The sequence below is a fragment of the Dama dama genome, chromosome 30 (assembly GCF_033118175.1).
Source record: "Dama dama isolate Ldn47 chromosome 30, ASM3311817v1, whole genome shotgun sequence".
Lineage (NCBI taxonomy): Eukaryota > Metazoa > Chordata > Mammalia > Artiodactyla > Cervidae > Dama > Dama dama.
Window position 1 is genome coordinate 78,199,428 of NC_083710.1, and position 144,179 is coordinate 78,343,606.

The 144,179-nt window shown below is 41.1% G+C and overlaps 1 protein-coding gene, 2 long non-coding RNA genes and 2 other non-coding genes across 5 annotated transcripts; 4 read left to right on the forward strand and 1 right to left on the reverse strand.

Annotated features, from left to right (window-relative positions):
• Nucleotides 1-36,445: 36,445 nt before the first annotated feature.
• LOC133049439 (uncharacterized) lies at nucleotides 36,446-48,220 on the forward strand. Its single transcript, XR_009691320.1, has 3 exons — nucleotides 36,446-36,652; nucleotides 37,056-37,135; nucleotides 48,088-48,220. It is a non-coding gene; the product is annotated as an uncharacterized LOC133049439 (long non-coding RNA).
• LOC133049437 (uncharacterized) lies at nucleotides 43,527-55,801 on the reverse strand. The gene is made up of 3 exons (XR_009691319.1): nucleotides 55,673-55,801; nucleotides 48,050-48,173; nucleotides 43,527-45,515 (listed from the first exon to the last, which is right to left on the reverse strand). It is a non-coding gene; the product is annotated as an uncharacterized LOC133049437 (long non-coding RNA).
• IPO5 (importin 5) lies at nucleotides 55,010-94,448 on the forward strand. Its single transcript, XM_061133434.1, has 26 exons — nucleotides 55,010-55,169; nucleotides 61,379-61,459; nucleotides 63,810-64,002; nucleotides 65,840-65,942; nucleotides 67,034-67,130; nucleotides 67,347-67,451; nucleotides 69,443-69,565; nucleotides 69,651-69,771; nucleotides 71,794-71,881; nucleotides 73,706-73,812; nucleotides 78,371-78,495; nucleotides 78,589-78,678; nucleotides 78,760-78,933; nucleotides 80,664-80,882; nucleotides 82,330-82,413; nucleotides 83,814-83,946; nucleotides 84,044-84,165; nucleotides 85,924-86,020; nucleotides 87,189-87,361; nucleotides 88,302-88,413; nucleotides 88,502-88,557; nucleotides 89,600-89,722; nucleotides 90,616-90,835; nucleotides 91,415-91,643; nucleotides 92,984-93,125; nucleotides 93,697-94,448. The coding sequence occupies exons 1-26, from the start codon at nucleotides 55,080-55,082 to the stop codon at nucleotides 93,781-93,783; spliced, it is 3,294 nt and encodes a 1,097-aa protein (XP_060989417.1). The 5' UTR covers nucleotides 55,010-55,079; the 3' UTR covers nucleotides 93,784-94,448.
• LOC133049768 (U2 spliceosomal RNA) lies at nucleotides 84,311-84,501 on the forward strand. Its single transcript, XR_009691456.1, has one exon. It is a non-coding gene; the product is annotated as a U2 spliceosomal RNA (small nuclear RNA).
• Nucleotides 94,449-140,126: 45,678 nt separating the features above from the next.
• Nucleotides 140,127-140,199, forward strand: TRNAG-CCC (transfer RNA glycine (anticodon CCC)). The gene has a single exon. It is a non-coding gene; the product is annotated as a tRNA-Gly (tRNA).
• Nucleotides 140,200-144,179: the final 3,980 nt, after the last annotated feature.

Consider the following 144,179-nt stretch of genomic DNA (forward strand, 5'->3'; position numbering starts at 1 on the left):
CGCGTCTAAAGAAAGACACTTTGCACAAGTTAACTCAGAAGACAGAGGAGCTCTGGCTAAGCTGGTGGAAGCTTTCAGGACCAGTTATGATGACAAGATACATGCAGATCCCCCATCACTGCGAGGCAATATCACAGGTCCAAAAAAAAATCTGTGGCTCTCATTGCCAAAATGGAAAAGGAAGGGCTGAAGATTTTGCCACCAAACTGGGATAAAAGCACAATGTTAACTTTTCTGTACATAAAAAATACAAACTACCCTTCAAAAAGACTCAACCCCATAACAGTATCTTCACTCTCCAAATTCCCATACCGCTACTATATCCTAGCACATGCAAACACTTGCATGAACACCTATGATTGCATGTTGTTTTTTTCCATTGAGTTAAGGTGAGTGACATGTCTTCGCTGGCTAAGTTATAATCTACAATTTATAATCTCCCCAAGTCTAGAAAACGTTATCACTCTACCTTGTATTTTAATTGCTTGGTATCTGTTCTAAAGCTCTCCTACTACGCTGCAAGTTTATTGGGGGGAGAAAGTGTGTGTTACTCATCCTTGGACTTAACTGAATTAGGACTAAGATCATGTTGTTGTTTCTGTTGTCAAAGTTCCTCATGCGTAAGAGTATGGCAGCAAATGAGCAAAGCCTAAAGAAGGTCCCAGGAACTCCACCATGTACCCAGCTCCACATCAGATATCAATCTCCCCACCTTTGGGATAATCTCAACACTGCAAGTAGTGAATGCGTTAGTAGTTCCCAATTCTCTCATGGTTGTAGGACTTAAAAGAACCAGCATCACACCAGATTGAACTATAATAACAAACAGATGCCAAATTTTAGTGGCTTCTCAAACCCAAAGTTTCTTCCCTATTTATAAAATGTCTAATAGAGCTGCTGTCCTTGACGTGGTGACTCAGTGATAGAGGCCACCTCCCTCTGTGACTCCTCCACGTCAAAACAGTCACCACCAAAAGGAAGAAGATTATTAAAACCTAGACTTCTTTAACTCCCTTGGACCAAAACTGACAAAAGTCCCTTTTGCTCATGGCCCACTGGCCTTAATATAGGCACCTAGCCCCAACTCAATTATAAGGGAGGTTGAGAATTAAGGGTGTCCGTGGAATTATCTGTTGAATATTGCTGGTTTGCCATACAACTGAATTTATAAAATGAACCAGGGACCAGTTACAGAATGACACTTAGGTAGAAAGATGGCTGTACCAACAGGGTACACAACAAAGATGTAATGTTTCATCGTATCATTGAATCAAGAGCTCCACCATTTTTATATAAGATCTAAGTTAAATAAGATCTTATATAAGATCTAAGTTTTTGCAATTTACTTTTACCATTTTCAAGGAAAGCAAGTCCTATAATAAAAAACATGTTTTCTATTGCAGATAAAGCAATAAGGTGTTTTGATTTTGAAGGAAAGTTCTTAAAATAATATATAAGGCTCATCTGTTGAGGCCCTTCTGCTGCAGCTTGCTATTGCCCAGTTCGCTGTCTCTCATAATAGTAACCAGCTTTGAGGCCAAAATAAACCCTCTAGCTGTTCTTTAGGACACCCCATCTGCCACATCCTTCAACACCAGGAGTGCTTCCAGAGCTCTCGATGGTTATGGCAGTGCGTAGTATAAATCAATAGTCACGTGGCTTCACTCCACCCAGGCTAAAAAGATGTGCTCATTTCATCACTATTACAAGAATACTTGAATTTTTTAAATTTCATACAGCAGTTTTCCTCATATCTCTAGCCTAAAGACCATCTTTGGGAAGGCAAATAAAAATTATCTAAAAACATTCCTTGGAGATCAAAATAATATCAGAAGAGAATAATCACACACAAAAAAATGTTTTGCATCTTTTAACAAATGCATTTATTCTATTTATATGCACAGACTAATCAGTTCATCATAACCCTTTTCTCAGTTTACTAGAGGAAAAAAAAAGGACCTGTTTTTGTAACTTATAAATAATGTTTTTATAACTTTAATAACTTCTTAAAGTTTGTGACAAAAAAAAAAAACAAATCAAAACAAAAAACAATTATAAAAATCACACTGGTGTTTCACAAATTCCAATAAAAGGGCATCCTCCAAAAGGCCAGTACTCTTCCAAACTGTCAAGGTCATCAAAAAGAAGAAGAGTCTAAACATCACAACCAAGAGGCACCTAAAAAGACATGACAAACAAACATACTGTGGTAGCTAGATGTAATTCTAGAGCAGGGAAAATATCATTAGATAAAAACTGAGGAATTGTGGATAAAGTATGGACTACAGAAAGTAGGATAAGAGTTACCTGAGGCTGGAGGGGGATGGGAAAATTGAAAGTGAAATCATTCAGTTGTGTTCGACTCTTTGTTTGCAACCCCATGGACTGTAGCCTACCTGGCTCCTCAGTCCATGGGATTTTCCAGGCATGAATACTGCAGCGGGTTGCCATTTCCTTCTCCGGGGGATCTTCCTAACCCAGGTATCGAACCTGGGTCTACTGCATTGTAGGCAGACACTTTACTGTCTGACCTACCAGGGAAGCCCGAGGGGGATGGAAGTTATTGTTTAATGGGCAGAGTTTCAGTTGAGGATGATAAAAAAAAGTTCTTGAGATAAATAGCGGTGATGGTTGCCCAACAAAGTGAATGTACTTAATGATACTGCATGCCCACATGCTCAGTCACATCCAACTCTTTGCGACCCCATGGACTGTAGCCGACCAGGCTCCTCTGTCCATGGGGTTCCTCAGCCAAGAATCCTGGAGCAGGCTGCTATGTCCTTCTCAGAAGATCTTCCCAACCCAGGGATCAAACCTGTCTCTCTTGAGCCTTCTACACTGATAGGCGAATTCTTAACCACTTGAGCCACCTAAAGCACACATCAAACTGGTTAAAATGGTAAATTTTAAGTTGCATGTATTTTACCAAAATAAAAGCAATCATAAAGTGTGAAATGTGTTACAGTGGTGGTATTACTCAGTTTAGAGATAGGTTTTATAAGTATCAGGTGTGTTCTCTATTCTCAAGGAGCTCCCGTATATTCTAAACATTAATAACAATGGGATGTAACTCTAAGGGGAGGCTCAGGAAGTGGTGATTAGTCAAGAACAGGGAAGCTTTCCAAAAAAACTGTAACCTGAAATCCTTCTAGAAGAAAAAGAAAATTTGGCTGAGGGGAGGTGTTGATGGAGAAGGTAACATTTGATCCAACAAATGTTCTCCTGCAAAGAACTAGGCTTCTAACTGATTTTGGATTTGATCTGCTTGAGTTGGATGCAGGCACAGAATGTGGCTGACTAACTCTGACTAGCCTTATGGTTGCCACCACCCCACCCACACCTTTGTAAAATAAACTTCCCCAGATTACCCAAATCTGAGTAAACCATCTGTGTCTTGTTAGGACCCTGATTGGCACATGGAATCAAATTATAAGCCACCGAGTTTGGATTCAGCCTTGGACAAAATTAAAAAGGAAACTGTAGGTAACACGATATTTGATGAGAAGTTTCTGGAAGAAATAATATGTTGACATATAATCTGCAAAATCAAAAAGATGCTGGTTATTATCCTTGTTGATAAGATGAGAGGACAGAGAAGATATAGGTCAGCCTGGGCTTCCCTGGTGGCTCAGATGGTAAAGAATCTGCCTGCAATGCAGGAAACCCAGATTCGATCCCTGGGTCAGGAAGATCCCCTGGAGAAGAAAATGGCAACTCACTCCAGTATTCGAAAATCCCACAGAGAGCAAAGCCTGACGGGCTACAGTCCATTGGGTTGCAAAGAGTCGGACATGACTGAACAACTAACACTTTCACTTTCAGAGCAGAAAGCAGGATGGAAAAGAGTGGAGAGTGTACCTGGAAGGGTAAAGGGAAGCTATCCAGCACATTCCACAAGAAAAATACTGTAGAAGGATTGTGAGCTCTGTCAATTATGATACTTTGGACTATAACAAATAGTAGACCCAACTAATTGAAGTTAAAATAGGAATTTATTATTTTACAGTAAGTCTGGAGAGGGGGAGGGGAGCTGTTTCTAGGTAAATCCATGATGTCCTCAAAAGTCAGGGGCCTTCCATTTCACAGGCATGAGAGCAAGGTCTCTCCTCTGGGCCACAAGATGGCTACAGATGTTCCAGATGTCACACAATAATCCAGCAACATCTAGTCAAGAATAAAAGTGTTCTGCCTCCACAGTTTTCTTCAGTGAGGAAAATCTTCCACAAACTCTCCATGTAGGATACCTCAGATCTCATTAGCCAGAATTCAAGCCTAAACCATTCCCTAGCAATAGATTGAGACTGTCACTTAAATTCATCATGATTGACGTCTGGGATCGGGACAGACCCACAGATTCAGAGCTCTATCAACAAAGAGAAGGGTGGGAATTTCTGAGGGCTGTTTTCCAAAACGCCTATCTCAAGAGAGAATAATATATTAATAACATTCTTTTCTAGAAAGAGGCTTTCTTGTAGCTTCTCCCTCCTTCCCCCAAGAGATCTCCAAAGTTAAGGTAAAACTTTTTAGTGACAGGAAGATTGGAAATTTCTATTCCTCTCTGCATCCCTGCCTTTAAGAAAGTGCACTATGGGGCTTTTTACTTAATCTTCTCCTGCTCTCATTCATTCATTTACCAAATATGTGTGGAGAACTTAACATGTGTCCAACTTTGGAGATATAACCAAAAATAAAAAGACAAAGTCCCTGAATTCTAGAAGCTCACAACTGATGTCAAGAGAGCGACCATAGAAAGCGCTCTGTGTATGGAGGAAGGGCAGGTGACTGCAGTCAAAGAATGGGCAAAGGTGGCCAGGAGATAGCTTCCACTCTGGAGAGCTGGGTGGAGAAAAAGAAGCCCCAGGAGACAGTTGCTGACAGCTTATTTTAGACACTGACTTTTAAAAACATTTTACTGAAGTATAGTTGACTTGCCATGTTGTGTTAATGCCTCTGTACAGCAAAGTGACTCAGTTATATATATTTTTTCATATTCTTTTTCATTATGGTTTATCGCAGGATATTCAATATGGTTCCCTGTGCTATACAGTAGGACCTTGTTGTTTATCCATCCTATATAAACTAGCTTTCATCTTCAAATCCCAAACTCCCAATCCTTCCCTCCCATACCCCACTCACACTTTGGCAACCACAAGTCTGCTCTCTATATCTGTGAGTCTGTTTTTGTTTCATAGATATGTTGATTTGTGTCATATTTTAGATTCCACCTATAAGTGATATCATATGGTATTTGTCTTTCTCTTTCTGACTTACTCCGCTTAGTATGATAATCTCTAGGTCCATCTATGATCTTGTAAATGACATTATTTGATTCTTTTTGATGGTTGAGTAATACTCCATTGTGTATAGATATGCCAATCTTATACACACACACACACACCACATCTTCTTATCCATTCATCTGTTCATGGATATTGAGGTTGTTCCCATGTCTTGGCTATTGTAAACAATGCTGCTATAAACATAGGGGTACATGTATTTTTTCAAATTATAGTTTTGCCTGGGTATACACACAGAAGTGGAATTGCTGGATCATATGGCAACTCTGTTTTTTTGAGAAGCCTCCATACTATTTTCCCTACTGGCTGTACCAATTTACATTCCCACCAATAATATAGGAAGGCTGCCTTTTCTCCACTCTCTCTCCAGCATTTGTTAATGATGGCCTTTCTGACCAGTGTGACGTGAACTCCAATTTTAGAAGGGAGATGCAAAGACCTTACTAGGATAAGAAATAGGGAATCAGGACAAAGTTTCTTTAGATGAAGGATGTATGGTTGGCAGAAGCCCTCCCTGAGCTGGATCTCAGGAACCAGAGTGGAGCGGTGACGACTCATGAAGAACACCTCCTCATAAAAGTGCAGGGAGGGCCATGGCGGGACATCCCAGCCAAGAGATATCACCAGAGCCAAGGTTCAGAGATGAGACTCCCAGAGCTAAATGCATACATGTGCAAGATAAACCTCCCTTGGAGCAGACGTCTGTGACTACAGAATGGTGGAATACGGAATAGAGGTCTATGCCACATGCAGAGTTCCTAAATGAACAATCCTAATGATGGCTGTAAAGATGACCACAGTGATGAAGACGATGACAATGACAACATCCTGATGGTTGACTGTGATCACTATCATAAGCCTGGTAGAATAATGTAGGTCTTTCCTTGACTACTCTTACAATGTCACCTACAGGTAAACTTGGGAATGACCTGACCCTTTTCATTGCTTGACCCATAAATCGTGACAACCTCTCTGATGCTTTTCAGGAGGATGTTGCTAAATATTAATATTTAGCTAAGTAATACCTCTATCACATCACATGATTATCATTTCTTTTTTATAGTGGGAACAATTAAGGTCTAGTCTCAGGACTTCCCTGGTGGCACAGTGGATAAAGAATCTGCCTGCCAATGCAGGAGACATGGGTTCAATCCCTGGTCCGCGAAGACTCCACATGTTGTTGAGCAACTAAGCCCGAGCACCACAACTTCTGAGCCTGTGCTCTAGAGACCACGCACTTAGAGCCTGTGCCCTGCAGCAAGAGAAGCCCTTGCACTGCAACAAAGAGAAGCCCCCACTTGTCATAACTAGAAAAAGCCCATGAGCAGCAATGAAGACCTAGTGCAACCAAAAATAAATAAATAAATTTTTTAAAAAACTGAAAAAAAATCTAATCTCTTAGCAGCTTTGAAGTTTATAATACGTAGTTTTCTATAATCACTATGCAGTGCATTGGATCTCCAGGATTTATCTACCAGTTCCAAGTTTGTACCTTTAAACAACACAGCCCCAATTTCCCTACCCCCGCCACCAGCCTCTAGTAGCTATGATTTTACTCTGTTTTGTACCAGTTTTCTTTCTTTGGATTCCACACATTAATGATATCGTTAAGTATCTGTCCTTGTCTTACCTTGATGCTTAGCATAATGGCTTCAAGATCCATAGGTCCATCCATCCTGTTGCAAATGGCAGAATTTACTTTTTTATTTTTTTTATTTGTTGGAGGCTAATTACCTCACAAGAATTTACTTTTTTATTGTGGCTGAATAATGTTCCATTATATGTATACACTCCTATATTCTCTATTCACCTATTGATGGGCACTTGTTTCCCTCTGTTGACTGCTAATGAATAAACGCTGCAATACACACGGGATTGCACACATCTCTTTGACATCCTATTTCCATTTCCTTTGGGCATATACCCAGAGGTGGAATTGCCAGATCACATGGCAATTCTACTTGTAATTTCTGGAGAAACCTCCATACTGTTTTCCACAGGGACGGCAAGATTTATATTTCAAGGAACAGAGAGCAATTACCTGAGGCTGTTCTTCCTGGAAAGTTTCTGGGAACAGGCAGTCGTGGTCTCCAGGGAGGACTCCTAGGCCCCTCACTGCTTCCGGGCGCAGCGCAGAGAAACGAACAAGCTCGGTGCGCTGGCGAGGCTCGCACGTGGACCTGGCGCAGTCCTGGACCTGGCAGGCGTTAGATGGGGGCCCCAGTGGCCCACAGCAGAAGCCCGGGTTCCTGGCGTGGCCCTTCGGCCTCTCAGAAGTCGATGCACTTGCCGCACAAGCACGAGCAGATCCCTCTCCCACTCGGGCCTCGGGTGCTCCGGCCCCTGGACAGCCACAGGCCTGAGCCGGGTCCTTAGGAGCAGGGGGGTGCAGCTGGGACGAAGAGGCCGCCACACAGACTCACGACGAACGGCAAGAGGGGAGGCAGCCCCAGGAGCGGCTTTGGCCCAGTAGGCGATGGGAACCAAACTCCATTCTGAGTGAGGCACCCAGGTGATCCCCCTTTCAGGAACCTCTCGCCAACTTCTTACGAACTCGCGAGATCCTGTGAGACTTGGCTTCCGCCGGGGAAAGGGCTTCTGGGAGGAGCCTTTCGGGCCTGATTCTGCCATCCTCTGGGCTGCTTCCTGCGGGCAACGCATCCCAGTCCATCTTCTTCCTGCCTTTCCATATGGTCTTTTATTTACCACCACCACCCCACACCCATACACGTTGTGGATCACAACAAACTGTGGAAAGTTCTTAAACAGTTGGGAATACCAGACCACCTGACCTGCCTCCTGAGAAATCTGTATGCAGGTCAAGAAGCGACAGTTAGAACTGGACATGGAACAACAGACTGGTTCCAAATTGGGAAAGGAGTACCTCAAGGCTGTATATTGTCACCATGCTTATTTAACTTATATGCAGAGTACATCATGAGAAATGCTGGGCTGGATGAAGCACAAGCTGGAATCAGGATTGCTGGGAGAAATATCAATAACCTCAGATATGCAAATGACACCACCTTTATGGCAGAAAGTGAAGAGGAACTTAAGAGCCTCTTGATGAAAGTGAAAGAGGAGAGTGAAAAAGTTGGCTTAAAGCTCAACATTGAGAAAACTAAGATAATGACATCCAGTCCCATCACTTCATGGCAAATAGATGCGGAAACAATAGAAACAGTGATAGACTTTATTTTTTGGAGCTTCAAAATCACTGCAGATGGTGACTGCAGCCATGAAATTAAAAGACGCTTGCTCCTTGGAAGAAAAGATGTGACCAAATTGGACAGCATATTAAAAAGCAGAGACATTACTTTGCCGACAAAGGTCTGTCTAGTCAGAGCTATGGTTTTTTTCAGTAGTCATGTATGGATGTGAGAGTTGGACTGTAAAGAAAGCTAAGCGCCGAAGAATCGATACGTTTGAACTGTGGTGTTGGAGAAGACTCTTGAGAGTCCCTTGGACTGCAATGAGATGAAACCAGTCAATCCTCAAGGAAATCAGCCCTGAGTATTCATTGGAAGGACTGATGCTGAAGCTGAAACTCTAATACTTTGGCCACCTGAGGTGAAGAACTGACTTATTGGAAAAGACCCTGATGCTGAGAAAGATTGAAGGCAGGAGGAGAAGGGGAGTGACAGAGGATGAGATGGTTGGATGGCATCAGCAACTCGATGGACATGAGTTTGAGCAAGCTCTGAGAGTTGGTGGGGGACAGGAAAGCCTGGTGTGCCGAAGTCCATGGGGTCACAAAGAGTCGGACATGACTGAGCAACTAAACTGAACCCATACCCAAAGCCACAAACACACCCTGCCAGCTCCAGCCTGCAGACTCTGCTTCCCTTCCTGGCACTATCGCCAGTGGTTGAGAACCCATTTAGTTCAAATTCCAGGTCAGACACTATTGGTTCGACCTTGATAAATTCCACAGAAAACATAACCAGATAACAAAACTAATCTTTCTAATCCTTAGCATCCTCATCTGTAGACTGGGCACAATAATATTTACATCATTGCATATACAAGAACTATACAAAGCAATATATGTAAAATACAAAACACAGGGCTTGCCACATTTTTACCAGGGTGGAATTCTGGAGAAGGAAATGGCAGCCCACTCCAGTATTCTTGCCTGGAGAATCCTGTGGATGGAGGGGCCTGGTGGGCTACTGTCTATAGGGACGCACAGAGTCGGACATGACTGAGGCGACTTATCATGCATAAATGCATTGGAGAAGGAAATGGGAGCCCACTCCAGTATTCTTGCCTGGAGAATCCTGTGGACAGAGGAGCCTGGTGGGCTGCCGTCTATGGGGTCGCACAGAATTGGACAAGACTGAAGCGACTTAGCAGCAGCAGCAGCATAGGGCTTTTCAGCTCTCCAAACGTGAGGAAAGTGAATATAAAGTTATGTAGAAATGTAAGTATATGTTCAATACACACACATACACTATAGATAGGTAACAAATAAGTTTAAACATATACATACAAAACAAAAATGTGTAAAAGAAAGTACAGTGATTGCGATGATTTTCTCTATTATACTGTTTCTGGATTATTTTTTAAATTCATCTATATTTGTATATTTTCTGCAATAAACATGAATGACTACTTTCTGTAAAATTTATATATATATTTAGCTAAGGTGATATATATGTATATCACATTTAGCTAAGTGGCTCAGTGGTAGAGAAGCCACCTGCCAATGCAGGAGACACCAGAGATGCAGGTTTAATCCCTGGGTCAAGAAGATCCCCTGGGTCAGGAAATGGCAACCCACTCCAGTATTCTTGCCTGGAAAATTGCAAAGACAGAGGAGCCTAACCGGCTACAGTCCATGGGGTCGCAAAGAGTCGGACACGACTGAGCACACATACACAAGGATTTGCAATTAGATTTTCAGCCATACCAACAGGAGCACGATCATCCTGTTTGAAAGGCTCCCACTTCAGAAACCTGTACCAGCCCACAAGTTAATGAGTTTTTCTATACAGTTTCTTCCAATGTATAATTACTGGCCTGGCTTCATACTATTTTAGGATAGTGTCAGCAGCTAATCGTGGTACAGTCTGAATGCTCTGAAATGAGTTCGGCTGAGGATGAGAATAGCTCAGCAAATTTAGGGCTGTGTGTGCATCATTTTTCAAGTCTATTGTTTAGAAGGACACTGAACATGGCAGATTAATGGTGGCGTCCAATTCAAAGGGCAAATGACTGTGGAATCTGGCCTGCCTCACATTTCACTTTGAACTTCCTAAAGTGCTTGTCACATGCAACCATCATAAGATACTTGAGTTGACCTCGTGCAGGGGAGCCTCAGGTCCTGGCAGGGCTGAATCCCTAATATTGCTGCAGGCTCTTGTAGAGAAGGAAGCGTTTATTTCCTCCCCCCCTCAGATTTCCCTTAAAAGAAGGGAACTCCTTTCCATTCATCTAGAGGCAAAAATGCATGCAGAATTCTTCTGGCCTCTTTTTTCTTCCTTTTTTCATTCCTTAGGGTATTCCTTAGAGTATGTTATCTGATGGATCTTTGGGAAAATTAATGACATTACTGACTTAGTCACCATCACTCACTCTGTTACTCCTGCTTGGGGATACAAGTCTTCTTTTCCACATGAAAACTTGCCCCTGTAGGGGAGACTTGTACTTACTATGGCAAGCTGTGTTTTCCTGACAGTTTTCCCAATAATTAACGAAATAATTTAAAGTGAAAGTTTTAGTCGCTTAGTTGTGTCCTATTCTTTGTGACCAAATGGACTGTAGCCCTCCAGGCTCCTCTGTCCATTGAATTCTTCAGGCAAGAATACTGGAGTGGGTTACCATTCCCTTCTCCAGGGGATCTTCCTGTGGCCCACAGATTGAACTTGGGTCTCCCGCATTGCAGGTAGAATCTTTACTGTCTGAGCCACCAAGGAAGCCCAAATTCCACATACTTATTGAACCAAAAGTTGTAATATAACTACAGTGGGAGGATAGGGGAGATAATGAAGTACAACAAAGCTGAATACTTATCTACTATCATGCAAAATTAATAGACAATGTCTAAAATTCATGAGTCATAAGATAGTGCAATATGGAATTCAAATACGTAGGACAGGATAGATGCCAGAAGAAACAGTTTAATCCATCTAAAGTTGTTACTGGTAGGAGAAAAACCAGGAGAAGCAGGGAAATATGGAGGTACGAGTCTGCTCAGACTGTCATAATGAAACACCACTGGGGGAGGGGGGCGGGGACTTGGACAACCAAAATGTATTTTCTCACAGTTCCTATGGCTGGGAAGGTCCAGATCAAGGTGCTAGCCAATTCAGTCCCTGGTGAGGCTCTCTTCCTGGTGTATAGATGGACTCCTTCCCATCATGTGCTCATGTGGCCTTTCCTCAGAGCCTGCATGAGGAGGGGGAGAGCAAGCTCTCTGGTGTCTCTTGTTATAAAGGCACTAATCTTATCAGCTCAGGGCCCTACCCTTATGACCTCATTTAACCTTAATTCCTTCTTTAAATACAGTCACACTGGGGGTTAGGACATCAACAAAGAAATTCTCAGCCCATAACAGAGGACTTCTGTGTCCTTGTACATCTGGGAACTAGTCTGACATAGCTAGACCATGGTGTTCTCCTGTTGCACATAAACCACTTCATGGGAGACCATCATCAGTCAAGGTCATTCTGTGACTGTGATGAAGTAAGACAAATTAAGTTCACATCTAAATTGTGTGTTTTTGTTCAGTCACTAAGTTATGTCCATGTAAGTAAAGACAAAAATAAGACTTCTCTGCTACCCACAAAACACCAAGCATTCTCCTTCTTCGCTAACAAGAGTGGCAACTGCCTTCACCAATCATAACTTTATCAAGTTCTAGTCTGCCTCCTCTAACAAAACTAGACATGAAGTTGGAGAGACGGGAACGGACTCTGAAGGTAGTGAAACCGTGCAACTCAGAGTGGGACTTGAACCCACCAGCCAGGACTCAAACCTAGCCAAAACCCAGATTGGGACTTGAATGCACAGTCTCAACTGAGATCACATCTGATCTCAGGATTTAAAGAAGCTCAGTTTCTTTATGTCTCTTTGAAGGAAAAATTCAGTGAGAGACAAAGTGATAGGTAAGAAATAGATTTATTTAAAGAGAAACGCTCCACAGAGTATGGGCCATCTCAGAGAGAGAGTTGCCTTCAGGTATGAGGTTGTCAGTGTTTATAGACCAATGAGTGGAAGGAGTATTCCAGATATTTTGGAGAAGGGGCAGGCCAGGAATTGGACTTCCGTGGTGGCTCAGACTTTAAAGAATTCACCTGCAATGTGGGAGACCCAGGTTTGATCCCTGGGTTGGGAAGATCCCCTGGAGGAGGAAATGGCTATCCACTCCAGTATCCTTGCCTGGAGAATTCCATGGACAGAGGAGCCTGGCGGGCTACAGTCCAGGGGGTCACAAAGAGTTGGACACAACTTAGCAACTAAGCGCAGCACAGCAGACCAGGGATTGAGCTGCTGCCCACTTTTTGAACTTTATCGTTGACTGCAGAACTGTCTTGGCACCTGTGGGTGTGACATTTAGCTTGCTGGTGTGTTCCAGTGAGTGTATGCTGAGGTTCAAGATCTAGTGGAAGTTGACTCATCTGCTATCTTGGACCTGTTTGGTTCTAATCAGTTTATGTCTTGTCCTCAGGCTATGTCATTCTTTTCAAGACTGTGCCCTGCCCTCCTCCCTCCTGTATCATTACTGCCAAGGGCCTGTGTTCAATCCCTGGTTGGGAAACTAAAATCCCACAAGCCATGTGACGTGGCAAAAAAAAAAAAAAGGGTACTAGATCTATCTGTATGAATATTAATATGTTTTAAAAAAATGTTCAGTGGAAAAATCTTGATGTAGATCAAATATATTGTATAACATCACTTATATAAATTGAAAGCAATAACCTCACAAAACAGTTTTATATACTGATTGTAGATACATAAACACATGAAAAGAAGATGAAGTGAGCAAATACCTACAAAACTCGTAATACTGGTGATGGAAACAAGAATGGAACATGAAGTCAAATGTCACTTAAATGTTTATCTATAATACTTAATTAAAAAATAAAATGATAAATATAACAAAAATATTCCATGTTGATCCCAGGTGGTTAGAAACTAGTGCTTTTTACACTATTCTTTTCTATTTATTTTTCCTACCTTTCTATCCATGTAAGAAATAGTCAATCTATTTTACAGCAATTAGTTGAAGGAAAAGGAAAGTCATTTTGCACATTTATGCCCATATGAGATTATTTTTGCCTTGAGGAGATAAAATCAGATCTCTGTTTTGGACTCAAGAAGAAGATTAAAATGTTTTCCTGCCTTTTTGTGGGTAAAAGAGGCCTTTTAGAATTCTTATGAGGCCTCTGTGCCTTTGGGCCTTGGCAATCACTTCCTGTTAATACTCTTCAACAACCTCAGAGGTAGGGTCAATATTGCTTTCGTTGTTTTACACAAAGAGGTCTGTTCACACAGTCCTTCAACTTACATCCAATCAATTAATTTAAAAGCAAAAAAAAATCTCTCCATCCCTAGGATAAAGTCCAAGCCCTGAGATATCATGTGGGCTGGTAAGAAAGTTTAAAGCAAAATACGGATTTAGGCTTATTGATTTCATTGCTTTCATTCATCTGGGGGCCTGGATGGATCCCAGTCTCATTGGTTGTGATGACTAGAAAGAAAAAAAGTGAATTACATTTAAACTACAAGGTAATAATCAGGTACTTCCTGCTGGTGCCTGAGGGAAAGATTATGTGTGGTGATTCAGGTGGGAAGATGGAGTGGGTCCACTTCTTCCTCCTAACAAGCATTTTTTGTAAATCTTAGAATTCATTTTTTTGTAGAGACTTCTGAACATGTATCCAATTCCAATTGATATTGATGTTAAAAATCTGATCTCATATTCCTTTAGCTTATCTCATTTACATTTCTACCAGATCTTAAATTTCTTTATGTTAAGATTTCAACCTCTGGAACTGACCTTCAAGGGGAAATTGATCTCTATCATTCCCATGCTTAAGCCCTAGCCTTCAGACTCAGCACACATAAAAACAGCGATTTCCCTTCTCTTCTCTGTGGCAAGTGGTGGTGGTTTAGTCGCTAAATCATGTCCGACTTTGCGACCCTATGAACCATCGCCCACCAGGTTCCCCTGTCCATGGGATTTTCCAGGCAAGAATAGTAGAGTGGGTTGCCATTTCCTTCTTCAGAAGATCTTCCCAACCCAGGGATCAAAATCAGGTCTCCTGCATTGCAGGCGATCTCCTGCATTGCAGGCAGATTCTTTACCAACTGAGCCACCAAGAAAGCCCTCTCTGTGGCAAGTGATATGTTTATTTCTCAATACTTGAGTATGAGAAAGTAGGCGCTTCTCTCTAAGCCAGGTAAATCATGTAGATTCCCACTGGTGGTGATCCTGGTCAAGAGAGGCTCTCTCCACAGTTCAAGGAATTATGAGACTCCTGGTGCCAGAAAGCAGGAGAGGGCTGGTCCAGGGCTTTCACCTCACTGCTGGGGCTCCCTCTGGGATGTTGCCCAGGTCCTCTCTGGGTGAGCCCCTATGTCAGGCAAATGCAGGAGTCCCTCTGTTGACCATCTGTGGAGCACAGAATCTTCCCTAGAACGCATCACTGCTGCCAGCTTTGGTCATCCACAGAGATGCCCATTGTACAATGTTTCAGGGGATGGAGGATAAATGAGGAGTTTGGGATGAACATGTGCACACTACTGTATATAAAACTTCCCCTGTAGCTCAGACAGTAAAGAATCCGCCTGCAATGTGGGAGACCTGGGTTCAATCCCTGGGTTGGGAAGAGCCCCTGGAGGAGAAAGATGCTACCCACTCCTGCATTCTATCTGAAGAATTCCATGAATAGAGAAACCTGGCAGGCTACAGTCCATGGAGTCCAAAGAATCAGACACAACTGAGTGACTAACACACACATACATATAATAAAACAGATAACCAATGGGACTTACTATATAGCACAGGGAAATACACTCAGTATTTTTAATAAACTACAAGGAAAAGAATCTGAAAAAGAATAGACACATAGATTATATGTATTATATATATATAATACATGTATATATAATTGAGTCACTTTTGCTATACACCTGAAACTAAAACAACATTGTACATCAACAATACTTCAATAAAAAATTAAATTTTAAAAATCATATTAAAAAACAATTTATTAAATAAACTGTACCAGCAGGCAAGGACCTGTATAGGACAGTGAACTATATTTAATATCTTGTAATAATCTATAATGGAAAATAATCTGAGAAAGAATATATATATTTTCCATATGTATCTTTTATATCTATATCTATATATCTTTTATATATGCTGCTGCTGTTAAGTCACTTCAGTCGTGTCTGACTCTGTGTGATCCCATAGACAGCAGCCCACCAGGCTCCCCCATCCCTGGGATTCTCCAGGCAAGAACACTGGAGTGGGTTGCCATTTCCTTCTCCAATGCATGAAAGTGAAAAGTGAAAGGGAAGTCACTCAGTCGTTTCCGACTCTTCACGACCCAATGGACTGCAGCCTACAAAGCTCCTCTGTCCATGGGATTTTCCAGGCAAGAGCACTGGAGTGGGGTGCCATTGCCTCCTCCACTTTTATATATAGATTCAGTTTAATATCTATATAGATACAACTATTAAATATAACTATATAAAAAGATTCTATTAAACTGAACCACATTGCTGTATATCTGAAACTAACACAACGTTGTAAATCAACTATACTTCAGTTTAAAAGAAAGTACCAACAGGTACATTTCTCCGGGAAAGAAGCCTGCTATGTGTTTCTAAAGGCCCTGGGCTGCCACCAAACTTCCACCTCATCATCTTCCACTTCTCCATTCCTTTCCTGGTGAGGGAGAAAGTTTTTATTTCTCATACCTTTTGAGACTAAGGAAAAATAAACATGACTGATCAAATTCTACCAGCCAAATGAACTCTGTTTTTAAAATGTCTTGACATTTTTCCCCAGACTTCCACACCAAACATGAGAAATTAAACATTTAAATGTTGACACACATGCATAAAGAAACCTCATTTTTTGACATAAATACTAATTTTTTAATTAAAAGGATGATATATATTTTGCAGATTTTAATGTGTTCATATCTCCCCTTGCCTTCTTACATTTTATGAATTCATCTCTGGGTTTTGCCCATCATCTCACATCAATCTCCCCCAGAAAAGGAAGGGTGACAGTTATGAGTCTATCCTGGAAGATAGTAAATTGCATTCTAACTTAAAGAAATCGTTATCAAACGTCAGTGCTTTATTATAGACATAGATAAATTGTGGAATGCCTCAGATGCACTCAAGAACACATTCTACCGCATTTCTGCTTCTGTATTATTTCAACCTTTCCCACTCTCTAAGGCCAAACCCAAACATGTTTCTCCTTCCGCATTCCCCAGGGTCCCCACCTGCCTCCACTTCCTGCTGGGCCAGAGTCCCGTCCTTTCTCTGGCTTAAAAATGCCAACCTGACCAAGTCACTCTCTCCTGACTGCTTACTGCTTTGAGAATAAAATCCACAATACAGCCTCACCCCTGGGAAAGTGGTGTGGGGTGCCTGCTTCTCCTTCCCTCCCCCCAAACCCCCTCCTCTCCCCTAAGCCGCCCCCCCAATTCCCCAACAGGCTCCAATCAGCAAAGACTCTGCCTGGAATACCACTTCCTCAACCTGTCAGTCCACCCTCCTCTCTCCCTGACCACCCCTCCCACTCAGCATCACCTTTGCTAATTCACATACTTTTAATGCAGGTGGGATCTCAGACCAAACTACTTGGGTTCAAGCCCACTTATACCTCTGTGTGACCTCGAATGAGACACTTAATTTCTCTGTGTTTTAGCATCCATAAGTGTAAAATGGATATATGTGCTAAGTCACTTCAGTCGTGTCCAACTCTTTGAGACCCCATGGACTGTAGCCCGCCAGGCTCCTCCATCCATGGGATTCTCCAGGCAAGCATACTAGAGTGGGTTGCCATGCCCTCCTCCAGAAAAAACAGATATACTGAGATGTTAATTTAACAAATAATGATTGTTGATTAAAATAATGTTAATAACAGCACCTATTGGCAGAGTGGTGCTAAGAATTAAATTAGCTAATAGCAAACCCTGGGAGTTGGTGATAGACAGGGAAGACTGGCGTGCTGCAGTCCACAGGGTCACAAAGAGTTGGACAGGACTAAAGGACTGAACTGAACTGAAATACTATTCAATGGTTGGAGCAAAGACCAGCAGGTAGGAAAAAGATACCACCAGCTCTGCTCCAGCTTGATCTCTGAGGAGTCGCCCCTCACTCCTCCAAACTGCCTCCAGCTTCTCCTGCCTGTGTTGTGATGGTTTGCTCCGCATTAGATAGAGGGTTCTTCAGGTCATTGATGTCTTTGTCACTACCTCTGCGCCCAGAGCAGATCACATTACAGTGAAAACAGTACAGATACTGGCATTCAGCCCGACCACAGTTTTCCAACCCTAGCTGCACAATTAGAATCACCTGGGGGAGCTTTTAATATGCTGCCTGGGGCCCCCCAGCCATGCGAATTATATTGAGATCTCAAAGGATGGGCTCCTGACGTCAGTACTTTCTTTATAAGCCCTTCCCTAGGCGATACTAAGCTTCCCTGGTGGTTCAGACGGTAAATTGCAATGTGGGAGATGTGGGTTCAATCCCTAGGTGGGGAAGATCCCCTGAAGAAGAAAAGAAATGGCAACCCACTCCAGTACTCTTGCCTGCAAAATCCCATGGACCAAGGAGCCTGGTAGGCTACAGTACACAGGGTCACAAAAAGTCGGACACGACTGAGCAACTTCACTTTTTCTTTCAGGTGATACTGACATTCAGCTAGGAGTAAGAACTATTGCACAACATACACCCAGGCTTCAACTTCAACTCTTCCTCACTTACTAGCTCAAGGGCCTTGGGCAAGTTACTAAAAATGCCCAAGTCTAGACGTGGAAAAAAAAAAAAAAAAATGTCTAACTGCAAAAGTCGCGTGCAGAATGTGTCGCTACCGCCCTCACCTCCTTCACAAATACCCGGAGAGTCACAGCCGCCATATTCGCCCTCCACCTCCTCCATCCGCCACACACATCAGGGACAGACCCGGCGAGGTCAGGGCATTTATTTCTCGGCCTTCCACCCTCCCAGGTCATCTCACACGTCTTGAGTCCCCCCCTCAACGGCCACAACTGCTGCTGGGCAGTGCTTGCCTACAGTCAGAGTAATGGTCTCCCTATCGTAGTTACCATAGCATTCCCTCGCTTTTCCAGTGCGGGCGCCATGATGGCTGCGTGTTCTCTCTGTCCTCACAAATGTTCAGTACCCTTGTTGCTTCTCCTTAACCGCCCATGTATTTACAGATAATCCTTTGGTTAAAATTTCCCATAAGTCCCTCCGAATGTTGCCATCCTTAATCCTGCCAGGATTACATCGGGGTGGGAACCAATGACAATAAAGAGAAGAAATTAGAGGAAAAGTGGAACGTATGGTTAAGTGTTTACGAAAGTGTAAACACACACACCCGCTCCTAAACCCTGTCTTTACTTGTAGACTTCTCCCATGGAGCCCTGTGCTGTGCCGTCTGTGCTTAGTCACTCAGTGGTGTCTGACTCGGTGACCCCATGGACTGTTGCCTGCCGGGCCCCTCTGTCCATGGAATTCTCCAGGCAAGAATACTGGAGTGGATATCCATGCCCTCCTCCAGGGCATCTTCCCAACCCAGGGATCGAACCCAGGTCTCCCGCATTGCAGGCAGATTCTCAGCCACCAAGGAAGCCCTCTTAATACTGTGGTGGGTAGCCTATCCCTTCTCTGGGGGCTCTTGCTGATCCAGGAATCCAACTGGGGTCTCCTGCATTGCAACCAGTCTTTACCAGCTGAGCTTCCAGGGAGCCCTGCTGCTGCTGCTGAGTCACTTCAGTCGTGTCCGACTCTGTGCGACCCCATAGACATCAGCCCACCAGGGTCCTCCATCCATGGGATTTTCCAGGCAAGAGTACTGAAGTGGGTTGCCATTTCCTTCTCCAATGCATGAAAGTGAAAAGTGAAAATGAAGTCACTCAGTTGTGTCCGACTCTTAGCGACCCCATGGACCGCAGTCTACCAGGCTCCTCCATCCATGGGATTTTCCAGGCAAGAGTGCTGGAGTGGGGTGCCATTGCCTTCTCCGACCAGGGAGCCCTAGAATGCTTCAAAAGCATTCTGGGTAACTATGGTTCAGTATTTGGGGGAAGAAATAACACAGCAAACTGAATTTTATCTCATGTTTCTCTGAGACTTTGTTTCAGACTTTCTTTTTTTCCTAATTCATTATATTGTTCCCTTCTTGTTCTCTTCATGTTGGCTTAAGTCATCTAACAGGATCACTGTGAAGATTAAATAAGATACACCATGAAAATATATACCTCGTGGTAATAGTGCAGTGGAAGAAGCCTGGGCTCTGGTATCCATGTAGATAGATATTCAAATACCAATCCTTGTTCTATAACTAGACATTTTTGCATATTGCCTCTGAAAGTGGGTATGAATTCTTATCTTACTGGGTTGTTGTAAGATGATATATCATAATAATGATAATAGTTATTATTTCTGAGCACCATTGTGTGTCAGGCAATGTGATATGTACTTTACATGCCTTAGCTCATTTAATTCTCATGAAAACCTGTGAAGTAAGTGCTGTTTGTTATCCTTATTTTACATATAAGGAAGCTGAGGATCTGGGAGGTTAAGGAATTTGTTCGAGATCAAATAGCTAGTAAATAACAGCATTAGGCAATAATGCATGATGTAAGGTGACTGGAGTGCAAATTAGGTACATATTAATGATATTCTCTGATATTTTGATAATGATTAATTTTCCTTCAAAAAAAAACCAAGATGAGTTCAGGATAATGTCATGAAGTTCCCAAGCTGAGTAATCGTATCATTTGTTTCCTACCTCAACAGTCTAGGTTTCAAAGTTTTTCTGTCTGGAAATTGAATTGGGGTATAATGTGCAGTATTTTTACTCCTACAAATTTTCCCAATAGAGAGTTTTATTCTTTTTTTTTTTTTTTTTCCTGCATATTCTTTGCCATGCACCTAGCTTTCTCTAGCTGCAGCAAGTGGGGGCTACTCTTCCTTGTGGTGCGTGGCCTTCTCATTGCAGTGGCTTCTTTTGTTGGCTTCTCTTGTTGCAGAGCACAGGCTCTAGGTGTGTGGGCTTTAGTAGCTGTGGCTTGAGGATTCTAAAGCACAGGCTAAGTAGTTGTGGCTCACGAGCTTAGTTGCTCTGAGGCAGGTGGGATCTTCCTACACCAGGGATCAAACCCATGTCCCTGCGTTGGCAGGTGGATTATTAACTACTGGACCACCAAGGAAGCCCAAGAGTTTTATTCTTAACCGTCTAAAACTGGAAACTACCCAATGGATAGTGACAGGTGAAAGTCTCTCAGTCATGTCCAACTCTTTGAGACCCTCGTGGACTATATAGTCCATGGAATTCTCCAGGCCAAAATACTGGAATAGAGAGCCTTTCCCTTCCCCAGGGGATCTTCCCAACCCAGGGATCAAACCCAGGTCTCCCACATTGCAGGTGGATTCTTTACCAGCTGAGCCACCAGGGAAGCCCAAGAATACTGGAGTGGGCAGCCTATCCCTTCTCCAGGGGATCTTCCCCACCTAGGAATCGAACCGGGGTCTCCTGCATTGCAGGTGGATTCTTTACCAACTGAGCTATGAGGGAAGCCCAGAAACGACCCAAATGTCCATGAATGTAAAATGGAGGAATGAATTGCAGTACAGCCATGCAGGGCTTCCTGTTGGCTCAGACAGCACAAGAGCCGTGCACCTCCTTATTCCCATCCAACAAGAGAGAGTAAAGGAAGGACCTCCCGTTAACCTGTTTCCCTGGTGGTCAGTGGTAAAGAATCCTGCTGCCAATGCAGGAGACACAGGTTTGATCCCTGGTCCTGGAGGATCCCACATGCTGCAGAGCAAATAAGCCCATGCACCACAACTATTACACCTGTGCTCCAGAGCCCGGGAGCTGCAACTACTGAGCCCACATGTCACAACTACTGAAGCCCGTGCACCTAGAACCCGAGCGCCACAAGACCAGCCACCACAGTGAGAAGCCCGTGCACCTCAACTAGAGAGTAGCCCAAGCCTAGCAATGAAGACTCAGCACAGCCAAAAATAAATAAATTTTAAAAACAATTTTTAAGGGAACAGAGAACTTACCTAGAAGTCTCTAGCAACACCCTGCGTCTCTTCGGCCAGCTTTGGATCACTCACATGTTTATGAACTAATTCACTAGTCAGAGGATTCAGTTATTCTTAGAACAGTCAAGTGTGCCCTGGAGGAAGGACAATCTCCCAGAATGCACGCTGCTGCTCAATGGGGAGGAATAAACTTGGGAGCGCCAGCCATAATATCCACTAGAGGAGCTTTAGGAGACCAAGGCTGGAAGGTAAGGGCTAACCCAGATTATGGAGATGCTTTAATAACAGACCGAGGAATTTGGATTTAACATAATAAGGTGCAAGAAAGCAACCTAATGCACTTGATAGTTGTAGGATTGAGAGAAAGGTATTGGATTTGAATTTGCAGGTTCCAAGTCTGATTCTGCTGCTTGCTGACTGCCAAAAAGTGGGCAGTGGCCCAGTTTCTGGGAAATCCCCACCCTTCCCTCAAATAGCAAGAATATTCCTCCCTCTTGTTGAGCTATAAAGTTATGCAATCCATAAAAACCCTTGACCCCATGCCCTGGGGCTGCTCACACTTTCTGAGATGGTCAAGATCTGTCTATGGAATGTGTATCTGTCACAATAATCTGATTTCCCTTTACTTTGGCTCGGTCTTGATTTCCTCCCTGGGCGAAGTCAAGGACCTTCACTTGGCAGTCCATCCTAAGGACTCCTGACTCTTCCCTGTCCGGTAACATCAACGTGTACAAAGTATTAAAGGATGCTGTCATACTTGATCAGCATTTAGTCAAGATTAGAAACAGGATTTAGATATAAGAGAGAAAAGATGTTTCTGAAGGTTGATCAGAGCTATCACAGAGAGAATAGTTGACAAGGTAAAACCAAGTTGTCCCCTGAAGACAGTGGGATGTGTAAACTGGAAAGTTCTAGATATTGCAGAGAAAAAGTAATTTCTCCTTCTCTAATATGCTGCTCCCTGATATGAAGAGCTGACTCATTTGAAAAGACCCTGATGCTGGGAAAGATTGAAGGCAGGATGAGAAGGGGACAACAGAGGATGAGATGGTTGGCTGGCATCACCAAGCCAATGGACATGAGTTTGAGTAAACTCTGGGAGTTGGTGATGGACAGGGAGGCCTGGCATGCTGCAGTCCATGGGGTCTCAGAGAGTCAGACACGACTGAGTGACTGAACTGAACTGAACTGAATCTGAGATCCTCTATTTTAAAAGGGAAATGTTTTTCTGCAATTACATCATACATATGGTTAAGTGCCTAAATCTTAAGTTTACAGCTCGATGAATTTTCACGAAAGGAGCCAACATTTGTAATCTCCATCCTGAAGAAACAGAACATGACCAGCCCCTGGGAAACCTTACATGGGCCACTTCCCAATTCTTACTCTCTGTCACTGCAGAAACCTCCAGTGTTCTAACTGCTAATCATACAGTGTACTTTTTTTGTGTGTTAGAATTTTTACTCAACACTACATTTGTGAGATTTTTCATGTAGTTGTTTATAGTAGGTTTTTTTTTTTTTTTTCATTTTCTTTCTGCATAGCATTCTATTGTATGGATATATCACAATTTATCCATTCTACCATTGATGGAAATATGGATGTTATCAGTTAATGATTATCACAAATATGCTGCTCCATGCATAATATTACATCTTTTAGGGATTTATATGGACACCTTTCTATTGTGTATACCTGGAAGCAGAGCTACAGAATTATATAGTCTAGATGCCTAGCTTTTAATAAATAGTTGTACTGGGAGACTCTTCTGAAAGGATTTTGCTTGTGGTCAATTTGCATTAAGAACGGTATGTATTACTGATGTAGAGAATGGACTTGTGGACACAGTGGGAAAGGAGAGGGTAGGACGAATTGAGAGAGTAGCATTGGCACATATACATCACCATGTGTAAAATAGATAGCCAGTGGGAAGCTGATGTATAGCACAGGGAGCTCAGTCTGGGGCTCTGTGATGACCTAGAGAGGTGAGATGGGGTGATGGGAGGGAGGCTCAAGATGGAAGGGATATATATATTTATGACTGATTCATGTTGTTGTATGGCAGAAACCAACATGATCTTGTAAAGCAATTATCCTCCAATTTTAAAAACTTAATTAAAAAAACTTATATAGCAGGGAACTATATTCACTATCCTGTATAAACCATAATGGAAAAGAATATGATATATATGTGCACATGTATGTATACATAACTGAATCACTTTGCTGTGCAGTAGAAATTAACACAAATTAACAGATCACTGATGTGTGTGTTAGTCACTCAGTTGTGTCCAACTCTTTTCGACCCTGTGGACTGTAGGCCGCCAGGCTCCTCTGTCCATGGGATTCTCCAGACAAGAATACTGGGGTGGGTTGCCATTCCCTTCTCCAGAGGATCTTCCCAGCCCAGGGTTCAAACCCAGGTCTCCTGAATTGAAAGCAGAGTCTTTACCACTGAGCCATCGGGCAAGCCCCCCTAAAATTGCCTATACTTTAATAACATAAAAAAATTTTTTTAAGATAATTATAATCCATAGGGTGCTAGAAATAACAAAAATAAAAACAAACAGAAAAAAAAAAGATATATCAGTTACTGCTGCTGCTGCTGTTTAGGCACTTCAGTCATGTCTGACTTTGTGACTCCATGGACTGTAGCCCTCTGTCCATGGGATTCTCTAGGCAAGAATAGCAGAGTGGGTTGCCATGCCCTCCTCCAGGGGATCCTTCTGACCCAGGGATTGAAGCCAGGTCTCCTGCATTGCAGGCAGATTCTTTACTGCTGAGCCACCAGGAAAGCCCCATCAGTTACTATGTGGACCATAATAAACCAGACCAGAATGCAGAATCTATTTTGCTGTGGTGATTCATGATTCTGTAGATCAGCAATTTGGTTGGCTAAACCAATAACCTTCTCTGCTGGGGTCACTCCTGTGGCTGCAGCTATCTGACAGCTCAAGGAAGTTCAGCGGGATGAAACATCCTTACTTATGTCTTGGCTGAGCTCTCTGTCTCCAGCAGGACAACCTGTGCTTTTCACAGGAAGCAGAATTACAAAGGATGAGAGCTGAAGCTGTAACACTTCCTGAGTCCTGGGCTAGGAGGCCGTACAGCATCACTTCTGCTGCATCCCATGGGTCAAAGCAGGCAAGCCACATTCAAGAACAATAAACACCTCTTTTTGATAAGACAGCCAGCAAAATATTGTGCCCACTTTTTTTTTTCAAGTTCCCATTGTCTTCAACCTGACCACGATTACTTATTTTCCTCTCACAGGCAAAATAGGCTTGTTTCCACCCCAGGAACCCCACTTGTCTCATCCAATTATGGCATCAGGTTCAAAGTCTAAGATCTCACCACCTATGAAAGTGTTAGTTGCTCAGTCATGTCTGACTCTCTGCGACCCTATGGACTGTGGCCCGCCAGGCTCCTCTGTCTGTGGAATGCTCCAGGCAGGAATACTGGAGTGGGTTGCCATGTCCTTCTCCAGGGATCTTCCCAACCCAAGGATCGAACCTGGCTCTTCTGCTTTGCAGGCAGATTCTTTACCATCTGAGCTACCAGGGAAGCCCACTTAGTCCAAATGAGGCTCCCTGTGTGCTATCCTCAGGTGCAACTTCTATCATTGTGGACACCTGCACCACAAAAAGGCAAGTTTTCCACTCCCCACACACCCAAAATATATTAGGAAGGCAGGATAACCACAGTAGACACTCCCATTCAAAGGAGGGGGAGGTTGGGAAGCACATCAGTGACATAGTCACTGTTACATGGAAATTCTGAAATATGGCAGAGCATATAGTTACTAAGTCCCCCGAACCAGAAATAGGAAGGGTTTCTTTTTTTTTTTCTTTTTTCTTATTCTTTTTAAAAAACATTTATTTATTTTTATTTATTTATTTGGCTATGTCAGGTCTTAGCTGCAGCACATGGCATCTTTTGTTACGGCTCACAGGCTCGCTAGTTGTGGCCCATCTGCTCAGCAGTTACTGCTCGCAGGCTTAATTGCTCCCTGGCTTGTGGGATCTTAACTCCCCAACCAAGAACCAAACGAATCCCCTGCATTGTGAGGCAGATCCTTAACCACTGGACCACCAGGGAAGTCCCAGAAGAGTTTCTTGATCAGGGTCCATCACCACTCCCTGGGTATTGAACCATCCAATCCATTTTTCTGGAAGCCTCTTGACTCAGCTCCTATCAGAAATGCCCATTTTGCAGCTGAGTGGGTTTCTCAGCCTGCTACCTATAGAGAGTTGACAGCCCAGAGGTTGTTTATTCGCTATTAACTGTCTTGGTTCCTTTTAGTCTCAGCTGGCAATGATTTTGCCAGCAACACTCCCTTTAAAATTTTGTGGATTTCCTCTGACTCTGATACAGGTCTACTCAGTGGGGCAAAAGTCACATTTACAGTTATTTTTGAGGCTGATCTCTTTCTATGTTGGGTCATAAGTCAGGCAGCAGTCGGACAATGCTCTTTTGTCTCCTGAGAGAGTCTAGCTGACACTGCCTCAAATTGTCCAATGATCTTAAGTGTGACATTACAGCTGTATGCTGGATTTGGACCTTGGCCCCAGGCCTCATTTTATTTTGAGAATATTATTTGCTATGGACACTGGGCATAATAAACAATTTTATTTTCCAGCCGAGCACATCTTGGATACATTATGTTTTTCTCAAAACTGTGCTTGCAACTTAAGCTGTTGCATTTTGACCTTGTCCGTCTCTTCCTGGTATCTTATCACATGCATCTGGGACCAACAAAGTGACACTCACATCATTCTGCCTGGGGATTTCTTTAGGCAAATCCAAAAGCTTATCAGTAGCATTTCCTATCTTCCAGGTTATTAGAGACTACGGTTTTGTACATTGTTGGGGCACTGCATAGTGCCACATGCCATTACCCACATCACTGATGAAGTTTTCTCACTGCTCTCCTAATCCCCACTAAACGGTTGGTTTGCCACTAATCCAGCCTTTACTGAAAGTTTTCTCATCACTGTCTGCTCTTTTTCTGCAGCAGGATAGTTTATTGAGGTGGTAACCTTGAGCAATGGGTTAGTATCTCCCCAGGGATAAGGAGCAGGCTTGCTTACTGCTTGCTCTAAAAGCAGTGGATTCCCCAATCTCAGTGTTTCTCAGGCGCATCCCAAACCCACTGCGTAGAGAGCGCTCATCTGGGCCGCATCACATCACCCACACAGGACCAAGGGCAACAAGAACTGAAGCAAATATGCTGATGTGCCTGCTGCCTGCTCTGCCATGAATAATAAAGCCCCACATCTCAGCCCCAGGAATCTTTGCCTATTGCCAGCACTCAGGAAACAGTCACAGGCTCGATGATTCGCTTTAAGTAGGAAAAACCAAATCCCGGATCTAATAGTCTCCGTCTCCAGGAGGCATTCTCAGTTTAATTTTCAATAAAACTTAAGTTAACACCACTACCAAAATCTGGCCATGACCTGAAAAGAAGTCTCACTTTCCAAAGATAAAAGGGGGAGTGAAAAGAATTTTTTTTTTCAAAGTTAAGAACTATATCACAATTCAGAACTGAAAGCAAATCCTGTTGACATCTCTGTACCCATGTTACTTTGTGTTTCCAGAGCTGGCCTGGCCTCAGATCAAAAGACAATATTATAGCATTGTTGAAAATTGTGTATTCTCTTCAAGAAAATGTTATCTTTTAGGCCATTTATCAATCCAGCAACAGAAAAATTCTAACAACTGGCCAGCTTCAATGATTTATATAATTTCTAAACAAACATAGTCATCTCTTAAGTACTTTTTTGAAAACAGTTTCTTGGCCACACCATGCGGCATGTGGGATCTTAGTTCCTGAATCAGTGATCAAATCCACGTGCCCTTCATTGGGTTTGGAGTGTGAAGTTTTAACTGCTAAAACACCAGGGAAGTCCCATGTAGGTCGTCTTTAACTCTGTGATCCCCAAATATGTCTGTCTTGTAATACAAGACAGACAAATACTGTATGGTATCACTCAGGTGTGAAATGTTAAAAATTCAAATTCACAGAAACAGAGAGTAGATTGGTGGTACCAGGGGTTGGGGGGTTGGGAGAAATGGGGAGATGTTGGTCAAATGGTACACACTTCCAGTTGTGAGATGAATAGATCTTAAGAATTAGATTTGAGGATATAATGTACAACCTGGTGATTATAGTTAACCAAAGTGCATGGCATACTTGAATGAACTTACTTACAAAGCAGAAACAGACTTTGAGAGCAAGCTTCTAGTTGCCAGGGGGAAGGATAGCGGGGAGGGCATAGTTAGAGAGTTTGGAATGGGCATGTACACACAGCTATATTTGAAATGGATCACCAACAGGACCTCCTGTAGAGCTCAATGTTACATGGCAGGCTGGGCGGGAGGGGAGTTTTGGGGAGAATGACTCCATGTATGTGTAGGGCTGAATCCCTTTGCTGTTCACTTGAAACTATCACAACATTGTTTGTGAATCGGCTCTATCCCAGTACAAAATAAGAAGTTTAAAAAAGTGTATTGTATACTTGAAAGTTGCTAAAAGAGTAGATCTTAAGTGTTCTCACCACAAGAGAAAAGAAGATTTAAAAAACTATGTGTTAGACATGGTAACTAATACTCTTGAGGCAATCATTTCACTAGGAATATGTATATCAATTCATTGCATCACACATCTTAAAACTTATGCAGTATTATATGTCAATTATATCTCAGTAAAGTTGTGGGGAAATTCATGGATCACTTACCATATGCCAAGGAACTGTAAAAAGTTCTTTTACTGACATTGATGTGAAACTTTATTATGCCTGTTGTTGTTTTAATCTTTTAAGAAACAGCATAGCTTAGTGCCTGAGACCACAGGCTCTGAAAGCAGACACCTGGGTTCACAGCATAGCTGGCTGGTAATTAGCTCTGAAAGGACAACTGTGTTATTTAGCTGCTCTAGGCTTTGTTGCTTCATCTGTAAAATGGGGGAAATATTGGCTCTGAATTCACTGGGGCGTTGTGTTGAATTAAAAGAGTGACACACAAAAAATAAATGAATAAAAAATAAAAGAGTGGCACATGTAAAGTGCTCTCCTCAGGGCAAAGACAAGTAAGTGGAGAGGATGAGAGAGGAAATTGCTCCAACAGGCAGGATCAAGAATGACAATTTGCAGGACACCCTGAAAATCCAGAAGACTGGGATGTCTTTAATGCCTGAATTTCTAGATAATGATAAACAGACTCTGGAAACTTTTTTTTTTTTTTTTCGCTTCAGCAGCTTTCTAAAATCTAGGAATCTAATTTCTTTGATCTTGGGTTCTAGTCTCCATAACTGTGAGACATCACATTTCTGTTGTTTAAGCCTCTCAGTTTGTGGTACTTTGTGATGGAAGCTCTAGAAAACAAATACAAAATACTAGGGCAATTCTGTCATTTTCTTTTTTTTTAATTGAGATATAATTAATTTACAATGTTATTAGTTTGAAGTGTACAGGAGAGTGATTTGATTATACATACCTATATTCTTTTTCAGACTCTTTTTCCATTAAAGGTTATTGCAAGATATTGAATATTATTTCCCATGTATTTTCTTTTCTAATCAAAGTAAGACATAGCACTGAAAGGCATTATGACAAGTGACAACTTCCTGCCCCATCCTTCCCCTCTCTCAGTGCAGTTCTTCTAAAGGACCCTTTATAAGTCAAACAGAGAAGGAGAAATATCATATGACATCGCTTATAAATGGAGTCTAAAAAGAAATGATAGAAATGAACTTACAAGACAGAAAGAGACTCACAGTCAGAGAAGGAATTTATGGTTGTCAGGGGGAAGGGATAGTTAGGGAGTTTGGGATCGACACGTCCACACTGCTATATTTTAAATGGATGACCAACAAGTTTCCCAGGTGACTCAGTGGTAAAGAATCCGCCTGCCAATGCAGGAGACGTGAATTCAATCCCTGGGTTGGGAAGATGCCTTGGAGTAGGAAATGGCAACCCACTCCAGTATTCTTGCCTGGGAAATCCCATGAACAGAGGAGCCTGGTTGACTACAGTCCACGGGGTCATGGAGAATCGGATACAACTAAGTGACTAAGCATGAATAGGGGAATAATAGCTCAACATATTAAACTCAGTACTCTTCCTTTCATCTTTTTTTCTTATACCACACAATTGTTTTATAATCTCTTTTCATGAGGACAAGATCTCTACCTGTCTACAAATTTTTGCAAACACATTTTTAAAAGCCAAAACATTTTTTTTCCTCCTTCTGTCCTTTCTTTCTTCCTTCTTTTTTTTTTCTTTTTTTCTTCTTTTTTTGGAAAGAGTCAAAAAGCAAAGCTCTGAAGATGCCACTGGTGAGGTTTATCTTTAAACAAGACCTGGGAGGAAGTTGGGTTTCTCTGGGTGAGGATGAGAACTCTGGGGGGTGGTAAAGGGAAGAGGTAGGTCCCCCATTCCTGGAGGTTCCTCTCCTCAAGGAGCAGAGTCTCTTCAGCCTAGCCTGGCCCCTCCAGGTGAGCATCTTTGATCTCAGCTCCTGGAAGTTAGGCTGGGAGCTCAGTCAAAGCTAGCAACCACCACTGCCATTCGGGAGCGCTTCCTGTTGCAGAGCTAAGAGGCTGCAATGGTTTTGTTGTATCCCTGGAGGGCCTCCCAGCAGCGGCCATCGATGTCCCAGGTGACTCTCGGCAGGAGGGACTCCTGTGAGCAGCTTCAGACTTTGTAGAGCCCATCCAGAATCACTCAGGGCCCAGGACACGGGTCTGTGTCTGACTCTTTGTGACCACCAGGCTCCTCTGTCCATGGGATTCTCTGGGCAAGGGTACAGGAGTAGGTTGCCATTTCTTTCTCCAGGGGATCTTCCAGACTCAGGGATCAAACCTGAGTCTCTTGCATCTCCTGCATTGGCAGGTGGATTCTTTACCACTGAGCCACCTGGGAAACCCCTCTGTGTCCCTAAATGTATCCCAATTCTTAAGCAAAATACCAGCTATCTTCAAGGTTTCATTAAGGATGCAATAACCGACCTGAAAGTATCCAGAACAGAGTCAACCTCAGCCCTGCGGAGGTTTGTTTTCTTAGGCAGGCCCATCTCTAACTCCAGTTACACAGCAATCGGTGGAGTGCCATCGCCACCCGAAGAAAGTGTCCTATTTGCTGATAACTCACATAGCGAGAAAGAGGGAAAAGAAACACCAGTCACCTCACTGTGTGACTGTACGTTATGAGGTTGGTTCTCCCAAAAGATGGCCATCTGACTCTGAACAAAATTCCCCACAGAGGAGGATCCATGCAATTTCAAGCAGTGGTGCCGTCACTGGGAAAAGCATGCAATCTCCCTACTTTGAAGATCAGCACTTACTTAGGTGTGTGAACTCTAGTGACTATTGTTCACTTTTCTAAGTCTCTTTATGATGTAATTGACCTCCTGAATATTATGAGACACTTGTCATTGTTTAAGATGCTTTAAATAAAGTTTATGCTTCTCAGAAATCATTAGACCCACAAAAAAGTCTACCTGGACTATAACATTTTTGTTACATTTTTATTTAGTAGTTACACCTCTTCCATCACAAGGCAACAAATGACACCAGTATTTGCTGAGTAAATACCAGATAACTACACTGTTATAGGCAGTGAGATGTTACAAAGGAGAAATTAGACAGGGTCGCTTGACCTGTGGTTTCTGAGATCTGACCAGAAAGATAAGACAACATAACAGTGGAATCAATGGGGGTGGGGGGAGGGTCAACTAGAAATATGTTTAACCATTTTTATAATTAACGTCGATTTTTTACAAGGCCAAATTTGCAAGGAAAATATTTTGTTGACTTTTTATGTTCTTCTTAGCTTTGTTCACATTTATCATGATTTCATTATGCTTTTATTTTCAAGCTTACTATGCCATACTCACTATTTAAAAAAATATATTTATTTATTTGGCTGTGCCAGGTCTCAATTGTGACATATGGATCTTGTTCTCAAACCAGGGATGGAACCTAGTTCCCCTGCGTTGGGAGTTCAGAGTCTTAGCCACTGGACCACCAGGGAAGTCCCTTTATTTGTTTTAAGAGGAGATGATGAGATCGAAGTAAAACGGGCTGCCCTAAAAATTAGGTGCCATAAATATTCTCCAAGGAAAGAATTCTTTCAATGACAGCATTTCTGTTTCAATTTATAAATATACAAACTACTGTTAAAATCTTTGCATTACAATATTTGCTCGTGTACACATGAATGGGAACATTTCTTAGAGGGAAGTATATAGGTTATATGAAGCCCATTTGACTTAAAAGGAAATGTACATGAAGGGGTCGTGTGACTTCTCCAAACTCTCACCATGAGTCATAAAAGCAGAAATCAAGTTTCCTGACTTAGTCTTCCGCTGCGTCCACTTCATACTGTGTTCACTGATTTTTAAAACGCAGCTACTTCAACCCGTTTTTAGATTCTTTTCAGAGCTGGTTATAGTTATGCCTACAATGGCTCAGGAAAAATATCTGTATTTTATGTGTCTAGTTTTCTCACAGGACATTGACATCTTCACAGGACTTCAGAGCTGGAGCGGGTCTCTGAGAGCTAGTCCAACAGTCTCATTTTATAGATTGGGAATCTGAGGCCCATAGTGGTCCAGAAGCTCCAGGAAAGGAGATGCTCCAAGGTAAACAATGGTATAGAAATGGATCCTATGAAAAAAGGTGAAAGACACTGACGTTGCTTCCTTCAAACAGCTAATCAAATATGACCTCTGAGTATTAGAAGCGTTATGATTCAGGAAGTTTAATAAGGAAGTTGTTTCCCTCTGTCTCTACCAAGCACAAAAGGGAATGAGTTTTGCTTAGAGTGAGCAAAAAAAGAATGAGGATAAATATAAAAAAGAATTTTCTGGCAGCCAGAATGGTTAAAAAAACTGAGATAGGAAACCTAGAGATACAGTTCACCTACTGCACAATTCCTCTATAGAAGGTGTCAAAGTCAATGGTTGTTAGTACAATATAGTCACAGTTGTGCAACGGTAAACATAATCCATTTTAGAACATTGTCATCAGCTCAGGAAAAACCCATACCCTTTAGTTTTCGCTCACTGCCCCCTCCTTTCTCCTAGCCACAGGCAACCCCTAATCTACTTTGTCTTTACAGATTGATCTATTCTTAACACTTCATGTAAGCGGAATCTTATAATATGTGCTCTTTTGTGACTATCTTATTCCTTAGCATCCAGTTTTCAAAGTTCAATGTTGCAGCATGTATCAGTTCTTCATTCCTTTTTTTAAATATTTATTCTCTATTTAATTTTGGCTGTACTGGGTCTTAGTTGCTGCACATGGGCTTTCTCTAGTTGTGTCGAGCAGGGGCCACGCTCCAGCTGTGGCATGCGGGTTTCTTACTGTGGTGGCTTCTCTTGTTGCGGAGCACGGGCTCTAGGCACTTAGGCTCAGTAGTTGTGGCTCACGGGCTCCAGAGTGCAGGCGTGGTTAGTGTGGCTCACGGGCTTAGCTGCCCCGTGACAGGTGGGATCTACCCAGACCAGAAATCGAACCAGCATCCCCCGCATTGCAAGGTGGTTCCTTAACCCCTGGACCACCAGGGACGCCCTCTTCATTCCTTTCCATTGCCAAAATAATACTCTATTGCATGGATATACCACATTTTGCTTATCTGTTCATCAGTTGACAGGTATTTGAGTTGTTTCCAACTCTGGCCTTTGTGAATAATGCTGCCGAAAACATTCATCTGCCAGTTCTTGTGAGGACATCTGTTGTTATTTCTCTTGGGTATGTACCAAGATTGTGGAACTGCTGGGTCAAATGATAACAAGTACATTTAACTTTTTAAGGAATTGCAAGACGGTTTTACAAAGTGGCTGCCCTGGTTTTTTTGTTTGTTTGTTTGTTTTAATTTTAATTGGAGGCTAATCACTTTACAATATTGTGGTGGTTTTTGCCATACATTCATATAAATCAGCCATGGGTGTACATGTGTTCCCCATCCTGAACCTCCCTCCCACCTCCCTCCCCATCACATCCCTCAGGGTCATCCCAGTGCACCAGCCCTGAGCACCCTGCCTCATGCACCGAACCTGGACTGGCGGTCTATTTCACATATGATAATATACATGTGCCCTGTTTTCACTCCCACCAGTCATGTAAGAGGGTTTCAATTTCTCTGCATTCTCACCAACATTGTTATTATGACTTTTTGATGCTAGGCATTATAGTGGGTGTGAAGTGATAGCTCACTGTGGTTTTGATTCTTATTTCTCTAATGATTAATGATATGGAGCATCTTTTCATGTGTTTATTGGTAATTTGTGTATCATCTTTGGAGAAAGTTCTATTCAGATCCTTTGCTCATGAAAAAAAAATTGACAGGTTAAGTGCAGATTAGATTCTTAGTCTCTGGGTTGCTTCAGATCGGATCCTCTATTATATACGAGTCCTAGTTGCATGAATTTGAATTGTTCCAATTCTGGTTCCACGAATCTACAATTTGGAAGAATTTCTGTATTTTAAATTTGAATTTTATAGAAGGAAAGGTGAGGAATAAAATGTTGCAAAAGGTCCCCACTTCCCACAGAGATGAACTTTCGAGTTAGAAGAGCTACAGAGATGCCTTTCAGGAAACTCCTCAGTTTGCATGGTAAGTCCTGCAAAACAGGTTTTCCATATCAGTGCAAAACCTGGCCCAGAAAGGAGCCAGTGGGCAGATGTGCTTAACTTCCCAAGACCTTTGAAAAAAATAAACCCACCCACTGAAATTTTGTGAAGTAATTAGCCTCCAACTAATAAAAAATAAATAAATAAGAAAAAAAATAAACCCAGTTTTTATCTGAATTACACTATGGGGTGATCCATCTTCAACCAGCTAAAAGGGTAGCTACGTTGTTCCACCAAATGTATGATGTAGCATGAAAATATACATCCCAAGAAAAGCAATTCAACAGGGTCTCATTATAGACATGCTCATGAAGGGTCCAGTCTTGGCAGGGAAAGCCAGCACTTTGCTTCTAGGCCATTCACTTCCTCTGAGTTCTTATGTCACTTAACTTAAAGATGAACATTTAGGCCCTTCCCTGGGGTCCAATAGTTAGGACTCCATACTTCCACCGCAGGGGGCACCCAGTGGTTAGGGCTGAATACTGCCACTGAAGGGGGCACAGGTTCAATCCTGGGTTGCAGAACTAAGATCCTGCAGCCACACGGTATGACCAAAATAAATAAATAAATAAATTAAATAAAGATGAACATTAAATTTGTTTTAATTTTTTTTTTAAGTCTGCAAGCTCTGCATTCCCATGTACCAGGTTGTGAGTGCATAGATGTAGTAGTTTGAGGTTTGAGAATTTAGGGTAAAAAGGTGTGACCTGGGGCCAGGGAAGGCACCATAGTTGATCATTTAAACACAGTATGAGCTCACTGAATATTTAAGAAAGAGTGACAGGAATTTTTCTTTTTTCAAGAATGGAAGATATTTACATTATCTATCACTAATATGCCCGTCACCATCTCAAACAGAATTAAAGTGGTGAAGGCTACATGAACAGGATTCAATTCATTAAAGGATTCAAACCTATTGTTGAGTGAAAAAGGACACCATATCTAAGTAATCATTAGAAGGCTTACATTTTAAAAAGAAGAAGAGATCACGGTGGTTTCTGATTATCCAAGATTCTTATGGCTCATTTTGTGCCTAACACGGTGCATGCATGTTCAGGCACTTCAGTCACATTGACTCTTTGCCACCACATGGACTGTAGCCTGCCAGGCTCCCCTGCCAGTGAGATTTTTCAGGCAAGAATACTGGAGTGGGTTTCCATGCTCTCCTCCAGGGGATCTTCATGACCCAGGGATCGAACCCACATCTCCTGCATTGCAGGCAGATTCTTTACCACTGAGCCACCCGGGAAGCCCATGCCTAACATGGAATAGAAGGCAAATAAGGCTGCAAAGCATCTACCCCAAGTCCCTCTATACCTGGTTTTCTAGCCTACCCTTACCACTATGATGCTTCCTACTCAACTATTTTTCCATCAGTTGCACCTGCTGATGAAGAAATCAATAGACAGTCCCCAGATTACAGTCTTTTGTATTGGTTTGAAATGCCCAAAGGTCAGCCAGGGCAGCCAAGGTCAACCAGCAACTGGTCACTTTCCCAGGGGCTGGAGGAATGGCTGAGATTCATTCCTTTAATATGTTCGTCATACGTCTTACAATCACCTTGTAATCAACCATTGATTCCTAACCTGTATAACCTCTGATTTTGGACTCTTGGTAGGATCCTCAAGCAAAATGCCATGAGGACACCTCACAGACGTGAGTCCTGCCCAGGAGCCAAAATGTTAGAACAAACAACACGTGACGGAACTGGGGACAAGAAGTGGGAAATTGGCACCAAAGAACTTTCAGGATTGGCAGGGAGAACTTGAAAGTGCTGAGACCTCACATCTTACCAAGAAAAAAAAAAAACAAAAAACAATGTAGCCTTTACAAAGGGGTGTGCATCTGTTTTATGAAACAAATTTATAAACTGAAGAAATTGATTTTCAGTCATTAGTGATGAAAATTAAGAAACAGAAGAAATACTAAACACAGAGAAACTAGGTCATCAAGGACAATCTAGGCCAAATTTGATCAATTAAAATATCATATAAGAACTTAAAACTACAGATCAAAATGCCATACACTTATTTAACAGGGCATTGCCTTCTGCTTCTATATAAATTTATCTTTATCTACTTGAGAAATCAGTTTCTCTTTTCAGTACTGAGTAGTAGAATAGAAGTGAAATCCTAGGTCAAGAAGCTAAGTAGTTTCAAAACTGAAGTTGTTCATATATTTGGAGTCTGAGTAACCCCCAACCACATGAGTTGTCCCTTCTGTGGCTTTGGGAACAGTTGGGTCAGCTAATAATAACTGAATGGCTGAACAGCCTGGGAAGCTTGTATGGTGGGCAAGTTGAAGGGGGCCAGCAGCGTGGCACTGCTGACCTGCAGCGGGTCACAATGGCAGTCAGCGGTCTCCATGGTAACGTCTCTGAACCATGAGGTCAGAACTGTGGGATGAATGACATCCCACGACTGGAGCAACCATAGTGCTGAGAACAGCTTTGACTACGGTAAGTCATCCCTGGACTTGAGATATAAATGAAAAACTGGAAGAACTCAATCCATACTGAGGACAAATTCAGGAGATTCTGGAGGGCAAGTCTTTCATGTGAGATCCTGCAGGGTCTTTTCACTTTCTCCCCATCTGCGGTCCCCAGAGCAGTACCAACAAGGGAGAAAAGGCCAGAAAAAGTGATTCTGAGAATGGATTAGACAGAAACCAAGAAAGAAAGAATGTGAATTCTGTGACTGCAAGTTATTCCTTGAAACTGTGTCTTAAATTAGCTGTTGACTGACTTCGTGTATTTAAGGAAGCATCATTTGGTTAGAGTTGCCCAAAAGAATGTAGACCATTGCCGAGTGATCTGGGTGGCCATTCTGAAAGAGTTAGAAATGCGTTTTTGTTTCATTTAGGTGGTTCCGGGAAGAAACATTTCCAGGACCTATGTATGGGCACAGCTGTTTCCCCTGATCAGTATCCTTGCAGCACCCAAGTAAGACTAAAATTATCAGATACATTTTATTCTATCTCTGGCCACTGCTAACTGCATTCTTTGTTTGCTTTATAACAGTGTACCTACTATTTTCTTCTACAGTGATGATATTCATTTCTTGATCATTTCACCTTCCAGTCATCAATACATTGAAATCCAAGTCACCAGGATTTTCCACCTGACTTTCCTACAGAAAAATAAGCACTTAAAAGTAGTTTGACTCTTAGGGTCTTTCATTTCTCAAGCGTCTCAAGATAAGCTCTGTTTAAAATCTTTAGAATTTCCATCTTAGGCCTCTATACATCCTGGCTGCTTCCTCTCAGAGGCTGAGGACACATTATTTTCATTTTCAGGGACTACAGACTAGTAAAGGAGGGATAACATAATTCATTTTCATTGTGGGAAAAGCAGATCACTAAGTAGTCAAAAGACTACTTACTTGATGGACCACCTTATTTAACTATTTCTCTGAGAACTTAATCCCCTAACAAGGTATGTGAAGATGCTCAGTCGTGTCTGACCCTTTGCAGTCCCATGGACTGTAGCCTACCAGGCTCCTCCACTCATGGAATTTTTCAGGCAAGAGTACTGGAGTGGGTTGCCATTTTCTTCTCCAGGGGATCTTCCCAACCCAGGGATCAAACCCAGGTCTCCCGCATTGCAGGCAGACGCTTTACCATCTGAGCCACCAGGGAAGCCCAACAAGGTATAAAGAAGCCAAAATTACAAAGAAAATTATTAGATACAGGTGACTTGTCTATGGCAATTCTCTTATTATTTAAAGTCTAATTTAGATCTTCCTAAACAGTTTTGCTCCATGTTTTTAAATGTGTTTAAACATATATATGTTGGAACCTCCATCACACTAGCAGTAAGAGGCAGCTTTGTGCTGGGGCATTATGTCTGCACCTATTAAACGTTTGGAATGCAATTAGGAAGCCCTCAGTGAAAAATATCTGAATGGCCAGATAATAGTAAAGCTCATGCATGGAACTCTACAGAAAATATACTTATTTTCCCTATTTCATATACCATTTCATATACTTGGTTATTCAGTCTCCAAAGTCCACAGCAAACCAGATGATGAGAGCAGCTGACAAGGAAAGACGGCTGTCATTTTATGTTGGCAGCTATGAAAAGTGGCAGAAGACCTATGTTCGATCCCTGGGTCAGGAAGATCCTCTGAAGGAGGAAATGGCAACCCACTCCAGGACTCTTGCCTGGAGAATCCCATGGACAGAGGAGCCTGGCAGGCTACAGTCCGTGGGGTCGCAGAGTTAGACATGACTGAGCGACTATTACTCACACACTCACTCATAAGAATTAGCAGCTGAACCGACAGGAAAAATGAAAAACGAAAAAGAGAAAACTTCTAAAAGCCAGGCAGATATAAGACCTCAAATTCCAGAGGTGCAGAACAATTTTGTTTCAGGACAAGCCATCTAAGTGCCCTCTGTAGTCATCTGTTTCAACAACAGTGAGATAATTGACTTAATTATCCTCAAACCTTGGTACTAGAAAGATTTCTTGGGACTTAGCCCAACTCTCCCAATTTACAGATGAAGAGATGGAGGCCTAGGGAAGCTCCAGGGGCCTGGGTCGGCATTGTAGCAGGTTACTAGTGGAGCTGTAGTTGGAACCAGTTTTAATCTGACCCCAATAAACTTTTTTCTTGACAAAATGGTTGAAGTCTCATTGGTTAAAGATGAGGATTGACTGAGATAAAGTATAGATGGTGCATACAAAAACAGAAAGGAATTGAAATCTTATTAGCTATTATGAATTCTTAAATCTGATCTAAAAAATAGTTTTTAATACAATAATAATTTTTAATTATTTTTAAATTTTTATTATAATAAAAATAATAATTTTAATACAAATCTTTTCTTCTTCTGAAAATTAATTTCCATGAAGCAACCCATTCTTAGGTGCTAAAACATCACCTCTTCAGAAAGTTTCTCCCTGATCACCCTGTTGAAAACGGTGCCTCTTTCTTTTACTTTCTATCTCCTTACCTTGGTTTAATATGTCTCACAACCTATCACCATATGAAGTTATATATCAGTTCAGTTCAATTCAGATGCAGTCATGTCCACCTCTTTGTGACCCCATGGACTGCAGCACTCCAGGCTTCCCTGTCCATTGCCAACTTTCAGAGCATGCTCAAACTCATGTCCTTCGAGTCAGTGATGCCATCCAACCACCTCATTCTCTGTTGTCCCCTTCTCCTCCTGCCATCAGTGTTTTCCAGCTTCAGGGTCTTTCCAATGAGTCAGTTCTTTGCATCAGGCGGCCAAAGTATTGGGGCTTCAGCTTCAGCATCAGTCCTTCCAATGAGTATTCAGGACTGATATCCTTTAAGATTGACTGGTTGAAAAAAAAAAAAAAAAAAGATTGACTGGTTGGATCTCCTTGCAGTCCAACGGAGTCTCAAAAGTGTTGTCCAACACCACAGTTCAAAAGCATCAATTCTTTGGTGCTCAGCTTTCCTTATAGTCCAACTCTCACATGCATACATGACTACTGGAAAAATCATAGCTTTGACTAGATGGACCTTTGTTGGCAAAGTGATGTCTCTGCTTTTCAATATGCTGTCTAGGTTGATCATAGGTTTTCTTCCAAAGAGCCAGCGTCTTTTAATTTCATGGCTGTAGTTAGCATCTGCAGTGATTTTGGGAGCCCAAGAAAATAAAATCTGCCACTGTTTCCATTGTTTCCCCATCTATTTGCCATGAAGTGAGGGGACCAGATGCCATGATCTTCATTTCTTGAATATTGAGTTTCAAGCCAGCTTTTTCACTCTCCTCTTTCACTTTCATCAAGAGGCTCTTTACATCTTTTTCGCTTTCTGCCATAAGGGTGGTGTCATCTGCATATCTGAGGTTATTGATATTTCTCCCGGCAATCTTGATTCCAGCTTGTGCTTCCTCCAGCCCAGCATTTCTCATGATGTACTCTGCATATAAGTTAAATAAGCAAGGTGACAATATACAGCCTTGATGTACTCCTTTCCCAATTTATATATATATATATATGTGTGTATATATATATGTGTGTGTATATATATATATATACATACACATGTATACACACACACACACACACACACACACACACACACACACACACATATATATAGGCTTTCCAAGTGGCTCAGTGGTAAAGAATCTGCCTGCCAATGCAGGAGACACAGGTTCAGTCCCTTGGTTGGGAAGATCCCCTGGAGAAGGAAATGACAAACCACTCCAGTATTCTTGCCTCGGAAATCCCATGGACAGAGGAGACTGATGGGCTACAGTCCATGGGGCCACAAAGAGTCACACATGACTGAGCCACTGAACTGAACAACAAATTATATATACATACATACACACACACACACACACACATAAATGTAACATTATAACAAGCCTAAATTGTAACATATAACAAAATCCCTTTATAATGATAGGTGTTTAGATATAAGTACCAATATTCCCACCTTAAACTGAGTTCTATCAAGATTTTCTATCTGTAGTTAGGATTTAAGAGGAAATATTTGGGCTGTGGTAGAGGTGAATTCATGTAACAAGCATTCTTTTTTTTAATTAATTTATTTTAATTGGAGGCTAATTACTTTACACTATTGTAGTGGCTTTTGCCCTACATTGACATGAATCAGCCATGGGTGTACATGTGTCCCCATCCTGAACCCCCTTCCCACCTCCCTCCCCATCCCATCCCTCAGGGTCATTCCAGTGCACCAGCCCTGAGCGCCCTGTCTCATGCATCGAACCGGGACTGGCGATCTATTTCACATATGGTAATATACATGTTTCAATGCTATTCTCTCAAATCATCCCACCCTTGCTTTCTCCCACAGAGGCCAAAAGTCTGTTTTTCACATCTAACCACAAGCATTCTTATCACACGGTTTCAATGTCACTGTTACTGGACATGGCAGATAGACATTAGAACACCTTCTTGAATCTTCCCATTTACTTTCTATGTTCTTTAAAAGGGCCTGGACTATTAGCCAGCTCTGATGATCAAGCAAAAACTTAAGTGTAAACAAAATTTAGATAATAGCTTAGATTGAGATGGGAAAAGAATAGCATTTGACATTTTAGTTTTGATTTGATCTAATTTCTTTAAATGATCATTTTAATTCCATTTTGTTAAAGCAAGGTTTCTAAGAGAGGTGGAGAAGCAGATGAGATTGTAGGAAGGCTGATAGTTGAAAATTTAGAGAAAATAGTATTTCCTCAGCACTACCACCACTACTACATCTCCCAAAACATGAAGAATAAAAATAGGGGGACTTCCCTCATGGTCAGTGGTTAAGACTTCGCCTTCCAATGCAGCGGGTTCACCAGTTCGATCCCTGGTCAGGAAACTAGATCCCACATGCCTCACCGGCAAAAAAACCAAAACAGAAACAATATTGCAACAAACTCAGTAAAGACTTTTTAAAATTGGTCCACACCAAAGAAAATCTTTTTTAAAAATCCCCTCAAATAAAATGCTGTGCAATTAACATTTTCTGTAACATTTGTGCCTACTTGTTCCTTTGACTATCTTTACTTTCACCCTTAGTGGATTCCTAGATGTTAAAACAGCCCTTGCAAGCAGATCAAAGGAAATTAGAATATAAGAGGACATGTTCATTGTGCCAGTTCCCTCTGACGATGATATGTCTGTTATGTACGAATTAGAAACCTCCTGCCTCCATCCTGTGTTAGGATGTCTCAAGGCTGAGTCCTTGGCCCTCTTCCCTCTTCCCCAGGCAACGTCACCCACTTCCACAGCTTTAAATGCCACGAATGTGATGGCTGAAGTTGGTATTTCCAGCTCTGCCCTCCTGATCACCTGGCCTCTCTGTCCAACTACTTGCTGGACATTATCGCCCAGGTGCCTAGTGGCATCTCAAATTCACCATGAACAAAACCCAACTCTTGTTTTCTTCTCTCCAGACCTTACCCCTAACAGATCTTCATCTAAATGGCATCACCGGTTCTCAGACCCCAAACCTAGGCATGCTTGACTAGCTTGATTCATCCATCTCATCCTCATCAGAAAAGGATCCACCATAAAGCTTGTGAAGTTTCATCTGCCATGCCTTCCACATGCATAGGACCCTTGCAAGGCACCACATTTTATGTTTGGGTTTTCATTTTTCTTACAGAGGGTCCTCAACTTATATATATTTCGGGTCCCATTAAACTTGGGTCTGCCTCTGCACCCTACCTCCTGCCGTATTTCGTAAGAAAAGTATTCCAAGCCACCACCTTCTCTGACCTCGAGTACAACAATGACCTCCTAATGTTCCCCAGCTTCCTCACTTCCCTCTATATAGCAGCCAGAACAATCTTTTGAAACTGTTTTCCAGTTGTACCCCTTACTTAACCCACTGGCTTCCCGTTCCACTTAAAATAATGAGTCACAGCACTGAACCATCACAATGCCTGTGGTCATCTGGTCCTTGCTTAGCTCCCAGTCCTTTCTCTGCGCAGCTGACTCCCCTCTAGCTGCACCCTTCTTTCCTTGCTGGAATACACCACAGTCTTTTTTACCTCAAGGCTTTTGTACTTGCCCTTTGCCTGGCTTAAGGGAATTTCCCCCATTCTTCCCTTGTCTCCTCGTCATTCAAGTTTCAGCTCAAACGTCACCTCCCCTCAGAAGACTGTGTCCTTTGGGTGAAGATTCAGCTCCACCCCAGTCATTCTTGATCCCATTATCCCCTTCTTTTCACTTGTCATAATAAGAAACTATCTCCTCAGTTTTCCTTATTGTCTGACTTCTTTCAAAATATTATGTACTCCGTGAAGGTTCACTTGCTTACCACTGAATCCCCACAGCCTAGCAGTACCTACTGCAGAGAAGGTTGCCATAAAGCATTTGCTAAATAAATGCACAAGTGAAATGTGTGTTAAATAAATACTAATATAGTAAAATATGCTATGAAGAGGCACTATGCATAGAGTTAGTAGGATGGAGGAATACGAACTTTTTATGAAGTTTTTTTTTCACTTCTTCCTTGTTAACTGTAGACTGGTAAAAACCTATCCTTCCAGTGGATGCAAATTTGAGATGTGAATTGATGTCACAATTAATACTCCACTCTGTACAGCATCATAATATGTGAGCTAAAATGTATATGTCATTGTGTCCAAACTGTAAGATACTTGCCATAAGTAGCAAGTAAATGGAGAAGAAAATATACAGACTGAATCTCATCTGAATCTCCCCATTCTTCTTTCCCCCAGATATTGGTTCAGGAGTGCTCAGGTTTGAGGGTTATGAATGTTATTCATATATTCTGAACAGAGTTACATATATTGTGAAAAAAATTGGAAGAAAAAAATCAGTGAGATCTGTGTCAATTTCCTTCAGCTCTCTCTCTAAGGAAAAGCATTTTTAAAGTATCTGCTTTATTGAGATATAACTCATATACTATTAAGTTCAGTCTTTCAAAGTGTACAGTTGAGTGTTTAGTATATTTACAAGAGTTTCACATCCATCACCACAATCACATTCCAGAACATTTCACTCCCCCAAAGAAATCCCATACCCATTACCAGTCACTCCACATTCCCTCCCCTCCTCTCTCACTCAGCCCTCCACCTCCAGGCTCCTGGCAACCACTAGTCCACGTTTGGCCTCTCTGAATTTGCTGATTCTGGAAATTTCATAACCATGTAACCAAAAAATATGTGACTTTTAACATTAGGTTTCTTTCACTGATAATGTTTTAAAGGTTTTTCCATGTTGTACACTGTGTCAGTATTTCATTTTTTTTTAATTGCCAAATAATATCTCATTGTGTAAACAAGCAACATTTTATCTATTCATCAGTTGATGGATGTTTGGATTGTTAATTCTTTTTGGCTATTATGAATAATGTTGCTATGACCATTCACGTACAAGTTTTGTGTAGATATACGTTTCCATTTCTCTCAAGGATATACTTCAGTAGAATTGCTGAGTCATATAGTAATTCTATGTTTAACTTTTAAAGAACTGTCAAACTGTTTTCCAAATTGACGGCTCCATTTTACATTCCCATCCATAGTGTTTGAGGGTTCCAATTTCTACACCAATGTTTCCACCAGGACTTGCTATTGTCTTTTTTATTATAGTCATCCTTGTGGCTATGAAATGGTACCTCATTATAGATTTCCCTAATAATTAATGATGTTGATCATCTTTTAATGTACTTAAAGCTATCTGTATTCATATATCTTCTTTGGTGGAGTGTCTATTCAAATATTCTGCTCATTTATTAGTTTGGGGTTTTGTTTTTTTTTCCTTTGGCTATAGAGTTGTATAGTTCTTTATACATTCTCATGTTAAGTCCCTTAACAGCTATATGATTTGCAAATTATTTCTCCCATTCTATGGATTGTCTTTTCCTTCTCTTGATGGTTTCCTTGCAAGCGCAAAAGTTGTATCTGTTTTTTTCTTTGTCTTTTTGTGATTTTGGTGTCATATCTAAGAAACCAATGCTTAATTCAAGGCCATGAAGATTTAATCTCATGTTTTCTTCCAAGAATGTTATAGTTTTAGCTCCCACATTTAGATCTGTGCTTCATTTTGAGGTCTACACACTGTGCAAGATAGCAGTCCAGCTTCATTCTTTTCCTGTGGATATCATGCAAAAGATAATATCAAGTGTACCAGCAATCTTTGTTAAAAAAGAGTGTTCTTTCACATTGAGTGGTCTTGGCACCTGTATATATCAGCATTCTCCAGAGAACCATTAGCATACATTATAGAGAGATTTATCTTAAGGAATTAGCTACCGTGATTGTCAGGCCAGGCCTGTCTGAAATCGTAGGGCAGGCCGACAGGTGGAAATTCAGATAAAAGTTGATTTTGTAATCTAGAGCCTGAACTTTGCAGAGCAAGCTAGCAAGTTTTCCTATGTTGCCGTCTTGAAGCAGAATTGCTTCTTCTTCTGTAAACGTGCCTTTGCTATCAAGGCCTTCCACTGTTTGAATGAGACCCACTCACCTATTGAGGGTAATCTGCTTTACTTAGATCACCTATTGTAAATGTTACTCACATCCACAATACCTTCCCAGCAGCATCTAGACTAGGGTTTGACCAAACAACTGGGCTTCATAGCCTAGTCAAGTTGAAACATAAGATTAACCATCACAGGACCCTTGTCAAAAATTAACTGACCGCAAATGTATCATATATTTCTAGATTCTCCATTCAATTTCATTGATCTATATATGCCTATCCTTATGCCAGTGCTGTGGTTTGATTATTATAGCTTTATGGTAAGCTTTACAATCAAGGTGTGAGTCCTCCAACTTTCATTTTGTTCAAGATGTTTTGGCTATTTTGTAGTCTCTTGCAACTCATATGAATTTTAGGACCAGCTTGTCCTTTTCTGAAAAAGAAAAAAAAAAAAAAAAAGAAGTTGAAATTTTAAAAGTTACTGTCTTAAATCTAATTTGAAGGAATACTGCCATCTTAATATTAAGTCTTCAATTCATGCACATGGATTGTCTTTCCATTTATTTAGCTCTTCATAAATTTCTTTTAGCTATGTTTTATAGTTTTCAGTGTACAACTCTTACTCTTTCATTAAATTTGTTCCTGAGTATATTATTTTTGATGCTGTTACTCAGCATTAAATGGGATTTCCTTAATTTAATTGTTTTGATTGGTCATTGCTAGTTTACAGCAATGTAATTGATCTTTCTTTATTGAGCTTGTGTCCTGCAACCTCACTGAGTTCTAATAGCATTTTTGTGGATTCATCTGGATTTTTTTCCATACAAGATCATGTCATATATGCGTCTCCAGTACAATGAAAAATAGAAATGATGAGAATGGACATTCTTATCTTATTCTTAATGTCAGGGAGAAGGCATTGATTTTTCTACCCAGTAAGCATGATATTAGCTGTGGGGTTTTCATCAATGGATATTATCAGTTTAATGATGTTTCTTTCTTTTCCTAGCTTGTTAAGTGTTTTTTTATTTTGAAAGGGTGTGGGATTCTGTCAAAGGCTTTTTCTGCATCATTGAGATGACAATGTGATCTTTTTACTTCATTTTATTACTATGATATATTACATTGATTGATTTCCTTATGTTATACCAACCTGGCATTCCTGGGATAAACTCACTTGGTAATAGTATATAATCTTATTTATAATGTTGCTGGATTTACTTTCTTTGGATTTTGTTGAGAATTTTCGCATCAATATCTATATTGGTAAGTGGTTCTCCTGAGCTATCTGTCTTTAGTTTTGATATCAGGTTAACATTAGCCTCATAGAATAAGTAAGTGTTCACTACACTCCTGTTTTTTGAGTTTAAGAAGGACTGGAGCTAACTCTTCTTCGAATGTTTGGTAGAATTTACAGCGAGTCCTGGAATTCTGTGAAAAGTTTTTTTTAAATTATTAATTCAATCTCTTTTCATTTTTTTTCTTTTTATCAATCTCTTTTCTATTCAGATTTTCTATTTCTTCTTGAATTCACTTTCAAAGTTGAGATTTTCTAAGAATTTCTCCATTTTATTTAGGCTATTTAATTTGCTAGTATATGATTCCTCATAGTATTCCCTTATAATTCTTTTATTTCTGAAAGTTTAATAGTGATCCCCTCTTGTCTTATTTTATTTTGGGGGGCTGTGCCATGAGGACTGGGGGATCTTAGTTCCCTGACCAGGGGCTAAACCTGGGCCACTGCAGTGGAAGCACCAAGTCCTAACCACTGTACCACAAAGGAATTCCCTTCTTTTTTATTTCTAATTTTAGTAACATGAATCTTATTTTCTTGGTCAACCAAGCCCAAAGTTTGTCAATTTTTTTACTTTTCAAAGAATAACAATTTTTTTCTATATTGTTTTTTATTCTCTATTTCATTTATTTCCTTTCTTTTTATTTCTTCTTCTTATTTTGGGTTTAGTTTGCCCTTCTCCTAGTTTCAGAGGAATTAGATTATTGATTGGAGATCTCTCTTCCTCTTTAATGAAGACCCTTACAACTCTGAATTTTCCTATGAGAATTGTTTCCACTGTATCCCCTAAGTTTTGGTATCTTATGTTTTAATTTTCCTCCATCTCGGCACTTTCTAATTTCCCTTGTGACCTCTTCTTCAAGCCACTTGTTATTTAGGAGTGGGATGATTAATTTCTACTTATTTGTGAATTTCCTCTGTTCTTGATCTCTAATATAATTCTACTGTGGATGGAGAACATACTTCACATGACTCCAATCCTTTTAAACCCACCGAAGCTTGTTTTATGGTCTAACATATGATCAATCCCGGGGAATGTTCCCCATGCACTTGAGAAGAATGTGTATTCTGCTGTCATTGGATGGAGTGCTACAGATAGATGTCTGTTAGGTCTTCCATTTGTTGTTGCTTTTCTGCCTAGTGGTCCTATTCGTTATTCAAAGTAGAAATTGAAGTCTCCAACTATTTTATTGAATTTCTCTCCTCAGTTCATTAAAGCTTTACTTCATATATTTTGGGGCTCTATGGATAGGTACATATGTTTATAATCATTAAGTCTTCTGGACTGATTGACACTTTTATCATAATAAAATGTCCTTCTTTGTCTCTGATAACAATTTCATTTTAAAATCTATTTTCTCTAACATTAATATAGCCATTTCAGCCCTCTTTTGGATACTGTTTGCATGTATATCTTTTTCTATTCTTTTAAGCTATTTGTGTTCTAAGGAACAACGTTAAACTTAAACACTAAACTATCGTGCTAAGTATATTTTTGTCTCAGGTATTAGAATGCAGCAAATGATGGTTTTAAAATCCATTTACCACATTTAAATGTAAATAATATCTAAATAATAAAAGATAGTCTTCCACCCACCCCCCATCTCTTAACCAGTCCTTGATTCAACCCATAACGGTTTATTCCACAGGATTAAATCTGGAGTCTTACTTACCTTCTAAAGGTTCACCAATCCATTTATTGTCAAACCAGCAGGGAAAGGAGATTCCTCGGCAAGGAACACTGCTTAGAAAGTATTGTACCATGTCTCCAAATCCCTGAGAATCAAGTCCGGGAAACTGGAAGCAACGGAGAGCACTATAAGGTAACTGGTGTTCATTTGAGTTCTTAAATCTAAGTGAACAAAGTACTCAGGACACCTGAGTTAGTTCTATTATTTTATTCTCTGGGAAAGCACTGTCCAATAAAAATATAATGTGAACAAATGCAAATAACATATGTAAATTTTAAAGTTTCTAGTAGCCACATATTAAAAAGAAAAAAAAAAGCCAAATTTATTTACTTATTATTTAGCTAATAATTATAGTTTATTAATACATATATTTTATTTAACCCAATATAATATCATTTCTACACATGACTAATACAAGATTATTATTCTTTGTTGTTGTTCAGTACAAGTCATGTCCAACTCTTTGCAACCCCATGGACTACAGCACACCAGGCTTCCCTGTCTTTCACTATCTCCCAGAGTTTTTCTCAAATTCATGTTATTCTTAATTTCCTACTGAGTCTCTGAAATTTACACTTAAAGCACAACTTAATGAAATCTAGCCACTTTTCAGATGATTAACAGCCATAGTCACTAATGGCTACCACATTGGACAGTGCAACAGTAGTATTTAAAGCTGAAAATTAGCCTTGAAATCCTCTACGATGACCAAATCAAACCTAAAATCTTTTTCTTAACCACAATTATTATCCATTGCTTATATAATAGGAGCATAAAAATATAATAACCTAACAGGTGGTACAATCAGAATTAAATTTACAAAATTTGGAGGTTCCAATCTGCATTGGTTCAACAGACTGCATGGAACAACAGACTGGTTCCAAATCAGGAAAGGAGTACATCAAGGCTTCATATTGTCACCGTGCTTATTTAACTTATACACAGAGTATATCATGTGAAATGCCGGGCTGGATGAAGCACAAGCTGGAATCAAGATTGCCAGGAGGAATATCAATAACCTCAGATATGCAGATGACACCACCCTTATGGCAGAAAGTGAAAACTAAAGAGTTTCTTAATGAAAGTGAAAGAGGAGAGTGAAAAAGTTAGCTTAAAACTCAACATTCAGAAAACTAAGATCATGGCATCTGGTCGAATCATTTCATGGCAAATAGATGGGGAAACAATGGAAACAGTGACAGACTTTATTTTGGGGGGCTTCAAAATCACTGCAGATGGTGACTGCAGCCATAAAATTAAAAGATACTTGCTCCTTGGAAGAAAAGCTGTGACCAACCTAGACAGCATATTAAAAAGCAGAGACATTACTTTGCCAAAAAAGATCCATCTAGTCAAAGATATGGTTTTTTCAGTAGTCATGTATGGATGTGAGAGTTGGACTATAAAGAAAGTGAGCACCGAAGAATTGATGCTTTAAACTGTGGTGTTGGAGAAGACTCTTGAGAGTCCCTTGGACTGAAGGGAGATCCAACCAGTCTAGCTAAAGGAAATCAGTCCTGAATATTCATTGGAAAGACTGATGCTGAAGCTGAAACTCCAATACTTTGGCCACCTGATGCAAAGAGCTGACTCATTTGAAAAGACCCTGATGCTGGGAAACATTGAAGACGGGAGGAGAAGGGGACGACAAAGGATGAGATGGTTGGATGGCATCACCGACTCGATGGAAATGAGTTTGAGTAAACTCTGGGAGTTGGTGATGGACAGGGAAGCCTGGCGTCCATGGGGTCACAAAGAGTCGGATATGACTGAGTGACTGAACTGACTGAATCTGCCTTGGTAATGATTTCTAAGATTGATTAAGCATTTGATCTGTGCCAGGCACTATGACAAGTATTTTGAAACATGGTGAAAGTTACTTCTGTTATCTCGATTTCATGGAAGAGGAAACTGGGCCTAAGAAAAGTTAACTAACTTAGGCAAGATCAAGCAGCATGTGAGTTGTGAAGTCTCTTTCTGGCTGGCTCTGGAGCCTAGCCTCCAAATTCTACTGCCTCCCTAAAATGAATCAACCACCTGCAGACATACAGTGAATTTCATATATAAAGCTATGAGAGAGAGTCCAAATTTCCCCTGAGTGTGTTCAATTCAGCAATTTGCTGAGGGCCTATTGTGTTCAGTGCCCTTGGGAATCAGGTTTCACTCACCCCTGGCTGGCATGCTCTGACTGAAACTAACTGCTTCAGAGAGGGGCTTGAACATTTTGATAAAAAGCAGCAGAAGAAATGTGAACTGTTCAGCATTTTTTATTTTCAGTAAATAGCTCTTCAATAGCTCTCAACTTTTTCTGCTTGCTCTCATCTAGGCAATTGATAACATCAGTAATGGAAAGAGTTATAAATCTTATTTATCAGCCAAGTGTCTACTAACTATTCTTTGATTCATCCACGTGCTATTTTAATTCATATAATTGAAAGACTAATAGAAACTATATTTTATACACACAGAAATGTGATTACACATTTATATCATATGTAGCTTTAAAAATAATTGTTTAAGGCCTGTTTATTATTTAATACCCAAATCCATCTAACTAATGATGGCTGCAACTGCCAAGTAAATATGATATAGATGCCACACTATGTACATTTACAAATGTTATCCTAGCTTTTACAACACTCCTATGAAGAAGTATTATTCCCATTTTACAGATGAGGAAACATAGCCAACTTTTTTTATTATGTTATGTTATTATGTTAGCTATTAATAAAATACAAACATCTGTAAACAATATCATCTCCTTAAACCTGTGTACAGTAACAGATGATAATGCTTCCATTTACATCATCCAAACTGACTCTCATAATAAGTCGTGATACAGAAAGCCCATGTGCTTACAACTACCAGGATAGGTAACTGAGGTTCTTTTGGAGTCCTGCGGCAACTTTAAAAAAATTACAAATTGTTCATTCGGGAGAATCTTATTTTATTTACATTCAGCACCTAATGAACCAAAAATGACAGACAAGACCAAATTCTACCACAGCTGACAGGAGCTTTCACAGAAGTTTTATAAGCTTCATTTGTCCAGCCTCCTGCCATTTCTAGGACAGGCCCATCCACGTGGAAGCCCAGGAAACCAAGGGCAGCAGCCAGAGAGGACTCTGAGGCTCTCCTTTGCCTCCTGTAGCTTTATAAACAGACTGATGGCCAGTCAGCGCAATGCCTTCTCACAAACTTCAAATATCTTCAACTACCTAGATGTCAGGTCCCAGCTGACAGAAACTTGCAGCTTTCCATTTTTCCTACCTCACCGTCTTTTACAGGGAGTTGTAAAGGCCCTAAGCATCTATGCCTCCAGAATTTAATAGAGGTCTGGAGAATTCCAGACTATACAGTCCATGGGGTTGCAAAGAGTCAGACACGACTGAGCAACTTTCACTTTCATTAAGACAATAAGCATCAAGAGCTGGCAGTTTTCCCAGTTAATCAGCCCAAAGCAATGCCAACCAATTGGGAGTAAGACTCAAAAAGTTTTCTGCTTCTCCATTTCCTTCCCAATTATAATGTTAGAACTTTTGTGATTAGTAATATCATACCTTATCAACTGTTATTATTCCTTTTTATAGATGAGACATTGAGCTTTAAAGACATTAAGTGCTCACTGAACTTCACATGACTAGTAAGAGGCTAAAGACCCAAACCTGTTCAACTGAAGTTCAAGGTTCTTTACCTTAAACCATCTAATCTCCTTGGGAAATAAATCTCTATTCTTGTGGACTGCCTTTATACAATATCTGAGCTATTTTCTTATGGGGAGATAATACTCAAAAAACAAACTGTATTATCTCCATGGGAAACTGATTCCAGTGCAGTAAATTCCTAGAAAGCTGAGCATTACAAACTCTTCTAAGGTGGCAGGCAGTCCTGCTGCTGAGAGGACAGTAGGTCCTGCAATCTATCCACCTAGTAGGTTTTCTAGACGCCAAAACTGGTCTCAACTGTTAGGATGTCTGTTACCTACCCCAAGGTTATAGGAATTTCTCCCATTTGGGAATCTCCTTATTCATTACCCTTAAAAATCTGCTCCTTCTCTTTTGATTAGATACTTACAATATTAAAATAAAGATGGGCTGTCATCCCATATTCTAGCAGTTGATGTCACCACTAATACTAACTTGTGTTGTTTCTAGCCTGAAATAATTTTATGCTTTTTTGCCTCATCAAACTTCCTATTTTGACAAATCTGTAGACTTAGGTTGTGGTTTAGTCATTCAGTCACGTCCAACTCTTTGCAACCCCATGGACAGTAGCCCACCAGGCTCCGCTATCCATGGGATTCTCCAGGCAAGAGTACTGGAGTGGGTTGCCATTTCCTTCTCCAGGGGATCTTCCCGACCCAGGGATCAAACCCACGTCTCCTGCATCTCCTGCACTGGCAGGTGGATTCTTTACTGCTGAGCCACTAAGGGAGCCCTAGGCTTAGGTTGGAATTTCTATTATTTGAGAGTTATTAAATATATGTAATCTACAGAGTCATTGTCTATAAATACACATACTACAGCAGGTGTTAGATCAGGCCATACTCTGAGCAAGCCTGTAGGTAATTCACTTACTTCATAGGTAACCTAGTCATTAAAAGTGATTGTTGTAGTATGTAATTCCCCAAATCCTAATAAACTTTGGGTGAGGTTAAGCCTCCTCAGAATCCAGACATGTCCACTGCAAAAAACAAAACCCAAAACCTACCCCAAATTAATGTACACAATGGTTTGTCTTTGAAGAAATAACGTGTTGTAAGAATGACAAATTGTCACATCTAAGAAACATCAATTGTACAAAGCTAGGTTGGCAATCTTCTTATAGACAACACCGTCACAGTTAGAGATAAAACTTTCTAAGGGAGTTTTCTCCATGAATCAATCAGAATTCTTTAAAAAATATCTTGGCCAGCAATCATAGTTTCATGTGGATCCCTGGCAGCTCAGCTGATAAAAGAATCTGACTGCAGAGTGGGACACCTGGGTTGGGAAGATCCCCTGGAAGAGGGCATGGCAACCCCTCCATTATTCTTGTCTGGCAGGCGACAGTCCATGGATTCACAAAGAGTCAGGCTCGACTGAGCAACTAAACACAGCACCCAAGCCTTGGCCCACAGATTCTGGACACAGTGGTCTAGACTCTAAACGTACAGCCAAGGTTTATCATTCACTCAAAAGCAAATGTTTCAAGACTTTCAAAGACTAGAACCTCAACAGAATAGTCAACAGAAAATTAAATCCCCTAAATAAATACTTTGAGCAGCTAGAAGTGTAGTCATCTCTATGTACTCCATGTGGAACCTTCTCACTACAAATGTGTCCTCTTGAGGCAAAAATGAATTGTTGCTTTCTTCACTGTCACCTTTAGCCCAATGCATTGGACACAGCAGGAGCTCGACAGCAGTGCCCTTTGATTGGAAGACTACGACTCCCTCAGCCTTTGGCAGCTCCAGTGAAGCCAGATTGGGGGTATTATTCATTGAGTGAAGTCAAAGTGTTAGTTCCTCAGTCCAGTCCCACTCTTTCCGGCCCCATGGACTATAGTCCACCAGGCTCCTCTGTCCGTTAATTCTCCAGGCAAGAATACTGGAAAGAGGGTAGCCATTCCCTTCTCCAGGGGATCTTCCTGACCCAGGAACAGAACCTGCATCTCCTGCATCGCAGGCAGATTCTCCACAGTCTGAGTCACCAATCTATGGATTGGGCTTCCCTAGTGGCTCAGAGGTTAAAGCATCTGCCTGGAATGTGGGAGACCCTGGTTCGATTAGTGAACTTCAAACTGAAACCAGGTCTCTGAGCTCTTAAGGACTGGTGTGAACCAAACACTTAATGAAAGATCACTACAAGCCAGTCTTTCTTCAGGAAAGGGGGTGGGGTCTTAATTTACCCCAGTCATTGAAAGAATGACATCACCGACTCAATGGACAAGACTTTGAGTAAGCTCTGGGAGTTGGTGATGGGCAGGGAAGCCTGGCGTGCTGCAGTCCTTGGGGTCGCAAAGAGTCGGACACGACTGAGCGACTGAACTGAACTGATTGAAAGAAATGTGACCCCAAAACAAGGAAATCAAAGGAATTGTCTAGGATCCTGGGGTGATAAGAGGGGGAGGAAAGTGTGCTACGTGGCTATCTCAGGACGACAACGGGCTAGGGGTGGAGGGGAGGCCTCGCGGCAGGGCCCGGGGCTGAGTAACCCCTCTTCCGGGCAAGCCCAGGGCATGAGTCACCGGTGAGCGTGGCGGGAGGAAGGGGCGGCCTGAGTCACAGCCCCGGGGAAGATCGGAAGGTCTGACTGACGAAGGGATCTGTGGACCTCGGGGTGGAATGGAAGTAGGAGGTGGATTTTGAAACCCACTCTCTCCCTCTGGGGCGGGGGTGGCTGAGGGAGTCGGGGGTCTAACCTAGGGTCCCAGGGGCTGGGGGCGCTGCTGGGGTCGCAGGGAGAGGCTGGCGGACAGCAAGGGGGAGGAGACCCGCCCGCCGGCGGCGCCGAAATCTCCCGCGCTCTGGAGCTGGCCCCTCCTCCCCAGCCCGGTCTCACGCCCCCTCGCAACCCCGCAGGCTGGCCCACCGCTCCTCCCGCTTTCCCCGCGACACAGCCGCGACCACAGCTGGGCCGCCAAGGCCCCGCCCCCGCCCCGCCTCGCGCCCAGCCGGGCGGCCGGCAGCGCGCTGCCAGTGACGGCGCTGCAGGGTGCGTGGCCAATCGGCGCGGCCCCCGAGGAGGCGGCCTCGGCTCCGCCCCGCCGCCCGGCGTCCAGGGCCAATGGGCGCTGGCGCCGGCGGCCGCGGCGGGGGTGAGGGGTCACGAGGCCCCGCCCCGTCCTCCCCTTTCCCCTTTGCCCCGCCCTTTCCCGCCGCCCCGCCCCCCCGCCCCCCACCTCAGTCCCGCGCCGCGGCTGGTGCCGGTCCCCGCGCAGGGCCCGCCCCCGCCCCTCCCGCCGGCCCGCCAGCGCGCCTCACGGCTCCTGTCTCCCCTCCCTCCTCTCTCTCTCTCTCACGCCTAGCGCAATGGCGGCGGCCGCGGCGGAGCAGCAACAGTTCTACCTGCTCCTGGGAAACCTGCTCAGCCCCGACAATGTGGTCCGGAAACAGGCAGAGGTAACCGAGCGCGCCGCCCCCGACTCTCGGCGCCCTGGGCCGGCGCGCCGACCCTGCCCCCCGACGCCGCCCGCCCGGGCCTCGGCCGGTCCGCCGCGGCGGCGGCGGCGCAGGCCGGGCCGGGCGGGCGGGCGGCGGCCGCGCAGCCCACGTGTGAGGCGGCCCGCGGCGCCCCCGGGCCCTTCCGGCCCTTGCAGCCGCGGCGCCCGGCGCCAGTTACCTCCCCGCCGCCGCTCGCACACACGTGCGGCCGCTGCTGACACGCTGCCCCCGCCCAGATGGGGAAGCCGGGCGGCGGGGAGGGATGTGGGGTGTGGGGCGGGCCCCTCGGTTCCCCTCGCCCCTTTCCCGCTTTTCTCCCGCTGGGAGCCTCCCCCGCCCTTCCAGCTGCGGTCTCCACCCTGCCCAAGCCCTTTGGTCCCCCCCAAACCCTGGCTGCTCCCTGAACCATCACCCCTGCTTTTCTTCTCCTGCCCCTCAACTCTTCACACCACCGTCCGTACCTCCCTTCCCCGATCCCTCCTACTGAATTGTGTGCCTCGTCTTCTTTCCACATATTTCCATCTTGTCCTCTTTCTCAGTCCAGTTCCTAATATCAGAAGCCGGATTTTCATTCCTCTCCGCACCCCCCCCCTCCCCCGCCACCACACACACAAGTTTTTGCGAAGTTGCCTTTAGGATTTTTTTCTAAGCAGCTTGCACCTTACTTTGCTCATCCTTCAGATAAATTTTCTTTGGTCTCTAGAGACTTGTGGTCTCTTAAATGGGATATTCTCGAACTTCCGTTGTCTATCTCGGCCAGTGCCACATGTTTAAGGCTTTTTTAATTTCACCCAATCTAACCTGAATTTCTCTTTTTTTTAACCATCTTATTGGCTCCTGACCTCCAAAATGTGGAACTGTGGATAAAGTTTCAAGAGACAGTGTTTGAAATGTATCTGCAAGTTCATTTATCAGGTAGCGGTAAGGCACACTTGGTTCTGTAGAAGACTGTTGTTCGAGTGTGTTGAGATGCGATTTGAGACATGTCAAGGGAAGAGCAGAAACTTTCCAGTTTCTGTGAAGTGCGTTATCAGATCCTGTCCTCAGACTTGATTACATACGGAGTTCTTTGTCACCACGTGATTAAAGATTTTTATAAGATTCAGTGAAGGAAAAGAAAAAGATTCAATGAGGGATGTTCAGCCACATATTCTTATAGAGCAAACATTTATTTTTACATAGCTAATGAAATCCTTTTCAGAACTCAGGAAATTTTATAGTTATTTTTAAAATCACAGCATCATTCCTACTTTAACTAGGTAGAGGATCTGCTGGTTACACTTAGTGGTTTTATGATCCCTGAGGTAAATACTCTGGAAGTTCAGTGCTGTATGAAAATCAGTTTAAACTATGGTTAACTTTATCCTAATGACTTTCGATGCACTTATTATACACGTGATGCATACTCAGGGTAAAAAATTCAAATTGCAAATAGTTTTTTATCCCATTCCTCAAAAGTAACCACTTTTAAGTGTTGTATGCATCTTCCTTGCAAAATACCTTTACGTGTATATCTGTATGCATTTATTTTTACACGAATGGGTTTATAATATGCGTCCTGTTGCCCAGCTTGGAATTTTTTACTCAGTCTGTCTTCACATTGCCCCATTAGAGGATTATGTTTTGTTTTTTAAAGCAGCTATGGATGCCTTACTCAGCCAACCTCCTATGAATGAACGTTGAAGTTTCCAGTGTCCTGCTGGTAAAAACAATGCTGTACATAGGAGTACATGTATACTATCTTTTCAGACTTTTGCCAGGTTTACTTGTATAGTACTTAAAAGTTCTCTTTTCCTCAGAAGTGATATGCATTTGTTAGTTGCATCACTTTGCACTGATACCAGTGGGATGTGATGATCCTATAAAAACGTTTTAATGCTGTCTGCTAACTCTAGAGGTAATTTATCACCAAAATAAGTTCTTAATCCCAACCCATAATAGAAATTTCCATGTGTTGCAAAGCAGAACAGCATTGTAATTAGTAAGCTAGTTTAATTCTCCCTCTTCCCTCCAGTTGCTTAAGTCTCTATTGTCAAGCCTAGTGGGGAATCTCTCTTCTATTGAACTAAATACCAATGTCTGGTTCAGCTTGAATTCCAGTTGGTGCCTGTTGTAAATCTTTTATCTCTCCCATCACTTTGGGGATAGTTAGCAGCATTCAGCACATTTTCTCATCAAGAACAATTGAAAATAAGTACTGTTACGCTCTCAGTCTCTTTATTCTTAGTGAAAACATACAGATACTATATTTTTCCTTTCATTGTCTATCCTGGGACTGTGTTAACATGTAAAGTACTATAATACACAATTTTCTTAATTTGACAGAAAAGGTAAATGTTTGAGAGGAAGCTCCCTGGCACTATATAATATAGCACTAAACTCATCTGTAGATAGAGCTCCTTAGTAAAGCAAAATATTTGAAACAGAAATGTCTGCATGAAATGATACCTTAATACCACCTTCTTCTCTTTTTTGCCTTCCAAAGTGAACCTTTTATAACTACTCAAACTAAATAAAATTGAATATTACAGTTTGTCATAATGTAACCTGGAAGCCATCGGGCTTCCCGGGTGGTTCAGCAGGTAAAGAATCCACCTGCAGTACAGGAGACACCCGTTTCATCCCTGGGTGGGGAAGATCCCCTGGAGAAAGAAATGGCAACCCACTCCAGAATTAGAGCCTGAAAAATTCCATGGACAGAGGAGCCTAGCAAGCTATAACCCATGGGGTCGCAAAGAGTCGGACATTACTGAAGCGATGGAGCACACACACACACACCACAGCAAATACAGAATTGTTTCTTAACTAAAGAACTGGCAAGGGCTCAGTAAGTATTTGTGTAATTTACTCAGTCAAAATAAAAATACTTAGTTGACACATAAGTACCAAACTGTTGACTATGGTGACTTGTTTTGACTTCACATATGAAGTCAAGTACATTTGAAAACTTATTGTTATATATTGAAATCATTGAATGGCTTCAGAACTTTTAAAAGTTAAAGCTTTTTCCATTGTACAAAGCACTTGGTAGGCTTTATTTCTATTAAATCTTACTCTTTAGCTTTACAAAAAAATGTTTCTGGTATTTGAAGAAATGATTTAAATTCCCCTAAGTCCCAAAATTCAGTAAGTTGAATGTCCATGGCATTCGTGACTAGACATTTTTCTGTAACATAAGCTTGAGTATTTCACTAATCATATATGCATGGATTTTATATTCTCAGTTGTTCCCAATGACTTCTATTCTTCATTGATTCTAGTACGACACTTCATTGATGAGATTTGAAGGAGGGCAACGTATTATAAATTTTACCTGAACCAGAGTGTTCATTAGATAAAAGTTGATTGTCCTCTCTTTACATTTCCATGTACAAGGTATGTGAAAGTGTTAGTCACTCAGTTGTGTCTGACTCTTTATGACCCTGTGGATTGTAGCCCACCAGCCTCATCTGTTCATGGGATTTCCCAGGCAAGAATACTGGAGTGGGTTGCCATTTCCTTCTCCAGGGGATCTTCCTGACCCAGGGATTGATCCCAGGTCTCCCACATTGCAGGTAGATTATTTACCATCTGAGCCTACCAGGGAAGCCCATATACAAGGTAGGCTTGCCATAAATATGTATGGAATGAGTGAGATGAGTGCATATTAGCATTTCTCCTTTGGGAGGGTTAGATGAGGTCTGCTTTACATTGTGTGATTGTTTTTGATGGTATCAAATGGAATTGAACTTTTATTACGGTGACACTGCTCACATTTCATTGAACCTGCCCGGGCTGGTGCTAGGAATATTATTAGAAAAATTCCTTGTATTTGCTGTACTCTAACCTGCTCAGTGCTGGGAATACAACCAAAAAGTGATACCATTTCTATCTTTGTGGAACTCCCGTCTACTTAGGCTAAGAAAAAGTTACTCTTTTGACTTCACGGCTGCCAAACTATCCTGACAATGTTGTGGTATAAATGTAATATTAGATCTGGATTGCCACACTGAAACATATCAAATGGGGAGAACCCTCTTTCAGGAGTCAGGGGTCACACTAAACTCTCATCTAGTTGACTTCTAATTTGTTATGGGATAGAGTTTAATAAGTTTTCTGAGCATGGTATCTTAGTGAAGAATATTTTTTCCCCAGAACTTGATTTAGACCACTGAAAAGTTAAATGTTTATAGCATCTACAGGGCAACAGGGGCTAAGCTAGTGCAAGGAACAGAAAGATATTTTTATTGTACTGTGAGAGTTTGTTTAAATGAAAATAGCTTTACATGAATTACATCATTTCTGGATAAATCCAGACCCTCTTTTCTCCTCAGCCGTGAATGCTTTTGGTCACAGTTTTCAGCAGTGTTATGTTCTTATATGTTTATGTACTAGAGAGGAACTTGAGGTTATCAGAAGATTTTGTATTGTCTTTTCCTCAAAATGTGTTCTTCCCCAAATTCAGATATGTTTGAGAAGTTTGAAAACTGAATGGCACTGGTTTTTTAGGACAGTCGGGCTCCAGAGGTGAAACCCAGAGAGAGCATTCAGTGTCAGGGAGATTCGGGGTATGGTTAGTCTCAGAAGACCAGAGTTCTTTCCACTATTTATTGTCTGTGATATTGAGCCAGTTGTTTAACTTCTGAGCCTTTATTTCCTTATCTGTCAATATCCCAGGGTACCACAGAGCACTAGACAAATGGGAGATGTGGATTCAGAGAAGTCCAGTTTTCCTTTTCTGGTCTTCATCACTTCTGACTAGAAAGAAACTAGGTAAATTATAGGGCACAGAAGCTGTTAAAGTGCAGGCCAGCTCTTTAAATTTAGACTGCGGAGAAATTAATGTGTTATCTACATGTTATATACCCTTAAAGTGGACAGATGAGAATAGAATATTTACTAAGAGACTTCTTGGGGAAAACAATTCCAAGTGTTTTCCAATTAAAAGAATGATTTCTTTCCCACATTATTTGCATGCACATGAATCTATTTGTTGTTCAGTCGCTAAGTCATGTCCAACTCTTTGCAACCCCATGAATTGTAACCCGCCAGGCTTCTCTGTCCATGGGGATTTCCCAGGCAAGAATACTGGAGAGGGTTGCCATTTCCTTCTCTAGGGGATCTTCCCGACCCAGGGATCGAACCTGCATCTCCCACATTAGCAGGTGAATTCTTTACCACTGAGCCACCAGGGAAGTCCACATGAATCTATACCTCTCTTCAGTTTACTTCTGTAGGCATCATATACTTAGGTCTTACATTTTGATCCACTCTTAACAATCTACCTTTTAATTGGTGTCAGGTTTTGTTTTGTTTTGTTTTGAACTATTTTAACAGTTCGCTCTCATTATTTATGTTATTAACGGAAAAGGGAAGAAGTGTCCTGAGTTACAAAACCTAGATTTCTAGATCTATTAAAGTGATATTAAAGAAATGATACTAAGTTTTCAGGCCAACTTTCTCCTGACCTTTTGTTTATGTATGTAAAATGGTTTCAGTATAATCCTTGCTTGAAAGAAAATGTAGCATAAAGAATTTGAATACTTGCCCTTTCTCTGACTTGCGTCATCTGAGCTTATTTCTCTGGTGGTTATAATTGGTAATTTGAACCAGTTCTACATCATCTGATCAAAACAATGTTGACAAAATAAGCAGTTTTCCATGATGGAAGAGGATATTGAGTGAGCACTTACCTTTGCAGCATGGTAGCCCAAGTCCCATTGATCAATTTTTTGGTTCTCTTAGGCCTAGAGTTTTTGTTTTGTTTTGTTTCCTTTTAATTAACTTATTTATTTTAATTGGAGGCTAATTACTTTACAATATTGTAGTGGTTTTTGCCATACATTGTCATGAATCAGCCATGGGTGTACATGTGTCCCCCATCCGGAATCCCCCTCCCAGGCCTTGAGTTTTATTAATCAGAGGACCCTAAGATCCTGTACCTCAGAAAAATCTATTTAAGAAGGGTGGAAAGGATCTTAATTAAGTCACTTATTTGATATCTTCCCTTTCCTGGCCTGTCCAAAGTATGTTCTGTCACAGGAGAAAACTTTCACACCAGACCTAGAGTGGTGGACTCATCATGCATGAATCTTTGCTGCTGTTCCTTGTCATTTCCTTTCACTGATATACTCATGAAGTTTTCTAACATTATATTCTAACCTTTAATGTTTTTCCTTTTCATGTAGGAAACCTATGAGAATATTCCAGGCCAGTCGAAGATCACATTCCTTTTGCAAGCCATCAGAAATACAGCAGCTGCTGAGGAGGTACTTCTTTAATACCTGAGAAATGTGACTTTTTTTTTACAAACAAGTTGGGTATCAGATGGTGGTCAGAGTGGGTAATGCGAACTGTTGTTTACTGCATAGACATTACCAGAACCCTGAACTTCATTCGTTGTGAAAAGCTACTTGGAATGATAATTTTTGTAAATACTCTTGTTTTAAGAGTGAGGATTTCTTTTTTTCCATGTAAGATGGTGTATTATCCCAAATGTTTTCAAATTAATGGTTCTTAAATAATTACATAGAAATTATTAAATTTAAGTGATTTTTTAATAGCTATAAGATTTTTTCTTCCTAGGAACAGTTCATTCTAAAGGAGGAAATTGAGTTCAGTGTTTTAATGTGTTGCCAAATGAAAAAATACTTTTTGTCTTTGAAGTTTTTATGCTTAAGCTATCTCTGGATGGTGAATTTGTGCTACAGATGCGTATGAACAAGGACACACTTTGTTAGAATCCTTTAAAAATCATGACTTTTAGCAAATTATCTAGCTTCTGTACTAAATTCAAATTTATAGTTTGTTACTGCTCTTCTATTCGTTTAGCAGCCAGCTTTATCTTCTCAAAAGTAATATCCTTATATATAATGAATATTCATTGAATAGCCTCCCTCATGGAAAAGGCGTCAAAATACCCAAGTCTAAAAAACTTACTCCAAGTAAAAAACATGGCATTAGAATTTTGTAAAGTGATACTACTTTATTGCTAGTGGTCACATTAGATGTAAAATGCTTCTGTTAACACATGATGGAAATGAAGTCACACTCATCATCTTATAGTGTTACACCTGCCTTCTAGTAGGTCAGTTTAAGCTGGCAATTTAGTGCTTTCCAGAAACACTTAGGAAACACTATAAATGTGCCTCATTTTTTTAGAACAGGTGATAAAGGCACTTCTTCACCTTTGTAACGTACTGTTTTTCTTTAATTCAAAATAAATGTCAAATGTGAGGAACAAACATAGAAGTAACTTAAATCTCTAAAATAGTTGGCTGTTTTCATTCTTGAAGATCGGTGCAGGTTAGCTGTGAAATGTTTCAAGCCAAGAATAATATGAAAATTATTCAATTTTGTCTTTAAAAACCTATTTTGAACCCTCTTTAGATCCTACTTTGATTTATGAACTAGCCTCAGAACCTTCATAAGTCAGTGTATGTGTGTGAAGAATTGCACTAATTTTAACCATTGTTTAACTTTTCTGTGGGGCTTCCCTGGTAGCTTGGATGGTAAAGAATCTGCCTGCAGTGCTGGAGACCTGGGTTCTATCCCTGGGTTGGGAAGATCCCCTGGTGAAGGGAATGGCTACCCACTCCAATATTCTTGCCTGGACAATCCCCATGGACAGAGGAGCCTGGCGGGCTACAGTCCATGGGGTCGCAAAGAGTTAAAAATGACTGAGCAACTAAGCACTGCATAGCAACCTCTCTGAATCCTTTGTAGAGCATGAATTAAGTTTTGCTCTCTGCCAGAAGTGATTCAAGTAAGATCCAAATAATGGAAAAAGTGGCAAATTTCATTTTTATGGCTTCTTTTTGTTGTCACCGTATCAAAATAGTTACAGGGATCATGAGTACCCACGTCCAGAAAAAAAGAAGATGAAAAATTCAGTTTAATATTTTCAGTGGTTTACTGACTTATAATGATGAAATTTTAAAATGGCCTTTGTTTCAGCTTTCTTTTCATAATCAAGGAATATTATGTAGGAAATGCCAAATTTAAATACATTTTACAAATTTGAAAGTGGGTTAGTAATACACATGCTGAGATTAGTTAGTACTTTTTAGGTGTGGGGAACTTGTTATATTTACTTGCATGAATGAAATATAAAGACAAATGGATTTGATAGCATTTTATCTAAGAGGCTAATGAAAGGGTAATAATATAGTAAGATAGGCCAGGCTGGGAGCATAAGATTAAATAGGAAAGGTACCTTATATACTGGAATGAGAGCCAGATAGAGACATAAGAAAAGACTTATTATAGGGTTTTTGACTTATATTAAGATTTGCTTTTCTCCAAAGAGAATATTAAAAATAGAAATTAAAGACAGGTTCATCATTACCAAGATTCAAGGTATAATATGCTCAGGACTTTCCCTCAGTTATAAACAAACAGCTTTTTTGTGGCATTTTCTGTACAAAAGACTAATGTGATTAGAAAGATTTTTGTATTTTTTATGTATTTTACCTTTTTTTTTTTTTTTAAACAAAATGCTTTTGAAATGAACTGTAAAAATAGAATAGTGAAATATATCAATGGCAGTGTGAATGTAGTTTGTTGGAAATTTTTTCTCCAGTAAGACACCAGGTCATTAACAATGTTATCTATTTATAGGCTAGACAAATGGCTGCCGTTCTCCTAAGACGTCTTTTGTCCTCTGCATTTGATGAAGTCTATCCAACTCTTCCCTCTGATGTTCAGACTGCCATCAAGAGTGAGCTACTGATGATTATTCAAATGGAAACACAGTCTAGCATGAGGAAAAAAATTTGTGATATTGCTGCTGAACTGGCCAGGAATTTAATAGGTGTGTATGCAAATACATTTATCATTATGTTACAGAAGAAAGTGAGTACATATATATATATATATATATATATATATATATTTTTTTTTTTTTAGTGGAATCTTAGAGGAAGAGTCACAAGTACTTGAGTATCATTTATTCTGTTGGAAATGAGAGTGATTGTGGATTTTGCATTTAAAGCGAAACATTACAGATGTTGTGAAATGCAGATATAATTCTTACCTCTTGATCTTCAAAACCATTTCTCTATAGAGAAATAATTTTCTAGTTTCCTTTACAATTGTCAGTTTTATCTTCCTCTTAATCTGTAGTTTTGAAAGTGTAGTCTAACTTACAAACCTGCCAGTAGAAGTAGAAATCATGAACTCCAGGTGATTTTGTGCTGTTATATTTGTGTTTATAAATTAAGCACATGTGTTTATTATACTATTATAGTTTGTTATTCAGTACCACAGAATATTTTTAGAAATTAGGTTAAAAGATGTAAGAATGCATTTTATCAGCAGCCAGAACTTCTTTTGGTCACACTTAAAACAGTAGTAGTATAATTGGATATGCTGTTAACTTGCTTTTTTTTTTTACAGAATCATCATAAACTCCGTTCACTTAGGTGGTATTTTTAAAGGTTGAAAAGAATAATTCACTAAGATAAGGCTAACTTAGAGAATATTTTTAGTTGTGCTTAGTAAATTATGACATGACTTTTTAAATCTCCTTTCCTGGTGGCTCAGTGGTAAAGAATCCGCCTGCAGTGCAGGAGATGCAGATTTGATCCCTGGGTCAGATCAGAAAGATCCGCTAGAGAAGGAAATGGTAACCCACTCCAGTATTCTTGGCTTGGGAAATGCCATGGGCAGAGCAGCCTGGAGGGCTGCAGTACATGGGGTCGCAAAGGAGTCAGAGGTGCCTGAGCAGCTAAGCCATTGCCACTAGTAATGCATATGTTCAACTGACTGATACAGCCAGCTCTTAATAATTAATAGGAAGTGTGTTAAGTTTTTAAGTAAGTTCTAAACCCACAGAAACTTGAATTTTTAAGTAACTTGGGAAGTTCTGTTTTCAAGTTTTTTTAAGTTTGCAGATGAAATTTTTATAGGTTACATCACTCCTAACTCAGAATCACTTAATAATGGAAAAAGTGCTGTCTCCATAAATTTTTTGTCATCACACTTCTCCTTTCAGAGAAGTTCAGCAAATGTGGGGGCAATTTTTTAAAAAGAAAAATTGCATAACTTGTCTATATTCTCTGTAACTCCTAAGTTCTTTGTGACAGTAAAACCAACAAGACTTAACTGGTTCAGTAGATTTTTGTGGTTCATTTTTATCGCAAGGTATCACAAAAATCTGTGTTATGAAATCTTGTTAAAAATGTCAACACATTGATAACATCCTGTAGCACTTAAAACTGCAAAGCGTGAGCAGTGCTCTGGGATTCCCACTCTGCAGTTTGTAAGTAATAAGTATTTTGGTTTCAAGACTTGTTATCATATATTAACTTTGCCTACTTTTTAGGCTCTTTAATAGCAATAGTATGTGTGAAATATTCAACTAGTCACATAGTCAAAGTGTGCTTTCTTTTCTCCAAATCCCCCTCCTGAGAAATAACCACCACTAATATCTGTGCTTCTGTAACTCAAGATTTACACAATTGTTTTTTACTAGATTATAATGCCATTTTATGGTTGAAGGACTTGATTTCATTAAAATTTTTGTAAAAACAGAGCAAGCGATATTTTCTATAGCCACGTATTTTGAATGAGGCTTATGAAATGAATTCACCATCAGTATTTTGAAGTTCTAATTTTCACACCTTATGCCTGGATTTCTTTACTTTTAGATGAGGATGGCAACAATCAATGGCCTGAAGGTTTGAAGTTCCTTTTTGACTCCGTCAGCTCTCAAAATATGGGACTTCGAGAAGCTGCCCTTCATATTTTCTGGTATATACATTGGTCTTATATGTTTGGAAAAATTTAATGTTATGAGTGCCTGAAGTGCAATTTAATTGATTGTTTTACTCTAGTTTAACTTTTAAGCCTTAAAGAATGCCTCTAGATAACCTTTGTACTTTTGTTGGAAGCAAAATTGGAAAGAACAAAGCTTTTCATTTTATATTATGAATCTTTGTTATATAAGGATTCTCTGCAATTTTTATTTCTTTCCTTTGTCCTTTATGATTCTGAAAAAATTTCTGGGACAGTTTCTTCTTCAGGAGATTAACAGTACCAGCTGTAACTTTTAGAAAGCCATTCTAATATTGGCATCTGAAAGAAAAGAAAATGGTGGTGAACCCCCACTGTCCTCTGGGTCTTCTGTGACCAAGCTTTATAAAAATGTATTATTTTAATTACCTCATTTATAAGCAGATGATCTAAGTTTAGGATTAAATGATTGTCTGCATTTAAAAAATTTGACCCACTGTACAGTTCTGCATTTAAAATAATATACAATTGAATTTATAACTTAGCAAGATCATATACATTTTTTTTTTTAATGAGATCTACCTTGACCCTCTAAAGAAGGGTAGATATTACACCATTTTCTACTTTAGTTGTCAAATGTATCTTGTTTCTATCAAAGGTTCAAACTGGAGAATTAAGTAAAGATATTCAGTTTAATTATTTACCAAATTTAAAATAGAGCAGAACATGGACTGCCTGGAAAGCAAGACTGGGAGCAGCTTCTGAGCGTGGTTAGTACAGTTACCCCTGAACCCCTGTGCCTCGCTCTTGTCCCGTCGTGCACCCCAGATCAGCTTCCTGCTGAGACAGCAGTAAGGGTAAAACAGAGACTTTGGGCGGGTGTGCGCCTGAGTCCCCTCTTCTCCCAGTCTGATCTCCTCTGCTGCGTTTGTTTCCGTTCACCTGAGCCCAGAGTAGAATTGCTTGGAGGTCGGGAAGGTGATGTCCACCCTTAGGGATTAATGTAAACTTTTTGAGTCATGTAAGTAAACATAGAATTAGATGTTCTAGCTGACACCTTCCTAAGATATAACATAGTTTTTAAAGGATGTTTTCTATCATTGTTTCAGGAACTTCCCAGGAATTTTTGGGAATCAGCAGCAGCACTATTTAGATGTCATCAAACGGATGTTAGTTCAGTGCATGCAAGATCAGGAACATCCATCGGTGAGTAATTTCCATTCCATTAATGTTAACACATAATTTAATACAGCATCTGACTTGTGAAAGAAATCTATGTGTTTGGAGATTGTCTTGGTTCTTATACTTGAAATAAATACTAGTTATGCTGATAAAGAAAATTTCATCTTGTGGAAGAAAACTTGAATTTGCACATCTATCAGAAATGTCTCATGTTTGGCATTTGTCCTGTCTTCATTGTAGATCCGAACATTATCTGCTAGAGCTACTGCTGCGTTTATACTTGCCAATGAGCATAATGTTGCTCTGTTCAAGCATTTTGCAGACTTGTTACCCGGTTTCTTACAGGTAAGAAAATAGTTTAGGTGATAATTATATCCTTAACTAGTTTTCTGTTGCTTAAATTCTCATCAGAGTTCTGTATTGCATTCATTTATTCATTAAATATTTATTGCCTGCTGTGTGCCAGCTAAGGATACAGCAGTGAACAAAACATGCACTCTTAATATTTTTTGCCTTTGACATACCTTGGGTCTCTTCGTTTCAAATTTTTTCTTTAAGGCAAATGATAATAAGCAACGTATGCTTATTATTGAGTATATAATCACAGTAGGTTATTTCTGTTCGAATAACTAAATAACCTATGAAATGCCCGTTTTACAGGAGAAGCTAAGGAGGGGATAAGAAACTTGCCCGAGGTCACCGTGTTGAGTGGTGCGTGGTGGAGTCATGCATATCTGAAACCCAGATTGGACCACAGTCTTTACTGTTAAATACAGGGCTTGTGACAGTTTGTGTCACAGAGTAATTTTCTAGTTAAACATTATTGGAATCCAAGGATAAGTTATTATTTTAAGGACATCTGCCCCAATGAGAGAGTAAAATAAACTTGGGGAAGTTAGAGTAATTGGTCTCAACCTTGTCAGACTTCAAACCTCCTTTTATAACAAGTATTTTGTAATTTTCCATATTCTCTCTTAAAATGAAATGCATGGTAACAGCTTATGTACGCACATAAGTTTTTAAAATATCAACGTATGGTTGTAAGTGGATATGAAGGAAAAAGAAAGTAATGTCTAGTAAAATGACATGCTTTTCCACATATAAATGCTAGGGCCTGACCCAACAAAGACCTACGAGACTAGGTGATTTCTACACGGTCTATATGAATGCAGTAGCTAAAAATGTGGACTGATACAGAGATATCGTTGGCAATTTGAACACCATGATTTCTGTTACTGTTGGTGTTTTGAACTGGTGATTTCTAGAAAAGGTACAGTTCTGGATGAAACAAAATATGTGTCCCTTCTTTATTTGTACAGTATCTGCATTAGAGGGAAGAAATATATCATGGTACATTAAAACCAGGCAAAAAGGAATTTGTGAGTTAGGGTCTAGGTTGAGACCACTATAAATGAGTTTTTTATATATATGTTTGACATAATCATGTAAAGATGCAGGATAAGAAGGTCAAATTAATTCCTCATAAGCGTTTGTGTCACAGGTGTGGGACATCTAGTACCCCAGCCTTTCCATGTCCTCAATCTTGTGACAACCGAAAAAACACCTCCTGAGAGAGAGAGTGCCCTGCTGAGGGCCGGGTTAGAGAGGGTAAGGGGAACTGAGACTAGAATATTCATATGTGATGGAGTTACTGCCAGGACTTAGTAGAAACTTCTTTTCCCATGATATTAAGCTGAAAAGATGGTTTAGTCAATGACAAAACATTAGCTGATGAAACATTCTATTGTTTTATATTACCAACACATCTTGACTTACTATTTAATTTCATATTTTCCTTGTCTGAATTTAGAGTTAAGTTAAAATGTTAACCAGAACTTCTAGGAGTTATGACTGTGATATAGGCAAACGTAGATACAGAATGCTACATTAAAATTCCGCAGTGACTGAATTTGTCATTAAAGAGAAATTCAGTAATACTGGACACTTTAAATATATCATAGGATCTAGTATTTCCTATCTGTGTGAACATTGGAAGGACAGAGAAAAAGAGATTCCTTCTGGTTATGAAAACACTTCCTTGCCGGTCTTAAGTTTTATTGTTGTGGTTATTGGAGATTGACTGGTTTTAATTTTGACTTAGGTTTAAATGTTAATATTATACGTTTCTAGTTAGCATTAGACTAGAGGAAAATATGTATGTAGTTGTAGGTAGAACATCTGCATAATGTTGATTGCAAAGTTATTTAGTGAAAAACAGTACGCTAGTGTTTCTCTGTTGTCCTTGCCTCTTAATATTCTGGCTAATGAGGCATCATAAAGTGACTGTTGAACACAGACCTTTTTTTTTTTTTTTTAATCTACTTCATCTTTTCCAGGCTGTAAACGACTCCTGCTACCAGAATGATGATTCAGTCCTAAAATCCCTTGTTGAGATTGCAGACACAGTTCCAAAGTATTTACGTCCTCATTTGGAAGCCACTTTACAGCTGAGTCTAAAGGTAAATTAAATACTGCAGTGAATGTTCTGTTTCTTGTTTTCAATGAATCAACTACTAAATGTGTACAAATATATCTTCTTTGTAGTTGTGTGGAGACACTGGCCTCAATAACATGCAGCGCCAGCTTGCCCTGGAAGTAATCGTGACCCTCTCTGAGACTGCAGCTGCTATGTTGAGAAAACATACCAATATTGTTGCACAGACAAGTAAGTCAAAAGTCTTAATAGGTTGTTTAAAGGTGGCAAAATTGTCAGATAGGTTTGCTGAGAGTTGTGCAAGGCCACAGATTTATTGGAAGAGTGAACGTCCTTTCAAACCCAGGTGAATCCATGGAAATGCACCAATACATTCTTAACTGCACAGGCCCGATGTAATGGCCATGGTCCAGCACCCGAAACCTCAGTGTAGCAAGCATGGTTTATCACACTTGGAAATAAAAGATGTGTAAGACTTCTGGGGAGAATTGGGTGACACATTGAAAGACTAATAAGAGAACCCAGTGTCAGTACCCTTCAAATTAACCTACAAATTCAGAATAATTTCAACCACAAATTATAATAGAATTGGTCATGATAAGGTAGAGTCTAATGTAGGGCCTGGAGTAGCCAAGACAATTTTGATGACTAAAGCACAGGTCTTGCCTATCAGCTGTGAAGACTTAGAGTTTGTTGATGGTGCAGCTATAGACAGATGAATCAGATGGGACAAAGTGGCCCAGGAGCAGATCCACTCACGTGGAAACAAACTGAACTTTGATAATTCATCAAAGATAGTTGGCACGACTGTTTTCTATAGGGAAAACATACTAGAACCTCAATTTTCAGCTGATTAGGCATGAAATAATACAGATACATTTTACATGTAAAGCTTAATAGTAGTGATTTTTTTTTTAAAGACAGAGTCAAAACCATAAGTGCAAAACATTGCTAAATTTGTACTAAAACAATTTTTTGACCAACCAAATACACCATAAGTGAGATCAAAAGATAAACTAGACTGGAAGAAAGTAGTTGAGTGCATACATCAACAAAAAGTTTTGGTGTGCGGAAAACAGTGGTTGGAAACAGGAAATTCACAAAAGATAGAGCTGTTGAACACTGCTCAGTCTCAATAAACACAAGTGTAATTAATTGTCAAATACCAGTTGTCAGGAAGTTTGACACTGTCAAATGTTGACTGATGAAGGGTGTGGAGCAGAGAGGACTCACAGGACCATGTCACACCTGTGACGTAAGACAGGCCGCCTTTTGAGCTTCCCATAGGAATTAAGTTTATGGTGCCACTATGGAGAGTGTGTGAGTGGGTTCTAGTGATAAAGATACTTGTAACAGTTTCAAATACAGAAAGAGAGAGGAAAGATTTATTTGTCCTGGGTTGTATAGACTGGGTTTAATATCTGTTATCTTCCTTTTCCCAATGCCCTGAACTCTCTCTTGTCAAGGAGATGTATGTATCTCTTCAAACCACATTTTGTAATGTCCACCGACAGGTTTATGTAATGGAATGCTGTGAAGCAATTCAAGTGAAATCCATGTGTCTTGAGAAAAAAGCAAGTTGCCAAAGGATATATGTACCATTTATTATATTAAAAAAAAAAAACCTTTGGATAGTACTATATGTTATACGTAGATAGAGAAAACTGTAGTTCAAGTGTAAAAAAGAAAAAAAGTTTGGTAGTGAAAAACATTGATTTTATTACGGTCTGTCTTCTGTGAGGGAGGAAAAAAACGTAACAGGACTTGGAAATTTTGACTTTTCTCCTTAATGTTGACTTCTTAAAAAGAACCAAATCTAAAGCCAGGGTGATGAAAAAAGTGAAACTATAACAAGCCACCCCCACTCCAGTACTCTTGCCTGGAAAATCCCATGGACGAAGGAGCCTGGTAGGCTGCGGTCCATGGGGTCACTGAGAGTCGGACACAACTGAGTGACTTCACGTTCACGCATTGGAGAAGGAAATGGCAACCCACTCCAGTGTTCTTGCCTGGAGAATCCCAGGGACGGGGGAGCCTGGTGGGTAGCCATCTATGGGGTCGCACAGAGTCGGACACGACTGAAGTGACTTAGCAGCATAATAAGCCACATGTGGGGAGCACAGACAAATTAGTTTTTTTGTTTTACTCTTAGAGAGTAAGTCCTTTGTGTTTTACTTCTTAAAATTCTTGTTGGTGACATTGACAAAATCAAAGCGTAATGGTCTTTGGGTATGAAGTAGTTCTTCTCTTTAGTTCCGCAGATGTTAGCCATGATGGTTGACCTTGAAGAGGATGAAGACTGGGCAAATGCAGATGAACTGGAAGATGATGACTTTGATAGGTAATCACACACACCAAACACTGTACGAAGGTTCCCTGACGGGACAGAGCAAGGCCAGGTGCGGTGAGAGCTTACGGTTACAAGGTCTGTCTCTTCCCCACGTGGTGTTCTATAAATCTGAGGTTAAGCCTTTAAATTCGAAACGTGGGACATTTAGGCTTTCTCCATTGTGTGTTTTCCTGTATCAAATTTTGTAGATATTTATTTTTAGTGAAGTAGCTATCTTTTCTACCCCATCTTACTCTAAACTGTAAAGAGTATCTTCTGAAATATATATGAAGGAGCTCTATTGTGGTAAGTACCTTTGTATATGTGTTGACCTTAACTTATAATATCTGTTTCAGCAAATTCCCTGTGTTTTCCTCATATAATGCAATTTAACTGTAGAATGGAAAAGGGGCAATGATGGTGAGATTTATACACTGGATGATGGTAACACTGAAATTACTATTTTACTTGTTTCGACTCAGAAGGCACCCATGAATACAGATTCCTATGGAAAAGTCCCCAAAATGTATATTCACTGTGAAATAGTGAAAATGGCCCCTTACATATGTATGAAACATAGCACTTCAAAGCTGCCATTTTATCCTTTCAGTGGGCCTAAAGATTTAGTATTATTTTAAGTGCAGAAATAGAGAGGAAGGATTAAGTGATTTGTCCAGGGCTTATGGCCAGTTAGTAGACCGGACTTAAAACCAGTTCTCTTACTCTTCCCAGGACATCAGACTGCCTAACCTCCTTTTCTTAAAAAGAACTGAAATTATTTCCCTGAAAGATGGGTAGTCAGTGTAAGCTACTTTTACAGATATAATTAAAGACATTCGACTTCGAGAACATATGGTATATTTTTGAAGCTTGATCCTGTTATTAGAAATGACTGACTTTTGGCCTGAATACCCTAGAGAAGTATATGAAAATAACCCTTGACTGGAAACGCCTAAATAGGACTGAAGAGGCGACTGGGCTCTGATCAGGTTTCCTTGTCGTGGTTCAATTACCATGATGTGTTGCTACCTGGCTTTTAATTTGCCCTGTAAAAGGTGTATGTGGTGTTAAGAAGCTATTTTTTCCTGAACTAGATGAATAAGATTTTATCTCTGAGTAAGTAGGACATAAATACATTTTCAAGGTCAGGCTAAGTCTTAAGAGCCTGTTTTCAAGGTCATAGTGTCGTCTTTCTGGTCTTGCCTTCACAGAGCAGTTAGAGGTCATGTACGTGGCAGCTGCTAATCTTGAGGTTCTAAAACAGAATGAATGTGCAAAGGCATTAGTGCCCAAATTTCTTCAGTTTTCAGTGAAAAAACTAGAATTGAGTTTCACTTACGCATGATATTTTGCAGGGCAGGTTGCACCCCTTTAAAGATGAATAAGCAAAAAAATAAATAAATAAATAAATAAAGATGAATAAGCTCCCAGTTTAGAGAAAAATCACATAGAGGCTCAGCACCCTTTTCTGTTTTCTGTGTTCTGATAAGTTTGAAGACTGTATTTCCAGGAAATGTGATTCAGAGGCTCTCCTAAAACACTGCTGATCCCTCTGAGTCTTCAGTGTCAGAAGCTAAGTTTTAACTTAGCTGAGTTGGGGACAGAGGGAAGTCGTGAAAGATCAGATTCAGACATAAGACTTTGAAACTATTAATGAGGCATAATAAAAATTTTATTCCCCCCCTTTTAAATTCTAGACTTTTTAACCCACAACTTCACTACATATATTAGAAAATACTACTCAAGCTATGCTTCTTCAGCCTCAGTTTAAAAACATGTCCATGTTTGTCCTGTTCTTACCTGTTGCATATGTTGATTGCATGGTTCTCCGTGTAGCAATGCGGTTGCTGGTGAGAGTGCTCTGGACCGGATGGCTTGTGGACTTGGTGGAAAGCTCGTCCTGCCGATGATCAAAGAACACATTATGCAGATGCTTCAGAACCGTAAGCTGTTACCTCTTTGAAATGCTGGAATAGTGGAGCTTGGCATAGACTGTGTCTGAAAGTCAGTCTGCCTTTTTTTATATTCTCTGTTCAACCTACTTCTCATATTGATAAAATACTACTTGGTCATCTTTAGAAGCACTCAGTCTTATGGTAAAGAATGTTTTTTCCTCAATACAGCAGCTATTACTCTATTCTCCCTCCTCAGAATTAGCTTTGGTATATAGGGAACAGTTTTTAATTCTAGGAAATATTGAGTTTTACTCCCTACTCAGAAATACCTAAGTTTGAATTTAATTCACCAGTATTTGCAATGTTTATGAAATATTAGTGTATTTGATTTAGTCTTCCTTCATCTAATATCTTTTATTTAAAAAAAAAAAAATGCCTGGTACAAATCAGAGGAGAAGCCATGTCTGTATCTGTTTTTATATTCTAACAAATACTTGGTCACTTACTAGCCTTGAACCGTGTAATTTTTTCTCATTAAGAAAAATTGTCATTTTTGTGTTTTATATTACAAAGTTAATGTGCTTGACATTTTTTAAAAAGTTCAAATCCGAAATGTGTAAACTGAAAGCCCTTAACTGAGATTCAGAGGTGCTCGCTGTTAACTGCTCTCTGAGACTTGAGTCTCTGTCCTCATTATGCATATAGGCAGCTGTGTTTAACGTGAATGAAGCACCCAGACCCCACGCTTCCGGTAGCTTCTGCCCCACCGTGTATCCTGTCACCACGTGATAACCTCCCATTTGTTTAACAGCCACATAGCATTGCACAGTTCCCCATTAAACCGTACAGTTTTGTTGGTAACAAATAATGCCACTGCACACAGTTAGAGAAGTCCTGGCTTACCTGTATTAACATATATGTTTGTAGTATACATTGCAGGAGACAGACTTGAGGGTCCAGCCTTTGATTCTGGGTCTTCATAACAGCTTCATACCAGCCCTTCTGTTTTGTATTATGTAGGTCCTCCTTATGCTATAAAGCTCTTACTTATCCTAAAAGGGCACTGTCCAAAACCATTGTTTTTTTAGGATGATGGTGATTTTACATCTGGGTCTTGAACAATAGCTTCCCCTTTTATTACCCCTAAATTTTGAAGGATTTTTCCCCAAACAGAGACAGCATCACAGGCTGATCAACCTGTAAGAGCTAGTAGACAGAGTCTAGCTTTTCCATTTTAAGATGAAGAACGTAAAGGCCAGAGATGGGAAAGTTTGCACAAGGTCACCCATTGTCATGTTGCACACTGCTTAGTGCCAGTCTTCAAATATATTGTGGACCTGCTTATTTGCAGTTAAAGAATTTGATTGTAAGTTTCTGCTACAATATTAGCTGGCTGCAGAAGGCTTCACATGTATTACAGTGAACTCGCATGTATTCACAGTAAGGCAGTGAACTCTTAGTAAGGATTTGCTGTTGTTAAATGTGTAGCTTGGAGCAAGTCTGGACCTTTGGTTTTCTTGTTTGTGGGGAAAAAAAAATAGGGTCTTCCCATGGAATTAGGATCCAAAAGTGTATTTAGTGTTAATACTACATGTGAGAAGGAAATGGCAACCCACTCTGGTATTCTTGCCTGGAAAATCCCATGGACAGAGGAGTCTGGTGGGCTGCAGTCCCCGGGGTCACCAAGAGTCGAGCATGACTGAGCAACTACCGCTTCACTACATGTGAAAGGAGTGTTAAAAATGACAAACAGTACTTTTTCTCTAGCAACTTAACATCTCAGTTCAGTTCATGACACTCAGTCATGTCCGATTCTTTGCAACCCCATGAACTGCAGCACGCCAGGCCTCCCTGTCCATCACCAACTCCCGGAATTCACCCAAAGTCATGTCCATTGAGTCGGTGATGCCATCCAACCATCCTCATCCTCTGTCGTCCCCTTCTCCTCCAGACCTCAGTCTTTTCCAGCATCAGGGTCTTTTCCAATGAGTCAGCTCTTCACATCAGGTGGCCAAAGTATTAGAGTTTCAGCTTCAACATCAGTCCTTCCAATGAAAACCCAGGACTGAGTTCCTTTAGGATGGACTGGTTGAATCTCCTTGCAGTCCAAGGGACTCTCAAGAGTCTCCTCCAACACCACAGTTCAACAGTATCAACTTAACATCTTCCCCACTGTAGTTTAATTTTTTTTGTTTGTTTATTTTCTTTTTGGCTGTGCTGGGTCTTCACTCCTGTGTGGACCTCTCTCTGGTTTCAGAGAGAGGGATCTGCTCTCTAGTTGTGGAGCACGGACTCGAAGATGCTTGGGATTAACAGTTGTGGCTCCCAGGCTCCAGGACACAAGCTGAATACTTGTGGCACGGGCTTAGTTGCTCTGCGACATGTGGTATCTTCCCGGATCAGGGATCGAATCCTTGTCTCCCCATTGGCAGACGGAGCCACTGAGCCACCAGGGAAGCCCTTGTTTTTTTCTTGCAATGATAAACAGCAATTTTTTTAAATCTTAAAATTCAAAGCAGGAAGACCATTTTCACATCCCAGTACCATCCCATCACATTTGCCGAATATACTTCCAGGAACTCTGCCCATTGAGAATATATGAGACATACTTTTTTAAATGTCCAAACCAAATATAGACGTCTTTCTATTTCAATATTTGTTGCATTAAAGTTTTTTCCTTTACTATTTATTTTTGTTTGAGTTACAATTGACATAACAATATATAGGTTTCAGATTTATAGCATGGTGATTCCAGTATTTGTATACATTGCAAAATGACCACCACAGTGTAAGTCCAGATTAGTATCTGATATTGGTTTCTTAAGATTCTTATTCCTCGGTTGAGAAATTCTGGCTTAATAGTATAGTGATAACTGAACCACATTTAAAGCGTGTATATAATAATGTTATCATAAATAATAAAGTTTTAATGTTTTACAAATCATTTAGCAATTTTTCAGAAAAATTAGTTACAACAGACATCTTTACATGAGTTTTGGGCTCCCCAAAGGGAAGAATTAAGTCTGATCTCTAATTTAGGATTTTCTTTGACAACTTAGTTAGCTCTTACCCCAGCAGTTCTCAAACTTTATAATCTCAGGACCCATTTACAAGTGAGGATCTCCGAGTGCTTTTGATTTTTGGTTTTTTTATATGAACATTTGCTCCCCTTTATAATAATGGTGAGAGCATTTTTTTCATTGAATATAGTTAATTTACAATGTGTTAGTTCCAAGTGTACAGCAAAGTGAATCAGTTATACATATCTATCTATCTATATATCTGTATCTCTACTTTAAGATTCTTTTCCTGTATAGGTCATTGTAGAGGCGAGTCGAGTTCCCTGTGCTATAGAGTAGGTCCTTATAACTATTTTATGTATAAGTGTTAGTCGCTCAGTCGTGCCCGACTCTTTGCGACCCCATGGACTGCAGCCCACGAGGCTCCTCTGTTCATGAGATTTTCCAGGCAAGGATACTGGAGTGGGTTGCCACTTCCTTCCCCAGGATTTTATGTATAGTGGTATGTATATGTCAAGCCCCCCGTCTCCCAATTTATCCTTCCGCCTCCACCTGGTAACCATAGGTTTGTTTTCTACAACCGTGACCCAGAGTGCTTTTGTAAAACTGTGACATGTTAACAGAAATGACATCTTTCATGAAAAATAATTCTCTTTTCCAAGACAAACAGGAAAATATTAGAATGTCTTTTTTTGGCGGGGGGACATTTTTGCAAATATCTTAGGTAAAACTGAATTCTTATGTCTGCCTCTGGATTGATTTTCTTGATATTTCACATATACTGTAATCCTGAGAATACTCTCTGTACTCTCAAAATGAGAGTGAAAGAATAATGTTATTAGGAGAATGATTTTGACCTCGGGAACCCCAGGGCTGAGTCTCAGGAAATCCCAGGGTTCTTGAACCCCACTTGGAGAAGCATTGCTGTACAGGCTTCTACATTGAGGGGTATCTTCCTTTGTTCCACACGGAAGTTAAAGCAGCCTTAAAGTGACGATAATATAGTAAAAACAAATATTTAGAAATGAGAGTCAAGGAAATTATGTAGAATACGATATGAAGTCCAGTAAAATAAACATTGGTTTAGTTAATATTCCCTTAACCTAAAAGCAAATAGCCATTATTAATGTTAGAATACAGGTAAGGTTCATTCATACTCATTTACCATATTATTAAATAAAAATTTTTCGAAAGCAACATCTCTTCTCCTTGGCTTTATTTCTTTTTAGAGAAATATGACTGTGGAGATCATTACATCTCTGTTCAACGAAGGGCAGTATGTGACACAGAAAATCCATATAGTCATTTCCCATAGTCAATCTGAGGGGGAATGTGTCTTATTTTTAGGTGGTTGGTATAAATACTGACAAGCTCTTTGCCACCACGTTGCCTTTTTAACTTTCGGAGTAGAAATGCTTGTGTGACGTAACCGCTGTGACAATGAAGTAATACAGTCAGGCACTTTTTCTGTTTTCCTACTTAATAGCCATGTATAACCGTATTTTGTTACTGTCATACTCCTGATGACCGGAAAGCCCTGTCGGGAGTGCCTAATCGCTCTTCCCCCCCATGTAACTGTTCTACAGCTGACTGGAAGTACCGGCATGCAGGGCTTATGGCCTTGTCCGCCATTGGGGAAGGATGCCACCAGCAGATGGAGGGGATTCTCAATGAGATAGTAAATTTTGTTCTGCTTTTTCTTCAGGATCCTGTAAGTACCAGTAAATGTTCGATTTGTTAATATATTGCCATGGTTTCGCAGGGGACCCTGTTGCCTTTACTAACACACGGGCTCCTCTTCCAGCATCCCAGGGTAAGGTATGCGGCTTGTAATGCTGTGGGACAGATGGCTACCGACTTTGCACCTGGCTTCCAGAAGAAATTCCATGAGAAGGTAAGTAATGAGTCTGCAGACACTGAAAAACTCCGAGAAGAGGGCTGGCGTTTGAAAAGCCTGTGTGATTTCATTTCACAGGTGATTGCAGCACTGCTGCAGACCATGGAAGACCAGGGCAATCAGCGTGTCCAGGCTCACGCCGCCGCTGCTCTCATCAACTTCACAGAGGACTGTCCCAAGTCACTGCTTATTCCGTACTTAGACAGTTTGGTGAAGCATCTGCATTCCATCATGGTCCTTAAACTTCAAGAGGTAAGTTTTACTGTCTTTTAAGCTCTCTGTTTGGCTGGTAATAGGGGAAATCGGAGGGAAAGGTGATTCTGAAAGAGACTTCTCAGGAAATGTTAGCAGTTTCTGCCACTTTGAATTTAAAAAGATGAAAGAGAAGGAAGCAAAAAGTGCTGACCACTCTCTTAACCTGAATGACAGACATAGAGAAGATGTGAAAAAAGGATATCCTTAACATGTTGAATTCTTAAAATAAGGCCTGGCCATCCAAATAGAAGATGGTTTATAGTTTACAGCTTAAGTAAGAGGCAACCTAAAAACACGTGAATAATGTCAGTGCAGCAGCATGAGAAAGACAGGATGCAGGTAAGACAGGCAAAAACAGAAACCTGGTTTGTTATCAAGTAGAATGACATGAAATTTCTGCTATAAGATAAAAAGGACACACAAAATAAAAGCCTTTTAACTCGAATATTCAGCAAACATAAAGTTACTGTCAAATTGCTATAAAAATTTTTATAAACACTCAGTGTCTGTCCTTTGGCTCATGATGAACTGGTAACAGTTGGTAAACCACACTTCACCTACCCTGGTCTAAAGGAGAGCAGAGAGGAAGACAGGAAAGTACAAGGTCCCGGAAGGCAGAGAAGGGCTTTGAGGCAGAGGATGGGCACTCGGTATACTGTGATAGCAAACTAAGAGCATGGTACAGGAACATGAGTGTACATGAGGACGGGGAGGTGGTCGAGCTGAGGGCAGATCAGTTAGGTTAAATCGGGAATAGATGCATCAGATAGGACATGAGAGTAGATCAGGGTAAAGGGCTGAAGTGTGCAGGGTGGCTCTGTATGACCCAGCCCCCACGGGACCCACGCGTGAGGTGCAGACTGAAGGGGGGGCTGCTGAGATGGCCTGGGGGGGAGGCTCGTGTGTGTGAGAAGAGCTTTGAGGAGAGAGAGTAGCCAGGGAAGAAGGATGTTGCCGTGGGATCACAGGCCGGTCATGACGTTAACCGCAGAGTAGATGCGAGCTGCCAAAGGAAGGCGTGAGCTCCCCTCTCAGAGTGGTGTGGGGACTCTAGGTACCAAGTAGAAAGAGCTCTGCCAAGAGTGGCTGTGGTTGATGATGGGGTGAAGGGTCTGGAGCGGCTGCCGGCTCAAGTATTCCACAAGGAATTACAGAATAACATTGCCAGGTGCTGACATGGCCTGACCGCAGGTACCCAGGAAGGATTTTCCTCGGCAGGTCAGAGAACACTGGATCACTGGTGCAGGGGGAAGGCTGGTCTCACCTGTTGCACCAGGATGGGGAAGGAGGCACCTCTCAGGGGTGTCCTCAATGGTATTTTTCTGGAGAGAAATAGAAAATAAAGGAATGGGCCATAAAGGGAACTCTCTCCACGACCTAGTCGGACAGCACAAGATACGAAATTAAGTAGTGAAAATAAATGAGGAACAATGGGTAAAATTAAGCTTGCTGGATACAAAAATTTAAGGGAGTTCACATTTATGCTCAAGAATTAGTGGTGCTTTGAGATAAAGTGGACACAAGTGAGGAGCACTTGCTGCCAGGAGAGAACACCTCGCACATATAGTTCAGCGGGGCTCTTTAGTTTGCGCCGAGACCTAGTTTCCACTCTGGCTGCCGGAGGCTGGGCTCAGCTTGCAGTCTCAGAGCAGCCCTCGGGAACTGATTGGGAGTGTTTGCCCCATCTTCTCCTCTGTGGGGCTTATGTTCTGTTGTCTTCCTTCCAGTTGATCCAGAAAGGCACCAAGTTAGTTTTGGAACAAGTTGTGACGTCTATCGCATCAGTTGCAGATACTGCAGAAGAAAAATTTGTCCCCTACTATGACTTATTCATGCCATCACTGAAGCACATTGTCGAGAACGCAGTTCAGAAGGAACTCAGACTTCTCAGAGGAAAAACTATTGAGTGCATCAGCCTCATTGGTCTGGCTGTTGGGAAGGAGAAGGTAAGTGACTTGTCAACAGTGTGTTGGGTTTGTTGTGTGTCATCTGGCTTCGGGGGCATCGAGGGTACCAGAAGGTCTTTTCTTTCTGATAAAAGGTTTTCTGAAGACTTAGTGTTTTCCGTCATCTTATTCTTGTATTACTTTAATTTTATATATAAATTGTTGCCTTCATATTTTCATTGCTAATAAGGTTTCTTCTTAACTGAGTTATGCTTTTGAAACCTTCCCTTACATGTACGGTCTTATCTCTGGAATTGTGGAATTCCAGACCCATATGTTCAGTTTCACCCATATTTAAATATGTGCTTGGGGGACCCAAGTCCAGTGATTGAGACTCCGCCTTCCAGTGCAGGGGTTGTAGGTTCCATCTCTGGTCAGGAAACTTAAGACCCACATGGCTCAGGGTGCGGCTGAAAATTAAAAAAAAAACACACACACAAAATGTGCTTGGGAACATCCCAGTTGCATTCCTATTAATCCCAAAAGCATTGAGTGTCCCAAGAGAAATATGCATTTAGTTCTTCAGAAAATAATTATAAACTAAATATGCATTTAGATCTTCAGAAAAGAATTTAAAAGGACCATTGGCCAATGTATTTTTCTTCCTAGCCAGCATCTCAGCTGTCAAAGCTAACCCTAAAGAAGTTTCTGTTATCATCAGCCCCTGCCATTCCAATTCTTAGAGCTTTCAACATAGAACCTTTCTCTCTGGTCTCCTCCACAACTAGCATTTTTATCTTACAGTTTTCTGGGAGACACTGAGAACCTAGTCAGTAAAACATTTTTATGTTCCATACTCTGTATTTTGGCTTTCAAACTATCTTTGTGAAACACTGCCTGTTTATACAGTGGAGATTGCCAAAACTAAACAGAGAAGTGAAAATCACAGTTTTTGCATGCTCAGTCACTCATTCGTGTCCAACTTTGCAATCCCACAGACCATAGCCCACCAGGCTCCTCTGTCAATAGTAGGATTTTCCCAGAAAGGATACTGGAGTGGGTTGCCATTTCCTCTTCCAGGGGATCTTCCTGACTCAGGGATTGAACCAGGGTCTCCTGCATTGCAGGTGGATTCTTTACCACTGAGCCGCTAGGGAGAAATCCAGAATTGCTTTTCTGAATTTGAGTTATCTTTTTACTGCTGGAAATGCATAAGCCAAGGACCAAAACTGGATGCCACCAGAACTATCTTTATACTGTAATTCATTTTTACTTTAACTGGAAAACATTTTTCTAGAAATTCTAGAGCACTAAATCCATTGCAATATATGTGAAAACTTCTCTATATAGTACTTTTATCTGAGGGGTTAAAACTCATGTGGGAAATGTTAATAGATTTGGGGGGAAAGACTTAGTATTATGTAAGAAACAAAATTAGGTAGCAGCAGTATCTTTGTGATGTGATACACATGAATAATATGTGTCTTCCCCAAACATTTCCTTCCAGTTCATGCAGGATGCCTCTGACGTGATGCAGCTGTTACTGAAGACACAGACAGACTTCAGTGACATGGAAGATGATGACCCTCAGGTAAAGCAGCGCTCACGGTCCCCTCCATCCTGGTTGATAGCCCTGATAAATACTGAGAAGAGAAATTGAGCAGTAGGTTTCTTGAGATAATACCAACCCCTGGTTTCAGGGACATCCTTCACTGGCTTTCCACACTGTGCACACCGTGTGTGCATACACGTGTTTACTTTTGCACACCATGTTTTTTTTCTTCAGTCGATTTTCAAGCTGCTACTCTTGTGACTAAAGGTTTTTGGTGCTGTTCCATTATCCTAGGTGCTCACATCTCCTCATTTCCCTTGAGCAGTGTCATCCACAGTCATGGCATTGGTTTTCCTCCATAGCATTGTGACTTCAGTCGCTGCACGCAGGGTTTATTTATCCAACCACTTCCAAGACATGTCCGTTTGGATGTCTCCTGGCCCGTTCAGTGCCACGTGACTTCCTTCCCCTTTCGAAAGCAAAAGAAATGTCGCAGCCAACAATTTTAGAATGTGTTGTGCTCTTTTCTCTGCCTAGGAATAAATATCCTTTAGCTTGGAAAGAGCCGTCCCCACTCAGCCTTTCTAACTCCTGCCCAGATTTCCTAGCTGGTACAAGTCTCAGTGGTGGGTGCTTAGGACCTTGTTGTAATAATGTTGTAAATGTCTATCCTATTCTTGGTGATATTCCCAGTGCCTGCTGAACAATGAGCATTCAATAAATAATTGTTGGATTAAATTTTAACTTTACACAGCCATGCTATAGTTGTTTTCCATACTTAAAAAAATTTCTTTTTTCAAACACTTTTTTTGGTTTTGTTTTTAAAATTAGGAGTAGGGGAGTGTGTTTGCACATGCAGCCACATGAGATAAACAAGTATATAAATAGATACTAGAGGGTAAAAATCCCTTTGGGAGCAATAGAGATGAAGTAGAACCAGATTCTCTGTAGGTACTTAGCAGTGATTAAAGTCTTGGTAAATTGAGTAGTAGGAGAAGAGGTGTCTTAAATGTCGACGACCCCCTGCACAGAAAACTTAAACAGAGAGGAGAAAGCGATGATTAATATTGACTGAGTGGAGTGTTAGGCTGTAGGCAAAGTCAGGTAAAGTCCTGCCTTGGGGAAAATTAGCAGCCAGGGGTTGATAAGTCTAAGTGGATTTTTGTTACATGATTCATGTGCTGTTATGGACTGCTTCTTGAAAACAGGAAAAAATAAGACATAGCCCTGGTCTGTCTCTTGCCTCACCTGTTGTCTGTATCCTCATGTAGAAGTTCTCCTTGACTTTTTATTGTTTCTGAACATTTTAAGTATGTGATCTTAGCGCACTTGTTGCTTAAAGGGCCAAAATAAAACATCATTTCTATGAGAAGGGGAAGGGGCTTTACACATTTTTGAAACATCAGTTTAAATTTAATTTTTAATTGTTTTCCCCCCAGATCTCTTACATGATCTCCGCATGGGCCAGGATGTGCAAAATCCTTGGAAAAGAATTTCAGCAGTACCTACCGGTGGTGATGGGGCCTTTAATGAAGACAGCTTCAATTAAGCCTGAAGTAGCCCTTCTAGATAGTAGGTGTCTTCATGAGGAAGTGGCACTTGTAGGATTTCTCTTTGTTATCGTTTTTAACAAAGTTAAAATGAATTTGCTTTGCTTCTTTGTTAATAGCTCAAGACATGGAGAACATGAGCGATGATGATGGTTGGGAATTTGTGAACCTTGGAGATCAGCAGAGTTTTGGTATTAAAACTGCAGGGCTGGAAGAAAAGTCAACTGCTTGTCAGATGCTGGTAATTATGTTTACTGAACTTTATTTTACAACTTCTCATGAATACATGTGTGTGTATGTAAATATATTTCATAGGAGTGCTTTTTATAGATACTGAAGAAGTTAGTTTGAAGAACCAGGAATGTATTCTTTAAGAAATAAGATACATCGCTTCTCGGCCTTTTGGCTAAGATCAAGTGTAGTATCTGTTCTCATCAGTTTAATATCTGATACGTCCTCTATCCGAGGACAATATATTAAATGGATTTTTGGAGCTGGGAGTTGGAATAGGAGCTTGCTCCGTCCACTCCACGCATCGACCTGGTATTGCAGTACTTCCAGGAACGGTGCACCAAAAAAAGAAAAAAAAAAAAAAAAAGAAATAAGATACAGAAACCTTTACACTCAACATTTCCACTTACAGATTTCAATCCTAAAGAAATCATGTGGATGAAACCTTTCATTACCAGTGCTGCTTTTAATAACAAGAACAAAGTGAATAGCCCAAATACCTGTTAGCAAGACGATCAGGAAGCACTGTGCCTTGGAGTGTTACAAAACTAACCGACAGAAGGGTTTCTGTGCGTTTTGTGCTCAGTGTGTGACCAGAGGCTGAGGAGTGGTTTTCAATGAACAAAAATGTGCTCACAGTATTAAAAATAAAATAGGTATGAGTTCATTGTACTAAAAAAGATGTGGTAGGAGAATCTGGATATTTGCAGTGATTATCTTAACTGTATGAGCATGTGTTGTAGACAGGGAGGGGTAAGTTTTGTTTTGTTTTCAACTGTTAAGAGATTATGGTAACACAACTTTGCGAGTCAACTAAACATCAGTAAAAAAATTTTTAAGAGATTATGATATATTATAAATCTAGCAGTTAAGTAAGCCTAAATAAAAACTAATGGCTTCAGTTTTATTTTTCTGTTAACAAGGCATTGCTTTCTAATTCATTTAAGCATATCTCTGGAACTTACTCTTACCAGTGCCTGTGTGCTGACGTACTCTGTTGTGTTAGACTCTGTGACCGCATGGACTGTAGCCCACCAGGCTCCTCTGTCTGTGGGATTCTCCAGGCAAGAACACTGGAGTGGGTAGCCATTACCTCCTCCAGGGGATCTTCCCGACTGGGAGATTGAACTGCATCTTGTGCATCTCCTGTATTGCAAGCGTATTGTTTACCACTGAGCCATCATATTTGCCTATAATTTATAAATATTTTAGAATTTTTGTAGTATCTTTCAACTTGAGAAAAAATGTAAATATAACAGCTTTTACATTTGCATAAACACAATTATCTTTTAATGTAGTAAAAGAGAAAAGAATTACTTACGATGGGTTTTTTTTGTTTGATTGTTGTAATGATTTTTTTAAAAATTCAAAACAGAAACTCATAGCTGCAGATTTACAGAAGTGATGTGCCGTGATTACATTTTCATGGTTTTGAAAATAACTTTTTATATTGCCTTAATTAAGTGGTATCTTTCGTTTGAAGTATTTTCAGAGTACTGAAGCTTTTGCCAAATTCTTCCCCACACTAAATAAGAATATGAAGCATTCCACCTTATGAATGACATTATATTTTACAGTTGTTTCATGGCTCTTTCCCATTTTACAGTTCCATGAGTTAGATGACTAATTTCGTTGTCCTGCATACAGCTTTAAAGTAGTTAGCTCTAGTTAAGGTAGAGCATTCTGTGGTCCATAGGTTTTGCAGTTTGTAATAAAAAACAAATGTCTAACATGGATCTTGATTTCTCTTCCAATACTTTCGTTTCAGGTTTGTTATGCTAAGGAGTTAAAAGAAGGCTTTGTGGAGTATACTGAACAGGTTGTCAAACTCATGGTACCTCTACTGAAATTTTATTTCCACGATGATATCCTGTAATTTTTGAACAGAAAAGATTTATAGATATACTTCAGTTGTGGATTGTTGAAGTATTAGACTTTGTGCTAGCTGAAGTAAGTGGACATCACCAGTATTCTGTTTGCACTGATGGTGGTTTCAGATTCTTTGCTTGTGCCTTTGTTTCACTTGTCCCAAAAACCTGAAAAAGAAAATGTCAGCTATCCAATAGTTTGACAGTTCTCTGTGAAGCACTGAAGAGTTTTAAGGACTGGGATTTTATTAGCAAATATCTCTAACTTGTGTAATGCCACTTTCCCCAAATATCTTTTGGTGATGTTAAGAAAGTAAGATTCTTTTTAATAGGTTAGAGACCACCTTAACTTTCTAGCTCATTTCAAATGTGGATAACACCTCTGGGGAGAAATGTCTCTTAATGAATCTGCATGTAACAATTGTCCTCTTCAGTACAATGGTAGTTGTAATAAGTATAGGTATATTTTTATACCTTTTTGCACACATACACACTTTTAGATGGGTTAAAAAATGACAGCCCAGTGTCGTGAGAGCCACAGGCGCAGATCTGAGACCCCAGAGCCGCTCGGTGGTGGTGGCTCCCCACACAGCATCCTACAGCGGCGTCCTGCACAGGAGGTGGCTTTTCCCCAGCAGACATCCCGTGACACCTGAGGGCAGGGCAGAATCATTTCTAAGAGGAATTCTCAAGGCCTTGATATTAGGTAGGGTGAAACAACTCTGCGGAGACCAATTCAGGAAGAGATCCTTGGTAGTTTTCTTAGTAAATCATTACTTCAGTTGCCTTTGTTAGAAATGCATTACCTGAAGTTTGGGGATAGGTATATCCTGAGACACGCTGTGAGAATCCTGGCTGTTTCCTCATTTATTTTTGTGTTGAGGGGTTATATTTGAACCTTTATTCCTGTTGTATTGTAGGTGATGGGAAAGACAGGAAGTATGTCTTGAGGCAGGGAGACTTGTGTTTTTATACACAGGTTATATTGAACACAAGTTCTTGGAGAGCACTCTTAGATAAACAGAAGTTGCCTAGCACTTCTGTTAATAACTCAGTGAGCACTTCAGCATGTAAGTGAGCAAAACAATAGAACAATCTTGAGGATAGTAATTACACTAAATGTTGTCTAAGGTTCATTTGAGTGCATTTTCCTTAACAATAAAACGCGTTCGAGTGGCAGCAGCAGAATCCATGCCTCTTCTCCTGGAGTGTGCGAGAGTTCGTGGTCCTGAGTACCTCACACAGATGTGGCATTTTATGTGTGATGCACTAATCAAGGCCATTGGCACAGAGCCAGATTCAGATGTCCTCTCAGAAATAATGCATTCTTTCGCAAAGGTAAATATTTTCTCTTCAAAAATAATGTATAAGGTTGTGTGTCCATATATTTGTCTTGCTAAATAAATGGGATTTTTTTTATGCTGTAACATAATTTGCAACCAAAAATGTTTAATATTTTGGTGTTATCACTCTTATCCTTACTTTTTTTCGTCTTTTTCTTTTTTCTCTCTTTTTTTTTTCTCCTTACTTTTTAAGAATAGCTAGCTGCTCTTGTGTTCTAGTCTTGATTAGTTTCCATCGTCATTTACCTAGTAATCCAACCACAGAAACTTGGGTGTCATCCAAGTCAAGTCTAGTCTCTGTCCTCTTCTCTCTCCCCTAAATTCCTCTCTGTTTTTCTGCTGTAGCTCTTCTTTTTGCTTTAGCCTCACTTGATCTGCTCCAGAAGCCATTCCTCCTTTCCCTCACAGTTGAGTCACCTTTCCTCAAGCATTAACTTGCTCTTGAGTCACTCCCCACTTTTCAAGGCTCACAGCTCCAGCACTTGCTTCACAATTGGGTTTAAAAACCCTTTGTCCCCATTTGCACTCCTCAAGTTCAGATTTTCTGTTACTTTTCCAAAGAATGCATGCTTCCATGCCTTCACTTATCTCATTCCCTCCGTTTATGACACAAGCTTAGCCTTCCTCTAGCACCAGAGTACACATGTGATAACTGAGCTTCTTAAGAGCTGGTTGGTCTTTTCCATCTTTGAATTTGCAATACCCAGCATAATTCCTGGCACTTAAGACATGCTCAGAACATGTTTAAAGGAAAAATATTTTAAAAATTCTCCTCTTTAAAATACTGATGTAGTAGCAAATATAATCCAAGTGTACCTACTGTTTAATCTCTGGGTAGGGGTTACGTTCATTTGTCTCATGCCTCCATCTGATTCTTAATGGAGTTTAACACTTAAATCTTACGAGTCGCTTTGTTTCCTCAAACTCATTTTTAGTGCATTGAAGTCATGGGAGATGGATGCCTTAATAATGAACACTTTGAAGAGTTGGGTGGTATACTGAAAGCTAAACTTGAAGAACATTTTAAAAACCAAGAATTGCGGCAAGGTAAGTTTTCCACGCTTTTATTTCTGGATATAATTCTTGACCATTTTTGGCGACCATTTAAAAAGACATTTATTTGGGTGTGTTTTAGTTAAAAGACAAGATGAAGATTATGATGAGCAGGTGGAAGAATCACTACAAGATGAGGTCAGTTACTTCGTTTAGAACTTAACTTATGTGACCATTTGCATTAATGCTTTAGTTTCTGATTCATCTGACTTCTAAAATGTACTTCTTAGTAATCGCCAGCAGAAGAATTTGATGTGTGTTTCATTTATTAATTTAGAGGTTGAGTGGTTTGAAGTTAGCTGGTTTGTGTTTAGGGTGCTGGGTGTGCACTTTGTTGCAGTGACCTTACACGTGAAAGCACTTTGGAGTTCCCTCGTATCGCCTACACCTCTCGCAGCACTCATCTGTGCCCATGGGTGCTTTCACCATCTTGAAGATGAGTGAACTCAGACTCAGATGTTAAGTGATTGCCTAGAGCCACACTGTTGACACTCTCGTGCTTAAGGCCAGGTCTTCCTGTAACACCAGCTCTCTTTCCACTGGAGCACAGAATTGTGCAAATTTCCCTATAAACAATAGGCCTATGGTTGACATAATTCTTCACGTTGTTACTCAAAACTTCCATCAGACCTCTTGATGCCATCAGCATATGTCAGCTCTGTATGTAGGGTCTGCCGTGTGTGGCATGTGGCCATCTGATGGACCCGTGCTGGCTCGTGGGGGTCATCCCTGTCCTCAGCAGGTGCTCACCCTGACACGTACATGGTTCCCAGGGATGAGGTGTTGTAAGTAACTGACCTCACATCTCCCCACCATCCTGCTCCAAAACTAGAGATGTCCTAGAAAACAAACAAAAAATAGTAAAGCAAAATCACTCATTTCAGAACTTTGAAATTTGGGATAGTCTTTCAACCATCTATTTTAAATACATTCCATGGAAAGTGTTTGCAGTCAATTCAGTATTTGCCATGCTGTTTCTGTCTTCATTGCCAGACAAGACATCACTGGAGTAACCTCAGTCTCTGGATTCTGGCTATGCTCTTAAGAAAGTGACAGGAAATTTAATTTTCTATGTTCCTTAGATTTTTTTATAATAAATGTTAAGAATAGTGAGGACACTTTTTAAATACATATGTACTTTTTTTTTTAACACATAGTATGCCCACTTGGTTTTTTTTAGGATGATAATGATGTTTATATTCTGACCAAAGTGTCAGACATTTTACACTCAATATTCAGTAGCTACAAGGAAAAGGTGTTACCATGGTTTGAACAGCTGCTTCCGTTAATTGTCAACCTAATTGTGAGTATTACCTCTTTTTGACAATTATTTTAAATAGTTGACCTGAAAATCTATTACAGCATTTGAAAATTTAACACTTTCAGGTTAAAATGGATCCTAGAAATCATAGAGTTTTCACCATACCTCTTTAATTTACTGAGTTGATAGCATTGCCTTGGATATTTTCTCAGTGTATGCTTGGAAGTTTACTAATTGGGTTTTCTGTAATCCTATTAATTTATAATACAGTCTAAAAATATACAACTGACTTTTTATTATTTTAGATTATCTATACCCTGCTAAATTAATAAATGGAAACAAAATAGTTACAGGTTATTGTTTTAAAGTAGATGCTAGAAAATTCAGTTTTGATCTTTATTATGTACCACCAGCAATCGTAGGTTCTGGATGATAGCATTACATATTCAATTTTTCAAAATGTATTATAAATTAAAAGCAGTCATCGGGTATTTATCCCCTTTTGGCTTTCAATTTTGTGTTTTGTGATACTTAGCAGTGCAGTATGTCTTTAAAAATGATTCAGGCACGTGACACCCTGTTGAATCAGTACTGGATTCCTGCACGTGACACCCTGTTGAATCAGCACTGTGAAGTTTTGTGGCTTTTGCTATTACTGCACTTTTTAAATAGAGCATTGCTGTTATCTTTGCTGTAAAGTGAAGGTACCTACGTGTCTGCTGCTGTCACTCCTCCTCATCCTTGGTAATTTCAGATGGTGGGACATCTGTAGAGTAGGTTGAGGGTTATTATTCACAAGAACTGATTGCTGTGGTGTTTGTTTTTCATTACCTGTATCAGGAATATCCCTGTGAGATGACAGCCAGTAGTAAATATTTGTTTCTTTACAGTCTTCACTCCAGTATCCAAAGCTTAAAAGAGTATCTCTTTTGTAGTGTCCACATAGACCATGGCCAGACAGACAGTGGGGACTGTGCATCTTTGATGATGTCATAGAACACTGTAGTCCAGCCTCATTTAAATATGCAGAATATTTCTTAAGGCCAATGCTCCAATACGTATGTGACAGCAGCCCAGAAGTCAGGCAAGCAGCTGCGTATGGCCTGGGAGTCATGGCACAGTATGGTGGCGATAACTACCGTCCTTTCTGCACAGGTACTTCTGTTTATCTGGTTATGCACATTTCGCCCCAGACATCCCTGTTAGCCCTACCTTGCTTTCTGCCCCCACCCTGAAAGTAGTACACACTGCTTCCTTCTTGCATCCTTTTGCAAACACCTTATTACAGCACGTAGACATTTAGCATCCTCACTCGTGTAGAGATGGGAATGAAGTCTGAGTGGGACCAGCGCCTCTTCGCCCCGGTCCCAGGGTACAGTTCATCTGGGGCTTGGAGGATGTGCCTTTAAGGCATGCCTGGGTCCCTGTGAGTTCGGCACAGGAATAGAGCTGGGCAGCTTTTAAAAGCTGTAGTACGTGGAGGTGATCAGGAGTGCAAGTCTGGAGGCTGCTAACCTCTTAGGGCCTATAAATTAATGTAGTGCGGCTGGTCCTAAGCACACCGGGCAATCTCCCTCTCTCCCGTCATGGTTGTGAAGTCATGAAAACAAAATGCTCCTTACACTTGGACATTTTCTCACTGTAATTTATAGCTGGACCAAAAATAACACATATTTTTGATCATTTGCATGAAAATGAGCCTTGAACTGACTTCTTTCCAAATGCTTATTTTAGAAGCACTTCCACTGCTGGTAAGAGTTATTCAGTCTGCTGATGCCAAGACCAAAGAAAACATCAATGCTACTGAGAACTGCATCTCAGCGGTGGGGAAAATGATGAAGTTCAAGCCTGACTGTGTGAACGTTGAAGAAGTCCTCCCACACTGGCTATCTTGGCTTCCACTGCATGAGGATAAAGAAGAAGCCGTTCAGACTTTCAATTATCTTTGCGACCTGATTGAGAGGTAGGCAGCGGGACAGGTCGACCTCATTTCCTTCCCCTTCACGTAACTTGGCACTTCCTGTGCACGCCTTGCAGGCGTTCAGGTTCTAATAATGCTGTCTTTGTAAATCAAGTTAAGAAACCTTATCACAGTTAGGAGTGCCTTATAATCACATCTGATTTTGAGTTACTTGTGGAATTCAGTTCAACAGATGAGGCATTATAGAATAAGATGTTCAAAGAAGGTTCTGTTCTGTCTCCCACCCCACTCATTCGTTCTTTTATCCATTCAGTCATTAGCTTTACTGAGGCATCATTGGCATATCATTTATTAATAGAATGAGATGAAAGAACATGGGTTAGTACTATTATTTGACCCTCTGAAATACTAGTGTTTCTCTTTGAATTAAAAAATCAGTGGTCTAAGGGAAATATACCAGATGGGCACTCAGGGTCTGGCCCTTGACCTCTGGCGTTGTTAGTGTTATTTTGTGTCTATGAGTATTGCTAAGAATTAGAACAACCAGGAGGTTACAAACGCTATCACATCAAAGTTGTATCCATTGGTGGTCTGGGCTCTGTCACTATTAACTGCTGCTTTTAGTTCATAAATAAATCCAGGGGCTACAACCACTCATTTCATGCAGTTTGTAGAAATGGGCCAGTGGCTGTATTCCTTCATGCCTAAGTTCTCGTTGGTCATACAAATACTGGAAGTCTTTGACTGAGGACATCGTTAAGGAATGCTTCAGAGCCATTGTGGAGATGCGTTAACCTGCTCTTGCGTCTGAAGTGACCCGTTCTCCATCATGCTATTAATCTTCTCCCTTAGAAATGACTGCTCTGGAATTTTCCTGATAAAAAAGATTGAACTAATCAGATTCACTGTTAGGTTTCTTTCTGTTAAACTTGACTGGAACTTATTTCCCAGTTTACTTTTGAAATGCCCTTACATCTTTTTGAACTTCAGATTTATTTTAGAAACCATTCTGTAGTATCTAAATAAAATTTATATTAAGGAACTATTCTTATATGTATGGTTTACATGGGAAGAAACTGCAAAGCTAATCAGGTTTCCTCCTACTGGATTTAAAAGGCAGTTGATTTTAGTGTATAACCATTGTATAAGTGAAAGTGAAGTCGCTTAGTCGTGTCCGACTCTTTGCGACCGCATGGACTGTAGCCTACCAGGCTCCTCCGTCCATGGGATTTTCCAGGCAAGAGTACTGGAGTGGGTTGCCATTAAGGAAGGACCTAATAACAGAATTTGGTACTGGGGGAAGGGTATGGGAAAGTATATGAGTGCTTGAGTGATTTTCTGTTACAATTCTCATTAATAATGGTTTTCTTCTCTTGTTTCAGTAATCACCCAATTGTTCTTGGCCCAAACAATACCAATCTGCCCAAAATATTCAGTATAATTGCAGAAGGAGAAATGCATGAGGCAATTAAACATGACGATCCTTGTGCCAAACGTCTGGCTAATGTAGTTCGCCAAGTACAGGTAAGCTGATTTGGTTAAATTGGGAAAGAAGAACTAAAATGGTTTTGGGGTTTTATTGTTTAGTTGTGTTTTTCTGTATTTTTTCTGTTAGAGGAAGAGAATAGAAATTCAACGAGCTAAGGAAATTTCACTTTTATCTTGTTACCAAGCCTCAAATGGATTATTACCTATTAAAACTGGAACCTTTGTCTTAAATTTGAGATTAGCATATACTCATTATGTTGTTGTTTCTCTGTATATATGTGAAAACAGAAAGGCAAGATGTTAGTTGTAGTAACTGTCAGCTACCAACGTTTTATAATCGACTTTTCCTCCCTAAGTGGATGTGTGTAGATAACTTGAACAGGTCATCAAAAGTGTAGCTTTATCAATGTAAAAATGAGAAAGCTTACTGTAAGTGAAACAAACTTCATAGAAATGAAAAGATGTCTTGCTTCTACAATGATGTTCATCAAGCTAATCTACTGGAAAAAAAGTATGTTGGCATTACAGTCTGCCTAATAATGGTTATGAGAGTACTACCCAGTGACCGTTTCGCCAAATCTAAACATGTGACATTGTTCTTTCCTAGACTTCTGGAGGACTGTGGGCTGAGTGCATAGCGCAGCTTAGTCCCGAGCAGCAGGCAGCCATACAAGAGCTCCTGAACTCTGCCTGAAGGGCCTTATACCACCACCAGAAAACTAACTCCAAATAAACGTTTACCCTTTTGTTTAGGTTTCTTTGTTTTGTTTTTGAGCAAAAGAGAACGGTAGAGTTGTGTGTAGGCCATTCTTCTGCAAAGCCACAACAGCAGAACGAGAAGCCCTGGGTTTCAGGATGGTGTGTAAGTGGATTCTCCCCCCCACTCCTGAGGAAGTCCCGTGAGCCCTGCAGTAACACTGAAGAGTATTTTTCTATTGGTGTAACCCACCCAAGTGAAGGCAAAAGGGAAATAAAATTAATTTTCCTTACTAGATACAAGGAAACTTAAGACAAAACAGCTTTAATTAAGATCCGTTCCTCAGCATAGATGTGTGTTAAAACAAGTTGCTATACACCTAGTGTTCATTCTGTTAATTGGAGTGTGAGTCTTTTTGTGGGGTAGAAAGAAGCCTTCTACCCAGCAAGCTCGTAGATCCAAACATTGAAGAAAAGCTGAAGACAAAAACAACAAGCATGAAAATGTTACTTTACGTCACTTTCGATCCTTTTCCCCAAAAGGCTTATGCAGTGACTCAGTTTGGAAAGCTTTTTGGCTTCCAGCCCTTGAATGTGAAGTGTCGTTGGCATGTCTGGCAGTAGTCTCATTCACTCCTCAATAAACAGCGTTGAAATACGAAAGAGGTTTGTGTAAAACTTCAGTACTGTCTGGCTTTGATTCATTTAATGTTTTTAATATAAGAGTAATATTTTTTAAACTGATAACGATGGCTCTGAATTTTGTTTCCCCCTGATATTTTCCTCATGCAATTTAAAGTTAAAAGCATCTAGTTTTTACCATCTTCCACTTTAATTTAAGCTAAGTTATGATACACCTACTCCATTCACAATTGATGTGCAAACTTCAGTCGTTTTAAAAGCTAGCATTGTTCTTGTTAGAAAAAAAGAATTTGGCTTAGTATTTTTATTGCAAATTGTAATTGCTATGGAGCCACACACAACTTTTAAACTTTTAATTTTATGATAAGTATTATGGCTAAAATTATTTACTGATAAATTCAGTAAAATGTGTGAATGTTTTTTTCTTTATGTATTAACCTCATAGCAGTAAATGACTTGCTGTTGTTTCTTTAAGGAATTTTTCTAAGAGGTCTTACTAGATTTCTGTTGAAACTCGAGTGTTAACAATTTTATAGTTTGTACTGAATTTAACCGTGATACAAAAATGAATTTTATGCCTAGATCAGAAATTAAAATTAAAGGTTTTTTTCTTTAAATGATTTGCATTACTTTATTAAAAGTAAATCTGAAATTAAATAGAAAGTAGAATAAATTATATAAAGATGGTTTGGTTGGGAGCAAATACCCTTCACATGTATTTTGTTTCCAGCCCAGAAGCTTTGGTATCTGGCAGGACAAACACCATGTTGAATGACTTCTCAAGAAGATCATTGTTTTCGGTGGTACCTGTTTGACTCTCTCAATATGGTGGGAGGGGATGTTTGAAGCTCCCTAATAGCCTGTCTTTCTATTGGAGTAAAATATGGTAGGACAATCCATCAGTCCTTTCTTAAACAGAATGCTGTTTGGAAAGCTCATTCGTGTACTGATGGCAGTCAACTGGAGCAATTTAGATTTCCCTTTTTTTGAACTTACTACTATACTTAAAACATGTTTAAAATGTGGTGTGTGCTCACCTCAGTTGAGATGGAATATGGTCGGAAGATGGGTACGTTTTTTGGAGAGTTTAGTGTTTGTGGGGGGCTGTGCTGAGCACTTACTTAAACGTTTTTGGAAAAAGTCAGAAGACATACCCATCACAGGGGTCTAAGGTCCCTGAAAGAAGTATGTGGGTGCAAATCAGTCAACTGCAGGTTGACTACATCCTTCTGCATAGAAATAGAATAAATAATCAGAGTTGAACCAAATTAATCAGAGAAGGTTGGTTTTAAAGACAGTGTGACATGATCCTGAAATCCAGGGCTTGTAACTAATTGTGACACACAACTCTTTTAAATTATCTGGGGAAACCTTTTTAACGCCTCATTTTGTCTCTACAAGATGAAAATTCATGTTTTTTTTCCTTTTGTACCAAGTTTAGTGGCCTTGCATGACAGCCAATAATGATATATTTATGAATCCGAGCTATTTCTAGAGGAAAAAAATGTGTGTGGCCCTTACATTTTCTGGGTCTTTTGTAACACAGAGGGTTAAGCTACGTGCACAAGTGTCAGAAATTTTTAGCGTAACTCATTTGGAATATTTTCTTAATGCTGTAAATCTGAAGAAAAGCAAAATTGTCTTAAAGCTCATTTGATGTTTCCGTAATGAGAGTCAACTTTAGCGTATCTCTGTAGCTGTCGTTTGACTAACAAAACCATCAGTAAATACATAAGCAAATAAACATCCATGATGCACCTGGTCTCCTGATAAGTAGGGGCAGTGCGTACTTGGAGTGCCTTGAGCGTTGTATCCTCGTGATCTCATGTTGAATGACGGCCTGTTTGGAGTTACAAGCAATTTGGAGGGCTAGAGAGCTAAGCTAAATGGTTCGCTTAGTAATTAGTGCAGCTTCGTTCTGCCTACAAGTATTGCATCAAACCATCTGGCTCTCAGCTTGCTCTGTAGAAATCACTTTGTTCCTCCTAACCCCCTGCCTCAAAGGAGTCATGGCCAAAATCTTCTTTCATTTCCTCAGCCCTGAAGGTATGAAGCTTTAGAAGGAAGTGAATTACCTGCAAGGAGTGGGATTGGATTTTTACTTCCAACACTTGAACTTCTGACCAGGTGGGGTGCTGGTGGGCAGTTAACTGTTAGAACCATCCTGGACTGACTGACTCCACCCTCCCCCCCCTGTTTTTTCCTCACACAATCTGTAATCCTAACAGCCATTTGCTGAACAATATTTGGTCATGTTTTTTCTGTGTTTGAGTGGATGAATACAAACTCTTTGAATATAAACTGTAGCTCAGTTACTCATTTCTAAGAAATCCCAAAGCAGTGTGATCTTAATTTTTGTGTAAAACACCACAAAAATTGTTTTTTGTGTTTTTTTTTTTTTTAATTCCAGTTAGAGTGGCAGAATATAGTTTTGAAATGTTTAGACAATACTTAACGGGTGTGCCAGTAGACTACAGAAACAAGATGGGCCGTCATGCCTGACAGCTGATTAAAACCTTTGCTTGGGTTCCAGAATCTCAGGGTACATGGTACATGGGCCAAGCCTCCAGACAGGCTAACTTCAGTACGTTAGTTGCCTTCTCTTTAAAATGGGAATAACATAGTACCCACCTTACAGAAAATTGAATAGAGTTTAGAAGTCAGGCTTGGTATTAGCAATCATTATTTAAGTTGTCAGATTTTCAAAATCAAGTATTTTTTTTGCAAATTCCTGGAAGAGCCTCAGTGTTGAGAGGAAGTTGTGAAAAGGATCAACATCTTTGCAGAGTCAGCAGAGTGGTACCAGGAGTGTATCTGGCCGATGGAAATGCGATTTTACTTGCTCAGCACCAAGTGGCTGGTGTTTGAAGATGTGTGCACGTGCTGCAGTCCCTGAAGCCACCCATTACCTCATCTGCACTGCGACCTCAAGAAGAAGGGTTTGTCCTCGACTAGGGAACACTTCAAGCCTTGGATGGTTCTGTCCACCTGACCAGCTAACCAGGGACTCTTGCCCTCACAGTCCCTGCCCCCCCCCGGAGGAGGAGGTCTTCATGGTGGCCGTGCAGTGGTGGGCAGCCTGACTCTGCTCTCGCCAGTCTGGACCCTTGGCAAGCTCTTCAGCCTTTCTGTGCCTCAGTGCTCACTTGGAAGCTGTCCATCAACAGTACCTCCATCTGGGCATTCCAGCGAACTGCACCAGACACTGAAAGTCTGGCCTCTCCTGGCCATTGAAAAGCCTTCCCTGAGGGAGGCGGTCTCTCCAGGCCAGCTACTGCCACAGGCTTTTGTCGCAGACAGCCCACGTGGAAGCATTTGCAACCAACGTGTAGCGTGTGCTGTCTTGGAGGGTGAAGGAACCAGCAGCAAAAAAGGCTGCATCTCTCCAAGTCCTCTCCCCACACCCACCTCTGGTTCCTGCTAGGGACTGTATTGCTGCTAAGTCATTGTTGGGTTGACAGTGAAGTTCAGTTCAGTTCACTCATGTCCGACTCTGTGACCCCAGGGACTGCAGCACACCAGGGCTCCCCATCCATCACCAACTTCCAGAGTTTACTCAAACTCATGTCCACTGAGTCAGTGATGCCATCCAACCATCTCATCCTCTGTTATCCCCTTCTCCTCCAGCCTTCAATCTTTCCCAACATCAGAGTCTTTTCAAATGGGTCACTTCTTCGCATCAGGTGGCCACAGTCTTGGAGCTTCAGCATCAGTCCTAACAATGAATATTCAGGACTGATTTCCTTTAGGATGGAATGATTGGATCTCCATGTAGTCCAAGGGACTCTCAAAAGTCTTCTCCAACACCACAGTTCAAAAGCATCAATTCTTCGGCACTCAGCTTTCTTTATAGTTCCACTCTCACATCCATACATGACTAGTGGAAAAACCATAGCCTTAACTAGCGGACGTTTGTTGGCAAAGTAATGTCCCTGCTTTTTAATATGCTATCTAGATTGGTCATAACTTTTCTTCCAAGGAGTGTCTCAATTTCATGGCTGCAGTCGCCATCTGCAGTGATTTTTGGACAGGACTGGACAGTGAAGAGAGAACGATAAATTGTTTGTAGCCCTTTTAGAAACTTGGCCCCAACCCCTGGATGCAGTTTGTTGTTCAGTTGCTCAGTCGTGTCTGACTCTGCGACCCCATGGACTGCAGCACTTCCCTGTCTGTCATCTCCCGGAGTTTGCTCAAATTCATGTCCACTGAGTCGGTGATGCCATCCAACCATCTCTTCCTCTGTCGTCCCCTTCCGCCTTCAGTCTTTCTCAGCGTCAGGGTCTTTTCCAATGAGCTGCATTTACCCTCTTATTTTACCTCTTAGTGGGGCAAGCAGTCTTGTTTGTTTCTGGCTTAGCTGTCAGTGGCTGCTGCTTTCCACTCAGTTTCACACATTGCTGGATTTTCTCTAACCCCTCTTCCCTTGGGGGCTTCCCTAGTGGCTCAGATGGTAAAGAATTTGCCCGCAGTGTGGGAGGCTCAGGTTCAATCCCTGGTTTGGGAAGATCCCCTGGAGCTGCGGCTGCTAAGTCGCTTCAGTCGTGTCCGACTGTGCGACCTCATGGACTGCAGCCCACCAGGCTCCTCTGTCCATGGGATTCTCCAGGCAAGGGTCCTGGAGTGGGGTGCCGTTGCCTTCTCCGATCCCCTGGAGAAGGAAATGCAAGCCCACTCCAGTGTTCTTGCCTGGGGGACTGTAAGGACGGAGGAGCCTGACGGGCTGGCAGTTGGACAGGACTGAGCGGCTGACACTGGCACTACTTTCACTTTCCTTTCCCCTTGGAGGAAAATTATAGTTTTAAACAGTCGTTGAAATGAAGTAGATCCCCCTTTGATCAGGAAATAGTGAAAGTTTATAGAGTTACAACCCTGTTGCATCTTCTTACTAAAAAAAATACACATTGAAAGTTCATTATTAAAAGGCCAGAAAAGATAGTTCTACTTTGGGAAAAATACAGCCCATCAATGTTGTCATATTTGTGAACTGGGTCTCATGGGGAACGATTACCACCACTATGAATGATCAATAAGCCATAAGGCAGATAAGCTCTGTCTCAAGACGAAAGTAAAGAAATAGCATCACCAATTCGGAGACATTATAATGCCTTGAGATAACCATGTCTTCAAAAGAGCAGTTAGTGAAGGTGCATAAGTGGAATGGAGGTTGCACTTGAGGACACCGACTCACTTTTTAGTGTCAAAAAAGGGATTGCTCCTCCTTCCAGAGTTAGAAACCTCACCGGCCCTGTCAGCAGAAGCAGAGTGAGGGGCATCTCCCTGGCCTCAGACCCACCGTTCACCCTTCAGCAACTTGTTTCGCCCACACAGCCTGCCCACCTCCAACAGAGCAGCCAGCTCCTGGAAGTCACTCCCGAAGGCCTGCAAACGGGTCGGCCAGCCAGGCCCGAGCCCATCCCGGCATCTGACTGGTCACCGTCCCTTTCAGTCCCAACTCTTCTCACCTGATAAGAAAGCCCTAGAGGCACAGGCTTCCTGCCTGGAAACCACTATTTTCACCTGAAGGTAAGAAGGTAAGAATAAAGCCGGCTCCTTGCTTTATTACACAGTATACAGAGAGCATTTGCATCCAGATAGCTCAAAGGTCAAGATGGGATGTTGGCAATGAACCAGGTCGAGGTAAGAAGCAAATACTCTCCCCATGAAAGTGAAAGTGCTCAGTAACACTTCCATACCAAAGTGTTTGCTTCTTACCTGGACCTGGTTCATTGCAAATATCCCATTTGACCTTTGAGCTATCTGGATGTTGTTTAGTCGCTAAGTCTTGTCCACCTCTGGCAACCCCATGGACTGTAGTCCGCCAGGCTCCTCTATCCACAGGATTTCCCAGGCAAGAATACCGGCGTGGGTGGCCATGACCTCCTGCAGGGGATCTTCCCAACCCAGGGATCAAACCCACATCTGCTGCTTGGCAGGCAGATTCTTTACCACTGAGCCACCAGGGAAGCCAGTAGATTATGTTATTTCCAAAGAGTTTCTTCTGGGTGTTCCAAAGGCTTCCTCTGATTCATGTGTGGTAGAAGGTGGTGATGAAGATTGAATGGAATACCGTAACCACAGTGCAGCCTGCTCGGGGAACTCCAGTAGTGGCTGTTACTTGACAGCTGCATCCAGACCTGGGGGACCAGTCCCCAATCAGACAGACATTCCAGATACCAATGGAAGTTGAGAATCTATTAGCAATCTGAGCTTCCTGCTTCTGAACACTTTACTGAAAATATTGTGGAAAAAAACTGACATATTTTCTCAATTCAGGTGGTAGGAGCAAATGGATAAGTAAGGAATACTCTCTGCCTTTAGTTCTTATACGTTAGAAAAATATGTGGATATTTTGAGAAAGGGGCCCAAACTCTGGAGAGTCTTAATTTCCTTTTTTAATCACTTAAATTTACAAAAAGGGCCACCTGCACCTGGTTCAAAATTTTAAGGTTTATAAAACATTATTCGCTGAAAAGTCTCTTCCCACACTTTCTCCTCAGCTACCTTCGCCCAGCTCTACTCACAAGGAGAACTTGGTCCTTCCAGAACATTTTTGCTTGATGCAATTCATAACCATCTTCTGGAAGAAAATTAGCATCCCTGATGAAAATGCAGGCGTGTCTTTCTGTAAAATATCAATCTCAGGTTAAGAACTACTCTGAGAAACTGCCCATTCTCCTAGGTAACCTAGCCTGAGTTCTTTAAAACATTTGGTTATCCTCTTTTTTTTTTTCCCCATTAAGTCAACAGTGATTATCTACCCTACTTTTTCTTTTGGCCTCTAAATACCTCTGCTATGAAAGAAATTTTTGAAATTGGCCAACTCAAGGTCGGTGCCATTGCAATAAGTGTATAATAAAGTTCCCACATAACTAAATTATCTGCAAATTATTTTTTAAAACATCCTCAGAAGGAAAGATTGTCTATTTTAATGTATCCTTCCGGGTTGATAAACATTCAAATGCGTTTTTGGAGTAAAAGTACCGTCATTTTGGTTAGGAATTAATTCTCAATATTGAACTTTGTTAAAGATGGAGGTTAAATGTCTCTTGTCCTTTCCAATAAATGAGGATATATAAAACAGTATGTGCAGTGCTGGTTACCATCAAAATTTTAAAACTAGCTCATTATATTGATGAGCTCATTTCATCTTAAATTAAGTGACATCTGGCCAAAATCCTGTATACTAAATCAGCATAAAAAGTTCCACTCTCTTTAGGGAGCATATTTTCAAGAATGCATTTTCCTAAATTAATTGTCTCATTTATTTCATTTCATCTTTTTTAAATTTAATAACACTTTTGTTTTTAATGTGTGTATTTTGTGGTTGCATGCTATTTTAATAGCAAATGATATCAGTCTGTGTTTCATTCATAGTAGTAATTTAAAATTTTCTTTTAAAAAGTCACTGAGTGGACTTTTTAAATTATAATGTAAACAGATGCACAATTGCTTTGAGGTATGGCAAGTACATGGACAGTATTCATGAGTGAAGTTCAGGAAACACTTTTTCTTGGATGAGGTTTGCAACACAATTGTATAGGTCCAAGAAGTTTTGTTCTACTCGATTAGAAGAAATAGAGTGGTAATTATTCTGTCACTTTAGATGAACAAAAGCCAGCAAGAAGAATATGTCTCAGCCAGTGAGACACTTGGAGGTATGAATCAGAGGAAAACAGGAGAACTGCATAGGTTTGTCGGGGGCAGGTTACTTTTCATTTTGAAATAATGATCAGTTTATGAGAAAGTGTAAAACAACAAAACAACCAAAGACAAAAACTCCCAGGTGTCTTTTATCCATATTTTAAAATACTGTGACATTTTCTCTCTGACTCCCCTGAGAGTGACAAAGACTCTCCTTGACCCAAGTTCTAATCAGACTCCTCTCAGCTGCTTCCTTCACCTTGCTGTTGTGGCTCAGTTGCTCAGTCTGCCTCTTTGTGGCCCCATGGACCGCAGCACACCAAGCTTCCCTGTGCTTCACCATCTCCTGGAGCTTATGTCCGTTCAGTCAGTGATGCCATCCAACCATCTCTTCCTCTGTCGTCCCCTTCTCCTGCCTTCAATCTTTCCCAGAATCTTTTCCAGGGTCTTTTCTAATGAGTCAGTCCTTCAAATCAGGTGGCCAAAATATTCAAGCTTCAGCATCAGTCCTTCCGATGAATATTCAGGACTGATCTCCTTTAGGATGGACTGGTTAGATCTCCTTGCAGTCCAAGGGACTCTCGAGTCTTTTCCAGCACAACATTTCAAAAGCATCAATTCTATGATGCTCAGCTTTCTTTATGGTCCAACTCTCACATCCATACATAACTACTGGAAAAACCATAGCTTTGACTAGATGGACCTTTGTTGGCAAAGTAGTGTCTCTGCTTTTTAATATGCTATCTAGTTTGGTCATAGCTTTTCTTCCAAGGAGCAAGCATCTTTTAACTTCATGGCTGCAGTCACCATCTGCAGTGATTTTGGAGCCCAAGAAAATAAAGTTTCTCGCTTTTTCCATTGTTTTCCTATTTGCCATGAAGTGATGGAACCAGATGCCATGGTCGTAGTTTTTTGAATGTTGAGTTTTAAGCTAACTTTTTCACTCTCCTTTTTCGCCTTCATCAAGAGGCTTAGTTCCTCTTCACTTTCTGCCGTAAGGGTGGTATCATCTGCATATCTGAGATTATTGATATTTCTCCCAACAGTCTTGATTTCCAGCTTGTGCTTCATCCAGCCTGGCTTTTCCCATGATGCACTCTACATATAAGTTAAACAAGCAGGGTGACAATATACAGCCTTGACGCTCCTTTCCCAATTTGGAACCAGTCCATTGTTCCATGTCCAGTTCTAACTGTTGCTTCTTGACGTGCATACAGATTTCTTAGGAAGCAGGTAAGGTGGTTCCTTCACCTAAGGCTTGACTTTTCAGACTGCCATGTTTGTCTCTGCATCGTCCAATCTTAACAAGAATCCTGCCAAGTCTGTTTAGCCACCCTCTAAACAGCCATGGACGGAGGAGCCTGGTAGGCTGCAGTCCATGGGGTCGCTAAGAGTCGGGCATGACTGAGCGACTTCACTTTCACTTTTCACTTTCATGCATTGGAGAAGGAAATGGCAACCAACCCCAGAGTTCTTGCCTGGAGAATCCCAGGGACAGAGGAGCCTAGTGGGCTGCCATCTATGGGGTTGCACAGAGTCGAACACGACTGAAACGACTTAGCAGCAGCAGCAGCAGCAAACAGCCATATACAGCATTTACCTTTCTCTCTGGTTTAGTTCACTAAGCATAATACTCTCTAGCTCCATCCACGTTGCTGCAAATGGCAGAATTCCATTCTCTCTCTCTTTTTTTTTTTTTTACAGCTGTACAATATTTCAATTTCTATGTGTGCCACATCTTTATTCATCCATCTGTTGCTATACACTTGGGTTGCTTCCATATCTTGTCTATTGTAAATAATGCTTCTGTGAACACTGGGTACACCTGTCTTTTCAAATTAGTGGTTTCATTTTCGTTGGATGTAAATCCAGGAGTGGGATTGCTGGATCATATGGTAATTCTGTTTTTAATGTATTGAAGACCCTCCATACTGTTCTGCACAGTGGCTGTACTGATCGACATCCCCACCAACACGGTGCAAGGGTTTCCTTTTCTCCAACATTTAAGCATGGACTTCACAGTCAGACCAGGCTGGATTTGGAAGTCACTCAGTCCTGTCCGACTCTGTGACCCCATGGAATTCTCCAGGCCAGAATGCTGGAGTGGGCAGCCTTTCCCTTCTCCAGGGGATCTTCCCAACCCAGGGATCATACTCAGGTCTTCCGCATTGCAGGCAGATTCTTTACCAGCTGAGGCACAAGGGAAGCCCAAGAATACTGGAGTGGGTAGCCTATCCCTTCTCCAGCAGATTTTCCTGACCCAGGAATCGAACCAGGGTCTCCTGCATTGCAGGCGGATTCTTTACCAACTGAGCTATCAGGGAAGCCCCATTTGAATTGCAGGTATCCTCTTTATTAGTTGTGTGGTTTGGAAAATGCATTTGGCATCATAACCTCTCTACCTCAATTTGCTCATTGTGAAACAGGGAAATACCCGCTCTGCTGGGTCTCTGAGAATTCAGTAAGGTCAGGCGTGCAGACGTTTTGGTGAAAGTTGGGTGCCCCACATCCCTCTCACAGACACATTGTGCCTGTGGAACCTGAAGGGAACCTGTTCACAGCAGTTTACAAATCACTTAAAACACCTTTTTGAAATTTGATCTTTTACAATGTCTAGTAACTTCTTTTATTGGCGAGCAAAATTGAGTTGATAGGTTGATGATGGACAGAAAATTAATCAAAATTGAATTTATTCTGACAGATATATACTGTGGGTATCGTTTAAGTTTTTATTCATTTATTTATTTATCTTTTGGGTGTGCTGGATCTTCACTGCTGGGGCAAGCTTTTCTCTAGTTTCAGCGAGCAGGACACATGGGCTTAAAGGCGTGTGGGATCCTCCAGAACCAGGATCAAGCCTGTGTCTACTGCATTGGCAGGCAGATTCTTTACCACTGAGCCTCCAGGGGAGTCCCTGTGGATATCTTAAAGTCTAAAAACATTTGAAAAAAAGGTTTTGCTGGGTACTCCTTGGTGATCCAGTGGTGAAGACTCTCTGTTTTCACTGCAGAGGGCATAGATTCAGACCCTGGTTGGGGAACTATAATGTTGCAAGCTGCGTGGTTTGACCACCCCTCCAAAAGAACCTCTTTGGGTTTTGTTTTGTTTTGTTTTTTCTCTTTTTTTTTGCTCTTTTACCTTAAAATGTACACAAAATACATTTTAAAGATACATTATCCTTGAATTTTGCTCAGTGGAAAGTAATCAGTCACCCATGAAATAAATGTCTGGAAGATAAGATTACTGGTTTTTGTTTGTTTGTTCGTTTTTATTTGTTTGTTTTTGGCTGTGCTGGGTCTTGGTTGCGGTGCGGGCTTTTCTCTAGTTGCGGCGAGTGGGGGGTACCCTCTAGTTGCGGAGTGCGGGCTTCTCATTGTGGGGGCTTCTCTTGTCATGGAGCACGGGCTCTAGGCCTGTGGGCTTCAGGAGTTGTGACTCGTGGGCTCTAGAGCTCAGGTTCAGGGCTCAGCTGCTCCGAAGCATGTGGGATTTTCCCGGACCAGGGATCCAACCCGTGTCCCCTGCACTGGCAGGTGGACTCTTCACCCCTGAGCTACCAGGGACACCCCACGATGACTGCTTTTAAATAACTGATGCTGTCAGTAGTCTGCCCCGTGAGCAACATGTGTATGGTTTTTATATTCTACTTGGGATAGGATTGGGGGTGATTTAAGATTTGTCTCCCTGGAGAAAAAAATGTGAGAACCTTGAGGGGGCAGCAGAGGAGCATCACTGCTTTAAAGAGTTAGCAAACAATGATTTTTTGTGTTTCATCCTTTTGGAGAAAAAAAATGCTGAGCTGTACGGAAGCTGATTCTGAAGAATATACCGCTTATATTAGAGACACTGCAACACTGAGGCTTTCTCTTCGGTCAGGTGGATAATGTGGCTGTCATCATCTTCACAGGCCAGGGTTACATTTTTATCCTTCTGTGGTCAGTTTTCAGAGCATAAATGGGCAAGAAATGCTGATTATCGTGAATTAGAGCCCTTGGGGCAGAAAAGATAGCAAATGATTCTCAAGTGGAAAGATTCTCTCCTGGCTTAATTACTAGTGTGTTTCTATTATCATTTCTGACCCTCCTTCATTGTTGAGACAAATAATTCAATTAACAACATAAACTTGGTAAGGCTTAAGTCTTGAGCTATTATTCTGAAAATTTTCCACGGTGGAGGACTTAAAACTCTGTACTTTCAGTGCCTGATATATGCCAACCAGTTATTTGATCTTCAATAAATATATGGTGGAGAATTCAATGCTTTTGATATCTAGGATTGTTTTTTACAGCAATATTTAGAACCCAGCTTCTAGGCATTCCCTTCAGAATTAGAGCCTCGTACAATATGGTGAAGCAAACGAGCTAGAAGAATTTGAAGAAACCACAGGCATTTTATGATCAAATGAATAACACAACAGAATTAAGGGACTCATTGAGGACAAATATTTTAAAATATGAAAAATAACATCTATTACCCTAAAATACAGGTGAAGCTAGCTCTGTATTCTTAACACATTTCTGAAAAGGAATATGTATACAATATGGTGAATACTTTTTACATTGTTATACATTTAGCATATGCCTATGGAGAAAACAAGAGCCTTTGTATATGATGAAAACAGTACTGAATTTCTTAAGTATGTCTTTTATCATTAGTGGTCATAATATGAATACATTTAATTCTCCCACACTAAACAGGCAACATGAACACTCAGTATATTAATTTTTGTGTATAATTAAAGTTTGTGAATATTAAAATATGATTTGGTTAATGATGGTAAACATTTTTCCATGGGCTTAGTTGCCATCCCTAATTCCTGTTTGATGAAATATTTATTCATATCTTTTGCCCATTTCACAATTAGATTGCTAGTCTGTGTTTTTTTGTTTTGTTTTTTACTGTCAAGTTCTGAGAATTCATTGTAGATTACAGATATAAGGTTTTTGTCAGATATGTGACTTGCTAATTTTTTTTCCCATTTGGTAGCTTATCTTTTCACAGTCTTTTATAGCACAAAACGGGGCAGAATCTGTATGCTCAAAAATCACATGTTGATTAAATAATCCAAAGAAGACCTGGATAAATGTAGATATATATTGTACTCTTGGTTAGAAGACTCAATATTGTAAAGATGTCCATTTTTCCCCAAATTGATGAACAGGTTTAACACATGCATGCATGTGTACATGTTAAGTTACTTCAGTTGTGTTCTGACTCTTTCCGACCCCATGGACTATAGCTCACCAGGTTCCTATGTCCTTGGAGATTTTCCAGGCGAGAATACTGGAGTGGGTTGCCATGCTCAACTTCAGGGGATCTTCCCAATCCAGGGATTGAACCCAGGTCTCCCGCATTGCAGGCAGATTCTTTACCAGCTGAGCTACCAAGGAAGCCCCAAGTACTGGTAGGTATACCGCTAACATTTTTTTTTAACATGGCTACTTATTGTCCTCCTGAAAGGACAAACAAAAATGGAAAGACTCCTGTTTAAGCTACAATATGCACTATGTGTCCTTATTTAATTCTCCCACCTTGGTTCCTCAAAATTCCTCTAATTCTGGTCCTCCATTTGTGAAGAAAGCATAGAAAACCCAAGATTATTGAACCACGTGCTTTTAAATTGGTTTCCCAGTCGTGCTGACAGATTTACCCACGCCATCTCACCCAGACCCATTCATTTAGGAGGGCTGAAATCAAAGTACAGTTTGTATTAATAACTATGTTAGGAGCAATGTTAAGGGTCCACATAGGGACTGAACCCATGACCAAGGCCTCTTTCCAGCTGCCCCCAAGCCACGAAGACAGCGGATGTCCAGACAAGTAGCTTTGCAAGAAGATTCTTTCCAGAGATCCTTACTGACCAAAACCACCTTTTGAAGCAAAGAAAACAAGCTCATATTGGTTTTCTGCCTTGAAACAGCGTCGTGTTCCTCTTCTTCCTCCAATATAAGATTTAATAATGAGTTGTTAGTTTCAAAGATTCATTACACAGCTGTTGCTGCTAAGCCTCTTCAGTCATGTCTGACTCTGTGCGACCCCAAAGATGGCAGCCCACCAGGCTCCTCTGTCCGCGGAATTCTCCAGGCAAGAACGCTGGAGTGGGTTGCCAGTTCCTTCTCTGACACAGCTGTTAAGAATCAAGAAATAATCTCTGATTGTCTTCACTCAGCTTGCCAACAGCTGAAGTTCTTCACAGTCAAGGGAGAGGCTTGATCCTGCTCCTTACACTTACTGAGCACACCCCACAGAGTAGGTTGTACACAGAGTTCTTCGTCCCAGGAAGGTGCCAGCCAGTGTGACCACGCTGCAAAGAGTGACTGGTCTTCCCTTGAGGGGTCTTCCCTAATGAAGACAGACCCCAGGCTGGGTAAGTCTGTAAGCCTCGAGGGTAAGATAAAAATGAGATGGTGCCTGGGCTGAGCCTGGCAAGGTTATGGTGGCCTCTGATATTTGCACAGTGGATATGCAACCGAAAGTGGGGTCTGGCTGCTCGCCACTCAAAAACCAATAGAGTCCAGGTTGGTGGAATGGAAAGTCTGCTTTCTTTTGGATGCTGGCCTCTGGTGGGGAGGGCAGATGTCTTCCAAAGGCCGACTCCCACCCCTGACAATCAGTGGACAAGAGCTTTTATAGACAGAGAGAGGGGGTTACATGCAGAAATAGCCCAGTCCTCCCTGACATTCATGTGAGATTGGTCAGCAATGATTGGTCTGACCAGCGTCATCTTGGTTGTTCTTGTGCAATTAATCTTCCATATTGCATTTCTTTCCATTTCTTTGAGGCCAAAGACAAGAAAACCTCAATTTTAAGACTGAAAAATCAGGGAAGACATTTACAGAGAAATTTAGGACCAAGCATCACCATCCAAGGTCAGTTACCCCATCAACTTGTTGTGCTTTGAGAGGAGAAAAACAACATTTGTAAATCCTCAAAAACAGAAAAGGCTGCCATTAAAAACCATTCATTTCAAGGATTATTAAAAATGGACAATTGAATTTGCATCTCAAAAGTAGACTCTGAGCAAAGATAAAATTTTCCCTACGACTAGTAGGAAAAACTTGGTGCAAATTATATTGTCTTAATGGAAAATACAATATGTGACAACAATGTATAAAAAAGGAACTAAAAAGGTTTTAAAGCAATGATATTAATGATTTAACAATGATAGAAAGATGGCAGTGAAACTACGTGTTCCTCTAAAGGAACTTCATACTATTTTTTATTTTTTTTCCCATTTATTTTTATTAGTTGGAGGTAATTACTTTACAATATTGTAGTGGTTTTTGCCATACATTGACATGAATCAGCCATGGATTTACATGTGTTCCCCATCCCAAACCCCCCTCCCACCTCCCTCCCCATCCCATCCGTCTGGATAAAACTAGAGCCCATTATACAGAGTGAAGTAAGCCAGAAAGATAAACACCAATACAGTATACTAATGCATATATATGGAATTTAGAAAAATGGTAACATACTATTTCTTAAAACCCATAAATAGCAAGAGTAATGTTCGATTCATTTCTTTATTCAACAACTGTTTACTGAGTGCCTACTTTGGATCAGGCTCCATTCTAGAAGTTGGCATTCAGAGAGGTCAGTTCAGGGCGGTCCTGGCCCTCACACTGCCCACAGGCTTACAAAGGCAGATGGACAAGCAGACAAGGTTGTGCCATGTGCCATGGGGTGCTCTTCAAGCTACACAAGGAGACGAGGAATGGGTGCCTGCCCCAGACTAGGAAAGAAAAGGCTCCTCAGCAGAGGGAAGGCCTACTTCCAAATTTCTCAAGTAGAGAGGAGTTATTCAGGCAAAGAGGGAAATTCCAGGCAGTGGGAAGAAAACCCCCGTTCAGGCACATAGCGAGCAGGTGTGGCTGCAGCTCAGGGCAAAGAAGGCTGTACCCGGACAGGTTGGGCAATGTTGGGCTAAGAAGGTTCTTGTATTCCGCGTGAAGAGATTGGTCCTAATTCTGAAGGCAACGGGGAGTGTTGGAGGATCTTAAGGCCGGGGATACACAGTTTTGGAAAATGACTCTGGCTTCACTGAGAGGAACAGAACTACAGGCTGGGAGGGCAAGTAGAAAGATGAGGTAGCAATCCAAAAGGAAAACTCTGAGGACTTGGCGGCAGATATGAGTTACATTAAGGAAAGAGAATCAGCAGGTCATCGACTGGGCTTGAAATGGGGGGCAGGTAGGGTTGTCCCCAAGGTTTCTGACTTGGATGGCTGGGCTTTTAGGGCGTAAAGAAGGTGGTAAGTTCTGTTTATCAAATGCCAAATGTATTAAAATCGGAAGCACTGAATAGTTCATCAAACCGGAATATCTCGGCCTTTTATGTGTATGAGAAGTTTGTTCACATGTGGAGTCCACTTCTGTAAGTCTGGGAGGGGACCCCGAGATTCCCACAGGTTCCCGGGTGATGTGCACGTTGCTGCACCACCGGCCACACTTGGAGAAGGAAGAATTTCCACTGCGAGGTTGATTGGATAACTTTATCTCCACACGGAAGAAATGAGGACATACCTATTTTATGATACGTGACGCTTAATAACACAAATGTGTTGAGACTAAGAAGAACAGACTCAAAGTCGGAGGGCTTTGAGAGAAATGCCTTGTTAAGTGCCCTGGGCGGGAGGTGAGGCCAGAAGCACCAGGGAACCGACAGCTGGACACCGGCTTCGACCGAGCGAGAGGGGGGAGGTTCTCGTGGTCCGTCCGCGTCCGCCCCAATCAGCAGGCGCGCAGAGGGGGCGTGGCGTCTCTGCGCGTGCGCACTTAGGGTGCGTGGGTTGGGGCAGCGCGTGTTTCTGAGATACAGCTGGGTTCTGCATCTAGGCAGGCAGTGCACGGCCAAACGCAGAGCCAGCCACAAGCGTGAAGTGGACCAGGGGCCAGCTGACATCCGGTTGTGGAAAAGACCATCTTAACGAAGATAAACACATACGTGACAGTTACAACAGGGACCGATTGCTCTAAAAAGGAAGAGTCATCGGGTGAACTTAAAGACCAAGTCCAAAAAAAAAAAAAAAAGACCAAGTCCAAGCATTTGATAGATTTGGGATTATGTCCAAAGACCCATTTAAAGAAAAAAAAAAAAAAAAGCCAACTAAAAAGAACGCCTGTCCTAATGTAAGAAAGGCAGGAGTTTAAAAAATGAGCTCTGACAACACAGACTTAAGCAAAAGCGAGAGGCAATAGCCACGTTGGCATGTCAGAATGATGAAAGGCACAGTAATGAAAACACAGCAGATTCATTAGGTACCACGGACTTCCTGACTACAGAATGTATGAATGAAAAGGTGACAGTGATCCAAGAAGCAATCAATGAAAATCTATTAGGATTCCTTAGAACTTCGCTTCAGAATATGGCAGATCACATACATGAAAGAATGCCTCTAAAGATTCAGAGCTCAACAGCATCACTAATAAGGTAAGATTAACAGAGTTTTAGACAACTAGATGAATTAGAGAATCTACCTTTTCAAAATGTGTATGAGTTTCTCTCACACTCCAGATAATCATAGATGGAGAAGTTTCAAGTAAATAAAAAGAATGTGCAAACAGCACATATATTGATAAAATTAGAAATATAATAGCAAACACTTGCATGGTGTCTGTTATGTAACAGACATTGTTCTCTCTGTGCATGTTTACAAATATTAACTGATTTAATTTTCATTAAATGAAGCCTTATGAAGTGGATTTCATTATTATCCTCATTTTACAAGTGGAACAACTGAAGCAGAGAAGTTAAGTAACTGGCCAAAGGCCTTACTAGGACATGACAGTGACTCCACTGTATACACAGAGGTGGCCATTCAGTTTGCAACAATTCTTTATTCTGTGACCCCCACATGTCAGGGGCCCTGTCTGTGATGTTCCTCCCACTGGACCCAGAAGCATTCACCTGACCCAAGCTGAGCCAGTCAGACTTTCTCTTCCAGCTGTTTAAAACTGACCCTGAGCTATCTGGAGTCTTGACTTGATTTCCCAGCTAGGCCCACAAGGGGGTGCCCTAGAGGGGCTCCCAGGCACTTAACTTGGATTTGAGAGCTGGCTGTTGAGCTCTTTACTATTCAGGACTGTCCAGGATCCTTCTAGTACTTTCTCCCTTTGCATAAGTTACCCAGTAACCAGAAGAGCCTTCAGGAATACCCTGCAGCATTTAAAAACTCCCCCAGGAGAGCATTGGAGTCTGTCCACCAAAACCCATGAGTGCAAGATGTTATTTAGAAGAAAGTACATTTCTCTAAATATATCAATAAGAAGGCAAAAGGAAGATAGAAAATAGATCTCATAAGGGATTTAGAAAAGAAAGTAATTGCTCAACAGAACTGAACAAACTAGAAACTTTAGAAAAGAAAAAAGAAGAGTACTTAAACCAATGATTATTTCCTCAAAAGGTTAACCAAAGTAACAAATGATTGGATCAACATTAAAAGTTAAAAAAACACACAAAATAATTAAAGTTTTAGAAAGCTATTAATTCCACAGGAGGAGGGAATTGGCAGTCAAATAAGACAACCCCTGTTGTAATATAAATGCATGGGATTAGCTGTGTTTATAGGCTTAAATTACCCATTTATTAAATCTGTGTATGGCTCAGCTACTCTATCTTTGCCTCTTACCAGCTAATCTCTTTGGTTTTCTGGCATTTTTTTAAAGTGCCATGTTAAGTACAGCTGCCAGGAGTTACAAATCACAGCACTCCTGTCTCGGAGGGTGGAAACAGCTTGGCCAGGGGTCAGACCCGGGTGCCTGGAGGACCTCCAGGACACAGGAGCTGCACTCGGGTCCTCTGAGCTGAGTGGGCACTCAGGCTGGTAGCCTTTCCACGGCCCATGCCCCTGTCGCCAGTGCCACGCACAGAGATCCTTGCTGCTGCTCCCATGTGGGGTGCCGTCTGAACCCCATTCTCCATATTCAAATTTCACTCCCACCCCCTAGGAGCTGGCATGTCTGCTAAATGCAGAAATCCCCAGATCACCACCCTGGCCAGTTCAGGGGAGCCTCAGAGCACCTCTCCCTCCCTTCTGCCCCTTCCTAAACCTCTCATTCCATTCCGTCACCTCTCAAAGCCTTGGGCACCCACAGCCAAACACAGCAGTGGGAATTGTCCACTGGGCGCCTGGTATTTCTGCTTTTGGCTCAGCATCCCCTAAACCACTAATGAACCCCTGAAGCCATGAAAGGCAGGTTTTTGCTTCCTGAGAAAAGAGAAGAGAGAAAAGACAGCAGCAAGAGATAGACACAAATTAAAATCTCCCCACACGTGGTCCCTGGTTCCCCGTGGCTTCCGGGGAGGGGTCCTCAGCTCCTTGAGTGAGAACTGGCTGTGGTTTGAGCCCCAGAGTTGAGTTCCTTTGGACATCCACCAAAGAGTGTGTAAAGGAGAGGATGGGCCATAGAGAGAGGTGTTGAAGCCTTGATGGCAGATGGCTGCCATTCTGGCATGTTCTCTGTAAGACAGAAAACACAGTTTTTAAGAGGCTAGGAGATATTGTGCTTGTAAAAAGAGAAACCTATTTTTTTTTTTTTTATTTTCTGAAGGAAGTGAGTATATTCCAAAGAAAGCCAAAGGAACTTTTAACAATAGCTAAAGTCTGGAGCTTTATGAATTTTCTTTGAGAACGTTGGTTTTTGTTCAGTTCAGTTCAGTCACCCAGTCGTGTCCGACTCTGCAATCCCATGGACTGCAGCACACCAGGCCTCCCTGTCCATCACCAACTCCTGGAGTTTGCTCAAACTCGTGTCCATCGAGTCAGTGATGCCATCCAACCATCTCACCCTTTGTCATCCCCTTCTCCTCCTGCCTTCAGTCTTTCCCAGCCAGCATCAGGGTCTTTTCCAGTGAGTTGGTTCTTCTCATCAGGTGCGAAGTATAGGAGTTTCAGCTTCAGCATCAGTCCTTCCAATGAATATTCAGGACTGATTTCCTTTAGGATGGACTGGTTGGATCTCCTTGCAGTCCAAGGGACTCTCAGGAGTCTTCTCCAACACCACAGTTCAAAAGCATCATTCTTTGGCGCTCAGCTTCCTTTATAGTCCAACTCTCACATCTACACATGACTACCGGAAAAACCATAGCTTTGAGTAGAGGGATGTTTGTTGGCAAAGTAATGCCTCTGCTTTTTAATATGCTGCTTAGGTTAGTCATAACTTTCCTTCCAAGGAGCAAGCGTCTTTTAATTTCATGGCTGCAGTCACCATCTGCAGTGATTTTGGTTTTGGTTTTTGTTAGCAATAAATTATTGCAAAAAATACAGTTGCTAAAATACACTTATTCATAAGTTTTATTACTGAAGATGTGGCCAGTGTTTTAGGTATTTGTTATGGAACACCCATTTCTGTGGTCATCAGATTAATACTCTGAGATTTCTTGGCATTTGGAGTTGTAAAATACAGGAACATTTTAGGATGTAAAAATGTATCTCAAGATGCACTGTTACAAAGCACCATGAGCACTGTGCTATTTTAGTTAGATTAAGAAATTATTTGGAAGGAAGAACACACCAACTTGCTAATACATTATATTTAATAATTTATATTTACTGTAACAATAGGATTATGATAATAACAAAACCTACTATAATGGCCAGTAGACTAAGTGCTAACTCATTGCCTATACTTTTCTGAGCACTGTACAGATATTAACATATTAAATCCTCACAAAAAGGGAGGTCTTTTTTTTTTCTAGCTAGTTAAAAAAAATTTTTTTTCAACTTTATTGAGGTTTAATTGACAAACAAAGTTATAAGGTATTTAAAGTATACATAGTGGCGATTTTTAAAGTTTACTCTAAAGTAAAATTAGATTTTTAAAGGTTACTTTTCACTTATAGTTATTACAAAATATTGGCGCTCTTCTCTGTACAACACATCTGTGTAGCCTGTCTAATAGTTTGTGCCTCCCAGCTCCTCGCCCATACATTGCCCCCCCACCGCCTCACTGGTAATTACTAATTTGTTCTATCTCTAAGTCTGCTTCTTTTTTTGTTATATTTACTGTTTGTTTGTTTTTTTTTAAGATTAAAAGGCAGCTTTTATTAATACCCCTTTTTTTTGAGATGAAATTTGAAACCCCAGAAAGTTAAGACACTTGCCCAAAGTCACACAGCTACTGCGTGGTCAAGCTGGGACTGGAACACGAGAATTATAGCTCTCATTATGTCCCTTTTCTGTCTTTATTAAAGTAGTCCAAGCTTCCTGCCAATGCAGGAGACTTAAAAGAAGCGGGTTTGTTATCTTTGACAAAGGAGGCAAGGATATACAATGGAAAAAAGACAACCTCTTTAACAAGTGGTGCTGGGAAAACTGGTCAAACACTTGTAGAAGAATGAAACTAGAACACTTTCTAACACCATACACAAAAATAAATTCAAAATGGATTAAAGATCTAAATGTAAGACCAGAAACTATAAAACTCCTAGAGGAGAACATAGGCAAAACACTCTCCGACATAAATCAAAGCAAGATCCTCTATGACCCACCTCCTAGAATATTGGAAATAAAAGCAAAAATAAACAAATGGGACCTAATGAAACTTAAAAGCTTTTGCACTACAAAGGAAACTATAAGTAAGGTGAAAAGACAGCCCTCAGATTGGGAGAAAATAATAGCAAATGAAGAAACAGACAAAGGATTAATCTCAAAAATATACAAGCAACTCCTGCAGCTCAATTCCAGAAAAATAAATGACCCAATCAAAAAATGGGCCAAAGAACTAAACAGACATTTCTCCAAAGAAGACATACAGATGGCTAACAAACACATGAAAAGATGCTCAACATCACTCATTATTAGAGAAATGCAAATCAAAACCACAATGAGGTACCATTATACGCCAGTCAGGATGGCTGCTATCCAAAAGTCTACAAGCAATAAATGCTGGAGAGGGTGTGGAGAAAAGGGAACCCTCTTACACTGTTGGTGGGAATGCAAACTAGTACAGCCACTATGGAAAACAGTGTGGAGATTTCTTTAAAAACTGGAAATAGAACTGCCATATGACCCAGCAATCCCACTTCTGGGCATACACACTGAGGAAACCAGATCTGAAAGAGACATGTGTACCCCAATGTTCATCGCAGCACTGTTTATAATAGCCAGGACATGGAAGCAACCTAGATGCCCATCAGCAGATGAATGGATAAGGAAGCTGTGGTATATATACACCATGGAATATTACACAGCCATTAAAAAGAATTCATTTGAATCAGTTCTAATGAGCTGGATGAAGCTGGAGCCCATTATACAGAGTGAAGTAAGCCAGAAAGATAAAGAACATTACAGCATACTAACAGATATATATGGAATTTAGAAAGATGGTAACGATAACCCTATATGCAAAACAGAAAAAGAGACACAGAAGTACAGAACAGACTTTTGAACTCTGTGGGAGAAGGTGAGGGTGGGATGTTTCGAAAGAACAGCATGTATATTATCTATGGTGACAGATCACCAGCCCAGGTGGGATGCATGAGACAAGTGCTCGGGCCTGGTGCACTGGGAAGACCCAGAGGAATCGGGTGGAGAGGGAGGTGGGAGGGGGGATCGGGATGGGGAATACGTGTAAATCTATGGCTGATTCATATCAATGTATGACAAAACCCACTGAAATGTTGTGAAGTGATTAGCCTCCAACTAAAAAAAAAAAAAAAAAAAAAAAGAAGCGGGTTTGATCCTTGGATCAGGAAGATCCCCTGGAGGAGGGCATGACAACCCACTCCAGTATTCTTCCCTGGAGAATCCCATGGACGGAGGAGCCTGGCGGGCTACGGTCCATAGGGTCGCACAGAGTCGGACACGACTGACATGACTTAGCACACACAGTACAAGCTTAGTGGTTAAAGGAAATGACAAGATGGCCCCATAGGAAAAGCTTCTTCTTTACTTGTCCTTATGATTGTAGACCAGTATAACAAGCCAGCATCACCAGCTCAAGGATGGATTCCCAGTGATTTCCACCCTGTAGCATCTGTCTGGGAGCTTTGTTACCCAGCATCCCTGTTGGCAAATACTCACTGAGTTCTACCAGTGTGGAACCTTAGCAAACCTCCCCATCACCCAGCAGGCGTGGCCATACCCCCTTCAACAGGTCTGTATTCCTGCCTGGGCTGGGGACGGGTCCTTCTTTCAGGTTTCTTCCTTTTTTAGATGCTCTGCCTTGGCCTGGAGGTAGTGGCTGCTCCCTACACCTTCTTTTCAGGTAATTAGTTAACAATTCTTTCCATTAAACTCTCCCTGTTTGGATTACTGTCTGGTTTCCCCCGATTGGACCCTGACTGACACAGTGAGCTATTCCCATAATTTATAATAAAGGCTGCCATTTGTTGAGTGTTTCTTACATGGGAGATACTGTTAAGTATGTAAACACACACACACACACACACAAACATTTGATTTAATCATACAAATAGTGCTGCAATGTAAATGACATTATCTGCATTTTTCAGATGAGGACGTTCATGTCAGTGTTGACATGAACAGGTTTGATGGAACAGACTCAAAGTGTGTGCTCTTAACATCATGCCATGATCAAGGACCATTAAGGAAACAGTGCCATCTGACACAACTAAGGCGTAGGTGCCATTGTACCGGTAACTAGTCTCCATTACACATCTATTCCACAGCGGAAATCACAAGCTGTCTTGGAAAGCCCATAAATAACTAAAATCGCCTTCCCTTTAAGTACGTCCCTCTGCTCCAGGGCAAACTGTCTTCCATGGCAGTTTTCAGCTCATCAGCTTCCCCAAAGGCCAAAAAAATTAAGGGCAATCTCTGGTCCACAGATGGTCTGTGATTTTTACTTTATAAACCTTGCCCTGACTTTGCTCAATGACATTTGATTTATAGACAATTCATCTTCCTTGTGTGTAAGTTCAGTTTCAGCTGGGCTTTTAACTAAACTCATTTCTCTGAATTGCCCTTTGACAATTCTTCCTGGAGGGCCCGCTGAGATCTTTCTGTTCGTGTGTTCATGGGAGCCTGGAAAAGCATGAACTTTGCGTGTACACCTCAGCTGGACCCCTGGAGTCCTGGCTTGCTTTCTCTCGGTCCCTCTGGTAAGTGTCATTCTGAGCCAGTTAAGCCCTGTATCTTTTTTGTTGTTGTTTTTAATGTGATTTATTTATTTTTGGCTGTGCTGGGTCTTCATTGCTTTGCGCCAGCTTTCTCTAGTTGCCGCGAGTGAGGACTTCTCTTTGTTGTGATGTTTGGGCTTCTCATTGCAGCGGCCTCTCTTGTTGCAGATCTTGGGCTCTAGGGCACACGGGCTTCAGTAGTTGTAGCATGTGGGTTCAGTAGTTGCAGCTTTGGGGCTCTAGAGCATGGGCGTAGTAGTTGAGGCGTGTGGGCTTGGTTGCCCTAAGGCATGTGGGATCTTCCCAGACTAGGGATCAAAGCTGTGTCCCCTGCAATGAGAGGTGGATTCTTATCTACTGTGCCACCAGGGGAAGTCCTAAGCTCTGCACCTTGCGCACTGATTCTACTTCCTGGCCTAGTCTGGTTCTGCTATATCCGTGGCCATTGAGTGGTGCGACAGGTCACAAAGTGATGATTCTCTGGGAACGTGGCTTTGGGGGAGCTCCAGAGCTGTTCTTCCTCCAAGGATTGATGGACTGCTTTTCCGACTGTGGTTATAAGACTGTTGGGTTCCAAGACTGCTGCAGAGCTTGAGAGAGGGTGCGGAGTAAGGCGAATTAAAATGGTACAAGATCATGGTTCTTACCAAGATTCAGCCTGTTTTCTTGAAGCACTTTTTGGATTGTTGTAAGCCTTTGGTTAATTTTCAGAGTTCTGAAAATTTTGTTTTGACCCTTTCTGCTCGTCTTCTCATTGCTTTTTTGGAAGATTGGGTGTTCAGACGTCTTTACTCCCTTGTTCTAAAGTGTTTTGATAGAAGCGTTGAAATAAATAATAAATTTGAGGCCTTGATTTGACTAACATTATTTTCAAACGACTACAACAGAAAACAGCGTGGAACAAACGACAGGAATCAGCTGCACAAGCCTCTAGAGTTACCTTATCTCGCCTAAGGCAATTTTTCCATTGCAGGGTTTTGGGGAAATTTCTGAACAAATCGATTTTTGTTATCTTTGGCTAGCTCTGGAGGAGGTTAATAAATTAAACTTTAAAGTCTCTTAAATTAAAAGGGCACCTATTCTGATTGATTTGTGAAGATGGATAAATGCAATTTAAAAAACTCTCTGAGTTGCAGTATATCAAGTATTTGAGCTTTTTCAAAGGACTAACCTTTGTAAGCATGTGGAGTTAAAATTTATTTTTTCTCTAAGTGTTCTTGGGTTATGTTGTGTTGATTTATACAAGCATATGTTAATCTCCATAAACTAAAGTATTGCCTTTACTTGTTAAATTATAAGGTTAAAAAGCAAGAAAAATACAAGTTGTTTTCAAGCTAAAAAATAATATACTAAAAAAACCCCACAACTTTGCAAGAAAATGTAAAGATTTGGAAGATCTTGATATATAAATACAGAAAAATTGTATAAGGGCAAGTGCAGGTAATGTTAATAAGTATGATTCATCTTTGAACAGATTGTACTGCTTTGATACTTTTGGTTTAAAAAGAATTATGTTTTCTCTATGATTTTTTAGCAGTATAAACAAAAAGCATAATATTCTAGCTGATGTTAAGTCCTGAGTTTATTCTCACACAGAAAACTTAATATGTCCTTAAATTTCCTATTCTGTTTTTTCATAGTCAAATAATATTTTCACTAAATGTTTAATATTATAAATGATTAATTATCATAATTGATGTCTTCCAAAATACAGCTGACCCTTGAACAGGGATTAGACGTGTCCACCCTCTGACCCTCTGCACAGTCAAACTCTGTGTATGAATTATAGACAGTCCACTGCATTCCAGGTTCTGCATGTGCAGATCCAAACCTCCATGGATGGTGTAGTATATAATATTTACTACTAAAAAATGTCGTGTATAAATGGACCTAGGCAGGTCAAATCCCTAGTATGCAAGGATCAACTGTAATTTATTCTTACAAATTTCACACAGGCTACAGGATGGCCAGGTTGTCTAACGTGCCAGACTCAAGCTCAAACAAATTTCACATAATGCTGCAAATTATACAAATTGTGGTTTTCCATTTGCACTGTGTATAAAATTTCAGGTACCATATATTTCTCCTAGATACATTTTTTTTTTTTTACTAAGCATAGGTTTTAGAGTTTTTTCTTTTAGTTTTTTTTTTCTCTTTTTAAATTTGTTAAATTTTTAAATTTTATTAAAGTATAGTTGATTTACAGCATTGTGTTAGTTTCAGGTAGACAGCAGTGACTCATTTATACATGTGTATCTGTTCTTTTTTGGATTCTTTTCCCTTATAGGAAATACTGAGCATAGTTCCCTGTGCTATACAATATGTCCTTGTTATCTATTTTATGTGTAGTAGTGTGCATATATCAATCCCAACCTCCTAATTTATCCCTCCCCTTCGGTAATCACAGGTTTGTTTTCTGTCTGTGAGTCTATTTCTGTTCTGTAAATAAGTTCAAGAGAAAGAGTGAACTTTTTGGCCCAACCCAGTATATATGGTTCTGAAACTACCCCCACCCCCAGAAGTCCCCCAATACTTCGTTTTCAATACCTCCTCCATCCCCAGTTCCTAGCAACCACAGATCTGTTCTGTCTTCCTAGAGTTTGCTTTTTCCAGAATGTCATATAAATAACTTATACAGTATATAAGTTCTTGAGACTGCCTTCTTTCACCTAGGCTAACATTAATACTTTTGAAATACTTGATCAGTGTTTCTCCATCCTAGATATTTTCTGGCAACCGCCATTTAGTAATGTTATAAAAATGTCACCTCCCACCTGCTTATCACCCTACTTGAGGGTCTCTGGGTGCAATACCCTCTGAGACCCTTGCCAATGTTATTAGCGTGTTGTCACTCACAATGTGTGACTCACAAGAGCCCACTGCACTTCGTTGACCGACAGGTGTGTAAATACCGCTAAGAAAAGTGTTTCCAAACTCAAGTCCAAGTAACCCGTGGGAAAGAAAACCTGAAACGTGAGAGTGATATGGGCATTCTGCTGGTCTATTCATGAACTCTCTAACATTTTCTGTTTGTTTTTATTCTTTCCTAGTTTTATTTTTATTTACTGGTGATGGATAAAACTATTGACACTAGTCTCCCCACAACCTCACCATCTCAACTTCTCACTCTCTAGGGGTCACTGTTTTAGTTCTTTAACTGATTATTTTATTTTTCTTCATCTCTTTACATAACACGCTTATTGTGATATTTCTTCTTCAACCTTAAGCAGTACCAGTTGACTTCCTTCTCTCTGGTAAAGAATCTGCCTGCAATACAGGAAACCCAGGTTTGATCCCTGGGTTGGGAAGATCCCCTGGAGGAGGAAATGGCAACCCACCCCAGTATTCTTGCCTGAAAAATTCCATGGACAGAGGAGCTTGGCAGTTGGACACAACTGAGTGACTAATGCACACTTGACTTCCTGCGATGGAATATAAGGATTTAACTCTTTCTTACACCTCTTACACCTTCTTATCCTCCTAATAGAACAAGAGTATAATTTTGCTTAGAATCATTTTCAGTGTCACATTCTTAGAACCATATAATTGCAATTGATACATGTTATGCAATAAATTCTGGTTCTTTTCCTTTTCTATACAATTTTTTTTAACTGGAGGGAATAATGATAGTTTTTTAATATCCCAAGTTTTCCACATTCCTTTTTTTTTCATTTAAAAATTTAAATTTAATTTAATTAAAAAATTGAAGTATAATTGATATATAATACTGTATTGGTTTCAGGTGTACAATGTAATGATCCAATATTTGTGTATATTGTGAAATGATCACCACAATAAATCTAGTTAACATTCATCACTATGCATAGTTACAAAATTTTTTTTTTCAATGAGAATTTTTAAGATCTTTTCTTTGGCATCTTTCAAATATATAATACAGCATTATTAACTGTAATCACCATACTGTGCATTATATCACTAGGACTCATTTTATAACTGTCAGCTTGTCTTTTTTGACCACCTTCACCCATTGCACCCATCCTTGCATCTGGCAACCACCAATTTGTTCTCTGTATATATGAGTTTGTTAGATTCTGCATAAGTGAGATCATTTTTTCTTAATGTAGGCATTTATCACTGTAAACCTCCCTCTTAGCCTTGCTTTTGCTGTATTTCATAAGCTGTTTTGAATATAATTTTGTTCATTTATTTATTTGTGTTTGGCCGTGTTGGGTCTCTGTTGCTGTGTGAGCGGGTAGGGGCTACCGTCTGGTCGCAGCGTGTTGGCTTCCGATTGCGGTGGCTTCCCCTGTTGTGGAGCATGGGGTCTAGGCCTGGGGGCTTCAGTGGCTTCAGTACTTGTGGTGCAGGGGCTTCAGTTGCTCTGCAGCATGTGGGATCTTCCCGGATCAAGGATTGAACCTGCATCTCCTGTATTGGCACGTCTTTACTACTGAGCCACCAGGGAAACCCACCTCATAGGTTTTGATATATTGTGTTTTCATGTTCACTTGTTTCAAAATACTTTTGAATTTTCCCTTAATTTCATCTTTGACCCATTGGTTTCCAGGAATGTGTTGTTTAATTTCTACATATTTAACCGTTGTGGTTGGAAAAGATACTTTATACGATCCAAGTTTTCTATGTTCTTATCCCCAAACTTTCCCCCATTTATGTAATAAATCTCCCCTTACCATTTTTATATGCATTAGGTTTCTTTGTTTCTCTTTCCCTCTCTCCCTTCTTCTTTCTTTCCCTCCTCCCTTTCTTCCTTCCCTCCCTCCCTATTGAAAGAAATCTCACGTAGAGTATTCTAACATACTCCCAAAGAGACCAGTTGATCTCTGAACTAGTTGTGCAAGTTGCCATCTTGCAGTTTCTTTTGATCATCATGCTGAGAATTCCCTCAATCTTTCTCGATTGTAAAACATGGAATCCCATGTTTTACTACTTTTTGGTTAACTACTGTTTTTGTAGAATGTATCATCCATTAGCTCCCTGGAAGGAACATTCTTTTGAGACCTAAAAATGTCTTGATTCTGCTCTCCTTCTTGATGGGTAGTTGGGCTGGTACCAGGTTCAAAGTTAGATATCTTCTTTCCCTGGAATTTTGATGGCATTTCTTCATGATCTCAAACTTCCGATGTGGCTACTACTGAAAAGTCTGCTCTTCTGATCCTCGGTCCTTTGTATGTAAATTTACTCTCCCTCCAGGAAGCTCTTAGGATCTTCTCCTTATCCCCAGCATTCTGAAATTTCAGAATAATGTGTCTTAGTGTCGGTCCTGGGTACAGGGCAGGGAACTTTTCAATCTGAAGGCTTTTTTTTTTTTCCCCTGAGGTATACTTTACTCAAAATACACTCATTTAGGATGCATGGGTACGTGTGCTTTGACAATTACACACACCATGTAATCATTCTGCATCAAGATACATTATTCATTTCCCACCACTGAAAAACAATTCCTTTGTTAATCCCTCCATGCTGAGCCCCAGACAACCACTGATCTGCTTTCTATAAATACGGACTGGTTTTGCCTGTTCCATAACGTTGTACAAATGGATTCATGTAGTATGTATTCCTCTGTGTCTCCCGCTTTGACTGAGCATACTGTTTCTGAGACTCAGACATGTTGTGTATGGGTCCCTGTAATTCAGGCCTTTTTTCCGCTAAGCAGGATCCTGTTGTATGGATATATCACAGTTTGTTTCACTGGGGGATGATACTGGGTTATCTCCAGTTTAGGGCTATTATGAATGATGCTGCTATGAACATTGACACACAAGTCTTTCTGTGGACATGTTTTAATTATCTTGAGAAACTCTAAATGGTTTTCCAACATGACAGTACCTTTTTTTTTTTTTTTTTTTTTTACCGTGATTAATGGTAAAGTTTAAGAACTGACCCACGAGTGTCTTTTTGATGTCCTCTGTGCCTGATACTATCACCATTGAGCTGGTTAAAAAAATGAATAAAACACCTGTGGTATAAACAGAGTTGTTGAGAAAAATTTCCTCCCCATTTTTCTGTGGGCAAAACTAAAAACACTTTGCCCATTTCAAAAATTTTTGACAAAGCCCCCTTAATGTACCTCTCCCTCTCTCCCCCATCTCCACAGATGCCTATGTGCTGACACCCTTCATACACAATTCAGTTCCGTTCAGTTGCTCAGTCGTGTCTTGACTCTTTGCGACCCCATGAATCGCAGCACACCAGGCCTCCCTGTCCATCACCAACTCCCTGAGTCTACCCAAACCCATGTCCATCGAGTTGGTGATGCCATCCAACCATCTCATCCTCTGTCGTCCCCTTCTCCTCCTGCCCTCAATCCTTCCCAGCATTAGGGTCTTTTCCAATGAGTCAACTCTTTGCATGAGGTGGCCAAAGTATTGGAGTTTCAGCTTCAGCATCAGTCCCTCCAATGAACACCCAGGACTAATCTCCTTTAGGATGGACTGATTGGATCTCCTTGCAGTCCAAGGGACTCTCAAGAGTCTTCTTTTCAAAAGCATCAATTCTTTGTCACTCAGCCTTCTTTATAGTCCAACTCTCACATCCATACATGACCACTGGAAAAACCATAGCCTTGACTAGACGGACCTTTGTTGGCAAAGTAATGTCTCTGCTTTTTAATATGCTGTCTAGGTTGGCCATAACTTTCCTTCCAAGGAGTAAGTGTCTTTTAGTTTCATGACTGCAATCACCATCTGCAGTGATTTTGAAGCCCAGAAAAATAAAGTCAGCCACTGTTTCCCCCTCTATCTGTCATGAAGTGATGGGACCAGATGCAATGATCTTAGTTTTCTGAATGTTGAGCTTTAAGCCAACTTTTTCACTCTCCTCTTTCACTTTCATCAGGAGGCTCTTTAGTTCCTCTTCACTTTCTGCCATAAAGGTGGTGTCATCTGCATATCTGAGGTTATTGATATTTCTCCCGGCAATCTTGATTCCAGGTTGTGCTTCCTCCAGCCCAGCATTTCTCATGATGTACTCTGCATGTAAGTTAAATCAGCAGAGTGACAATATACAGCCTTGACGTACTTCTTTTCCTATTTGGAACCAGTCTGTTGTTCCATGTCCAGTTCTAACTGTTGCTTCCTGACCTGCATGTAGGTTTCTCAAGAGGCAGGTCAGGTGGTCTGGTATTCCCGTCTCTTTCAGAACAGATATCTGTCCTGGTGAGGATGGTAAATTGCATGGCTTCCACCCATGCTGTGGGCATCACTGCTGTGAGGAGGAGCTGATTCCCTTAGCGCTGATACATTAGGTGAGTTGACGTGTACTCCTATTTATGTAAGCAAAGGGACTCATACATAATGATAAAAATATCTAGCATTTACAAGAGCTTGAAATATTCCAGGCTCAGTTCCAAGTACTTATATGCATTAATTCTTTTAATCCACCAAAAACCTTATGAGGAGATTCTGTTATTATCCCCTTTTTACAAGTGAGAAACCTGAACTTGGTCAGTGGTTCACTGTTCCTGGTTGAGCTGAGGTCCAAATCCAGGCAGCCTGGTGCCAGAGTCCTGTACTTTACCGTGGAGGGGTGTGTGTAGATACAGACACACACACACACACACACACTCCACTTCTGGAATGAGATAAATATCAGTAGCTGCCTCTGGGGAGGGAAGGTTTTAAGGGGTAGGTGTCTTAGTGAAAGCAAAATATTTATTACTAAGCACCTTTTGTGTTAGCATATATTCTTTTTTCAAATAACAAAATATTAGTCTATTTTGACAAGTCATATGGGTTTGAAGAATGATAAAATAGGATGATTAAAATATCACATCTGTGACTATATTGTGGGGAATATTTCTTTTGTCCTCACTCTTTACCTCAACTTCCTGGTCAGCCTGCCATTGACCTTAAATCCTTGTGAAAAGTCTTTTTGTATTAGCTGCATTTCATGGTACCTTTTTGAAACTAGAGCATTGGAATAGCTTTTGTTAACGTTTGGATGGTAGATAAAATAATCCCCCTCTACCAGCAATTGCATTTAATTCTATAAAGCAGTTATTAAGCCCAGTTTATCACTGAAAAGAGAGATTTTTAATATTTATTTGTACGTGGCTTACCGCAAGAAGCATCACACATAGTAAGTGCACAAGTTACTTTTCTGTCTATAGTGGGACCCAGTTCAGTTCAGTTCAGTTCAGTCACTCAGCTGTGTCTGACTCTTTGCGACCCCATGGACTGCAGCACATCAGGCTTCCCTGTCCATCACCAACTCCCAGAGCTTGCTCAAACTCATCTCCATCGAGTTGGTGATGCCATCCAACCATCTCATCCCCTGTTATCCCCTTCTTCTGCCTTCAATCTTTCCCAGCATCAGTGTCTTTTCTAAGCAGTCAGTTCTTTGCATCAGGTGGCCAATGTATTGGAGTTTCAGCCTCAGCATCAGTCCTTCCAGTGAATATTCAGGACTGATTTCCTTTAGGATTGACCTGGTAGAAAACTCAGAATGTAACCCACCAACCTTCCGATTCTCAAGACTGTGGTTTGATCAAACCTGAATATCTTACTTCTACCCATGTTGGCAGAAGGGTTGTTTAACACTAGCGCCACCTGGGAAGCCCAGTCATTCACTAGGTCCTGACTAATTTCTTCCACTTTTCACTTTCTGTGTAAACTCTCTTAGGTTTACAAACAAAGCTAAAGAAAATCTACTACGTACTTGTAAAATTCTGTGTTTTTTTTCTTTACAAATAAAACATAAAGGGTCTCTATAATATATAAATATAAAATATAAAGAGCAAAAATCTTGACATGTGCATCAGTGGCTGTTCATATATAACTTGGAGGTGTTGGTCAAAATATGAAATGCCTATGTTTGGTTACTGAAATCAACAACCCAGAAAGAGAGGAGCTAAACATGGATCTGTAGAACAGGGCTGATTGTGAGCCAATTACAAACCAACAGGCTGTTGAGGCTGCTAGAAAACCCAGTGCAGCCTCCAGCCAGCTCACTAGCAGGCGGAGACAGATGAAGGAGATAAGGATTTGCTGTCCTTTCATCACAGCCAGTCCTCTGTTAAGACCTAAGAGCCGTAGTCTGAGAGGATCCTGGAGAGTCAGAGTGTATAGACAGAAGTGGCAGCCGTGGGGTTATAGAGTTGGGATTGCCCTGCAGAGGAACTTGCCCTTCAGCCTCAGGGGGTGCAGGTAACAGGGAGCCTTCGGTCACATCACCTTTAGGCTCTACTCAGCCTCTGGATGAAGCCGCACTGTGCCCTGGGTCTTCTCTGGTGGCTCAGATGGTGAAGAATCTGCCTGCAATGCAGGAGACCCAGGTTCGACCCTTGGGTCAGGAAGATCCCCTGGAGAAGGGAATGGCAACCCACTCCAGTATTCTTGCCTGGAGAATCTCATGGACAGAGGAGCCTGGAGGGCTACATTCCATGGCACATGCACACTCACACACACATACACACACGGTGCTCAGGCAGCCCTCTGCCATGCCTGGGCTCCCAGATAGTACGAGGGCCTGGGCGTTTCTGCCCAGTGCAGGACGCCTCTCCTGGGAAATCGAGGAGCTCTTATCTGGGTCAAGCAAGACTCTGAGAGCAGCATGAATGCAGATACACAAACATATGTAAACAGCTAGCCACTGGGAATTTGCTATATGACTCAGGGAACTCAAATGAGGACTCTGAGTTTGAGTTAATAACCCTCTGTCATAACCTAGAGGGGTGAGAATGGACAGGAGGTGGAAGGGAGAATCTAGAGGTAAGGGGGGGAAACATATGTATACCTATGGTTAATTCATGTTGATGTATGACAGAAATCAAACCAACATTGTAAAACAATCATCAGTCAATTAAAAATAAATATTTTAAAAAAAGGGAAAAAGACTCTGAGGCCTGCAGTGCAGTCTGGGCTCTCTCCACTCAGTCCTACTTCCTTCCCCCTCTCCTTCCCCAAGGGTCAGGCTAGCATCGTACTCTGAAAGCTTTCCCTGCCTAGTTCTCATTTTTCGCTCTTTATCTCCTCCAGACTTTCCTCCCATGCCTTTCTCCAAGAAGTTGCTGGCACTCTTAACTCCATCTCAGCTTCTGCTTCCTGAAAAAGCTAAAAGGAAGGACTATGATTTTAATACTCTATCCCTTTAATCATGCTATCAAAGAACCAGGTTACAGCAGGGCAGAAACTAAAATTCTATCTTTTTCCAAAAAAGCATTTCAATGTTGGCAGCCTCCTTTTTACGCTTTGATGGTTGATATAAAAACCTGGGGTCTTGCCCGACTGCCTTTGTGTACCAGCAATGGGGTGTATGTCTCTGGCAGGGCTCCCAGTGTGATCTCTTCGGATACTTTGTAGATTTAAAGTTCTTTGGTTCTGGAAATAATTGAGTGTTGTCACATAAAAGTGAAAGCTGATTTCTTTTGGGTTGTTCTAACAAGCAGAAATAAAAGTAGTTATGGAGAGGAGGATTTCACTCCACATAGGAAAGAACTTGTTCACCATCAGAGGAGTCAGAATGGAAGGGATTGCCCCTAGAAGTTGTAGGCTCCTATGTTAGTTTGCTTGGCTCAAACAATAGAAATTTTGTTTGCTATTTTCTTTTTTAAATATTTAATTAAAAAATTTTTTTTATTTTGTATTGGAGTATAGTTGATTTCCCTGTAGGAGGGCACGGCAACCCACTCCAGTATTCTTGCCTGGAGAATCCCATGGACAGAGGAGCCTGACAGGCTACAGTTCATAGGGTCGCAAAGAGTTGGACACGACTGAAGTGACTTAGCATGCACATAGTTGATTTACAGTGTTTTAATTTCTGGTATACAGTAAAGTGACTGATTTATATATGTGTGTGTGTGTGTATTCTTTTTCAAATTCTTTTCCCATTTGGATTATTACAGAATATTGAGTAGTGTCCCCTGTCCTTACAGTAGGTCCTCGTGGTAATCTGTTTTATACATTGTAGTGTGTATGTGTTAAACCCAAGCTCCTCATTTATCCCTTCCACTCCCCTTTCTCCTTTGGTAATCATAGATTTATTTTCTATGTCTGTGAGTCTGTTTCTGTTTTGCAAATAAGTTCATTTGTGTCATTTCTTTTTAGATTCCGCATATAAGTGGTGTCATATGATGTTTATCTTTCTCCGACTTACTTCACTTAGTATAATAGTCTCTAGGTCCATCCATGTTGCTGCAAATGGTATTATTTCATTCTTTTTTATGGCCAGATAATATTCCATTGTATAAATGGACCATATCTTCTTTATCCATTCACCTGTCAGTGGACATTTAAATTGCTTCCATGTCTTGGCTATTGTAAATGTTTTCCCATAACACCTTACAGAAAAATCTGAACTAACTTTTTAGTTAAGTATGTAACCCAATACCTGCAACTTTGGAACTGGGTGAACATGAAATAAGAGGAAAAATATTTTTCACTCCATCACTGTTTTTAAAATAAGCAATCAGTTCAGTTCAGTCGCTCAGTTGTGTCCGACTCTTTGCAACCCCATGGACTGCAGCACTCCAGGCCTCCCTGTCTGTCACCAGCTCCCAGAGTTTACTCAAACTCATGTCCATTGAGTCGGTGATGCCATCCAACCATCTCATCCTCTTTCGTCCCCTTCTCCTCCCGCCTTCAATCTTTCCCGGCATCAGGGTCTTTTCAAATACGTCAGCTCTTCGTATCAGGTGGCCAAAGTATTGGAGTTTCAGCTTCAACATCAGTCCTTCCAATGAATATTCAGGACTGATTTCCTTTGGGGTGGACTGGTTGGATCTCCTTGCAGTCCAAGGGACTCTCAAGAGTCTTCTCCAACATCACAGTTCAAAAGCATTAAGCATCCTTTTTTATTGTGGTAAAATATACATAACACAATTTACCATTTTAACTAACTTTCGGTGCACAGTTCAGTGGCATTAAGTGTATTCATATTGCCGTGAAAATTTCATCAGCATCCATCTCCAGAGCTTTGTTCATCTTTCCAAACTGTAATTTCCTGCACACTGAACACTCACTCCCATTCCTTCTTCCCCCAGCTCCTGGCAACCTCCATTCTTTCTGTCTCTATGAATTTGACTACTCCAGATGGGTAGAATCATATAGTCTTTTTGTGCCTGGTTTACTTCACTGAGCATAATATCTGCAAGGTTTATCCATGTTGAAGCATGTGTTGAAGATTTCTTTCCTTTTTAAGGTTGAAAATATTCCATCATTATGTGTATATCAAATTTCATTTATCCACTGATTCATCAGTGAACATGGGTTGCTTCCCAATTTTGACTGTTATGAATAATGAAGCTGTGAACATGGGTGTATGAATATCTGTTCATGACCCTGGTTTCAGTTCTTTGGGTATATCCTCAGAAGTGGATGGATTATATGGTAATTCTACATTTAACATTTCAGGAACTGCCATAGTTTTTCATTACTCCATGCCTTTTTTTTTTTTTTTTGCCATACCCCACAGCGTGTGGGATCTTAGTTCCCCAACCAGGAATTGAACCCACCCCTGCTGCATTGGTAACTCAAAGTCTTAACCACTGGACTGCCAGGGAAATCCTAATACCTTTTTGAAGTATGTAAGGTACTGTAAGTAGACCCCATTTTTAAAGACTATTCAAAGTTACTAAAGTGAAGAGGAACTAAAGAGCCTCTTGATGAAGGTGAAAGAGGAGAGTGAAAAAGCTGGCTTAAAACTCAACATTCAGAAAACTAGGATCATGGCATCCAGTCCCATCACTCCATGGCGAATAGATGGGGAAACAGTGGAAACAGTGGCAGACTTTATTTTCTTGGGCTCCAAAATCACTGCAGATGGTGACTGCAGCCATGAAATGAAAAGATGCTTGCTCCTTGAAAGAAAAGCTATGACAAACCTAGACAGCATGCTAAAAAACAGAGACATTACTTTGCCAACAAAGATCTGTCTAGTCAAAGCTATGGTTTTTCCAGTAAGTGGTCATGCATGCATGTCAAAGCTGGACCAGAAAGGAGGCTGAGCACTGAAGAATTGATGCTTTTGAATTGTGGTGTTGGAGAAGACTCTTGAGAGTTCCTTGCACTACAGGGCGAACAAACCAGTCAATCCTAAAGGAAATGAGTTCTGAATATTCATTGGAAGGACTGATGCTGAAGCCGAAGCTCCAATATTTTGGCCATCTGATTCAAAGAGCTGACTCATTAGAAAAGACCCTGGTGCTGGGAAAGATGGAAGGCAGGAGGAGAAGGGGACGACAGATGAGATGGTTGGATGGCATCACCAACTCAGTGGACATGAGTTTGAGCAAGCTCTGGGAGATGGTGAAAGACAGGGAAGCCTGGCGTGCTGCAGTCCATGGGGTCGCAAATAGTCGGACACAACTGGGTGACTGAAAAACAACAACAAAGTATACTTAAACACAGAGAGAGAAACAGCGTCTAAAGGGAAGAAGAGTAAAACAACAGCGTTTCCTTCTGTAATGTGTCCTAAAAGTGCTTGTGATTTAAGGTTCAGGAGGTATATGGTGAGTCACTCATCCCCAGACATCAAGGATCTTCCCTGTTAATCACTCTGTTGATCCTCTCTCCCATATGTGACTTATTCCAGTTATCATTGCTTTTGTGCCCACCACTGAAGCTTCCAGTATAGGTGTCTGCTCTTCTCTGCTCTAAACTTTTCTTTGATCTTCTCAGAATTCTGATTGCTTCCTCTGCCCCAACAATTTTCATCTTTTTTGCAAAAAGGCTGGCCTTTAAACTTGTAATTGGTCAATCAGAAAACTTCTTTACACTTCTGGGATAAACTGATCCATTACTGTCCACCAGTAAAAAGTTCTGGGTTTGCAGCATTTCAGGGTTGTGTTTGTTTACTGTCTGCAGTCACCCAGGGTGAATTCAAAAGAGTCAAATATAACCAACAATGCATCTCTACCTTTGTATATATCTATGGTATTGTTTTATGTAATATAGCTCTAAAGCCTTGACTTCATATAAGTACATGGGATCCCAAATAAATATGAATCCATTCAGATAGTGGTGGTAGGTCATAATACAAGAAGACTTCCCTGCTGTCTCAGATGGTAAAGAATTGGCCTGCAATGCAGGAGACCTGGGTTCAATTCCTGGGTTGGGAAGATCCTCTGGAGAAGGGAATGGCAACCTATTCCAGTATTCTTGTCTGGAGAATTCCATGGACAGAGGATCCTGCTGGGCTACAGTTCATGGGGTCGCAAAGAGTCAGACATGACTAGGCGATTAACGCACATACATAATACAAGATGAAAAGGAATTTTGAACTATAAAATATTTCTTCTGGAGGATAGTAGCAATCTGGTCAGGAGACATCTGCTCTGAGTCACCATAATATGAATAGAGTTGCCCTCAAAAATATCTGCTGTTCTTTGTTCTCACTCCATGTTTCCCAAGCAACCTCCTGGTTACTCAGGTAGCTTCGCAAGATCCATGATGCCTGAGAATAAGAATGCAGGTTGGACCACTATGCCTTCCCAGGGGCATGAGCAAAACCATGCAAATAAACCAGTCCATGTACCATCAGAAATTAGTGAGTTGACATTCTGGTCTCTTCTGAATTTGGTTAGCACGCAACAACGTTGTACCTTAAAATATATAAGATGGAGTATCAGATTTGAGATTCTGGATTCTGATAAATTACTGAGATGCTGTGCAGTGGACTGTCAGGTCCCTCCCAGATGTCTCCCTGTCTCTCACTGAGCTTATTTTCCAAAACAGCAATTACGTCTCCTTGTCTGTCCTTTAGAAACATTCCGATGTTGTCTCACTAAAGGACTGTTTCTGTAAATTACAACGACAACAAAAAATGCATTGGAGAATAGTCACTTGGATTTTCTTTCATCCTTCAGTATTGTAACAACATCATAAGTGTCCCTGTTCAACCTTTACAAGAAGTTACTTCTTTTCTAAAAATATGAGTGGTTGATAATCAGTGGATTGCACTTCTCTTTCTTCTTTCCAGTATATAAAGCTGTCACTTTCCAGGATACATTCTGAAAGGCAAAACAAAAAGAAAAGTTGCACAGTGCTAACTAAGTTATCCACTCTGAATGACTTAATTTCTTTGGAAAAGGACAGCTGTCCACCATTAAGTTACTATTAAGTTTCATGGACAGAACTGAAGCAACGGCAGCGTCTGGTTAGGACATGACTCATGAGAACCTACAAGCTAAATGTTAAGTTCGTTTAGGTAATGATCATAATAATTTTCAAGCTTATCATACTAAAAGTAATATTAAGCATCTGTGACATCTTCAGATTTCTAATATTTTTCCTTTGGGGAGTTTTTTCTCTCATTATTTTATATTTCAAAATCATTAGATTTTATACAGGGTTTGATCCCTGGGTTGGGAAGATCCCCTGGAGAAGGAAATGGCAACCCCCTCCAGTAATCTTGCCTGGAAAATTCCATGGATGGAGGAGCCTGGCAGGTACAGTCCATGGGGTCACAAAGAGTTGGACATGACTAAGCGACTTCACTTTCACTTTCAGATTTTATACAGTATCTACAGTAGCGGTCCCCAACCTTTTTGGCCCCAGGGAGTGGTTTTGTGGAAGATGGTTTTTCCATGGACCAGAGGGATGCAAGCGATGTGGAGTGGCTGTAAATACAGATGAAGCTTCACTCACTCACTTGCCACTCACCTCCTGCTGTGAAGCCTGGTTCCTAAGGCCACAGACGGGTACCAGCCCATGGAGATCCTTGTTCTAGAGCAGGGGTCTCCAGCCGTTTTGGCACCAGGGACCCATTTCGTGGAAGACAATTTTTTCACCAGTTGGGGTAGGGGACGGTTTCAGGATGATTCAAGAGTATTACACTTATCATGCACTTTCTTTTTTTTAATTACGTAATTGGGGGCTGTGCTGGCTCTTTGTCGCTGCAGGCGGTTTTTCTCTAGCTGCAGAGGGTGGGACCTACTCTCTGGTTGGTGGTGGGCAGGCTTCTCATTGCAGTGACTTCTCTTTTTGTGGAGCGTACACTCTAGGTGTGCAGGGCTTAGTTGCATGGGCTTAGTTGCCCCGTGGCAGGTAGGATCTTAGTTCCCAGACCAGAATTGAACCCATGTCGCCTGCGTTGGCAGGCAGATTCATCACCCCTGGACCACCAGGGAAGCCCCATCCCCTTCAGCACCACCCCCCCCCCCCCGCCACCCCATGCACTTTATTTCTAATCTGATGCCACCACTGATCTGACAGGAGGTACCTGTCTGCAGCCCAGAGGTTGGGGACCCCTGTTCTAGAGGACGAAGCCCCCGTGTTCATTCAAGGTAAAGGAAATTCGGGCTGGCTTCCCTGACCTCTACTTAACTTACATATACCAGGCTGAACAGAAAAATGATTCTAATATGAATATTTTCTAGCTGCTTCTCCAAACACCAGATGCCTCAAAAAGGTCCCCTAACTCCTGACTAACCTACTTAGATTTTCATTTTAATTGGGTAAATGAGCTCAGGTTATAGAAATCAGTAGTAATGAATATTTGAATTCTGTTAAAACTGTTACAAAACGAAAATGTTATTGAAGAAAGCTAATTTCAGCGTATCACCATAGTCTAATTATTTTGAGAGGGAGAATCTGACCCAGAGGTCTAGTTAAACCATTAAAAAGGGTTTCATATCCCTTGTTAATTGAAAATGAAAGAGTTTTTTTTTTCTGTGCCTCACTTCAGGGAAAATTGTGCAGGGTTATTTGTGTGGAGGGGATAGGAGCACAGTAGACCGTGTCTGGACTCCACGGGTCATATTGCTGCCTGTTACCCAGTTGTGGTCAGGTTCTTCAGCGAGAAGTACTCTTGACCCTTGAGCAACACAGGTTTGAACTGCACAAATCCACTTATACATGGATTTTTTCCCCCCAATAATAAATAGCACTATGTTATCTGAGATAGGTTGAAAGCACAAATGTAGAATCTCGGATACAGAGGACTGACTTTAAATTATACACAGATTTTCAGCTGCAGGATGTTCAGGGGTCAGCTGTAATTAACTCTTTGAAAACATTCATGTTTTAAAAAGTTCATTAATTTCTTATTGGCCACACCCCACAGCATGCAGAACTTCTCCTGCCAGGGATTGAATCCATGCCTGGAAGGGTGGAGTCTTTTTTTTTTAAATTGATTGATTTTTTGGCTACACTGGGTCTTCATTGCTGCATACAGACTTCCTCTAGTTGCAGACAGCAGGGGCTCCTCTCCAGTCGCGGAGTGCAGGCTTCTCACTGTGGTGGCTTCTCTTGCTGCAGCGTGCAGGCTTCGGCAGTTGTGGCCCAAGGGCTTAGCTGCTCCGTGGCCTGTGGGATCTTCCCGGATCAGGGACCGAACCCGTGTCCCCTGCACTAGCAGGTGGGTGCTTTACCACCGGCCCAGCAGGGAAGGCCTGTGATTAACTCTTAACAGGCTGAGGCATTGTCAGTGAGGGGGTAACTCCTCCAAGCCTCCAGAACATTCTGGAAAGCCCAAGAATTCTGGATTCGAATCTGGCCTTCAGGTGTTTATGAAGGAATGTTTGCAGGGTGAACAGCAGAACCTGTTGCCTCTGGCACTTTGTTAGCTTGGCCGTGACCGGTGGACTTAGTCCCATGGGCTGTGGACCTCCCTTCGACCTCTGGCCCTGCCCCCCACAAGTGTGAAGGGCCCGTTTTTGCCACAGGCACTAGCATCGGTGAGTGCCACAGCTAGATTTGTCCCCAGGTCTTTTCTGCTCGTAAGTCTGCCTTCTTTCTGAGCTGTTTCTCTTCTGAAACAAGGTCCACACTGTAGTAGTTTCCTGAGGCGGCCATAGCAAAGTACCACAGATCGGATGGTTTAAAACAATAGAAAGCTTCCCTCATCGTTCTGGAGGCCAGAAGTCCGAAATCTAGGTGTTGACAGGGTGGACTCCCTCTGGAGGTCCTAAGGGGACTTTGTCCCAGGCTCCTCCCCTGGCTTCTGCTGCTTAGCTGGCAATCTTTGGTGTCCCTTGACTCACAAATGCATCACCCCACCCCCTTCCTCATCTTCGCGTGGAGTTCTGTGTGTCTGCCTGCGTCAGTCTCCTAGGATGGTGTGACAAAACACCACAGACTGAGTGACTTACCCAACAGAAATTGATGTTTTGCTGCACCATGTGCATGTGGGATCTTCGTTCCCTGACCAGGGACTGAACCTATGCCCTCTGCAGTAGAAGCTCACAGTCCTAACCACTGGACCACCAGGAAAGTCCCTAGCAATTTTTCCTCACAGTTCTGGAAGCTGGAAGTCCCAGATCTAGGTGCCATTGAGGTTGGTTTCGTCTGAGTCCTCTCTTGCTGGCTTACAGGTGGCCACCCTCTTGCTGTGTCCTCATTTAGCCTTTTCATCTGTAGGCATCTGGAGAGAAAGGGAACTCTGGTGTTTCTCTCCCTCTTTTAAGGACACCAGTCCTATTGGATTAGGGCCCCACCCTTCCGACCTCATTTAACCTTGGGCTCACTCAGTCGTGTCTGACTCTTTGTGACCCCATGGACTGTAGCCCATGAGGCTCCTCTGTCCATGGAATTTTCCTGGCAAGAATACTGGAGAGGGTTGCCATTTCCTCCTCCAGGGGATCTTCCTGATCCAAGGGATTGAACCCATGTCTCTGGCATCTCCTGCATTGGCAGGTGGCTTCTTTATCACTCAGCCTCCTGGTAAGCCCCCACTTAACTGTATTGCCTCCTAAAGGACCCTATCTCTATAAGCAATCACTTTGGGGATTAGGACTTTCAACATATGAATTTGTGGGGGGACACAGTTCAGTCCATAACAATTTTATGCCTCTTGCCTCTCCTTATAAGAACACTAGTCATGTTGAATTAGGGCCCAGGCTATTCCAGCATGACCTGTTCTTACTTTGATGACATCTGTAAGATGCTATTTCCAAATGAGGTCACATTCACAGATATCTGAAGTTAGTACTTTAACACATCTTTTCATGGGGACACCCATGAATTCAACCCAACTAATCCTTCAAGTGTGAATGCATGTTGAATGACTCAGCCATCCTTTCAACCATCGACCATGCTTTGGATAGCTCATATAAGTGGAATCATGCAGTGTCTGTCCTTTTGTGGCCGTCTTATTTCACTGAGCATATTGTCTTCTAGGTTCATCCGTGTTGTCGCCTGTGTCAGAAAGAGCCTCCTTTTCAAGGTGGAGTCATGCTACATTGTATCTACATGCTACATTTTGTTCATCCATTCATCTATCAAAGGACACTTGGGTTGTTTCCACCTGTTTGCTATTGTGAATAATGCTATTATGAACGTGGGTGTGTGCACATTATTTTGAATCAGTTTATTTCATAATTAGCAATAGCCTCAGCTACCATTATTGAATTATTTGCCCAGCTCAGATAGTTCCTGGACGACCAGGAACTAGAAGGGAACGTATAAACCCTGGGGCATGGCCGTCTGATAGCTGGGTCACCTGAAACCTGGCCCCTGTGTATGACAAATATTTTCCTGAACAAATATAGCTATAAAAAGGACTACCTACCCTAAGAATATGCTTTTAGGCTCAATTGAGATAATGCCCTTTGAAAATGGTGTAGGTCTATGTAAAAATATGGATACTGCTATTATTTACTGGTATGGCTTTTTCTGGCCCTTATCTCCTTCAGTTCATCTGCTTCCACTGTCCCTGCCTACTTTAGGGAAGGGACTAATACCCCTGGAACATCCACAGTTCCTTTCTTTCTCTCTCAGATTTTATTCACTTTGGCATTTTGAATCTCTTTAGTTTATTGCCTGATTTCCATATACTTCTATCTTTGCCACCCATGCCTCATGGGATCAAACAGCCGGTCCCAATGGGCCACGTAGAATTTCTGCAGCTTTCCCACGCCAGCCCAGGGCTGTTGCCCTCATCTCCCTAATAACTAATAACAGCTCAATTGAGCTCCCCTAAGAACTTGAAGACACAGGAAGCCTGTCTTCCAGGAAGGGGGAGGGGGTAGGCATGGCTGCCTATGAATTATTAATGCATTCCATTTACTGTATGGTTTCAAGGTTAACTAATTATCCCTTTAATAAGGGTCTGTTCATCTTTCTGCAGCACCCTTGGGGGTAGTTTCTTAAGGTCTTAGAATCCCTGGGTTTTGAGAGCTGCCATGTGGTGGCATCAGCAATGATTTCCATCCTGGAGTCAGTCTCCTCTCCCACTGTTGTCTGGGTGGGCAGAGCTGAGCATGTCTGCTCCCCAGCTAATAAAAGGATGCTAATGAATTCCTTCAGATGAGCTATATCAGCTGTAGAGTCACCAGGTGATGGAAGAATTAACAAAGAACATTGACCGTTGCCTTATCATTCCTGTTTATTAGATGTGGGGTTTAGGCTGAAGACACAGCTCATTTCCTACCTGACTTTCATAGAGAACTGCAGGGGCTGGGCGATTAGTTCTCTTATCCCACATAACCCCTTGTATAAAGGGGAAAAAAGAATGGCTATTCATATCAAAAGGCTCACTATGGCCCCAAACAGTGGGAACTCGGATTAGCCAAGGTCAAAGTTCACATTTTCTCCTTCTGGTCAGACTTCAGCCCCACCACTAACCATCCTTGGGGAATTGAGCAGTAGGTTTCCTTGTTTGGAACTTCCTTGCTTAATGTCCCTAATGCACTTGTTCATTAGGCCACATTAAAAAACCCTTCTTATTCCCTCTCCTGTCACCTCGTTATTTTTTGCTGTTGCTTTTTTGAAAAATAATTATCATAAGAAAGTTGCTTTTACAGCTATGTAGGTCTAGGTGAGGTGGCCTAACATTTTTGGATAAAAGAGACCATGTCATATATTAATGATATTAAAATCCATGAGTCCACATTGCAGTTGTTTGAGAAACCAACTCACCATCCTGGGAGTCCTATAGAATCAATGTATTATTTTGAAAATTGGTCAATAAGGGGGAAAGAATGAGTCTTTTGATCTGCTCTTCCAATATGAACTGTTTCTGCTAGATATTTCTCTTTCCAAAAGCTTTTCAGCTTCTGTAAATGAAGATACAAGATTACATGATAGAAAAACCTGTAAATATTTCAGTATACATCTCTATAAGATAAAACTGTTTTTTCTGACACATGGCCATGACTTCACTACCCCATCTAAAAACATCCAGTTGGTGTCCAAGTGCTTGCGGATGAAATAGAGTTTAGACAAGGACCGTCTGTGGTCACAAACTGCATAAAAAGAGACAACCAAATGTGAGCTGCCTCTTGTTGGAAGCTTACAATTTCCACTTATAAAGTATTCTGCCCCTCTCCCACCTGCTGAACTGAATTGGATCAAGTCTTTAAATCTAACTACAAACCACGGGAAGTACTGGGGTCAGAGGAGCATGTTAATATTATACCAGGAGGATGTCGTCACACAACCTAGAATGTGGGAAACTACAGCGTGCAAGGCAAATGACCTGATTTTTTCCAATAGCAAAAAATTACAAGAAAAAAGAAAGCAAGAAAAAGAACCTATGCATTAAAATACTTGACATATTGACAAGGGACTTTCTTGGTCGTCAAGTAGAAGGGGTACTTCCAAGGTAAGAGCTGCTGTTTCGATCCTCATTTGGGGAACTAAGATCCCACAGGTCATGTGGTGTGGCAAAGAAAATATTTTTTGCAAAAAGAGACATAATGGTGAAGTGCAATGTGCAGATTGTTTGGGCCCTGTCTCCAACAGGTCAGGTATACAAACACTGATGAGACAACTGAAGAAATCTGAGTATGAATAGTTTTAGTGAAAATAATGACATTGTGACCATATATAAAAATAATCATACACCCACACACCCTCATACATCCTATGCCAAAATATTTACAGATGAAATTATATGATATCTAGAAGTCACTTCAAAATAATGCCCAATTTTATATACATTTCTCATTAGTTTCACTTAAAGGCAGAGAATTCACTGGTAGGTGAATAACACTTTAAGGTACATGAAAGTTAAACTTTTAATTTCTTTAGCTATAAAATTAAACCATAAAAATTTTTTTATAAACCATAAAAATGCTGTTGAATGTATCCACTCCTTTAAAATAAAAAGCTTGGGACTTCCTTGGTAGTCCAGTGGCTAGGACTCTGCAATCCCAATGCAGGGGGCCTGGGTTCAATTCCTGGTCAGGGAACTGGATCCAACATGCTCTAAGAGTTTGCTTGCCGCAACTAAAGGTCCCGCAGGCCACAGTGAAGACCCTGCATGCCACAACTGAGACCTGTTGCAGCCAAATTAATGAAAATAAATATTTAATAAAAATAAATGGTGGCACTAGTGGTAAAGAATCCACTTGCCAATGCAGGAGATGTCACTGACATGGGTTCAATCCCTGGGTTGGAAAGATACCCTGAAGAAGGAAGTGCTAATCCACTCCAGTGTTCTTACCTGGAAAATCCCAGGGATGGGATTGCAAAGAGTCGGACACGACTGAGCATGCACACGCACGTAAACAAATAAAATGCAAAGCTCTATCATAAAATGTTAGTGATAAAAATGTGACTGAAAAGAAGTTAAAAAAAAAATGCCTAGGGGACTTCCTTGGTGGTCCAATGCTAAGACTCCAAGCTCTTAATGCAGGGAGCCCCAAGCTTGATTTCTGGTCGGGGAGCTAGATCCCACAGATCCTGCCTGTCACAACTAAGACCGGGTGCAGCGAAATAAATAAACATTATACATATATATATATATATATACGCACACACACACATATATATATATACATGTGTGTGTGTATATATATATATGTATATGTGTGTGTGTGTGTTTGTGTGCGTATATATATAAAATAATGCCAGATTGTGTGTATTTGGAGAGGTGGCTGTATAGGATTATAGATGAAACAAGATTGGCCAAGAGTTGGTCAGTGTTGAAGTCGGTCGTTGCAAGTTCATTGTATTATCCTTTCTACTTTTGTATGTGCCTGAAGTTTTCATAACAAACCATAAAATGAATGAATGAATGAATGAACAAACAAATCAACAAATACTCTCTGGTCCCTCCCTTAAGAAGGGACAGCATCTAGTAATGATAAAGTCACTTCCTTGCTCACTGTCATCCCGGCTCTGATTGTTCATTCCTCTGTTGAGTAACCTCTCCCGTGTCCCCAAGAGCCTAAAGCCGCCAAGGCCTTGACATTCATTTTTCAATTCTCTGAAGTCACTTAGAACAAAAACCTTTATTGATTCAAATCACACCAACCTTTAAAAGCAATTAAATGTATACATTTCATGAAGCAGAATCAGTCCACACAGAAATGTCATCTGGTTCCTAAATATTTAATATTTTTCTCCCTGGTCCTTAAAAGCATTCCCTGTTTTCATCATGGCACTTGAAAATTGATACTGTTTTCCCTGGGTATTATAATAGCATTTTTTATTATCAACCTGCCTTGAAATGAGGTCAGCATTAATATTTTAGGGGTTGATTTTTTTTCTTTCTTGTGTTCCTCATGCTTTTGGCCTACTTGGTCTTTATCAATTCTCTCTCCTTTAGCCCAGTAGCAAGGCTTCTACTGAATTATTGTCACTGAAACCACATCTCTGAGTCCTCTGGCTTCCTTTGCAGGCTCCAAAGTCTGCTGCCCCCTCATTTTAGAGTAACAAGGAGAAAAGCACTTCTTTTGGATCAAGAAAAAAGGTGATTAAATTTTTTTCCTGGGTAAAGGGCTAAATCTTGGAAGGCTATTAATTTTTAAGAGCAACCAAAACTTGAAGACTTTTCCAAATGAAGACATTGCAAAAGTTCTTGCTTAGAGATGCTTTTGGACATTTTCTTTGTTGTGCTGGGGAAAAAAGTCCTCAAGTGCAATAAAGCACAGAATAGTCAGAGTATAATCATTTCTTTTTAATTGATGTAAAGTAGCTTCTAGTTTCTCACCCTTAAATTAAAAAGAAAAAATGAACTCCCAAGTCCTTTTTAAGACTTAATTTTATTTTTAAAACAACATAATAAAAATATGTAATAAAAACATGCATCAGTTTAACACATCCCATGTTCTAATTTAAGAAGCATTCATGGGAAATGTCAAAATATTCTACTGTTTGAAGTGGGTGTAGAGGCAGGAAAAATTAGCAGTTCTTTGAAAAAATAGTTTTCCTTCTAATTTTATAGTTCTCAGTTTTAGTCTTTTAAATTCTTTAAACTGTGGGCAATATTCATAATTTTGGTACTAATGAGTGCCAAGAATCCATTAATTTTAACATGTTGGGAATATCACATCATGATTTACCAATAATTACATCTTTGCTCTGAATGAATGTCATTGCCATGTGTCATTCCCAAATTCCCATACGTTTTATCAGTAAAATGAAATTTTTATGGAGCAAACAATTGATGAATCTTAGTTACAGTAACTGTTAGTCGCTCAGTTGTGTCTGACTCTTTATGACACCAGAGACTGTAGCCTGCCAGCCTCCTCTGTCCATAGAATTCTTTACTGTAACTTCACCAGGGAAGTTACAGTAAAGCGTTTCCCAGTTTTTTAAAAAGGAGGTAAGTTGAAATTCCAGGACCCTTAGACTAATATGTTTAGCCACAATTTCTGACAAGCGTTTTAAAAATAACACGATTACTAGAAGTCCATAGGGATCAACTAAGCATAAGTCACATGATATTCGTCCCATTTTTTTAAGGTCGACAATTGAGGCAAGCTATAGTCCAGTATCTTAATTTTCCCAGGCAATTAACATTGGCTTGTATGTTATAGATGGACAAATGTGGAGATTTTAGAGAAGTTGGAGTAAGTTGACCCTATGTCTAGATTATATAATGCGTGCTTAGTTGCTCAGTCATGTCCACCTCTTTGCAACTCCATGGACTGTAGCCGGTCAGGCTCCTCTGTCCATGGAGTTCTCCAGGCAAGAATATTGGAGTGGGGTTCCATGCCCTCCTCCAGGGGATCTTCCTAACCCAGAGATCAAACCCAGTCTCCTGCACTGCAGGCAGATTCTTTATCATCTGAGCCTCCAGGGTGCATTAACTTAGGGGGTCTCCAGGGGAACATCACAGGCATGGTCCATGACTGTTCCTAGTGATGTGATGTGAGATGAACGTGAACATGGACATGCAGGAGACATTCAGCCACTCTGGAGGTGATGCAAAGGTGGGAGGGATGCACACTGTGAAAGGAGACAAACCAAGAGCGCGCATCTTGGACCACCGGGACAAGACTGCATGCACGCTTAGTTGCTCTGTCATGTCTGACTCTCTGCGACCCCATGGACTGTAGCCCACCAGGCTCCTCTGTCCATGGGATCTCCAAGGCAAGAGTACTGTAGTGGGTTGCGATAGATCTTCCTGACCCAGGGATCGAAACTGCATCTCCTGTGTCTCCTGCATTGCCGGTGGATTCTTTACTTGCTGAGCCATTGGGGAAGCACCAAAGGCCAAGGCTAACAACGGGAAGAAATTTAATGAAGATAACTGTTTAAAAATGTACCTGGATTTATTAAATAAGACATGAAGACATGGAAATGACTGTTATGAAGGTGGAAGTTTTTTGTTTTTTATATTTGAAGTCCCCTGGAGACAGGAGACAAGCCACACGAAGCCATGTGAGGCCACACTGGGAAACACCAGGGTTCTCAAGAGGCAAACAGGGGCGAGTGGAAAATGGGGACAAGAGCCTTTATTATGATTTCTTTGGGAAAGGCAACTTAGGGGAGTGGTGAGCTGATTTAGGATTGGCTAGTTTGGATAATCCCAGTGGGCTCTGTGGTGTAGGAGACATCCTTACTGTCTGGTGCCTGGCAAGGCAAGGGAATAGTGGCCTGGAGTGTGAGGGCCCAGTAGAGGCAGTAGTTGGTAGATTGGTTGGTTTGCATTTGGAAGGCATACTGGCAGGAGAATTTACCATCTCCAAGAATTGGCTGGCCCTGGAAGGGGGTTGTCTCTCCAGGATCCACGAGGCCTCAAGTTGTCAAAGCATCAAAATGTGGTTATTATGAAAACACAACACATAAATCTCTTGCTGAAGAAAACCCAGGAAGATCAGGTTTAATAATTCATGTGAACAAGTGTCAGTTTGGCTTTGTTTTGTTGGATGATGGGTTAATGAATCAATAATGTGATACCTTGCTCTCTACGTAGCAACTTGTCATCACTCGGGTCCAG

Excerpts from the sequence above, each read along its gene's own strand:
- IPO5 (XM_061133434.1), top strand. The coding sequence starts at position 55,080 with ATGGCGGCGGCCGCGGCGGAGCAGCAACAGTTCTACCTGCTCCTGGGA. Across the intron at positions 88,414-88,501 it reads AAACCAAGAATTGCGGCAAG|TTAAAAGACAAGATGAAGAT; the intron begins GTAAGTTTTCCA and ends GGTGTGTTTTAG. Across the intron at positions 90,836-91,414 it reads CTACCGTCCTTTCTGCACAG|AAGCACTTCCACTGCTGGTA; the intron begins GTACTTCTGTTT and ends TGCTTATTTTAG.